This window comes from Rhamphochromis longiceps, linkage group LG11 (assembly GCF_057381845.1).
Source record: "Rhamphochromis longiceps isolate RC_006_pf linkage group LG11, R_longiceps_female_GT1.1, whole genome shotgun sequence".
Classification (NCBI taxonomy): domain Eukaryota; kingdom Metazoa; phylum Chordata; class Actinopteri; order Cichliformes; family Cichlidae; genus Rhamphochromis; species Rhamphochromis longiceps.
Window position 1 is genome coordinate 6866965 of NC_140567.1, and position 114092 is coordinate 6981056.

General features: G+C 40.1%; 4 protein-coding genes and 1 long non-coding RNA gene across 6 annotated transcripts; 2 read left to right on the top strand and 3 right to left on the bottom strand.

The window, feature by feature from the left end:
* Positions 1–23212: 23212 nt before the first annotated feature.
* On the top strand, positions 23213–70725 carry tgfbr2b (transforming growth factor beta receptor 2b). Of its 2 annotated transcripts, XM_085422080.1 has the most exons (11): positions 23213–23487; positions 34093–34231; positions 34352–34542; positions 35178–35204; positions 57839–58155; positions 58232–58480; positions 58574–58687; positions 59354–59491; positions 61376–61517; positions 67983–68110; positions 69573–70725. In XM_085422080.1, the coding sequence occupies exons 1-11, from the start codon at positions 23403–23405 to the stop codon at positions 69831–69833; spliced, it is 1791 nt and encodes a 596-aa protein (XP_085278206.1). In that variant the 5' UTR covers positions 23213–23402; the 3' UTR covers positions 69834–70725. The 2 variants fall into 2 exon arrangements, with proteins under 2 accessions (XP_085278206.1, XP_085278207.1); XM_085422081.1 differs by lacking the exon at positions 35178–35204 and having other exon boundaries at positions 23214–23487.
* On the bottom strand, positions 39749–41411 carry LOC146658463 (uncharacterized). The gene is made up of 3 exons (XR_014913717.1): positions 41334–41411; positions 41085–41210; positions 39749–39874 (listed from the first exon to the last, which is right to left on the bottom strand). It is a non-coding gene; the product is annotated as an uncharacterized LOC146658463 (long non-coding RNA).
* A 5645-nt stretch (positions 70726–76370) lies between the features above and the next one.
* On the bottom strand, positions 76371–81359 carry LOC146658464 (voltage-gated potassium channel regulatory subunit KCNG2-like). Its single transcript, XM_085421688.1, has 2 exons — positions 80628–81359; positions 76371–77249 (listed from the first exon to the last, which is right to left on the bottom strand). Exons 1-2 carry the CDS (start codon positions 81357–81359, stop codon positions 76371–76373), a joined length of 1611 nt encoding a protein of 536 aa, XP_085277814.1.
* A 9062-nt stretch (positions 81360–90421) lies between these two features.
* LOC146658465 (acidic amino acid decarboxylase GADL1-like) lies at positions 90422–97803 on the top strand. Its single transcript, XM_085421689.1, has 15 exons — positions 90422–90545; positions 91983–92161; positions 93304–93430; positions 94152–94242; positions 94361–94470; positions 94586–94701; positions 95285–95364; positions 95478–95532; positions 95626–95742; positions 95837–95901; positions 96246–96327; positions 96576–96775; positions 97020–97071; positions 97174–97263; positions 97464–97803. The coding sequence occupies exons 1-15, from the start codon at positions 90527–90529 to the stop codon at positions 97635–97637; spliced, it is 1557 nt and encodes a 518-aa protein (XP_085277815.1). The 5' UTR covers positions 90422–90526; the 3' UTR covers positions 97638–97803.
* A 2192-nt stretch (positions 97804–99995) lies between these two features.
* On the bottom strand, positions 99996–109826 carry LOC146658466 (acidic amino acid decarboxylase GADL1-like). The gene is made up of 15 exons (XM_085421690.1): positions 109808–109826; positions 108008–108198; positions 107790–107916; positions 106623–106713; positions 106411–106520; positions 105702–105817; positions 105267–105346; positions 105033–105087; positions 104830–104946; positions 104671–104735; positions 104483–104564; positions 101529–101728; positions 100709–100760; positions 100498–100587; positions 99996–100391 (listed from the first exon to the last, which is right to left on the bottom strand). Exons 1-15 carry the CDS (start codon positions 109824–109826, stop codon positions 100218–100220), a joined length of 1569 nt encoding a protein of 522 aa, XP_085277816.1. The 3' UTR covers positions 99996–100217.
* Between the last annotated feature and the right edge of the window lie 4266 nt (positions 109827–114092).

The window sequence follows — 114092 nt, forward strand, 5'->3', positions numbered from 1 at the left end:
TACACCAATTTTTTATATACTGCAGGAAAAACGAAAATAAATATTATACTGCAAATTTGCAAAAAAGCAGCATCTGCATCAAAATAAACTATTTCCAGCAGTGCAATATGAGTCCTAAGCATCCCAGAAAAGACACAGAAAGTCATAAAGTCAAACATAACTTTTAAAAACACCAGTATAGGCCCTGAGGCCCTGATGGTAAAAAACAACTACATTTCCGCGAAAATGACGTCACTTCCGGTTTCGAGCAGGTAATAGCGGACATGCAAAAGTTCACGCTGACGTCTATTCCAACGTAGGAAGTGTTATGAACAGCTGATCGGATCGGCAAAGCGTGTTTCTGAAATATTTTGTTTTTGTTGCTGCAAGTGCTTTTTATGCAGTTTTTGCAAAGCTATATATGGAAGGAAACTGTGACCTAGGACAAGCTGATGGCATGAGATGTAAGTACAACTCCTCCGGTTTCATATGCAAAAAAAATTATTGTGCTAGCTTACGTGGTTGCAGAGCTACCGGGATTTAAAAATAGTTACGCAAAACAGAGCGTCCCGCTCCGATCGGCTCTAAAGGGTTAAACTGACACACACACACACACGCGCGCGCGCGCAAACACGTACACACACACACACACACACACACACACACACACACACACACACACACACACACACACACACACACACACACACACCACATGCTCCTCCACCCACTCTTATCAGCTGTTATTTGTTCCCTTACTCAGATTTCTCCTGGCCTCCCACATCTGTTACTGAGATAAAACAGTTTGACACACACCATATATGCTGGCCACGGAATCACAACATGGGATCACAAGTTTGATAAGCTAAGAGAAAATAAAGGACTGTGTGGATTTTTTATTACATTTTTTTTTTTTTTGGTGCATCCATTGCTAAGATTTCCTAACCAACTGACGTTGAACAGTCTGACTCAGCCCCCACCTCTCCCCTCCACAGTCTCTCAGCACCAGATACTGAGAGGTTCTCATCCCTAACCCTTAAAACCAAAGAACTTATTGTGGACTTCAGGAGGCACAGACAGGTCAACACCAGTGTTGGTCAAGTTACTTGAAAAAAGTAGTCAGTAACTAATTACTGATTACTTCCCCAAAAAGTAATCCTGTTACTTTACTGATAACTTATTTTCAAAAGTAATTAGTTACTTTTTAAAAACATGATTTACAACCTGAATAGGTAATAAAGCAATACATTTTTCAGCCCAATTCTACTTTTTCTGCATAATCCATCATACAAAATGTAATCAAATGGAAAAGTCTCTTTTTAAAACTTGTTTTATTAGTTTTAATCTTTTAACTTTATGCATCAAGCAAAAATTAAATTATATGCAACATTCTCTGACTGGAAGAAATTTGTTTAACATTTAAACGTATTTTCTGCACATTTCGGCACATAAAATAAAATAGGTTTTGTGTTTACACAAAGTCTTTCAAATAAATGCAAGTAAAACACAGCAGAAAATAAATAAAATCAAAGACTCAGCGGTCCTGTTGCTCTATTTTCACCTGTATAGCAGGAGTGGTGCAGGCGGATGTTTGCCCTGGTGCAGGTGTGCTGCAGCGGTCAGTGGAAGAATCCGCGAGTTTCTCTGTGAATTTCTCATTCCGTGGCAGCGTACTCGGTGCTTGCTCAGAGGTTTAGGGGGGTTTTTTCGCTGTAAAAAGAAGTTTTCTTCCCACGCACAGTACAGCAGACGCTAATGTTTTTGTCACTTTTTACGGAATCAAACTCAAAGTAAGGTCAGTACTTCCACGCTTTAAACGCTGCACGGTCATACTCTCTGCCGCACTCGATATGTGATCCATTGTTGATCTGCACACAGCTGTTGCCACGAACGTCGCACTCGCTTACATCATTGTCATGAGACATTCTCACAAAAAAAATCACGGTTTTAGTAATGCAGTAACACAGTGTGCTTGCAGGAAAGTAACAGTAATCTAATTACCTTTTTTGCAATAGTAATCCCTTACTTTACTCATTACTTGAAAAAAGTAATCGGATTACAGTAACGCATTACAAGTAACGCGTTGCCCATCTCTGGTCAACACCCCTCTCATTATAAATGGAGAACTCTTAGAATCTGTCTCCACCTTACAGTGGACCCACTGGCCTAGCAGCAGCTGCACTGACCGTACCCTGAGGAAGAATAATCTGGACCAGAAGCTGCTGCTGGCCTTCTACTGCTCCTCAGTGGAGAGGGTGCTCTTCCACTGCCTGGGTGCTTGGTATACAGGGGCCACAACTCAGAACAAGAAGTGCACAGGTGGTAATTGACAGCGCCCAAAAAATCATTAGCTGCCCTCTGCCACCCCTGGAGGCCATGGACAGATTCTCCTGTCTCAGGAAATCCAGGCGGGTGACCCATTGAACCCTATCCACCTGTTTGACCTGCTGCCCTCTGGTCAGCACCTCAGGTCAGACTGACAAACAGCTTCTTCCACCAGGCCATTCAGACTCTTAACAAACACTATTGCCCTACACCCCACCCTTGTCCATTCACCTCACCAATCTGAGCCATGGTCTGAATAATCTTAACCACTCAGGCCACTCACACACCGACTGTATTCAGTCTTTTTGTTTGCACTACTTCCAAGCACTTTGCAACTTGCTCTCTATTGTGTGCCTTCCTCTTAGTTTTGCATGTATTTCTCTGCTTGTGTATATAGCCATCTTGATTGTATATTTTTTTTATCTTGTTTGTTATTTATTCCTGCTGTGTACTATTTATTTTTCATTTTGGCCCAGTTGGTGCCATAATTCTGTTGTGCATGTACAATGACAATAAAGGGCTATTCTATTCTATTCATATCAGACTTCCTTCTTTCTTTTCTGTCTTTACTGTAAACTGGTCAATAAAGAGAAAAGGCCTTTACTTCTCATATGAGTTCCAGAGAAAAGCTCATTTTACAGCATTGTTGGCACAGATGAAAGGCGGGATTCATGATTTAGTTTGGGAAAGATTTTGCAATGGACATCAGTAAAATGACAGAGTCTGCTGCACGGTCTTGGCAATCACACACACTAAAATAAAGCTTGCTTGATCAGGCAAGTCCACACATATTTAGAAAGAAACTGCTGAAAACTAATTAGTTTGACCCAAAAGACCCATAAGAAACCCCAATGGCATCCTCTGTATCTTTAACCTGGACTAAGTAACATGCATGCAAGTACCAAAAGGTTGATGCTGTCCACCTGGATGTAGCATTTTCAATGAGAGATACGTTTCGTCACTCATTCAAGTGACTTCTTCAGTCTCAGCTGACCACAGGTTTTCCGGACCATGTAGCATTTCCATTTTCAACCTTTTGGGATTTACTTACCTGGATGACTGAGCAAGCATCAAGACAGCATGGAAATATACATAAAATCATGTCTATCTATCTAATTATTAAGTTATTTCTTAGTAGTTTTTATAACCCAATTATTAAAGCTAAGGACGTTTTTTATGGCATGGTGTAAAAAGCCAAGGCCTATATCTGATTTTTGGCAATAATTACATTTAATACAGTTTGACTCATTTATGTGTTTTGTATACATAATATTGTTTTTAGGCTGTCAATATTTGGAAAGTAAATTTAGTAAAAATAAATTATCATCATTTATGATCCAATAATCATTTGAATTTAATTTTGTTTTGCGTATGCGAATACTTAACTGGGGTTTGATGTATGCTTTTGCACCCTGACGGAGACACTGATGCTATCCTGATAGATCAACCACAACATGGGGGTCTGAGAATAGCTGTTGATGACAGTGTAACATGTACCAAACACTGGTACCGAGTCAGGGCAATCTCCTCTGCTTGCCTTTCTTTAAAAGTCATCACATATCACCAAGACCAAACTATCTTTGCTGACAAAAAAGATGGGATCAAAAGCTTCTGTGAGACACTATTTTGGCTCAGCAGAGGATGGCTCAGCCTGCATGCAAAGCTGATGTGCACTTACATATGGTCAGAACAGCACTACCAGGGAGGATTTAAAAATTGCATCTTCAGTAAATAAGTAATTAAATCTGATAGGCAGATTACTTCATTAGTACTGTTGAGTGAATTAGTGTTGCTTCTAGCAAGTATAAAATTATGACATCACATCCTGCTCCCTCAATACACTCCTTTGTCCTTCAGGGGTGGCAATAGATTATCGACTAATCAGAAAGTTGCTGGTTGCTGGTTCAATCCCTGGCTGCTCCAGTCTGTGTGCCTATGAATTTTGGGGCAAGATACCAAGTTGTTGTCATTGGACTATGAATTTTAGATTGAAAGCACAAAAGAAAAACATGTTTGCATAAACATATGTGGGAATGCCACACATGTCTCGGAAGCTAAACCAACACATGGTGTATTTCTCACAAAGAAAAAAAATCATAGTGTATTAATAAGCTCTCAGAGAAGGAGAACATTGTAAGAAACAGAGGAAGATAAGACAGTGTTTTCAAAGCCAAGGACTGGTCAGTAAGTGACATTTGATCAACTGGAAATTTAAAGCTTACTTGTAATGTTCTATTTTATTTTAGAGCTTTTATTTTGAAATCATATCCTGGCAGTCATGTTTTTTTGTTTTCTTCATATTTTGAAACAAACTGAAGTGTAATAACTTTGTGTTATTCACAGATTAAATTAACAGCTAGGCAATTTTGTGCAGTTTTCTAGAAGAAGTAGTTTGCAGTATTGTGGGGAAGTCTAACATAATGCATGTTGGGCTGGTACAGAGCAGACTGGTGTAAGGTTACATTAAGGTTAACAGACAACTTAAAGAGATGATGCTGATTAGATTCACTTTCATTTTCTTACTATCTTTCTTACTAATGTCTGGCTGTTGGAAATCAGCTATTATAGCTTGTGAAATATCCACTTACATCTCATTGGAGCTCACAGTACAAATTATTGAGCAATTTCTTTCTAAGTGGTTATTTTCCCTACGCCTACACCCAGTCTTAGGGTTCCTTCACCTTCCAAATCACCCTTTTACCCCTTGTACTTAGAAAGCCACATGAGCATGAGCTAAATTCCTGCTCATGAGCTGTTGAGTTTAGAATTGTTTAATATACTTAAACCATGCTTGGATGCTTGCATGCATGTTTGTTTGACTTCCTAGCAAGAGAAGGTTTGAATTCAAGAACTGTTATCTTATATTTTCTGTCATATTCTAAATAAATTAAGCAAAATACTCTGAACACTAGGAACATCAAAGAAAAAACATAGCATGATGCAATGGAATAATATAGTTGAGGGTTTTGGAGCATATTTCTAAACATACTGGACTGATGATTACACATCACAGTTTATAATGATGATATTACAAGGCAGAGATGCGATGGCTGTGACAGTCTAGACTCATTAGACATGATTTACCAACCCAGTCTCGAAGCAGTTTGTGAAATAGTCATGACCTTTAAGTTATTGATTCACACGGACAGACAAAAATATTTACCCGTTCTTTTTTATGTTCCTCAATACAAATTTCCCAACATTGTTTTGTGTCCCTGAAAATGAGTTGTCAACAGTACGCTCTCATACCCACATAGCAAGCAGGTCTGGCCCGGATCTGGTATCAAGCCGGCACTGCTGGCTGACTTCTGGCATGATAAGATGTATGTCATCCAGATTTGGGCCGGACCTGGCATAGATGTGATGGCATGCCATATCTGGCTCGATTGTGGTTTGGTTTATGTGGCCCAAGCCCATAGAAAACAGGTCTAGTCCGGATCTAGCATCAAGCTGGTACTTCTGACTGACCACTGTCATGGCAGGGTGCATGTCAACCAGATGTGGGCCAGGTCTGGCAATGATGGCACTATTTATGTTCCTATTTTCCTATTTTAGTTAGAAGACCCAAATGCAATGTTGCAATACTATACTGCTATGGTAGCCAACGTTTCAAAGGCAGGTTTGACAGGTTTGTGAGTGCACACTTTATCCAAAACCTAAAGACGGTTTACTCGTCTTTGCCAGTGAGTGGCTGTAGCTCAGGAGGTAGAGCAGGTCACTTACTGATCGGAAGTTTAGTGGTTTGATCCCTGGCTCCTCCAGTCTGCACGTCAAAAGTATGAATGTTGCTAGGAAGCACTCAGTTTAGAGAAAGTCTGTGATTGGGTGAATGTGGCATGTTCTATAGAGCACTTTGAATAATCCGGGAGACTAGAAAAGCATTATGTAAGAGTCAGTCTTTTCACTGTCTGAATAGAGTGTCGTCATGTTACTTTTGATGTTCTGGCACATGTTGTTATTACATAGCTTGATTAAGGTACACATTAGGCTGACATCTGGGGCCAGAGCTGAAACTGTTCTGGGCCAGCACAGGACCAGCAGTGTGTCTACAACTGGTCCGTGGCTGCACACAAATTACACACGGCCCACATACCACAAAGAATGACGGCCCTTTGGTGGCCGAGATCAGGTTTGTCAGACGTAGTCCACACATGGGCCAGCACAGGACCACCAGTGTGTCTGCACCTTGTGTGTGGTGGAGGAGTAACTGATGTTGACTTTCACACCACAAAGTCAAGTGGTGAGTTAAAGTCATTATTTGGCCATGAAAAACTTCTTGATTAGGTTTGGAGAAATATATTAGGGGCTACTCTTTTAAAACTTTGCTTTTCTGGTTGCCATGGTGACATTTCCCCACTTTTTCTACACTTTTTGTGACATGAAATATATATTGAACTAGACCAATTTTAGTGACTCAGTACGCTAAAAGAACTATTTTTATTCTGTCTCTGGAGGGTGGCCTGGACATCTGCCCATCTTACTGATCCAACACTGAACAGCACAACAGGAAGAGGCTGAGGAAGGCCCAGACCAAAATGCAGTTTTATAAGTTTAATTTAAATTACTGCAATTTTTATATATGTTCTTAACATATTTGAAAGTGGATGCATCAAGTAAAAAAGCCAAACTATTGCTGCATGTTTTGGGAAATTATGCAAGGCCATGGCAATTATTTGGCTTAAACACATGCAATCCTAGGAATGGTCCTTCGAGCAAGTATTATTTTTTTGGTTGATTAACAGAACTGCAGGTTTGTCTGTGTGTCTCAGAAAGCACAAAAACACATCCTGACAAATGCTCACGAGTTCCTGTTTTCTGGTAATTACTATGGTGCTCTAATCCCATCAAAAAAGCAACAGAGGAAGGAAAGACGATCCCTGGATTACTTTTCAGGGCTTCTGTGGAGACAGCTGCAGTGTAACAGTTCACCATGTTTTACCCAGAACTAGAAAATGGGATTAAACCATCTTTTTTCCTTTACGGGACTAAATAAGTTGTAGATAAGTTTTTCTATAAACAAACTAAATCAGAGAAAGTATTCTCTGACTGTTAATATTTTCCTTATTTCTTTTCCTCTTTACCTTCTTCCTCTTCAGTCTTTTGTTTCTTTGCTCTAGGTCTTGCCCTTCCCAGCAGAATTTCATACTGAGTATTCCTCCTGCATATTATGGTTTCTGTGAAGAGAAACAACTTTCTTCCCTGGACAAACACTTCCAGCAAAATGGAGTCAGATTACAAACAAAAATCTGTTTTCCCCTCTGAATGGAAATAAAGCAAGAGAATGTGTGTGAACATGGAATTGTACCAAAACATGATGGTAGGAATAGCATAGCTAGCTTGTAGTTTTTCTGAATTGAAAGAGGTAAAGTCAGAGGGGACATCCTTGACCTTTGACCTATGCCATTTTCTCATTCTGAAACGTTGTGTATTGGCATGTGCTTGCTCTCCTGGCCTTTGTCCAAGCACCACCTCCCCAAAGAAGACTTAGTGTTATGACTGACCTTAATTCGCTCCATGAGATTAGACCAACATGATTTGTCATGTTACTGCCACAGACAGATCATCTACCTGCATTCATCATGTTAATAACAATAAATTAATAAAGAAATAAAGAACATTTTGTCCTCAAATGGGCAAGTGTAAGGATTTAAGCAAGTTTGAAAACAGGCCAAACTGTGATGGCTAGATGACTGGGTCAGAGCATCTTCCAAACTGCAGCTCTTGTGGGGTGTGGGGTGCCTTATGAGAAGAGTCATTTAACTTGTACAATGCTTCGTCCTCAACCCTGCTGGCTGGAGAATACTGCTGGATAGGAGAGGATTTAGGTGTGGGGGTGAAGGGTACTTCCCAAAGCTCTAAGAGCTGCTGAATGAGGGTATAATGAAAGGGTCTTGAGTTTCCACTGAGGCCAATGTGAAGTGAATGACCTCTATATTCTTATGGAGAATGACTCCTTTCTGGACTCAAAGCACTGGTATAAACAATGGATAGAGAAGCAAAACATGGGGGAACAGAGCAGCAAGCCTGTGATGGCCAGTGTCAGCTGAATGTAATTGGATGGTAATGACCTTCGATTATGGTGTTCTCCTTCATAACATCGTTCCTTAAAGTCAGCAGAAAGGGTTAAAAGGTTGAAATATGTCTGGGGATGAGCTGTGTCTACAGCTTTATCAGTCATTCATTCTTTTCTTAGCACCTTGTGTTGTGGTTAATTTAATGAACATCTCAGCACAGAGCCATATGCTGAAACATTAGCTCCCTCTCAGTCCAGAAGAAAACAGGTGTACATGCACACATGCACGTTTATCTGCAAAGAGCTGTTTTCAATTAGTATTATGCATGTGTGTGTGTGGTTGTGTTGGTGGGTGCATGCGTGCGTGCATAAACGAACGCAGACCAGGACTTGTGTACACTCCCATTTTCATAATTTCGTGTCAAAATAATCAGCTCGGGATGTAAACGTCAAAGAGTGACAGAAGTGTGTGTGTGTGTGTGTGTGTGTGTGTGTGTGTGTGTGTGTGTGTGTGTGTGTGTGTGTAGTGGATATTGGTGTGTGAGTGTTTTTGTGTGTATGTGTCTGGATGAGTAATGGAGCCGCGGTAGGAAATTCTGGTGGAAACAGAGCTCTAGAGTCTTTTTACACGATCGCAATGAGTTAGGAGAACGTTCATGAATGAACCTGAGCGTGTTCACTTTTCACTGTTTGGTAATGAGATTTTCTATGTCTTTAAGCTGATAGTTTAATTCTTTCAAAACTATCCTAAATTCTTTTTTTGTTCAGAGTGAGATGGGACACTGCACTGCAAGACACAATGGCATGTATGTACATGTCAAAGAGTCAAACTAGGTAAGAAAGAGCTGTGCTTTAAGTTGTTTTGGTATTTTTATTTCTGTTTCCTGTGAAGCTTTTGGTAATTTGCTAGTAGCCCCCAAAGTAATTAGAAATGATGAATCTCTTTGTGTGAACATATTGAATCCAATAATCAGACAAATGAATTTTTTCCATTGCACATTCTACATATGTTGTTTCGATAATAATTTAGATAATAAAACAATCTGAGATGCAAAGTAAAACACAATCTCAATCCACCACTCTTTGCTAGTAAAATGTGAAATAGCAGCACTGATTAAAATAAGACTGAAAGTCAATATTTGGGATGAACATGTGATTATTCCACACAGTTTGAACTCTCTGATGCAGCTTTCTTGTGAATTCATTAAGCAGTCTTCAGAAATAGTTCTCCAGGCTTCTCAAAAGACATTTCAAATCTCTTCTTTGGATGTTGCCTGTCTTTTATTACAATCTCTGTCAGGACGATCCCACACTGCGTCAATAATGTTGATTTTCGGGCACTGTGGAGGCAAGTCCATTGCTGATAGTGTTCCACTGTGTGTGTTCCTTTCCAGTAATACTTTCACTGTCCTGGCGGTGTCTTGGGGATCATTGTCATGGCAATTAAGGCATTGCCAATCACACACTTTCCAGATGGTATTGCACTGTAGATCAAAATCTGATGGTACTTTTCCTCAGTATTCATTTTTCTATTACAACACCACTTACTGGCATTCAGCCTGAAACTATGACAGTCTCCACTGTGTTTTACAGGTGGCTGTAAACACTGTACTTCTCTCCTGATCTCCTTCGTACAGCTTGCAGCAAAACGTTTAAATTTGGATTCATTACTCCACAAGAACTGTTCCCACTAGTATAAATTGGCACCTCAGCCTTTCATCCCTATTTTCTTCCTTAAGAGCGGCTTTTTGTCAACCACTCTTCCACTTAGACCATTGTATTATTAGGCTTCAGTGAACAGTAAACGAATCAGATGGAGAACCAGATACATTCCTGAGCCAGGTCTTTGTCACATTTTTTCTTCTGTTTCTTAAGGACATGACTTTCAGATAAAGTTAATTTGCAGACAGTTTTTCTGAAGGAGGGCTGACATTTCTTTTATTCTCCATCTTTCCAATTCCTCAAATTTTTAAGGACACACTCAACATACCAAGTATGTCAATGACTCATTGAGAATCCAGTTATTGGCATGGTTTGGTATTATTATTCTTGAATCATTCATAGGTAGGGATGGAAATCGTTTAAGGTTTTATCCGATACTGGTGCCAAACCGGTACTTTTGAAACGGTGCCGGTGCTTAAACGGTGCTCGAACCTAGGGATGGGTACCGGTGTCCGGTACCATGATGGCACCAGTTCTGACATAAACGGTAGTAACCAGACCGAAAAGCAGCGCACATTTCGGTGCTTTATTTCGGTGCTTTTTTTTCCTGAGCTGTGATACACTTTAGATTCTAGCCAATCATTTTACGTTTCCAAGGATAGTAGGCGGGGCCAGGTACGTACGTTCTTTTAGAGCAGAGCTATAGATTAAAAATGACCAAGGCGAAGCGGTCAAAAGTCATTCATCTGCTTCCTTTAGATATGGTTCTCAGTGAATTAAAATGAATTGAATTGCCTCATTGTGTCTGTATTTCGGTCCATAATTCTTCCCTCTCTAGAGCACAGGGTGCAACATCAGTTTATAGACAGATAATTTTCTGCTTCATGTTAGACGTAGATACGCAACAGATAGACAGATGGTTGTTCCTTTTAAATATTTAAACAGTTGTTTTCAGTCTGTCTGTCTATGTGTGTGTGTGTGTGTGTGTGTGTGTGTGTGTGTGTGTGTGTGTGTGTGTGTGTGTGTGCGTGTGTGTGTCAGATACCGTTGTGAGCTTAGGTTTCTATGTAAATTCTTTCGATCATGTCCACAGCTGTTCTCAACATTCCAAACTAGAGTCTGGTGGACTTCCTGGAGCTCACATGCACATACACACAAACACATTTCTGCATCATGCTACTGTGAACAAAGGTCATCTGTGTTCTTTGATAGCTTTAGTTAAAGTAGTGTTAATGCTATGAATTATTGTAAGTGTGTGCTGCCTTTTGAGCGAGCAGTGAAACACTGAGCGCCTATGCTCTGAGGGATTACAGCCACAGCTAGCACATACAGGACATTATTCAAAACCAGGGGTCAGTAAGGCACTACTTGTTGAGTAGGTTGCCTAGGTGACAAACGATAACGACCTCAAGGAATGCAAGTGTGTTGATAGAGACTAACACAAATGGGGGGGCTGGTGGATCTGACTCATTTACAGTCACTTCTGTAATGAGCAACAAATGTGTGTGAGTATTGGATTGTAGCTGTGAAACTGTCAGTGAGTGCAAGTGTGATGGTTGTAGCATAATGAGTAGCACAAATAGGGACTTTACAAATCAATTTGAAGGCACCCACATCACACCTCACATTTAGTATGAGATTAAAAAACGCTTTTGTAGCACATTTCAGGCAACATGAATACATAAGCTGCAGTTTCCTGTGGGCGGGTTTTTCTTTGAAATGTTGCTCAACTCTACAAACTCTTTTGGCTTCTCTGAAAACAAGTTAATCACCATAGGTATCTATTATATAGTATAGTGTCATATCACTGGTTTGCAAATGGTGTTCCAAGGCAAACTGGTATGCCATGAAGCAAGTACAGATAAACTGTGGAATTTGACATTTGACAATGACAGCTGCTTACTATATTACCATATACAAGTAAAGAGAGTCCAAATTTTCTGTTTGTGCCTCCAGATACTCCAGCTTCCTCCCACAGTCCAAAGACATGCATGTTAGGTTATCTGATCATTCGATCACTTTTTTGTGCAAAGCAAACCACAAACACCACCTACAGAAAAACAAAGAACTGTCACTAAAGTCTGTTAGAAAAGCTACCTGTTTTGGCTTCAGCTGAACCACAGATGCTGCCAGTCTTCGGCCCGAGTACATCATCTGTCAGCAGAGGCTGGGTAAATGGAGCGAACCAAACATTTCTTCCGAGAGAAACCTGCCCTGTTTAAGATCACTAGATCTCCACCAGAGAGAACAAAAATGTTTTTAGATTTTCTGTAAGTGTCTGGTAAGAGAGTGGAAACAGATCATATGCTTGTGGTGTGACAACACTGCAGAAAAAATGCAAGTACATGCTTGCTACAAATATTTTACCTTGAAAAAGAGGTCAGAGGTCCAAAATAACATATTTCGTTATACTCTCCTTTCAATATGTTGACAATACACACCACACCTGTAAGAATCAGAGTTTCTAAGTTACAAGGCTTTGTGTAAGTTTTCGACCTTGAAGACCTTTGTGGATGTAAGCCAGATTTTAATGGATTGTTAACATAACCCCACTCTAGACCCCGGCAACTTTTTATGAGAATTCATTCTGAACTTTTCAAGCTATTTTATTTAGAATGAAAGAATGATGCAAATGCTACCAAAGATACAAAGATAGATTTGTGTTTGTAACAACAGAGTGAATGATGTGCTTGGCTTGCTGGTGGTGTCTCTGCTGGGGAGTGACTCTAGGCTACAACTGTGCGACTTGGAGGGGCTGATGATGCATTACGGACAAACTTCAGAATGCTATGTTATAGGTGAGCATACTTGGCTCTTGCCTACTCTGGGTCCATTGCCATCTGTCCAAACTTGGACCTAAATCAATAATGCACAACCTGGTTTCAGCTTCTAGAAATTGTTACGAAATCAGTTTCACCCTGGTTCTTTTTATTCCTCTGGCATCCAGAAACGGACCGGACTCAGTAGTCATTTTCACAAAACCTTTATTCATCTTTATTCATCTTCATTTACGCATGCATCTTCTAGAAGGGGAGACGTGCAAGGCCGGTGTTCCTCTGCAGATCTTCACTCCTTTGTCTGTGAAACACAGTTTTGTCGAGCGACCCTATCATTAAACCCCCATGGTGTGCTGCAAACTCTGTGTCTGTGTGTGTATGCACGAGCACGTGAGTGCCTGTATGTGCGCGTACCCGTATGTCTATGTGAGTACACGTGAGTGACTGTATGCGTGTGCCTGTGTGTATGTGTGAGTGCACGTGAGTGAGTGTGCATGTACGTGTGGGTGCGTCGTAACAGTCAAAGCACTGTGTGTGTGTCTCTGTGTACTCAATCTACACCAAATTCCTTTACACAACAGAGTTAACATATTACAAACACTGAGACCCCCACTCTGCATCCACTGGGCCTCTTGTTGTCTTACATTTACATTTAAGGTGGAAAGTCTCCTGCAAACCTACTTCTAAGTTTATAACAATTATGAGCTTTTATTAAAGGTACAAGCATCAGCATCAGCAATCCCCAACTGTAGCTTCCTGTGTCCTTTTATGACAGGCAGACCCCCAGTGTCCATAAAATTCCTTTCCCTCTAAACAATTACACACACACGCCAAACTAAAACACGCAGACAAATCCTTCCCTATTCCTCTCATCTACTGCTGGACCCTCTTCTCTAAGCAAATTTAACACATTGTATTCTAATAATTGTTTTCTTGTACTCACAAATTACAGGTCTTGATGATGTGCTGCTCAAATAGGATGACATCCACAAAAGCTGTTTAATAAATGGTCAAGTTTCAAATTCTTGATAATCCAAACTGGAACCAACCTAGAAAAGCAACAATATTGTTTTCTCCTTCATTCAAAACCAAATGTCAGGAGTACTTTCAAGTCTTGTGCCAGTGAAATTGGACACTGCTTGGAAGAAAGCTCAGTGTTAAAATGTCAAACTTGCACTTATTTACATGATTGGAGGCCTCAAAGTGGCAGCAGCTGGTTGTGAAAGCATGGAAATCCTGGATTTAAGTACATTTCAAATCAAGTAAAATATTATATATTTTAATGTAAGTTGCTAAAATGTAGTGCAATTTGAAGTGCAAGTAACAATCCCTATCCTTAGAGATTTGACTAGTTTAAGGAAAAACTCTCCCAAATATGCAAAGGTCTAGAAAACACAAGAAGACAAATTTTAATTAACCAGGAAAGAACCTTTTAATATTCACATTCTCTCCTGTGAAAGTACACACTGCATGCCCTCACTGTGGTAAGAAACCAAACTCCCACACAGGCAGAGAGGTAGGGGGTGAATACTTCCTGCAAGGTCTGCACTACAACAGAACATGTAGCATAAAACAAAGCAGAAACAAACCAGATCCTAAAAATATAAATATGTAAGCCCGAATCTTTCAGATAAGCTGAAACATACATACACAATGTTTTTTCTATTCTGCCTTCACTGGGAAATCCCTTTCCCGGTCGATTTCACCTAATCCATATTTAAGAAAAAGGCCTCCTCTCATAATGTCACCATGAAAGCATTTCGAACACATTCATATGTGAGCAAAGAATGGCTGGATTGGGTTACAAGGATCTAAATCAATGTTGACATTTAGTATAAATAAAAAAGTGTGCTCAAAATTGTTCTGAAAGCTTGCTTGGCAAGCATGCACTTATGGTTGCTCAACAGTCTGATAAGGGAGAGTAGCTGGGACCAACAATTCTGGCCTCTATTACACTGTACAGGGTGGGCCATTTATATGGATACACCGTAATAACATGGGAATGGTTGGTGATATTAAAGTCCTGTTTGTGGCACATTAGTATATGTGAGGGGGCAAACTCCTCAAGATGGGTGGTGACCATGGTGGCCATTTAGAAGTTGGCCATCTTGGATACAACTTTTGTTTTTTCAATAGGAAGAGGGTCATGTGACACATCAGACTTATTGGTAATGTCACAAGAAAAACAATGGTGTGCTTGGTTTCAATGTAACTTTATTCTTTCATGAGTTATTTACAAGTTTCTGACCACTTATAAAATGTGTTCAATGTGCTGCCCGTTGTGTTGGATTGTCAATGCAACCCTGTGCTGCACATCTCGTATCTTCACACCATAGACAATTGCCTTCAGATGACCCCAAAGATAAAAGTCTAAGGGGGTCAGATCGGGAGACCTTGGGGGCCATTCAACTGGCCCATGACGACCAATCCACTTTCCAGGAAACTGTTCATCTAGAAATGCTCGGACCTGGCACCCATAATGTGGTGGTGCACCATCTTGCTGGAAAAACTCAGGGAACGTGCCAGCTTCAGTGCACAAAGACGGAAACACATCATCATCAAATATCCAGTGGCCTTGAGGTTTCCATTGATGAAGAATGGACCCACTATCGTTGTACCCCATATACCACACCAAACCATCACTTTTGTTGTTCCAACAGTCTTGGAGGGATCCATCCAATGTGGGTTAGTGTCAGACCAATAGCGGTGGTTTTGTTTGTTAACTTCACCATTCACAATATAGTTTGCTTCATCACTGAACAAAATCTTCTGCGTGAACTGAGGATCCTGTTCCAATTTTTGTTTTGCCCATTCTACTACTAGTGTATATTATGTTATCCAAACTTTGGTAAACTTACAATTTGTTCCTGAAATCTGTTGATTACCAAGCTGTCACATTATGGTGTGATATTTCAAACATTTTAGTTTCTGATACAGAGAAACAGAGTAGGCCAGATTTATTTCAACTCAGTGTTACAACCAAATATGTAATAGACACGATGGTCAACTGTGTCCATTTCATGCTTTGTCTCTCCAAAACACGAACTGGATACATATGCAGAAGTTGCATCACCAGCAAGGGGAAATTATATATTTAAAGCCATGAAGTTGGTAGTGAGCAAAAATTACATGAATTGCATTCCAGAGTGCTTAATCATCAGAAACAATTTAATTACTGCTACCAAATAATTAAACTGAGTCCTTAACCCTCCTGCCATCCTTTAAAAAACTCACACCCATCACCCTAGGGACCATTCTCAGCCACGCCATAAAAAGACCATATATCCATATTTTATTCCACTTTAAATTAGCCAACCTTGTAAAACTACTTCTCCCTGAAATATTCATGTAAAGTTTTAATTATATTTTCGTTGTTTTAACCCTTCAAATCCCAGTGTTATTACATGAGCGCCCTGTGTTATAAGCCCCAAAAACCAAAAAACGAAACTAAATATTTCCACAAAAAACCAGTTGAAGTAATATGTGATTGTCATTATAAGTAGGCCTTTAGATGGACCAAAGATTGGCACCAACATACATTTTGACCTGCCATTATTTTTTTTGCATTTTTTTTGCAATTTAAAAATTAAAACTTCAAGGCCCTGAGTCTTCATTGACATCCAAGAAAAGAAGAAAAAATAAAATCATATGATGATAATTTGGGGTTGAAAAATAGCGTTTATAATGGAAGTCAATGGGCAGAAAATGGTCCCCAGGGTGATGGGTGTGGGGATTTCTGCTGCTCAGCCATTTTAGGCTGATTTAAGGAATTCACACTGGAATATTAACATTGACAGGTAAAAACTATCCTGTGGCAAGTTTGGTTATATTCCACTGAACACAGTGGAAATGGCAGCCATTTAACACATAGCAGTGGCACAAAAAGGTCCCAAGAAGGCAGGAAGGTTAATCTCCCTCTGCTGTTACAGCAGATTACTCCAACTTAACACTACTTCTGCATACATGTCCTGCATGCACGCTTTCGAGAGGCAAAGCATCAAATGGACACGATGGACCAGCATGTGTATTTCACGCTTTGATAAGAGGTTGTCTGTTTTCACCTTGACTACTGGGATGTGGTTTCTACTCCTCTTACCAGATGTACCACCATGAGTCAATCCAGTTCCAGCATGGCCAAAGGTGAAAGTTGAAAGGTACTTGCCTGCTCATAGGAACATACCAATTTCTTGATAGTTCCTTGCTCTTTGTGCCCGCTTAAACCCCTTTCTATGTATTTTGATTGTATTTGACTGTAAGACCAGAGTCTTTCTTATTTGTTTTATTAGAACGGGGTTGTCAAAACATGAACTCGAACAGGGAACGTGTTAAAACATGGCTGTATTACAAAAACATGGGAAGACTGTGTTTCTGATATTTTCATTAATAGTGTAATTATGCCAGTCAACTCATATAAATATATAGATCTTCAGAAAACAGTACAGTACATACCGGACTGTGTGGAGTTCAACATTTTGATTGCTTTTGTGTAATTTTACTGAGTAAAGCAAAATTAGCATTCAGATCTGGATCCAAATGAACTACAGGGCTAGATTTTGTCCCAGTGCCAGGTCCTTAAACATAGCGTATCTGCTTATAAGTCTCCTGCGGCAAAAGAAACTAAACAGATACCACATGAATCAAAATATTCTTTAATAGCGCTCCAAAAAGTCTGTCCCATCTGCATCCAAGTTTCCATTGTTGCAAAAATTCCCCAGTCCAGAAAACCGGGAAAACATGATGAATCTGTTCTGTTGGAAACCACATAAGGTTTTAATGTGTTGTCATTTAGTATCACGTACAGCTTGGTATTGAGCTTTTTGGGCCTGTTGTACATGACAGTTGGAATTAATACTGAAGAGATTAAACACACCAACATACTGACTCATCCTACACATCACTGTAGTTCTTGGGAATCAATTTACCACAAATAACCTCTTCGCCTGAATGCACTCCTGTGATCTCAGAGGACAGGTTTGCCTTATCTACAGTTAGTTTCCATGGAAATACATTTTTCCTTGTTTTCAGACTCTCTGACTGATAACTGAATTTTAGATATTATACTAGTGTCATGATCCGAGTGAGCGGAGGCCGTATCTCTGGGGCAGCTATGTTTTCCCGTGATATGCTTGTCTATGGAATTTGTGATATATCGTATTGAATCTAGTAGTGCCAGTGATGTTGATCTGCTTGATATGAACCCGTACTGACTCTCTGTGAGTGGTTTATGTTTATCTGTACATTTTTCCAGTCGGTTCTTAAACAGTTTTTCAAGAATTTTTGAGAACTGAGGTCGCAAAGAAGCAGGCCTGTAGTTTGTGAAATGGTGTTTGTTGCCAGACTTGTATGGAGGTACAACGTTTGCTATTTTCATTCTGTCTGGAAATAGAACAGTTTGAAATGATATGGATTATAGATGTATGTAAATGGTTTTAAATAGCCTCAATGATGTTTTTAACCACTATCATATCAACATCTTTACAATCCAAGGATTTCTCACTTTTACATTTATTTTTTGTTTAACAATTTCAAAAGCTTCTATTTTCATCAACAGCTGTGAGGAACACTAAATAAGGATTTCTGTCTATTGAGGTATCCAGTCTTTCCTCTGCTTTCCCAGGATCAGTGATTGTTCCTGCTAAATTTGGTCCAGCAGTTACAAATTCTTTTCTTCATGGTCATTATCAATGAAATTCTCCTGTGGTGCAAACCCACTGCTTCAGTGACTCTCTGCCCCAGCACTGTGACAAGCCAGTCACCTGTGTTCACCTGTAGCCCCAGTGTTCCCCACACTGCTTTGTAAAAACGGTGATTAGCCAAATGTCACCCCAGTGATTTCCCTCGCAAAATTGTGTGGTATTCTTTGTTTAAAATAGTGTGTAGAATAAAGAATTGTGAATCTGATCGCTATTTGCACATTGGCATCTGGATTTGGGTCTTTCTCTTGTGGTGGTCAGAACAAGATGCATTTCTGGAAGTGCTGTAACCAGGTTTAAGAAAGTGATTTCTCAATGCCATGTGCCAACACAATGCAGAACAGCTAACTCAACGCTACTCCCACAGACGTCAATTATCACATTAATAGTCTTACTGTGGTTCCTCTAAAAAAAAGAGGGCAAAGCAGATAACGTGTAATTTAGACTCATTTAAAAAATATTTGTTTGATCTGGAAAAGTAGTGTGTTACGTCTTTTTAAGCCCCCTGTAAAGCTAGGACTATTTCTCATTAATCAGGAAAAACAGGAACAGCCCCAAGTTTCTCTTCAGAGCTGTGTCGAGCAGAGTATTCATTTAACGTTAACTAGCATTGACTTCATGAATCTCTTGACAGATGAAATTTTAACCACTGGAGAAAAAATTAAACTCTTTTATTCTTTCAATCTTTCTGAGTTAACTTTAATAAGGTTTTCCTCTAAACCATCAATTTGCCGTTGTCTACAACATGGGGGTAGTTTTTAAAACAGTTAACTAATCATTTGCAGAGGAATGGTTCATTTCAAGTATTTCAGTCAGGTTTTAGGATTTTTTTTGCAAGCTACAAATGATCTGGCTCTGACAGTGGGCTCATTTCTGTTCTTGCTCTGCTAGATCCCAGTGAAGGACTGGATAGCACTGATTTTATTACAGATATTAGTAAACATCATTGTTGTTAAAGGCATTGCTCTACAATAACTGGAAGCATATCTACTTAATATACTTGAATTTGTGCATGTAAATGGGGAGTCTTCCCTGCAGACAAAGGTTAATCAGAGGCCTACAGGCATCCATGCTAGGATCAATACCTTGGACAGTATTATTACCAAACACTGGATACATTTTAATTGCTATGTAGACGACACTCAGCTTTATTTATCCATGAAACCAGATGATATACATCAACTAGTTAAACTATAGGCATGTCTTAAAGAAGTGTCTGCACATAATCAGACTTTTTTCCACTCTTGTGTTCTTAGTGTTAGTTGTAGATCTTTTAGAATGAAAAGTCAGATATATTAATTGATTCGCGTCTAGAATACACACCTTGCTGAGAACAGAGGAAAAAAAGAATCTTCCCATTTAACTTTTTTGTGATTTCCTGCCTCTTCTGAGATAAAAGATGCCACCCAAACACATGAGATATTAATGGAAAGCTCAGGATGTCCTCCATTTAGCACATCAGGATTTAGGGTAGCTAAAATAAGAACAAATGTCCATTACACAGGACATAAATGAATAGTCTGGTTCTCAGGAGGATACAGAGTTAGTATAAATCAAAAGATTCCCCCCCAATCGAGAAAGTTTGCTTAATATTGTTTGGGTCTGCATCAAGCCTTTCTATGATTACTTAAACTATGGAAAATATTGATATTTTTGGAACGAGGTCATGAAGAAAAATTGAGTCCAAAGGTCATATAACATATTTTCGGACTTTTTACAAAGGAATGCGTAAAACACAAACAACTGCAGTTTTGGAGTAGATACCAATGTCTAAAACACATGAAACAATAGTATAGTGTAATAAACAGCAATACAAGAGAAAAGACTGCTGGCCAGAATTATCATACCAAAATAGGATTCTGGTTAAAAACCCAGAAAATTCCCACTAACTAAAAAAAAGAGAGGAAAAAAAATCTATTTTTAGACATTAAGGGAAACTCACTGTATTTGTACCTTCTGCCTATAAAACATATTCTACTATTGCTGTCTCGTGGGATCTCAAAACCAAAGGCTCGCTGGGCCCTGACCTGTGGCTTTAGGAGCAAGACTCTGGAGCACTGGTAGAGAAGAGGGGTCGAGAGGCGGGCTGTGAGACTCTGGAGACTGTAAGGCTCGGTTCCAATGTTGGTAGAGAGCAGCATGTTCAGACTTGAGCAGACAGATGGGCTCAGCTTCATTACCTCTCTGTCACTGGGCTCAGTGTTTGTGCTGCAAACAGTGCCACACGTCTGTCAGCAAGCTCATCAGTCTCACACACACACACACAAACACACACGCACAGACAGCTCAGTGTTCCGGTATTGCCATATGAATACATTCATTTTAAAGTTTCATAGTCAGTCACTTTTGGTTACTTAACTGAAAAATTGTGAAGTGTGTGTGTGTGTGTGTGTGTGTGTGTGTGTGTGTGTGTGTGTGTGTGTGTGTGTGTGTGTGTGTGTGTGTGTGTGTGTGTGTGTGTGTGTGTGTGTGTTAATCTTTCATCTAGTAGCATGAGTTGGACATACAGACATGCAGTTGTGAAATAATCTCAGAACATCTTCTCAATTATTGTGCTTATAATGAGTTTAAAATGCTCGTTTCCAGTTCCATAGTTTTGCTTATGGACTCTAGAAAAGGTCTGCATGACTCACGGTACCAAATACTCCTTGTTTGTATTATGCTGGGCCTTGTTGCAGCTGCTCAACTTGTCACTGTCTGAAACAAGTTGTTTTAGCTCTCAGCAATGGTTTCAGAACCTGGTGCTCTGAAACCATGCAAGGTGTTACCACCTCCTCCACAGGCTAGAGTGAAGGGTCGAAAGGCAAAGTGTAAACCTAACCACCAAAAAAGAATCTCATTCTTTACTGGAAATGGCAACTACACAGTCACTTGTTTCAAAAAGGTGAGATCATTTGAAGTAACTGAACACGATTTATGGGATGACATGAAATACAGAGTTTGAGTGATACACTATTTGATGACTAGATTCTGTTGAAGCTCCATAGCAGAAGATAGAGACTCCAAAAACTTATTTTTTTATTGAACTTATGCATACACACTCCAGCCCTGATGAGAATGGACAACATAAACATCTGCAACAGAGATTACAACTGGAAGTCTCTGTTTAGTAACTATTACCTACTACCTACTGTGGGTCTTACAGCCGGTTTAGTCTTTTTATAACAGTCAGTGCACAACAGTGTCAATGCTGTCCCTTTTAATAGCTGCATAAAAAATGCACTGAAATGCTGACTGGAGTGAAAAACCTCAGCCGACAGGAAATATCTAAGGTAAGGTACACTTTTCACTTCAGAAGACACAGAATTGTTATGTATATTATAGAATTTCTTACTGAATCCCTTGCAAAAAAAATGCTAATCAGATTATTTCCAGGTGATCAAAATCAGACACTGATAAGAAATACTATTCTGTATTCATAATTCCAAGATTTTCAACACCACTAATGCAAAGGTGTAATCTGGGATGGGGTGTAACACAAAGTGAAAAAAAACCCTATTAATCACCGCATAGTTAACGTCAGTAAAACGCCATTTATTTTAAGATTAAGGCAAACCAACCAATTAGGATACAAATAAAACACAGGGAAGCGTCAGAGTCTCTGAAGCCAAAACAACAAACAAAACACAACTTTCTAGCTAAAAAAAGACCACTCTTTCTGCAAGAATACAATCTAGACAGCATACATACGAGTGGTGTAGATAATGTGATAGCTGATGTACCTTCCTGGTGCAGTGTTGACCTTTCCCGATGAACATGGTGGTACTTCTTAAAGGAGTTTCTGTTTTACTCTGTGTGATGACACAGCCTCCACCATGTAAAAAAAAAAAAAAAGTAAAATGGCCTGCATTTGTATAGCGCTTTACACTACATTCAGTCATTCACCCACACACTGGCAGTGGCAAGCTATATTGTAGCCACAGCTGCCCTGGGGCGCACTGACAGAGGCGAGGCTGCTGGACACTGGCGCCACCGGGCCCTCTGACCACCACCAGTAGGCAACATGGGGTTAGTATCTTGCCCAAGGATATTTGACATGCAGCCTGGGATCGAACCACCGACCTTTTTGCTGCTGTTAAATGAGCATTTTTGTCATTTTTGAAATATAAATTACTATAATCTGTTTCTTAATGTATTTTCTTTTAAAATACAGTGTGTGTATTTTTTAATATTGTAATTATACAAATCTGTAACTATGTGGATATTAGATAGTTTTTAGTAAAATAGAACCCATCTAGAAAGGCAGGGGAAGCCCTGTAACTTACTTTAAAATGAAATATGTTCCTTTAGTCTTATCATAAGGTGGCATAAAGAGTGACTGATTTAAATATTCTCATATGCTCATATAATATAAATGGTGTCCCTTACAAAATAGCGATCCAAAAAGAGAGGTCTGTATTTTTTGTATGTTGTAAGAAAGAAGAAAAAAATTTATTTGTGAATGTAAAATATGTAATTTACTGTGTCCTGCAATCTTTAAATGTAAACTTTCTGGCAGTTCTGTATAATTCCAGAACATTTCCTGGCGAAGTTTCACAGATCACACACTATTTAAATATATAATGACTTGTTTACTGTTCCGATTTCCAGTATTTGGGTAGGCGGTTACACGCACACACACACACACACACACACACACACACACACACACACACACACACACACACACACACACACACACACACAGAGAGAGAGAGAGAGAGAAAGAGAGAGAGAGAGAGCCCCTCCTGCCTCCTCCGGTTTCCTGTCAGAGCAAAGTGAGTGTGCTTGCTTATAAACGGTGTGAGAGAGTGTGTGTGTGAGTGTGTGTGTGTGGATGGTTCAGCAGTGACTCTCCAGCTGCTGAGCGGAGTGGAGCGCACAGCGTAGCGGACGCACAAAGCCAACTCCCTGGACTCTCTCGTACTCCGCGGCTCGTGTGACTGAGAATCTCGGGCAGGGGGACACAGAATCATGAAGGCACGGCGCTGCTCTCTAACTTTCCGCGGAGTTGTATCAGCCTTTCTCATATCTGTGCTGCTGGAGCCCGGGGCTGCCGGTGAGTTACACAAACACCGAAGTTTAACAAACTTTCTGCTTGTTCGCTGTCACGCGCTCTGGTGTCACTATATAACGTATTTAACGCGAACTCGGAGTTCTGGAGCTGAAGGGGGCCGGGGGAAAGCTTTCTCTCTGGCGCTGTTCGCGTGGCTCTCCGCAGAGCCGCGAACAGCGAGGTGTAACAGGTGACTCAGAGCGGGCAGAGACGCTTCTCAGCTCTGCTGCCCGTGCAGCCTGAAGCGTACCCACAGAGCGCCTCAGAAAACTTTCCCTCTCGCTGTCAGACCTTTCACTGCTGAGGATCACAGGTTTTAGCAGACCGAACGATTATTTTAAACAGGATTAGGAACAATGATAAAAGGTGTGTGTGTGTGTGTGTGTGTGTGTGTGTGTGTGTGTGTGTGTGTGTGTGTGTGTGTGTGTGTGTGTGTGTGAAAATAATGGTGCAAAAGTAAGCTGCGTTGTACAGAATCACATTTCTGCCTCTTGCGCATCCATAACGTCAAGACTTTTACTTAAAAGGGTCACTCCACCTATTTTAGGCTTGCATACAGCCTGAACAGGTTTAACGTTTCTTGTAAAACGCACTAAATAGTTATAATAGCATTATGGAATCTGTCAGCTGGAGACCTGTTAGTGCTAAAAGGCAAAAAAATGTGTGCATCTTCTGAGGTGTTCCGGTTCCTCGCTTTGATCAGAGTGAAGAAATGTTTTCATCCATTAGGAGTTTGACTTTTCTCTTTAGCTGTTTGCAATGCAGTAGTGCTTCTTTCCCTCCCAACATGCCAATTAAATAGATCTGGCCACTTTCCATCTGTGACACCATGACAGTTGTCATGTTAGTAAACCACAGAAACTTCCCCTTGTTGACAAGCGGTTAGCTCAACTGTAACAATGTTGACAAGAAGATGAAAACTGGAGTCGTGTATTTTGTTGTCCTCATTACACTTCTCCTTCCCTTCTCCCCCTCTCTCCTGTTTGTTCCTGCCCTCCTCCCACAGCAGGAGCCTATTTTGAACCTGGAAATCCCGCATACCACAAGGACTGTGTGGTCCTGCTGCATTACGTGTCACAAATAGACACACATGCACACAAGAGCAAGAAGACATACAAACTTGTACCCACATGAAGACACAAGCTCACACATAAACTTATTCCATGCCATTCCTCCAGAGCTCCTTGAGCTGCAGGAAGCTCCTCGCTGCTCTTCCACTACTGGACCAGCTTGACATTTTTGGTTATCCAAACAGCAGAGCTGGACTGTTTTTTATCTTCTCCTACTTTTTTTTGCTTCCGACTGATGTCAATAACAATCCGCTCAGCAGGATTTCACAAGGTTTCGTTTTCCTTCATTTCCAGGGAATCTTCATTGTGTTGAGGCAAATGTCGCTGTGCATTTCCTATTTCTTGTGCACAGTACTACGTTTAAGCATGGAAAATATAACTTTAAGCTGCCTGAGTTATGCTCCTTTGATTCCTTTTAACCATATTTGTCAAGTCTTCATTCTCAATACGCTTCACTGGAGCGTTCGGATTCTTAGAGACGAAGGAGGGATGGAGGAAGAGGGGAGGCCGAGAGAGGGAGTTAAACAGGAGGAAGATAAAGACAGGGAGGAATGAGAGGATTAGGGCCAAAGTGGAGTGAGGGGTGGATTAAAAGAGGTGGGAGGATAACTTTCAGGAGCAAAGGGGGAGAGCCCAGCCGCCTGCTGTGGCAGTTATGTGGCCCCGAGCTGCCTTCTGCCAGTTGTCTTTGCACATTTCAGTGACAGCGCTGCAGGGAAAAGAAGAAGGGTTCTTGTTTCAACTCAGATTATTTCACATTTTTATTTCCTGTGTTGCTCCAGAAAAGTGTCAGCAGTAAAATCTCTTTCAGGGTTTTTTTTATAGGATTACTTCTGAAAGCGCTGTAGCTTCACATTGAAATGTGAGCTCATTAGGCCAAGCAATGCTGTCATACCTGAAAGCATAGTTCTAATGTCATTATACTAAATGTCTTAAAATGTTGTTTTTTATTAATTATTTTACAATTTTTTACACATGAAACATTCATGAGTGAGTGTTTGAGCACAGAAATCTTTCACTTCTACTCACAGTAAGAATGCATTTAATTTGGAACAAATTAATTCAGAGCCTTGAAGTGATACAAACCTATTAAATGTTTGCCTGGTTTGCAGATTTTTCCCTTTTTCCAGCAGTCCTTCCTGTATAACGGTGATGAACTGCAGTCAGGTTTCCTGCCTGTCCTCCTATCCACACTAACGTCCTCAGTGCTTTGGAAAAATGGGGAAAGAGGAAGAGAAGCAGGGAGGAAACAGTTTAGCTGATGTGATAATGTGCTCTATATCCTTTAAGTTAGCATTTCTGTTTCTATATATATTCAATTCAAATTATTTCAGTTTTATTTATATAGTGCCGAATTGCATCAACAGTCACTTTAAGGGTAAAGACCCTAGAATGATATGGAGAAAACCCCCCAACAATCAGACCATCCCCTATGAACAAGGACTTGAACATGGTGGTACTTCTTAAAGGAGTTTCTGTTTTACTCTGTGTGATGACACAGCCTCCATACACAGATTTACTGTTGTCCAGATAATGTTAGAGACCACTGGATGTTATGGGATGCTGGATGTTCTTGCTCTAAGCAAAGAAGAAATATCAGTACTATAAAGTAGTTAAAATGATTTACGTCCATCACACCAGTGTACAAATATGTTTAAAAATGTTCATGACTTGTTAGTATTCCTGCCAAGGCTCACAAGAAGACATATCCTGTATATGCCAGTCTGGATGAAACCTTACACGAACATCATCACACAAATAGCAATTATTAACAGAAGTTAATAACCACTGACTCAGCCACTAACAATTTTACAGATGAAGCTCATTGATTCTTAGTGCTAACATTTTCTTCTGCAACATAACACTATTTAACATGCAAATCTTTAACATGTCAAATTGTTTGCCAAAAGTGAACAGTGATGAAGTGGCTCCTCACTAGCACCAGTGCAGGCACTGACAGGGACAGTGCATTTTTGGAAATGCAGTCTAAGATTATAGGTGGAGCCTTCCGCCACCAATTGATGGTTAGCTCGTCTCAGTACGTAGTACGCCAGTCCTGCCATTAGGCCATTGAAGTTGCTCAGGTCAGTTAGTGGCCGCATTGTGTTGGCTGATTGAAATGGATTTTAAACACCATATCATTTATGCCCTTCTAAATCATTAAGCACAGTTGCTGCTAGAAAAACTGTTTAGCATCCAGAATTTTATAACACTCTTATTAAAAGATGTGTACTTAAGCATACTCCATCTGGATAGTAGATACTTCTCAGTCTTTACTTTCTCTGCCACTAACGAGTAGGTATTTATTGTGGTTATTCATTGGTCTGACTGCCAGATGGAAGTCAGTCACAGTAGCATGATTTCCCTCCTGCAGCACAGAGAGATATTACATTTCAATTACCGCTCCTTCAGAAGCCATCAAGAGCATAGTTAATGACAGCCCACACTTTTCCCCTCCACTTTCTCGAGACGCACTGAGGTCACTTGTGTTTTCATACTATAATCCTTGCACAAGGACTCGCAGCAGGGAAAGAGTGCAGCAGTAATAAAAAAAAGATGCTTTAGAAGAGCTTTAGCAGCTGGAACAATGACCCAAATCACAATGCAGACCTTCATGCACAGTTACCCTTTAACTTGCTGCACCAGTCTGCTGAAACTTCAAAGTTAAAGCTCTAAGGCTGCCAACACCACCCATTGAAGATCAGAAGTGCTGGTAACCTAAATTCAGAATTTAAAGTGATTTTTCTTTCCTAATCTTTGTTAAGGATTCTGTTATACCCTGTGCAAAAATAGACCTAAAGTCACTGTTAATGAGCTCTTGATGTGTAGTCAGTATTGCACAAGAGCACAATAAAGATCCATCACCATCGTAAAATATTTGTGCTCAGCGTGTAACTCTAGCTGTGTTACTTATTCGGATTGATGTAGTCTCGGTGGCACTTTGCTGCACTAAATCAGCCACTTTTATTTGTCTCTGAGGTTGTGTGTGGGTGTGAGCGCTCTGCTATTTCACGCTCTCTGTCCTGTTCCAAACTAGGCTCAGTGTGATGGAATGTGCCTTGAAAATATATTAACTGTGCTTCCTGTTAAATGAATAACCCAGTCTGTGCAGACTATGATCGAGTGTCACCCACCCATGTGAACACACACTGCGAGTTGAGGCCTTGCAGTTGGTACTGCATAGGGAAGGTAGCGAGCATCTGTGCATCTGGAAGCCAAATCCCTACTCTGGTCTGGTCGGGTTTTACACTTTGACTTTGCAGAGTTGATCTGACGATAGTGCAGACTGCAGTTGTTTTGTCTGTACCTGAGATTTCAGGCCTGTGAGGGCTGTTGTTGTTTGGAGCTGGGGGCCCCTTTCATCAGATGGAATTGGTTATCTATCATATCAGTCGTCATCTTTCTTTACTCACTCTGTGAAGGAGTCTTTTAAGAATGTGTTTATCTGAAAAGTAAGTAAAGGAAGTAATCTAGGAATTCTTTACAGCAGTGTGGATCATTAGCTCAGGTAGAGAGCTTAAGTGGAATCTCATGACCGGCATAAACTGCTTTATTTGCACTTCTGAGTCAGTGATTGTGAATGATTGACTCAGAAGTAATTGGACAAATACACATGATGTCAAAGTAAATCATGATGCTCTCCCGCTGCGACCACTCTCGTGCCATCCTGTTGTAGCATCCATCTGCTTTTAGTCTGTTTCTCGGTAAGCAGACTGCACTGAGTTCAGAAGACTGACTACCTCATCTGGTGGTCAGATTTTCGAGCTCTTCCTCCCTGAAACCTGCTATTGAGATATATATTTTACATCTTTGACCTGCTGGAGAGCAACCCATTTCCACCAGTAATTCAATTACATTTTCAATTCAATTTTATTTATACAGCACCAAATCACAACAACAGTTGCCTCAAGGTCCTTTATATTGTAAGGCAGACCCTACAATAATAGAGAGAAAACCCCAACAATCATATAAGCAAGCTCTTTGGCAACAGTGGGAAAGAAAAACTCCCTTTTAACAGGAAGAAACCTCCAGCCGAACCAGACTGAGGGAGGTGTAGCCATCTGCTGCGACCAGTTGGAGGTGAATTGATGAAGACAGGACAAAGACATGCTGTGGAAGAGAGCCAGAGATTAATAATAACAAATAATTAAATGCAGAGAGGTGTTTAAAGACATAGTGAGTTACAAAGGTGATTGAAGAAGAAAAACTCAAGCTGAGCACCTGAAAGATGAAGACTCTGCCTCCCATTCTACTTTTGGTCATTGGACTCATTCTTATATAGCGCTTTTCTACTCTCCCGGAGTACTCAAAGCGCTGTATACAACATGCCACCCATTCATACCCACTCATACAAGCACTTTCTTCTATACTTAAGTGCAATCTATGCATTCACACACAGTCAAACTCCAATGGACGCATCAGAGAGCAACTTGGGGTTAGTATCTTGCCCAAGGATACTTGGCATACAGACTGGGGAAGCCAAGGATCAAACCATCAACCTTCCAGTCAGTAGCTGATCTGCTCTACCACATGAGCCACAGCCACCCTTTTCACTAGCTGGGCTCACAACCTCAGGACGGCGCGGCACGAAAACGAGAACAGGTGTCATATATAGACAAGAACCAGAAGGGGAATGTTTGGAGGTGTGGTCCCACTCCTGAAATTCAGATAATTTATGTCTAATCAAATACTCAACAAGTAAGCCCGCAGTCTAAGAGTGAAGTGCTCTAATGGGGTTATATGGTACTATAAGGTCATCAAGATAAGATGGGGCCTGATTATTTAAGACCTTGTATGTGAGGAGCAGGATTTTGAATTCAATTCTGAATTTAACAGGGACCCAGTGAAGGGAGGCCAATATAGGAGAAATATGCTCTCTCTTTCTAGTCCCTGTCAGTACTCTTGCTGCAGCATTTTGGATCAACTGCAGGCTTGATCCTGATATTAATGAATTACATTAGTCCAGCCTAGAAGTAATGAATGCATGAACTAGTTTTTCAGCATCACTCCCATAAGAGTTTTTCTTTCTCACTGTTACCAAAGCACTTGCTCATTGGAGGTCATATGATTGTTAGGACTTTCTCTGTTTTCTTTGCATTATTATAGGGTCTTTACCTTAGCCTCCTAGGACCTGGCGTCCACATATGTGGACATCACAAAATACTCAATTTTACTCTACAAGCGCCCCGATATCCACTTACGAGGACATTATACTGCTACTGTTCTCTCGAAATTTTAAACGAATATCCTCATATGTGGCTCTCATTTTTCTTAGAAACAAAAATTAGGTAAAAAAAAAATCTGGTAATTCTTTGTTTTTACATTCATCGGGCCCCAATCAGCCCAAATATCAAAGAGAAATTAAAAATGCATGCCGTGGAAGAGTTCGGGTCTTAGGAGGTTAGAGTATAAAGCAAAAAAGGTAGAAAAAAGAGGGAAGAACCCCCCCCCCCCCCCCCCAATTAAAAAAAAAAACCCAAATAAAACTGAATTGAATTGAAAATTGACTGATAATTCAAAAGAAGGGCACCTTTGTTCAAAGCCGATTAGTTGCCCCTCATTAGCAGCCAATCTCAGCAGCAGTGTGTACCTGAGATAACCCAAAGAGCTGTGGATTCATTATAAGTTTAAATGGCAAAATAAGGACAAGTGTAGGAGAGCCACTAAAAGCTTACCAAGGAGCATACCAAGTATCTTGTGCTGAATCCTCTGAGGTTTGAAATATTATCAGTTTTTGACGATTGCTACGTTCCCCCATGCTGAGGCATGATCTGGATTTTCTGCACACTGTTTGTTTACTATGATAAAGCTTTTTTGAGAATCCATAAGACTTTTGCCAAAGGCAAAATGCCTTTGACGTGTCTGTAGTTTGAAGTCTAGTTTCACTATGATCAATACTAGCTACATTGCCCACAAAGTTTTTAGTGATAAAGAAAACATATTCAAATTAGAAACATCAGAAAGGGTCCAGGCTGCAGTAACTTGGGTTTTTTTGAATTTTAGAAAATAAATAATGGGTATTGGGTATTTTATTACGAGTCAGATTCAAGCGGCTCCACTGCAGTTTTTGGTACTTCTGCTCATGAGTTCATTTTTCAGCCCCAAATCTTGGTTTTAACCTGAGGTGTAGGAAAAGATTCAAAGTTCAAAGTTCTGCTCAGTGAAGCTGAACCATGACAGCCTTAGGAGCAGACCTCCCAGCAGAGGAAGGCTTTCAACAACACTAAAACCATCCATGTGTACCACAACACCTGCACACTATACACAGAGCTTCTGTCCCACCCAGAATCTAAAGATTATTTGAACACGAAGCCACACAGAGAACTCTTCCTGCCCTTCCCAGATTTCAAAATACAGCCATAAAGCCTAAAAAGCCCTATGTCGTCTCAGGAACTGTCATATGACATCGTGGCTTAGCTTTGTTTTTTACATTTTCTCCTAGGCCAGCAGTTTGGCAGCTTGGAGCAGACAGGTCTGTTCATGTCACGAAGCAGGGAAAGATCAGAGAGGTGTAGGCGGGTCGAGCCACGCAAAGGAGAACGGCAGACTGTGCTGATTACACGAGCCACCGTACCACATGCAATACTTCTCAGATAACAATCATACAGAGATTAGATCAAACAATATCTGAAAGCTGATTGGGTTTTTTTGTGAAGAAGAAATGAAGACAGAAGAGGCTGCTGTGGACGTTTGTCAAGACGGAACATGAAAACCGATCTCAGCTCAAACTTTGTAAACATGAAAAACACATCTATTAAATGACAAACGACATCACGTGACGTCATTACCACTTCTAAGTCTGTGGCCCTGTTTCTAATGTCGCTACATCATGCGTCAGATTCTTTGAAAACCTTGTGAGTCACTTGCACAGTTTTTAGTCACAAATTGATTCTTTTATCTCTAACTTCCTATAAAACTTAACCGTTTACAACATAAAAGTACAAGCTGTTTTTCATTCATGGATTATAATTTAAAAAAGACTTTGATTTATCACTTTTGAGTGCCTTTCTTTTAGTGTACAGTGTCACATGTACCTGGCAACAAAAATGCTCACATGCAAGTTTATGGTTATGTATCTGAAGCATCTAGAGGAAAGAAAATGCTGTCGCTTGATAAAGGCTGACTTTTCATTTAGTTGTGGTTGTCTGTATTGGTGCTTAAGTGTGGTTTTGACCTGTTTCTGTATAGCTTCCTGGTTTCTGTAGGACTCATTTAGCTCATTTGTGGTTGCTGATCCAGGTACAGAGTGTGGCTGTGAGACGGCGATGTTTCCCTGCTAGTGGCTGTCTATGTTGACACTTCATGGTTCAAACCTCATTTAGGTCAGGCAGAGGATGCTTTCATGTTGCTCCGCCCTACTGTTTGTGTAACTAAACTTTAAAAAAAAAAAAGAATAAAGACCTTACATACCAGATGCATAAAATCTGTGCAATTATTTTATGCGTTACAAATGTTTTTCAGACTCACCTATTCTTAATGTAGTACTAGTGTCACAGGACAAATGTAAATAAAAACGTCCACCACTACTGAAGTTGTCAAACTATACTACTACTAGTTGCTGCTCCGGGTCAGTCACCAGTGTGTAAATATATTACATGCCAAGTTCGTGCTCAAAAAATTTGGAAATGCGTGTCGTTTTTTCACAAACATTCAGTGTGTAAAGGTGTTTATTCACCAGCCTCTGATATGTGAAAAGCTCCATTGAGGAACCCACAATATTAGCAGTGCAGAGACCATTACAAACATGAAAGAGGAGTGAATAGTTTAAGTAGCAGGAAAAATAATAATATGAAATAGCTTGCTAACATTTCCCTAATGTGAACTATTCTTTTTTTATGCCTGAGACAAAAAATTACCAGTCAAATACTACTAAAGAACAATATTACCAAATTCTGTTTCAGTACTCATGATATTTAAAAATTTTCAGCTGTAGTTATTCATTTAGATCAGGGGTGGGGGAACCCCAGGCCTCAAGGGCCGGTGTCCTACAGGCTTTCGATGTGTCCTTGATCCAATACAGCTGATTTAAATGGCTAAATTACATCCTCAACATGTGTTGAAGTTCTCCAGAGGCCTGGTAATGAACTAATCACTCAGGCGTGTTGACCCAGGGTGATATCTAAAACCTGCAGGACATCAGCCTTGAGGCCTGGAGTTCCCCTACCCCTGATTTAGATTGTATCAAAGATTCTGAGCACATCTTCTGTGTGCCATTTATGTATATTGTTTTTCCTTTATACTCAGACCTGCTAACCTAGGGAATGCACTCAACTTTACTAAGAACACACTGGTCCCCCTTTGCCTTCAAAACTACCTTATTTCAACCATGATAGAGAGTGAATATACTCTCATTACCTCCATTTTTGTCGTAGCATTTGCTTTCATGTATGCGTAGGTGTTAGTAAAAACACGATAGCTTAAAAAGTTTTGAATGAATTCTCATAAAACTTTGTTAACAACACAGTAAACTTTGCTACCAAGGTCTTCAAGGTTGACTTAATGAATTATTGGTCAAAAACTGACAAAAAGACTTGTGTGTCATGTGTATTGTGAACGTATAGAAAGTACTGTATAAAGATTTAAAATCGTGTCACGTTTGACCTGTGACCTCTACTTCAATGTCAATAGATATATCTGGTCAAAGTGATAATAATCCTAGAAAGAGCTATTTAAAACAATGTGTCTTACTACCATTGTTTGTAATTACAACATACAGGCATATAAGGGGAATGATATGGGGAATTCTCAATACCACCTTATTTTAAGACCTTGCTGTGTAAATTAGAGTAACAGGTTATAACCTGTTACTCTAATTAGAATACGTGTACAATGTTAATAAATGAGTATTAATTTTTTGGAAGACAGGATAAACTGCACATGTACAATATATACATATTAGTTTTATCAAAATTGGTTTCAACAGGTCAAATAACAAAAACCTGCACTCTGCGATTGTTTTTACTGAACTACAAACTCCTTAAAGTACTTTTCAGTACTGCTCAGACAATGAGCTGCCTTGGCAGAGGTTTGCACTCTCTCAGTGCTTCTTGTTACTAATATATTAATTTGTTTTGTCTTGACTTTTTAAACTGCAGTCTTATTCTATACCTACTTTTCTCATTTGTTAATCATGAGCTCTTGTTTAGTTTTGGTTCACGTGTAGCTTGGTTATGTGGTGCATTTTGTTTCAGTATATCATTATTGTCCTTACACTGTGCTTACAGCACATCAAACATTTTTTTTGTGAATCGATTTTTCAAAAAAGTTTGGCTGAAACTTTAGGTCTTTAGGCAGAACTTTGGTAATGTTTGGAGAGTACAATTCCAGGAATTTGCTCCAGCAGTCATAACAATGTCAATGCTCTGAACATAAAGCCCACAATGTGATTTTGTTCTAATATATATAAAACAATATATCAAATTTGTGATAGTGCTTGTGTTTCTTGTACAGGCAAAAAAAAATTGTGACTTGCTGTATGGGACAGCAGCACTTGATGAAACATGAAACTAATGCGTGTTGTTGTGTGTGTTATTTGCAGGTCTTGTTTTTCAACTACATGAACTTTGTAAGTTCTGTGATGTGGAGCTTACCTCCTGCAATGGCACAGGTATCTGCAAGACCAACTGCAGCATCTCATCCATATGTGAAAAACCAACTGAGGTCTGTGTTTCTATCTGGTAGGTATCCAAGAGAAGTAAGCAATCTTCATCTCTTAGATGTGATTAACTAAGTGGACGGTATCCTGATAGTTCTTAAGGTATACACTGTTAAACATTATACCTCAATGTGTGTTTAAGGAGAAGAAACGAGACAAACTTGTCCATCGAAACTCTCTGCCACAACCCAGCAGAGCCATTGTACGGCATTACCCTGGATGACTACAACAGCACCACCTGTGTGATGAAGGAAAAGAACACAACAACGGGGTTGGCTCATTTCTGCTCCTGTAAAGGAGCAGAGTGCAACGAAGAGCTAATATTCTCCCAAAGTGAGTACCTAAAATTTTGAAGAAGCTTAAAGCTGTAATTAGATTTTCCTGAAGCCAAGGAGAATAATTCCTGGAGTTCCACAGTTTAGAATGTTTCAGCTCTTTGCTTTGGTTTCACAAACTCCAGCTTCAGTGCTCACATCTACTTCTTGCAAAATGCTAGCCAGTAACTGTTAAAAGTAGTGGTTTGCACTTCCATTTATCAGAAAATTCCAAAGGACTGTAGCTTCCGGTAACTGTTTGCTAACACCATTAATTTCACAACATGTGCCTTCAGACAGTTGTTGTTGAGAATTGGGACTGAACTCTGTGTGTGACAGTGTTTACAGCTACCTCAGCTCTTTCCTGAGGCCCAAAACCTAATTACTGCTGCTTTCAAGTCTGATACTACTTCTTAATGATCCAACCCTGCAATGCCTTCCTTACCTGGTCTGTGACACTTATCCCCGCGCGCAGTTATACCTGCAAAAAGATCACCAAAAACTGTTTACAGACATGCAGGCTCAGCAGATGTAGGGACCAAAATGTATTTTTTCATTATTGTTCTGACTCACATTTGTCACGATGGTGATATCAGTTTCTAGTAGTTGCTACAATGGGTGTGGTTTCACCTTATTTACCTGGTTGCTCAACAGGTGATAGGATCATTGAGGATGGAGAGGGTAAGTAGGGCTCAGGTATTTTCTGCTGACCGTCTCCTCTGGTCCTGTTTTCATCACTCATTGGCTTATGGCAATGTCTTGTTCACTGCCAATTCATTCATTCATTCATTTATTCTGTTTCCTTCGATAACATCATCATCCGTCAATTCGTAACTTGTTGGAAACTGTTGTGTAGCGCTGTCACAAAAAAGTTTGGTTCCTTCTCTTGGACTTCTTTTTTTGGACAGCAAAAAAGTACAAAGTACAAAAGTACATTCTTTGAAAAATGCGGTGTTTTATATTCTGGTCTCAGTATTTGACTACACAGGAAAAAACACCAGCTTTCAGCTAACCAAATGCAGTTAAGTGTGACACAGTTAAGAGAAAAAGACGCATTTAGCAGATAGATTATTTTATAGTGGCTGCACAGCCCTTCCTGCTGACATGCTTGGCCAGTTCTAAAATAGACCGGCTGTTAGAACAGCACATCTGTATTCCTTTGTCAAGTGTGTCAGTAGCTCTTTGATTCTCCACATTATTTGTTCAGTCATTCGCCCATCCCTGGTACTTTCATTTATTGATACCCGTTCATTCTGTCATCTTATCACCCCCACCTTCTTCTCCTCCTACGCTAAGCTTGTTTCCAACCACTGACAAGGAAACTGCTGTGCGTACCTTGGCATGTACAGTAAAGCTGCTTGCGAAGTTCAAAATGTTGTGGGCCTACTTTTTTTAGGGTCTCATTACGGTTGCTACTGTCTTGTGGAATGATTTGAGAGTCCACCGTCACCGCAAACAGGAAGTGGAAACGCAGTACTCACACGTAATGATGTTTGGGGAATCCTCAGTGTGGTCATAGAAACACAGCTGGGTTCTGTGTGCCTCTCACAGTGCTGAGAGGAAAAAGTGGGTCTTTCTCAGTGTGTGTGTGCGCGCGCGCATTGTCGTGTAGGCCAGCCGCACTGTAGAGCTCAGACATATGGTTTCCTGTCTGTGTTTAACTCGAATCAGAAACATCTCTTGCACATGGTGAAAGGCTGCGTAGACTTGCAGCACCTCTGTGATGAAGTACAGCTGTTTACTGTTCTTCTGCGTCAGTCTTCTTCTTCCCACCTTATTGACTAAACCGTATCTTTAAGTTGCTTTGTGCACATGCTTCAGCTAATGTGGGCAGGATGGTTACAAACTGAAACACATCAAAACACCTGCGAGCTGCATTTGCTAAGCCTGAGCTGCTGCTTTGTTTCCTTTAAATTCTCGCTTCATTTGTGTCCCTAACATGTAGCAATACCATGCAGAGGCTTTTGGATTCATGAGCTTTGACAAGTCTCAGCCTCCTGACATTCAGTTGTCTACCTTTGTTGCATTGTGTCTGTATCTAGTCACTTTCAAAATCACAGCTTAGACAGGCTACACATGCCATCTTCATTAGGTAAGACTTGAAAAGTGCTGTACAACATCTGTACCTAAGTGCTTTCGATCTGAGATTCACACTCTCATGAAAAGGTTGGAGACCAACTTGTGCCCAATGATACTTTGATCAATCCATGTTTTTTACTTTCATCTCAACATTTGAGGTTTGGCAGGTATACTGTTAGTTATATAACCATGTTAGACCATTTATTGATTTTTAAACAACACAAGTGGATAAAAACAGGGAAAAAAAGAAGTTAAAATGTGTGCTGCATTTGAAAGTAAACCTAGCTACAGTCTACAGCTAGGTAAAGTAGACTTTCTACTAAAGTTTATTAAATGTCCTGGTGGATTGGCTCATGATAGGAAAAGAAATGACTCTGGGAAGTGTTATGCTGGAATTTTCTCATGCTTAGATCATTTCAGTAAAACATGCAAGTTTATGTTTTGGTCCCTTACAGTACATCAACCATAAGTACCTTCTACCTGGGCCTGTGATGATGAGCTTCACAAATCCAGCAAAAACATACTTGTTGCCACGATTTAGTGGGTTTTTGTTTCTACTCGAGCAAAACATGACGTTCACGGCCTCCTCAACAAACAGCAACTCCCCGGGGACAAAATGAGCTCTCATTTTTCACTCACTGCACACGTTTCATAAACATGCTGAGATCCTCATTTTCTCTTTAGTAAGTGAGAATGTTTTCTTCTTGTGTGCGGTCTGTGTGGGTTATAAAGCTGTCTGAAGTCTGATATCTGAATTCATCAGCTCCTCCTTCTGATTTTGGCAAGTTCAAGTGTTCTGTCAAGGATGTATACAGCACTTTGTGTAAATCGTAATCAATCTTTCCGAAACACACCCGCACACATACACACACACACTGAGTTCCCATAGGGTAAGGGTTGTGGTTCCTTCCTCCCATTGAGGATGCATGCAGCAGGAAGTCCTTGTTTGTTTGCTGGACCGCTGCCATGGCTTCCTCCCCTCCAAATACCTCACATTGTTCTGCCCCTGCGTTACATTCTTGTGACATGCTTGCAACAGCATTTGTGCATCTGGTTTATTGCTTGAGAGCAACACATGTGGATTCTCCCGAGTGAGAGTGAGCGTATTTGTGTCACAGTGAGGGAGTGAACATTGTGATCCCACAGCAGCGAACGCAAACAGGGCCCATTGTGTTCAGCGAGAGGCCTGTTAGGAATAAATCAGATGGGGAAGTGTTTGCTGTGTTGTCACTGACACAGTGTGGTAAGATGACAAAATAGATCAGTGCTGCTGTTCATCAAAGCCACTTACAGCGAGATCCACAGCTGTGTCCACTTTAGAGATTTAGCCACGGGGTATTAGCCCTGCTACTCTTTCATGTTGGCTAAATAAAGCTTTAACGCTCCACTAATCATTATTTTTATAATAATAATGGCTCACATAGCTATACTGAGAGGTATTGCCTATAATAAGGAAGCCACAGAAAATTATCACCTAAGGTTACTTAATTTCTCGATTCTGCAGAATTTTATATTCCTCATGATTGTATTTTTTTGGAGGGCTCATATTTTTACACTTCTCTGCATTCTCGCTAACCTTGTGTCCACATTCAACACCCAGCTGAAACAGCATAAAGATGTATGCGAATGCCAAAATCTACCCAACACTGACAAAGGGAAGCATTTAGAGGCAGATATTTTGCTGCTGATGGTGAGGATTCAAGGAGCTTTATTGTCATTTCCTTCCACTTCATGTAAACGTGATGCAAATGACAATAAATAGGGCTGGGCTATATCATACCATTCACGATAATACCGGTGTAATTTTGGGCAACGATAGGAAAATGACATATCGCGATAGAATATGGGTAAAACGCGCATGCGCAGTGCCTTTGTTTACATACGCACATGGCGGCGACGCAGAATGAGAAGAGCGAAAGTGGATCGTTAAATGAAACGGATGAACCAGAATTGGTTTGTAAAAATGCTGCAACTTCAGTGGTGTGGGACTGGTTTAGCTTTTGTCCGTCAGATGCACAACAAAGCACTATTTTTGGTAGAGCATGCTAGCGGGCCGTCGTTATTACCGTGTTTTTTGGAAAATACGGCACACTTAAAATCAATCCTTTGATTTTCTGAAAATCGACAGCGCCCCTTATAATCCCGTGTGCCTTATGTATGAACTCTGGTTGTGTTTACTGACCTCGAAACGATTTTATGTGGTACACGGCGCTCAGCAATCTGTCAAATGTTTTAGTGCGACTTTGCTAAGCTACGAAGCCGCACCGCTTGATGGATTGTCGGAGCATTACGGCATCGTAGGCAGGAGCCTCGCGGAGTGATACGTACTGTGCTTCAACATAATATTACCGTATTGTGTGTGTATAACCTCTTTTTAAGTTTTGTGGATATTATACATGGTTATGCTGAGGATATGTCGGCCAATTTCCGCTGGAAATACCTTTTGGTTAAACTGTCAGCAAGGAATTTGCACTGTTACATTTTTATAGAACTTTAATGCACATGAAAAACAGCTGCTTGTTTAAGTGAAAATACATTGATGGGGTTTTTTGCACTAATAAAGTTGTGGAGTTGTAAAGTATTTTGTCTAGTGTCAATTATATCGTCAGTTATATCGTTATTGCAAATTTTCAAATGTATATTGTGATAAATACTTTTGGTCACATCGCTCTGCTCTAACAATAAAGCCCCTTAAATCCTTGAATCAAAACACTAAAAGGAGAGCAGATATTAGAGTACCTAAGTTCAAACAAACCAGACACAAGTCCTAATATAGATAAATGGACATATCCTGTGTCCTGTGTCATTGGCCACCCACTGTACAACCAACAAACCAAACAGAAATGTAGCACTTTGGTCGGACACCAAACAGGATTTAAGATTCAAGACTTCTTATTGTCATTATGCAACCATAACACTGTATTATTGTAGGGTATTTACCTCACAATATAAAGTGCCTTAAGGCAGCTATAAGTATAAATACAAAACATGACATATTCAATTCAATTCAACTCAATTTTATTTATACAGCGCCAAATCACAACAACAGTCGCCTCAAGGTCCTTTATATTGTAAGGTAGACCCTACAATAATACAACAAAGAAAAACCGAACAATAATATAACCCCTTATGAGCAAGCACTGTGGCGACAGTGGGAAGGAAAAACTCGCTTTTAACAGGAAGAAACCTCCGGCAGAACTAGGCTCAGGGAGGGGCGGGGCCATCTGCTGCGACCAGTTGGGGTGAGAGAAGGAAAACAGGATAAAGACATGCTGTGGAAGAGAGACAGAGATTAATAACAGATATGATTCAGTGCTGAGTGAGTGAGAAAGGTGACTGAAAAAGAAACACTCAATGCATCATGGAAATCTCCCAGCAGCTCACACCTATTGCAGCATAACTAAGGGAGGATTCATGGTCTCCTCTCTCTCACACACACATACATATACATATATATATAATGTGTGTATATATATATATGTATATGTATGTGTGTGTGAGAGAGAGGAGACCATGCAAACGACACACACAAAATCCCTGGCTGGACGGTGGATTTGAATCCAGGTTCTTCTTCCTGTAAAGCAGTAGTGCTAACCACCACACCACCACCCTCTTTGATTTCTATGATTCAATAGCACTTGGGAAAAAAGACACATAGTAGGTAACTGTCCTCTTTGGTAAATCTTAAAGCACGTTTACAACTTTTCTATTCTTCGCATTAACATTTCTGTAATAATTTCACCCACTCATTTTTTTTTTTAAATAAATCAGCCACATTACACCATTTTTAACATTTACGTGTGGGGTAGATGTCACAATTTTCAAACAGATTTAAATGACAGTGTCTCCTCAGATTCAGTGTTACAGCAACAGTGGTTTGAGCATGACTGATCACACTCTACCATCCAATAAGTCTGACTGTTTTTAACAAAGCCCAGAGAGAAAGCCTATTTAAAACCAACTCAGTTTAATTGGTTATTAATAAGTGTATATTAAAGACTGGCTTCCAGAAAACAATAGCCTTATGTCTGGTGCATTTTATTGACCTGTAGTAGCCTGGTAAAAAAACAACAACAACAACAAAAAAAACGCATCAGTTGTTTCAGGAATTGGCCCAAAGCTATTGCAAATCGTACCAAATCTCACTTTTGAATCCTCATTTTGACTCCCTGCATTTTCTCAGTCACTGTGTCAAGAGCATAAAAAGTGGTCAGAGATGATCCCTTGCACCCTGACAAGGCTGAACTTCTTTATCTGAAGTGACAGTTGCTTTTAATTAGGAGCCTTGTAAAAACGATTCGGCACGGACTAACGCCGCCCTCCAGTCAGTATCAGCTGCACATGTGTTTTGACGCTTGTGGATTCTTTTGAGTGAGAGGCGAGGATAGTAAATACTGCCTTGCCATAATAACGTGCTATTTTTTATGCTGTATTCACAGCTGTGTTCTTGTGAAGCTACAATCAATTGATTTTTTTACTTACGGTATATTTTTGCACAGATGTCGCCTGGTCTCTTCCAAGTAATCTCTTCCTTTATTTTGGCATCGCTCATGATAAACGCTATTTCCTCATGACATGGAGAGGGGATTTTTGGTGCCAGTGAGGTCTCTATTTTGATGACAACGAATAACAATAGATAACAGTGGGAAATGGAAAAAATAATGATAATTACAACGGCTTCTTTATCCAGCTTGAAAAAAAAGGAAAGAGAAGACGACATATAAAACTGACCTTTTTTCCAAGATGTACTTTTTTAAATCCTTCCTCCTTAACTATGGAATCTTGGCTTGTCATCAGTGAGTACATCAGTCATTCAGTTACACAGCAGAGCGCTTTATAGAGAAATGACTCAAGCAGGCCAACTCTTAGACCCATAAAAAGAAGGAAATGGGAAGGACAGTGTGAGACTAAAAGAATGGTAGCCAGAACAGACACTGAGATGGGAAGATGAGATGGAAACAGAGCAAGTTGGAGGAAGGGGATGTTGGAGCTAAAGAGATATGAACCATGTTTATGGTGTAGTCTGAGCTTTGGAGCCTGCTGTTACCATAACAAGTAAATAGTAAGTATGATACTCGGTTTTAGTTGGTGTTACCAGCCTGTCTGCGGCTGGTGAAGCATGGCCACAATCACACACACACATAATATGATACCAGCCTGGATAAAGCCAGGTTATTTTTACACATTTGGGAGGATTCAGACTCCACCAACAGTTTAAGTCTCAAATCAAATATTCTGACGTGAATATTTATTTATTAAATGGACATGTGACTCTAACGCCAAAGCTACAGTTACTTCTTTTTTTGGTTTGTTTGTTTTATTCTGTTGAGGAAGCAGACGTCCATATCAAAAGACAAATTATCACTGTACAGGCTGGGCCATTTATATGGATACACCGTAATAAAATGGGAATGGTTGTTGATATTAAAGTCCTGTTTGTGGCACATTAATATATGTGAGGGGGCAAACTCCTCAAGATGGGTGATGACCATGGTGGGCATTTAGAAGTCGGCCATCTTGGATACAACTTTTGTTTTTTCAATAGGAAGAGGGCCATGTGACACATCAAACTTATTGGTAATGTCACAAGAAAAACAATGGTGTGGTTTCAACGTAACTTTATTCTTTCATGAGTTATTTACAAGTTTCTCTTTGTTCACAGCCATTGGCATGTCGAAGAGGTTAACACGTGAGGAGCGGATCGAAATTGTGTTGATATCTGGTGAACGCAGTAACCGGGTCATTGCAGCAGATTTCAATGCAAGACACCCTACGAGACCACCCATCTCCCATGCTACAGTTAGCAAACTGCTTGCTAAGTTTCGTGAAACTGGTTCAGTTTTGGATTTGCCAAAATGTGGACGCAAGAAAACTGTCACTAACTAAGAAACATCAGTGGCTGTCCTAGCTTCATTCAGCAAGAGCCCACAGCGTAGAACTCGCTGCATGTCACTGGAGAGTGGCATTAGTCGGTACAACTAATGGACCCACTATCGGTACAACGATAGTGGGTCCATTCTTCATCAATGGAAACCTCAAGGCCACTGGATATTTGAAATTGCTACATGATGATGTGTTTCCCTCTTTATGCACTGAAGCTGGCACATTCCCTGAGTTTTTCCAGCAAGATGGTGCACCGCCACATTATGGATGCCAGGTCCGAGCATTCCTAGATAAACAGTTTCCTGGAAAGTGGATTGGTCTTCGTCGGCCAGTTGAATGGCCCACAAGGTCTCCCAATCTGACCCCCTTAGACTTTTATCTTTGAGATCATCTGAAGGCAATTGTCTATGGTGTGAAGATACGAAATGTGCAGCACCTGAAACTACGGATACTGGATGCCTGTGCTGGCATTTCTCCTGTGTGAAGAGTGGGAGAAGAGGGTTGCACTGACAATCCAACACAATGGGCAGCACAATAAACACATTTTATAAGTGGTCAGAAACTTGTAAATAACTCATGAAAGAATAAAGTTACGTTGAAACCAAGCACACCATTGTTTTTCTTGTGACATTACCAATAAGTTTGATGTGTCACATGGCCCTCTTCCTATTGAAAAAACAAAAGTTGTATCCAAGATGGCCGACTTCTAAATGGCCACCATGGTCACCACCAATCTTGAGGAGTTTGCCCCCTCACATATACTAATGTGCCACAAACAGGACTTTAATATCACCAACCATTCCCATTTTATTGCGGTGTATCCATATAAATGGCCCACCCTTATAACACAATGCAAGTGTATTGTAATATTGAGTATTTTTAATCTGATAAATATTGCATACAGCTGGAAATGTTGTTCTCTTTTGGCCTTTATCTGCCTTCAACTATATTATAATGTGTTATAAATATTTGACTAATGACATTGTATCATTTCAGGATATCAACCATATTTTCTTTTTAACCCTTTAAGACCTACCATAGAACCAAGTCTGCCAGAGCTTATATTATATTTTTACATGTTGTAGTGCCATTTTTGGGAGCATTTCAAGTTGCTATACATCAATACAACCACTATAGCCCAAATTTTAATAATATGTATGCATTAAGTGCATAGTAATTACATAAATTGCAAAAAAGTGAAATAAACTACAAAAAAATTGAAAATAGTTTTGTCTTTTTAACATATATTTCTAGTTAGAGAAATTTAAGAGGCTTATCCCTCAAAACTGTAAATACAAAAAAGTTGCACAAAATAGTTTCCCACCACAGGAAATTTATTTTGAGTGCCTTCATAGTTTTATTTTTGAAATACACCAATTTTTATATACTGCAGAAAAAACGAAAATAAATATTATAATGCAAATTTGCAAAAAAACAGCATTTGCATCAAAATAAACTACTTCCAGCAGTGCAATTTGACTTCTAAGCATCCCAGAAACTATGGAACGCCAGGACTGCCATAATGAATTAATTAAATACACCATTAAATAATTAATTAAATGTGGCAATAATTAATTAAAATTGGAATTAATTAATTAAATAAATAGTTATGATATATGTAATTAATTAATTATTGACACATTTAATTAATTATTTATGTATTTCACGTTTTAATTAATTATTGACACATTTAATTAATTAATTATTGACATATTTAATTAATTATTTATGTATTTCACATTTTAATTAATTATTGACACATTTAATTAATTATTGACACATTTAATTAATTATTTAATGATATATTTATTTATTTCATTTTGGCAGTCCTGGCGCCTGGCTCTCATCATGAAATAATTTTATCTGTCAGCCTCACCCATCAAACTCAGGGGGCGGGGTTAACGCTGATCGAGTCAAAACCATTGCTTTGGCCTGGTGGCCATTGTTTCTAGCACACAACAACCGGCATGTGGAAGCTAACAGAACTGAGCTTTGAAAAACCCTGTTTGTGTGTTACCAAATACCGTTTTAATATTTTTTTAGCCGAGAATGTAGTGGTTTAATCTTCATGTGTCTGGTCGGTTTGTCAAGATACAGCCTCTTTGCAAAAGTGTTTCGATGATTTCGGAGATGTCGTCCCAGTCTCACGGCAAAGCGTGGGATAGACCCGCTCGCCTCGCAAGCAATCCCACCGACAAAGCGCAGGCCCCGGTACACAGCTGTAGTAACCCCCGCTGACTTCTTTTACTGAGGTTATATTTATCGGTGTTTTATTTCCTGATGTTCTTATGTGTCCTACGTGTTTCAGTCGCCAATTCTGAATTATAACTAACATTAAAAACATGTTTAAGGAGGAGAGAGAGCAAATAAATCTGTTTAACATCTGATCTTTGGGTTTTTGTTCAGTAATCAGCGTGACCTGTGTATAAACACATAAAAGAGATAACGTTGGTGTTTCCGTCATGTAGTAACTGCTGGCTTTAACTGTACAAAGGTTGTTCGACACTATGAAACACATACAGACTTCATGATGTTCGGCTAATATTTTTATTGTGAATATTAATCATGCTGACCTCGCTCTGTACACCACGCAGCGAGGTCAGCATATCCACGATATCCTCAGCTCCATGAGTTAACACAAAGTTTCCCAGCTGACTATCTAACTGCCAACTATTCCAGAGACGTGAAAATATACAGCATAAAGAAAAGTGTAAGAGACTCAGCAGCAGATTAGAATAACAGTTATACATTTAATAAATCACCAAATGAATCCAAGAAACGAGCAAACCTGTTCCGACAATTTGAATTTGTATTCCCTCAGCTGCAGACTCGCTGCTGTTTAAATGTTTGAAAAGGAAGATTAGATATAAACAAACGTCAAACATAGACTCAGTCTGCCTTCACATTTGATATGAGGCCAGCACGTATAGTGGCCTCAGCAGGCTATTACTGAAATACACGTGCTATATCATAAACTATGATATAAACAGGGAGGTCCTATTAACATGTTTAGTTTTAAAGGACACCTTCCTGCCTTTAGTCTCATTCATGAGCAGTATTCGTTTTCTTCTAACATCCAGAAGTCTGCACAATGTGTTTCATAGTTTGTAACAAGCCTTTGACAGGTAAACATAACATGACCGAAAAAGCAAAAAAAAAAAAAAAAAAAAAGAGAGAGAGTTGACATAAGAAGAGAAAATGCTCTCAATTATGGAGACAGGCAAATGGTTCATTTATGTTTGATGTGTGTTTATTCCTCCCTAAATATCGTCGGTGAAGTTCGCCATGCACGTCAGATTTTCCTGCGCATTTTTATACCTCTGCCAACAGAGAGAGAAAAAAAATCACATTCTAACAGACAGCTGGTGCTTAGAATACAGTTGAATAACTATTAAAAAACAGATGATATTTAGATGATAGTTCAGTCTAACACATGTGCCAGTGAACCATTAAACGTCTGTGAAACTATGCAGTTATGAAACGTAACTTTAACCTCAGCCAAACCGATTTGCTCAGTTGTAAATAAAACAGCGAAGTAAACGTGACCCGACAGACAGAACCTGAGTGAATGAAGTCCAGCGTTTAACCACTGAGAGCTAAAACTCAGCTGAGGTTTGAAAGCTGTGTGCCGGTGATTGGACATCAGCCGCTGATAAAGCTGGCTCGCCTATAAAGTGCTCTGTAAGGAAACAAGCTCCAGCAGCTCTGCGCTCGGGGAAAATACTATATTTACTTATCTTGTGCAGAAAAATGCGCTGACATTGCGTTATATCGAGCACCGGCTGCCCAGTTAAACTGTGACTATCACCAGGTAACTAGGCGTGTTTCTTGAATTAGCAGCAGGTGTTAAACAGCTGACAGATGAGGAGGAGGATGCATGCAGGTAAACTGAGGGTCTGCTGAGCTGATCGCTGGTTTCGTGAGAAAAATGTCAGCTCGTTCTTTATGTTACAGAAGCACAGAGACACAAGACCAGGCGGAAAGAGACGATCGTTCGGTGAAAATGAGAATCTGCGAATGCAACATGTGGAACACGGAGAGTGGAATATGTAAACAAACCGGTTAATGTACCCCCTCGGTGCGCTCTGCATGCTAACTGTTAGCAGAGCTAGTGAAATCTCTGAAAACATCTGAGCACTTTTGCAAGCATGTTCTATGTTGACAACCTGACCAGACATACGGCGCGACATTCGCGGCTAAAACACTGTTAAAAGTGTAGCTGGTGACAGAAAAACGGGGTATTTTAAAACTACACCACCACCATTGCTGCCTGTGATTTGATCTGCATTCTGGGATAACTGGCTGCCCCAAGTCTACACAAGCAATCGATTATCTAGGATCGACCTGTTTTGACTTACTTTGCACGGCAACCAATCAAATGTTAGAGAAGCTGCATGGGCAGCGTTAACCCCGCCCCCTGAGTTTGATGGGTGAGGCTGACAGATAAAATTATTTCATGACGAGAGCCAGGCGCCAGGACTGCCAAAATGAAATAAATAAATATATCATTAAATAATTAATTAAATGTGTCAATAATTAATTAATTAAATGTGTCAATAATTAATTAAAATGTGAAATACATAAATAATTAATTAAATGTGTCAATAATTAATTAATTACATGTGTCATAACTATTTATTTAATTAATTAATTCCAATTTTAATTAATTATTGACACATTTAATTAATTATTTAATGGTGTATTTAATTAATTCATTATGGCAGTCCTGGCGTTCCATAAGAAACGACACAGAAAGTCATAAAGTCAAACACAACCTTTAAAAACACTAGTAGTAACACTACTAGTAAATAACACTAGTATATGCTTGTATCGGCCCTGGAGGTTAAAAAAAAAAAAACTACATTTCCGTGAAAATGACGTCACTTCCGGTTTCGGACGGGTAATGGCGGACATGTGATAGTTCGCGCTGACGTAGCGCTGACGAAAATAAAGTGACAATTATGAATCACTTAATATGATAAGGAGATTCTGCAGGTCATTAATCAATGTATAAAACTAAAATAAAATGTATTTTTAGTGACACAAGATACAAATATGGAAGCAAGATGTATAATTAGAATTATTTATAATAAATATGAATAAATCATTGCAATTTCTTTAACATAAAGAATAACTAAATCCTTCAGGACAATGTCACATCAATGCACTGAACTCACTATGTTATCCACCTAACAGTCTCCACATGTTCTCACTGTAATTTCCCCTCATGAATGAATTTATGCTGCACTAATGTGAATGTTTGCAGGGAAATCAAACGCATTTCACACGCAGTACTCGAGCTGACTTACCTTTGTTTAAATGACGACTTGTACGCGCTGATTCCACAGATAAGGTACGAAAATATGTCAGGCTACGTCAATAGCGGTTGGTCTTCAGGGTTTCTACTCCACGGCCGTATTTCATACGGGTCCACATTTCCAATGCACACTATTTTTTGCAAGTACTGCTGCTTCACCTCTGAACGAAATCGGTCTCTATACAGTCCATTCTCTTCTGAGTTGCTTTTAAGCATCTTGTAATCGTCGTTCCAACACAGTGTGTTTGTTTTGATTCGTAGACCCCGAAAATGGTGCCGCGCTCCAACAATGCATTGCGGCGTGACGTCAACTCCAAAGCCCTATCCGGTTGTTAAGTGATGACGTGACGAATCCTACTTCCGGTCCTAAAGTAGTCTGCGTTTAATATGGCTTTTGTGTTGTTAACATGTTTAATGTTTTGTATTTTCTATTTAATCTCAAAAAGCTCCTAAAACAGTCGGTGATCACTGTTGACCTCCCTCGGCTTTTATTACCACTAATCATTTATATAAGCTCAGTTTTTAAAACCTTAGAATGTAACTACAGCCCAGCCCATGCAGCAGTATATGAATGACTAACCTCGTATTGTGGATGGATTATCTCAGTTGTTCTCCTGGCTGAAGTTTGGTCCTTTTACAGCATCCTGCCATGCGATTACATTTGTTCCTGACCACCGAGAACATTCACGTTAACTTTTATCGAGTGGAAAAAAAGTTAGCTTGTTTATATTATGCTAACTTAGCTGTGTCACTAGCAGTCATGTAGCACATCATTATATACCAGCTAGCCAAACTTCAGTAACCCTACAAACGTCACTGCTGTTTAGTTTTCTGTCTTCATTTATGTCGGAAGTGATAACAGAGCTGTACATTTTAATTTGTTTCCAAAACCCCGCAGTCAGGACATGCTATATTGTATTTAGATAGAAGCTAGCGACCTAACTTCCTGCTAACTTCTAACTCTGTTAAATGTCATAAATTCCCTTTTCATGGATGCCTGGATGTTAAACTCAGTTGTTACACCTGGTAGAGCAGAACGCTGATCATTTTATTAAAGATGATAATAAAATGATCAGCGTTCTCATTACTCTCAGTAATGCCATAGTGATCGTTTGATATATGGACCTGCAGCGGAGTTTAGGCCCAGACACGGCTAGTGACGTCAGACTTAACGACCGGATTCCAACGTAGGAAGTGTTATGAACAGCTGATCAGATCGGCAAAGTGTGTTTCTGGAATATTATGTTTTTGTTGCTGCAAGCGCTTTTTATGCAATTTTTGCAAAGCTATATGTGGAAGGAAACCATGACCTAGGACAAGCTAATGGCTTGGTTTCATATGCAAAAAAATTATTGCGCTAGCTTATGTGGTTGCAGTGCTACCGGGATTTAAAAATAGTTACGCAAAACGGAGCGTCCCTGCTCCCACTGGCTTTAAAGTTAACCCTTTAACCCTTGTATGGTGTTCGGGTCTGTGAGACCCGTTTTCAGTTTTTTTCAAAAGAAAAATTAAACAATTAATTATTTTTTCAACCTGAAATTCATTGGCTTTGGCTTATTTTCTGTGAAGAACATAAATCCGAACTAATTTTCAATGACCTCATACTGTACCTCCCCCCCACGCATTTACATTACATACAAGGTGTTCGGGTCCACTGGACCCAGGTCTAATAAAAGTGTTGAAAGTGTAGGTCCTGTGTTCCCACACTCTGTCTTCCTCCTTTCTGGTGCTGCTGATAGTGTTTTCTTCCCCTCCTGCTCCCGCACAAAGTTGCAACATTGTTGAAAATTCAACTATCAACACCGTCTGCTCTTACATTCCCGCACATTTTACCCTCTTTCTTGAGGGATCCAAATTTTATTTTCTCATACCCTGTCCCACCTGCAAATTAGGGGCATAATACTATAAATAAGACTTTGCCAGTGTGGTTCTTTATCACAACTGATCAAGATGGCAAAAGATTATCTGCTGCGAGGGCCATCCAATTGATTTTGGAAGAGAGAGGGGCTTCGGATGATGATGTTGACAAAGAGGTTTCAGAATATTTCACATTTCTGAAAATTCAGAGTCTGACAGTGACTTTGAAGAAGAGGAGGTTGAGCATCATTTAGTAACAAAACGAAGACGAGTACCCCATCAGCAGACAGCTCCAGGACCAAAAAAAGCCCACCAGACAGCAAGTGAAGAAATATGGATGTCAATAACTGGTGAAATTGAATGGTCTTCTTGCCCAAGAAATGAGCCACCCTGCAGAGCTGTTACTGTGATAAGCCAGGGCCAACACGGCTGACAGTTACTCATGTGCAGGACATCAAGTCTTCATTTGAGCTTTTCATCCCAGATTCCATCCAGAAAATTATTCTGGATTGCAGTAATCTAGAAGGAAGGTGTGTTTTTGGAGAGAGGTGGAAGGAGATGGACCAAATTCATCTAAGAACCCCAAAGGCCTACTTTGGGGTTCTCATCCTTGCAGGAGTTTTCAGGTCCAAAGGGGAATCCACAGAATCCCTGTGGGATGCAGAAACCGGCACGAACCTTTCCATGCATCAATGTCTCTGGAAAACTTCCACAAAATTTCCAGGATTATTCGTTTTGATAACCGAGACAACAGACCAGCTCAACGGCAGAGAGACAAGCTAGCTGCCATCAAGACAGTGTGGGATAAGTGTGTGCACCACCTCCCCGTTTTACAACCCTGGGCCTAATATCACCATTGATGAGCGGCTGATCCCATTTAGTTGTGAAACATATTGCTTCACGTGTAAATGTGTTGTGTCTTTCCACTCACTCCACTTGATTATAACTGATTTATTTTTTTTATAACATTTTATTTAAAAAAAAAAAAAAAAAAACGAGAAGCACATTAATTCATAAATGTGATCTAACAAAGGTAAAGGGAAAAAAATAATCATGTTTGCTGTTCATATGGCTTGTAATTGGGATGAAGTAAACATCTGTTGAGTAATTTAACATAAAATTGTTTGATAGTGTTAATTTGGAAAGCCAAAACTCTAGCGGGTCCACCAGACCCATGAACACTGGCTGAGTAACAAAAATACGAACACCACACAAGGGTTAAATAAGACAGAATAATACTTTGTTAATAAGCATTTCATAAGGATTTGTAACTAGCATCTTACCTTTTGACATTTTAACACAACATATATATATATATACTCATTATTCACATAATAGCATCAACTCTTTAATAATAACAAAAAACTTAATGTTACAAAGCACTCAACCAAACAATAATGAAAATAGATTTTCGTATGATATAATGACATAACACAGATATTGTGGCTTAATGCTGACCCAGACAAACTCTGCCTAATGAGGTAGAGCAAAACAGCAACGCTGAGCATTGTAAACCTAGTCCTGGAATTAAAAGATGCGAAAATGGTTGGCAGTTAAGTGGGTAACTACCTAAAACAAGGTAGTTGCAGTAGGCTAACGCTAGATTTTAAAAAAGAACTTACTTCCTTATGTTTCTTTCGGTTGGAGGTGGAATTGTTTGACGCTGAGAGCAGCTTGGTTTGCATTGCACGGTCAGATTTCGTCCATCCCTTACTTCTTTAAATAAGAAGTAGTGTCAGAATTTCCAAGTAAGAAATGTATTCCTTTCCGTGCACTGGTGGTTCTGTTGTGCTGGCTCCGGGTCCATTGTGTAGCTGACTCCACCAACATTTGACAGGACGCTTACATTAGAGCCTCTTATTTCGTGTTTTGTTACGGTTTCCAGCAATGAGTGGAAATGCCAACATGAGAGAGGGGATAGCCTAACATATGAAAAAACCACCATGTAATCCATTAATTTCAACAAAGCAACTGTATTCTAATTATCACCTATTTAAGCATTAACTGTAATGGCATACAGCGGGCAGGGATAGCTCAGTAGGTAAAGCGGTTGCCCCATGTTAGGAAGGTCAGGGGTTCGAATCCCCTGAACGGCTACCCTGAGGTACCCTTGAGCAGGGCACCATCCCCACACGCTGCTCCCCCGGCGCTGCACTGGTGGCTGCCCACTGCTTCACTGAGTGAATGGGTTAAATGCAGCGAAGAATTTCCCCACGGGGATCAATAAAAGTGTTCATTATTATTATACTGTTACTCATATTTTGTATTTTAAATACGTCACACCGGTACATGTATTCAGTTACTCCCCAACACTGGTGCTACAGTATCAATCATAAACCTACTGGAGCACTCTCTTATCAGTTTCCGGCCAAAACTCCCTTGTCTAGACATCATAAAGCTATCACTTGTTAAACATTACATCATCCCTCACTCGATACCTGTTATAGGCTCCATACCTGTGTTATGCTTGGTTCAGCAAATGCATTAGGAACAGGCAAAGCTGGGAGCTTTCTTTCAGAGAGCGGTGAGGAGAATTTACACCACATTTACTTTTAAATCTGAACCCTCAGCTTTCCATTACGTGACCAGATAATTACCAAAATCAGGGGCTATGAATGGAAATGTTCAAACAAATCAGGATGAATACTGATATTTAAAGTGTTTTGCTGGCACAGTAAACAATCTGGCACAGTGGAAGCCCTGTTGGAAGTGTGCTTATGCTTACACTCTGTTTATAATGGCTGCCATCTATCCACCCATCACCTGTTTTAAACATGAAATCATGTCTGGCTCTGTCTTTTTTCCAGTGAAAATAGTTCCTCTTTAAAATCCAGCTCGTAACTTCACTAAGCGTAGTAAGCAAGTAAGTAATTAGCAATTGGTCAAAGCATTAAACGTGTGATTCAGAGATGGCAGGTTCAGTAATCCCAGAATTCACTTCCTGACACATGAATACACACTGATGATGTGAGTAATTACAGGCCGCAGGCAGGGATGCCTGCATTTGGCCAAATTATGTGTCAAACCTCTTTAAACGCCGCCTGAGAACACTTTGGCATCCTGATTGGAAAAGGCAACATGATTGTAATTGCCAGTTTGTCTTGGCACTGCGTGATTGGCTGTTTCTACCTGAAACACACACCCTTACACACTCCAAACATGGCTGCAAGACAACAAGGAAATAAACTTAAAACCCCAAAAACCTCTAAGCAGTCTTAAAACCCTTAAAGCATACACACATGTACAGACACTAGGAATTTGAGTAGAAATGCCATGTCTGACTGGCTGGTTGGCTTATTTTGCAACTAACTTTACTACTGGTCTTTTGAAGTTGTCTCAAGCCTAAAAAAAAACCACTGCATGAGCTTGTGTTGGGTATTTTTGATTCACTGCATCTGCGGTTTTGCCCGAAGTGATCTCAAAAAGTTTTAGTGCTGTATGCCCACATACACAAATACACACCTACATGCTCACAACCACAAAAATGAACACAATACTCGTTCCTCTTTTACTTTGCTGAAGAGAAAGCACATCAGGCAGTTTAAATCGGACAGTTAATGACGCTCTGTGATGTGGGCCCAGCAGTTCGTAAGTCACAAAGATCAGAGTGAGCGTTGACATGACAAATACAGTCTTACATTTTTATCTAATGTAATGGTTTCATTTTTGCTAGGCGACATCACAAATAATATGTGTGTTTATGCAGCTCTAAAGCTGACAAAATACAGAAGTGTAGGCTATCAGATCAGTGTCTGTCTGAACTGAACTGAAACCAAACCAGACATTCCAGCAGACAGCTGTAGCCAGTCCTAAATCTACTATCTGTAGCTAACAAAGTGAGCTCGTTAAGACTAACTACAGGTTCACAGATGGCAAGCTTGCATTTTTGTAGCATTATTATTGTCTTTGTCTTCTTTGGCAAGTTCCCTCTTCAATGCTTGGGACAAAGACAAGTGTTTTATACACTGTTACAAAAAACATCGTAAAACAACGGTAATCTTCCGGCAGCTGGGGCGCCAAAATATGACCGTGAAATAACAGAAAATAACTGTCCCATAAAAATACGGTTATTTCCAGTAATGAAAATACAATTAGTTGCGCTAATTTGACATGGGATCTCGCCTTTTTCAAGTGCCGCTAAACATTAAATCAGGAACATGTTAATGTGATTAAACAATGAAATCATCTATAAATAGGAAAAAAAACATCTTAAAAAAAACGGTAATATTCCGGCAGCTGGGGCGCCAAAATATGACCGTAAAATAACAGAAAATAACTGTCCCATAAAAATACGGTTATTTTCAGTAATGAAAATAGAGTATATTGAGCTAATTTGACATGGGATTCTGCCTTTTCCAAGTGCTTTTAGACATTAAATTAGGAACATTTTTACGCAATCAAACGATGAAATTACCTATAAACAAGGTGAATGAATGTGGAAATATGAATCATAATACGTAAATGTACAGAAATATACAGTTAACAGTTGGTTTAAATAATAATTGATTGCATGCCCTGGGACAGAGGCGAGGCTGCCATATCGCACCATCGGCCCCTTTGGCCATCACTAGTAGGCGGTAGGTGAAGAGTCTTGACCACGGACACAACGACGGAGAGTGTCCGAGCCGGGGCGCGAACCGGCAACCTTCTGATCAGAAGGCGAACTGCCAACTCTTGGGCCACGAACGGCCTAACTAGCAGCGATAATAATACTTATGTGATGTAACACAAGCTTATAGGGATCATGTTATATACTTTTCCATAGCATTACATTTGAATTCAACAGTTCAATCTTTCAAATAACGGACAGATATTTGTGAGATCATGATACATTTGTGAATGTATTTTAACAATCTAAATATGCATATGTACAGACAGATACATTTAATAATCATGACAATCATGTTGTATTACATTACAGTGATTTAACATTTTACATTCAAAATGTGAAGTCAAAGTCTATTTACGTAACTTTAATGATATTCTAGAAGAACAGAACATTACTGTAAAATGCAGTAAAATACCTTCATATTAGGGTTTTTTCCTCTGGTCGCAGCGTTACCCGCGACCTTGTTAGTTCACATTCATTGGCCGATGCTTAGCGTCATGTTATTTATATTAATTGCAATTCCTACCTCTACATTTCTTTTTCAAAATATATAATTAGCACAGCGTGTCCGTGCAATGTTTTACATTGTGGCATGCAGAGAAATCTTAACAAAGAAGCTCACAGAGAGAGATTGAGCTTGTTATTTAACCCCAAGCTGGTAGGGGGAGCTCCTTATTAAAACACTTGCTGTGCTACAATGTGCCTCAAGGATCAACAACAGCACAACAGAAGTCACTCATGGTACAGCACTCTCTCTACAAAACAACAACTGTCAGTGACGCTGCACCACGGCGTAAACACAACATTCAAGATAACAGTTAAAAGTAACGTAACCATAAACAATAGAACAAGAACATCTAAACAGCAGCACATGTCCCAAGGCATGATGGGAGACATTCCTGGATGTATTTTTACGATCTAAATATGCATATGTACAACAAAATATATTTAACAAACAAGTAAATTGTGTTTTATTACATTTACAGTGATGTTATGTTATTTTACATTTGACGTGTCAGATCACAGTCTACTTATGTAAATGTAATGATATTCTAGAAAAACAGTACACAACTGTAAACTACACAGTAAAGTACTTTGACATTACTATTTTTTGGAACAGTGTAGTTTTGCCTTTGTGCACCACCACAGTGGCTCTTAGGTCAAACTATTAATGTGTGATTGAAGTGGCTTTGTGCACTTGGCTTTAATTCAGTTAATTACAAAAAATTACATAAACTCCTTAAGGCTAGCATTTTTAGAGTTTCAACATTCATAACATAAATTTAAAGAAACTTGAATGGAAAATGTTTGGAGCCTAAAGTCTAGAACCCATAGACATCACTAAATGCTCAAAAGTCCAGCAACTGGTTCAATTCAATACATTTCTATTTATATGTCACAAAATCACAATGCCAGTCACTTCAGGGCACTTTATAGAGATAGAGGAAACCCCAAGAATCAGACAACTTGGCGACAGTGAGGGAAAAAAAACATACTTTGAAGAAACTTCCAGCAGAACCAGGCTCAGTGAGGTGCAGCCATCTGCTGTAACCGTTTAAACAAGACGGGATGCTACAGAGTGGTCAACATGGGCAATTCCTAACTTTTTTGAGACATTAGTAAAAAAAAATGGTTAATTTTCTCATTTTGAACATTTGATATGTGAATAAATGTTTTCAAATAATTGCATTTTCTTTCTATTTACATTTATACAGCATCCCAACTTTTTTGGAATTTGGATTGTAATAAACAATAGTTGTAGCTAGGTAGCTTGCTAAAAAGGCCATTGCATAGTGCATTTAACTGTATTTAAATGGACAACAGTTCTCTGCTTTCCAGATGTGGAACCATTCTTATTCATGGCCAGTAGGGGTAGTCAGTTAGTGTCTGGTTTAACAGAAGTTTCAGCTCCCTTGTTCTATGACCTCAGTACATACTTTCCTGATGTTTATTACCCAGTTTCAAGTATTACTGAACACAACAGTGCGTTCTGTGTGTAAATGATGGTCCCCAGTAGAGCCTAAAAGGGCAATAAAGTTTATGCTTAGATGGACATGCAGTATCTTCGAAATCTTGGTTGTCAGACAAAACACTGAGCAGACTTCACAACAGTTAGATTCAGTCATGTGTGGCTGAGTCTACATTTTATACATAGTCAGTGATTACATTCAGTCTATGATATACAGAAGAATTCACAGAGTATCAAAGCTCGAAGTTTTTATTTTTGCTCTATATGCTGATGTTTGCTTTGTATACTTTGAGCCTCTATAGTGCTCACTAATACATGTACTGTAAGTGGAAAATCTTACTGCAAAGTAGATGTAGGGTGGAGCATTTTCTTCAATGGTCAGTCCTTGGCCTGACCTCCTTCAGCTCGCCAATGTGGCAGCTTTGCTCAGGAGGGTAATGTTCCCTTGGGACTATGAGTGAGACACTCTTTGAAAAGGTGCCCGGCTAGAGCAGATCAGTCCAGGCCAGGCCAACGCAAGACAGACAAGCGTTTGACTGTTCTTTCACTGCCGCTGGAGCTCCGAGGCTTGGCTGCCATTCTGTCCCAGCTGGCAGTCAGAGTCAGTGGATGGAGTTAATGCTATAGCTCACAAAGCTATAAAGCCTGCTCAAACTGTGAACCTTCTGACTGCACAGTTAGGTCCCTGAAAAGATCAGAAACCAAAAGGTTCAAACTTGCACTTCTTGTTATGATGGACAGTAAAAGATTTCAAGCTGTCTGTGGAGTGGGGAACACAATGATGTTTTTATAGTGCAGGGTTTAAGAATGATTTCCCTGTGGTGTCCTCAGTGTGGTGGCAGTGGGAGGAAACTGACGTGTGCTGCTGTTGCATCCACCGCACAGAGCACAGAAACTAGCCTGCGTGTCCTTTTCAGCAAAGGTCGACCCCGGCTTCATTTTAAAGAAAGATCTACTAATTAGTAATAGGTGCCGAAAAAGTTGTGTGAAACTAACACGAGCTGTAAGTACAAGCTGTTCAAATGCAAAAGTTACTTTTCCAGAATCCACTGATCACTGTAGGTTGTTAATGCATCTCACCAAATCAACAATACCAACTAGAATCACATCAGCATCATAAAACAGTCTACTGAAAAACTGACTTTGCATTAATAGCTTCATGACAGTCCCGAGAAGACTATTATGCTCATTCTTTAACAGAGCTCTGACTCACGTTGGCGGTTTCAAAAATATCTACATCTTCCCACCTTAGCTTCAGATAGCTAAGGAAAACTCTGAGCAAACCTGAAGGCGTTTTGTGCAGCAGGGAGAATTTTTTTTTGTTTTAATAACATGACAGCAAATGATGGTGAGTCATTTTTTAACAATATTCTTAACGTATCCTCATAGCTGACTTTCATGATTCAGTTCAAAGTCCACCCACGAGCAGTTTAGCTCTTACATGGGGAATTTTTGCGTTCTGCTACTATCTCGATACATTTCCATTTCTGATGTCACACAACCTTATGTTATCGTTGTGCGTCTTCTTTCTCAGTTGGGACTCATTAGCTTACGCATCTCATGCTCACACTTTTTTCATGTTTTTCATCTTCTCTCCCCAGCTGTGGATCCAACTCCAGATCCACTGGAGTCCAACCACTCTTTGATATCTGCAGTTCTGGTGAGCATGCTGCCCCTGCTGGTGATGGTGATCGCGTTTTTTGGAATGTTCTACTGGTGCAGAATCCATCGGCAGAGGCGTCCCAACCGCCAATGGGAGAGCAGCTTTAACTTTAAGCGTAAGCCAATAGCCGGTGGGCTGGACTGCAGTGACGCCTGCGCCATCATGACAGATGACGATAAGTCCGACAGCAGCTCGACTCATGCCAACAGTCTGAACCACAACACAGAGCCGCTGCCTATAGAGCTGGATCTGCTGGTATGCAAACATATTTGATACATATGTGGAGCTGTGCTGCTTCAAACTCTAATCTTAACTTTTGCTTGTGTCCCAGGTGGGAAAGGGTCGCTTTGCTCAGGTATACAAGGCTAAATTGAAGCAGACTACGTGGAATCAGTTTGAAACAGTAGCTGTAAAGATCTTCCCCTACGAAGAGTACGCCTCCTGGAAGAACGAGAAGGACATTTTCTCCAACACAGACCTCCGACATGAGAATATCCTCCACTTCCTGACAGCTGAGGAGCGGAAGGTGGAGAAACAGTACTGGCTGATCACGGCCTTCCACCCCAAAGGAAACCTACAGGTGAGTGCACAAGTGTCCGGAATATGAAAGTGGTATTACTTTAGTTTGTAACTTCTCAAAATGCTAATACACTGTCACATCTCTGTCTTCTAGGAGTACCTGACACATCACGTGATCAGCTGGCAGGAGCTGCAGGTGTTCAGCAGCTCTCTGGCACGGGGTGTTGCCCACCTCCACAGTGATCGCCTCCCCTGTGGAAGCCCTAAGGTTAAAGATCACAAGTCATATTTAGCAGTAGGGCAGCAATCCATCCATGTGACTGCTATTAGCCACGTTAGCAGCATTCAGATGACACTTGTTCCAATAAAAACACTTCAGCCTTTCTTCACCTGTTATGAGTACTGCTGTCCATCAAGTTTTTAGCAAATATTAACTGGATACATCGAATTGTTATAGTGAGACGATGGCATTAATTCAGTTCAGTTAAATTTAGTTTATGCAGTGTAGAAAGTACAGATCCTACACGGTACAAAAAAAACTCATAATCTCTGACAGGAAGAACTCCCTTTAAACAAACAGAAAAAAAATACAAAGTACAGGAGGGAGCAAATAACAGTGAATAACATGCAGGGAGTGAGATGAAGGGAGGTCCTCACAGCAGCCCAAACCTGTAGCACTCTTAGAATTAAGTAAAAATGTCAAATGTAAAGCCAAGAGGGACTTTCTCAGCATCAAATTACAGCTAGATTAAGGTTTTCTAAAAGACACAGGACACAATGCTTAATGCCTGGTGACACTAGGGGAAAAGTCAACAGATCAACATCCTGTAACTCAGGCTACATACATCGTATTATCTCTTTACCATTTTGATCTCTGCTTTCATGCTTATTATTTTTATTCATTTGGACGATCAAGTGTCTGTTATTCTCCTAGGTGCCGATAGTCCACCGAGACCTGAAGAGCTCCAACATCCTGGTGAAAAACGACGGGACGTGCTGTGTTTGTGACTTTGGCCTGGGACTCTGTCTGGACAGCAGCCTGTCAGTGGATGAACTTGCCAACAGTGGACAGGTTAAATATCATTATGGATTCCTCTTTTTAACAAATGGTCTTTAAACACAACTGCCAAGAGATATCAAAAGCATAACCTGCAAATATCTGCGGTAATAGATTTGTAGCTGTCATATCTCACCATATCTGATGAGCGGGTTGTGTTTGTTTTGCCTTCCTCCTACTTCTCCTGAGAATGTGTTTGATTGTTTGCTGACAAAAGACAACTGACAGACTGATCAGTAATCAAGTGATGAAGGAAGAGGTGCAGTGAGTGCAACCACAACAAAATCCTGGCTGTTCAATCTTTTCTTCCTTTTTGGGGGGGTTTTAACCTCAGCTCATGCGTAGGCCGAAGTATGATTGTTCAATGTCACTATTGGTTCCACTCACAATTAAAAGTTGGAAATTCCCAGCTAGTAGGTTGTAATTATAACTTCCGTGACTGTGTGTGTGTGTCTCTGTCAGATATTATCCTGAGCTTAGGTTTCGGTGTAAATTCTTTTCAATCATGTGTGCGCGTGTGGTCGAACTTTTCTTTGCATAAAAATGCAACTCGTGCAACCACTCGCAAAACCATGTCAGCAGTATTTTTGCATATACAGCACATGGGAAATTTGATGTTATGTAAATCTCAGATGTTTTATGGTTATTAAAGCAGCAGTGAAAAGACAGATTTGGAAAATGCTCATCGTAAGCACTAATGGAACAAATGCATGTAAATGCACTACAAAGCTGTTGAACTGACAGAGTACCTGTGGTGGAAAGGACATAAGTCTTGCATTAGCATTGCAAGAATGAATTTGCATATACAGTCAGCTAGCTTATTTGACCAGTTTGCACATCTAAACTCAAAGCCATTTGGATTACTGCTTGGGTTACTGTGGAACAGTACAAGCCACCGTTTTACTCGTGGGAAAGTAGATGGAATGCAAAACGGTTATGCTAATTGACTTTGATTGACGCACAAACGTCACTTTTAAAGGCAGAAAACTGTTCCACTTTCACTTTCAGCTTATACGTTTCCATTACAGTCCATGATGACTCCAAACTCTACTTTACAAAATCAAAAGAGTCCCAAGATTTGCAAGCATACAGTTGCAAAGACGTGCAAACTATTAGATTTGACGTGCAGCGACTTGATGAGAATGGTATCCCTCTACTTTCAGTAAAAACTGGGAGAGAGTATGTTCTAAATATTCACCTAAGCCACTGAGTTTAAGCTGAGACTTGAAATAATACTTAAATAATTCAACATTGGACTTTAATCTTGTTTGGTTTGAACTCAAACTGATTTCTCCTGACAGGAATTTGTGATTTTGACTTGGAAGTCATTGATTGTCTTGACTTGTGATTTAACGTGAGGCTAAAGATCTTTATTTTGGACGTGACCTTGAATTGAGTTTGTCTTCAGCTGAGACTTAATTTTCTATATCTGCTTTTAGTTAAAACTTTGACAACTTGTTGATCTTGGCTTGGAGGTTGACTATTAAATGTAGGACTCTGCAGACTTGCAAAAAATATATATTGTTCCATGTCTGGCTGTGAAGAAATGCATCTGGAGTATACAGAAACACTGCAGCATAACAGCAACATTGAAAGTTGTCTGGAGCAAACAGTGCAGTAGCTACTATGTGTAATTTAACAGCGCACATCAAACAGATGAATGGCTAGACTAGAATCTCTCTGTTTTATGATGTCAAATGTCATTTCTTTTTCTTACCTGTTTCTGAATGAAGCGAGGAGTGAGTCAGGTCTTCTGCCACTGAGCCAGTGCTTTGATTTATTGCACCAGCACCATTAATCAGGCTTTGAGAGACAGTGTAGTGATAAGGTGATAATCTGTTTAATGCTTGGGTGTGCCTGTTTGTGTGTTAACCCCTGTTTGCTGCCTCTGTTCGGCAGGTGGGAACTGCGCGCTATATGGCACCAGAGGTGCTGGAGGCCCGACTAAATCTGGAGAACATCGAGTCTTTCAAGCAGACTGACATTTACTCCATGGCTCTGGTCCTGTGGGAGATGACGTCAAGGTGTGAAGCTATTGGAGGTCAGTGCACACAGTGCACACTGCACACACATGTAAACACACAAACGTGTTCAGTAATTACCAAGCTGTGGGAAGTATGATGTAATGTAACACATAAGCGCACACTCACTCTCAGAATAAAACAAATCTGCTCAGGTGAAGTGTCTCAGCAACTGAGATGACTCTACAGTGACAGCATGCTCTGTGAGTTTTGGCCTGTCAGATCAAGCTCAGCAGGAGAAGCAGTTGGGCAGAATGATGTTAACATGTCACATAATGAAGGTGTGTGTGAGGTCTAACTCAGTTTGTGCCGTGTGTAATGCAATGTCATAAAAATGACTGCTTATCTTCTACCTTCCTTTCTTTCCGGTCATGTCCCTTCAGTCATGAAACAACTGGAAGTATTTGGCTATTTCCTATACGTCACAATTACTAAAAGAAAAGGAAAAGGTCACTTTAATCAGCTGACTTCACGCAATACGTTTGAAGGCCAATGTGTTGAAAGCTGCTTGAAACTGCTACCGTGTGTGTGTGAGACCTACATAGTGTAGACCAGGGCTGCCCAATCCCGGTCCTCGAGAGCTACCGTCCTGCAGCTTTTAGATGCATCCCTACTCCAACACAGCTGAATCAAATGGTTTGATTACCTCTTCAGCATGCCATCGTGTTTGGCAAAGGCCTGATAAAAAGCCATTCATTTGATTCAGCTGTGTTGGAGTAGGGATGCATCTAAAAGCTGCAGGACGGTAGCTCTCGAGGACCGGGATTGGGCACCCCTGGTGTAGACAGTAGTTTCAGGACTACTGTTTACTGTTAGGCTTTTGTTTTTGATGGGGGCAGCAAGGAGGCTGATGGCCTCATCTGTTGCACTGCACCTCAACCTTCAGCTTTAGCAGCAGGAATTTGAGGAATGTCTGATGTGTGAGGGAGACAATCTGAACCGTGCGGTTGCCCTTCTTTGGGCAGGAAATCAGGGGGAGAGAGCTGGAGTGGTTACTGTACCTGCTTCAGCTGTGTGTGTGTGTGTGTGTGTGTGTGTGTGTGTGTGTGTGTGTGTGTGTGTGTGTGTGTGTGTGTGTGTGTGTGTGTGTTTTAATTTATTTTTGAGGCTCAGAATGTGGTTTTAGTGTAAGGGTTACAGTTAGATCCCTGAAACTTGTTCTGGTCTTGTCTTGCTTTTTCTGCCAGTTGAAAAAAATAGAAATAGAAACTCCTAATCCACCAAGCAATGAACTGCAGTCCAAGCAATCAGATATTCGTGGCCTAAACAGGGAACCGGTGACACACAACCGAGCTGTTTCACATTTGGCTGCATGCTGTATAATGAATAGTACCAAATCATCAGTAAAGAACAGAAAGGCAATTCTTAAGCCACCAATTCAAATGTCAGTGGAAGATCACGAGAATCGAGGACAAGGAACAATCTGTAGGGCAACAACACAACAACACACTACTACCTTACAGTAGCTAAACACGCACACAATTAGGAAAGGGAGTTTTGATACCACCAGTTTTGTTTCAGTGCTGGAAGGGAATCATTTCGCTCTTATGCACATGAGGGTGTGTGAGTCCGGTATTAATGCCACTTTGATCAAAAATCTTTCTATCAGTAATTCTCACCTTGCAAAATTAGATTGTACTATAGACTTTAAATCTTAGAGAGGACCTTTTAATGAAGTACAGCTCACACAAATTTGTTTTTGTGTGTTTTATTCCAGTCTCCTTAGAGTAGAGAGGGACTCTCTGTGGTTTATGTTGTTCCCTCTGTCTCTTGGGCTTTTCTAGACAGTCTGAGATATTTAGAATGAGACAGTCACATTCCAGTGTGTGTGTGTGTGTTTATTTCCTCTGTCTACACAGAGTGTGTGTGTTTCTTCAGAGTAAAGAGAGTCACCTGGAGACAGTGGAACAGAAATGGAGGTCTTAGACAGATGCCCTCATCTCATCCTGTTTCCATGTCTCAATCTGGGAGTGTGTGTGTGAGCGTGTGTGTGTGTGTGTGTGTGTATTTCCTCTGTCTCCACCGCAACAACAGGGGTCAGAATGGTGGATCGAAATACTACCCTGCTCTGGCATTGTTGTTGTGGTCACTTATAGTACATTCTCCGTGGGTCTCTGAGCATTTTATTTACTTATCCTGAATTAGCCTGCAGGGCGCAGCAGGGCCCGCATGTTCAGTCTGAGCTGAGGGTTATGCAGAGTAAATGGAGCAGGGAGAAAGGTTTGCACCATGCCAAGCAAAAGCCTTGTGGGCCATGTAGGGACACTGCCATTAGCAGCAGCTGGTGAGGGGTTGATAAAAAGCTAAAAGAACACAGAAGTTAATGATCAACATTTTGGAAATACGCTCACTTTTTACCTTAGACAAGACTGATACCACTCTCTGTAATTACTGTAGGGTTATTGTAATCTCAGTTGCCAGTTCATTCGACCCGTTTAGCTAAAAGTAACGTGGTTAGCCCTTAAGAACAATCCTGCCCTGATGATGTTTAGATTGAAGAATTTCTCGACACTGAGTGTGTAGGACTTAGTTTGTGACTAATTTTAAAATTACACGTACGGTGAAGAATATTTACAATTTTATTACAATGCAATTTTCTACTGGGAAATCTTGGATACATGTGTGCTGCTTTCTTTAACAGTTAACACCCCTCTAACTGTTGCTGTACCTCTGGCAACAACAGGGGTACGCCATGTTCCCTAGCAGGATATTTTCTTCAACATTTCCACAGGAAGTGGAACTCTTAAGATATACCCCTTTTCTCATTTCTTAGTTTGCATGTCCTCCCTTTCCTCTCATCCTCTTCTCATGTCTTACTCCCTCTTATCAGAGATGCAAAGTAAGGAGGGGGAGAGAGACACACAAGAAGAGAAGAGTTGAAGCAACAGGTGTTTAATTCAATGAAGCATCCTTGCATTGGAATCTCATTTTAAACTGATGTATAATCAGTAGGAAATGGATGGTTGGGTGAACAATAAATGCACCAGGTGCAGGAGAATGAGCTTGACCCACTTAAGTCTTACAACCAACAGACTCCCACAGGACACCCTCAAAGGACCCAGGTCCATGCGCCACATAATTTTGATGTCATAGCTGTGCAATATACTATTTTATATTACTATAACATCTCTGTTGGTGGCTTTTTTTCTTTTGTTTTTCTCTAAATTCTCTAAATAGCTTTTAGTTATTTTTAGCTAAGTGTATCTTACATAAACTGGCAGCTGAGTGTAAACATTTCAAGATAACTAAGTGTGTCATCTCCGGTCAGATACTAAATTACCCATTAAAATAAAAATAACGCAGATAAAGAGCAATAACAGTAAAAGACAAGTCAAATAAGACTAAACAGACAAAGAGCTGAAGAATACAGTAATTCCAAACAAACCAATCAAATGAGAACAGACATGAAGATAGGACTGACTGCTTCTTTCTTTTAAGTTTCAGGTATTCATTTGGAGGAAATCTGCTATTTCAACTTGTAACCCCCCCAATCAAAGTACTACTAACAGCACTGACATTAAACTTCACAGCACCCCAAGTGCTAGCCACAAACCTGCCACAGGAATTCAGCCCACAACTTTCTCTAGAGATGGGCGGATTCTTTGTTTCTGTGGAGAGGAGATTTTGTTTCGATGACAGTGTGGTTCATTAGAGTTTACGCAGGTTCATTTCTTGCAATGTAGTTTGTTTTGCATCAGTGTGGGATCAGTTTCATGTTATACTTCTCTCGAGAGTCTGAAATCTCTCAAACGCCAAACATGGAGATGTTTGTCTGGAGATAGCAGATCCCAGACAGCGTAGCCAGCCACGGGGTTTCTGCTAACCTTCAGGCCACAAAGGTTTCAGACAGATAATCTGAAAAGGAAACTGTCGTAAACCACTTTCCAGCACTTAGATTGAATATATCGGGATTTTAACTGCGGGCCCCAGACAGCAAGAGGAAAGTGAGACTGAAGCTCTGGTTGCAGTCTCTTTTGAAATCTCCTCTCAGATGAAATTCTTCTCATAGCTTTTCAAAGGTCCAGAGAAGGAAAACAGGCCCCGCCTCATGTAGACCGCACGTGTAGTCCCCATGTATCATTCACAGAAAAAGGACAAGTGTACAAGAGCCAAATCAGTAATGGAGCATGAAATAGGACCTTTTCCACTCTGTGATGTCTTGATGTTTAGAAGGTACTCCACCTCTTTTTATTTCTGTTTTCAACTCTGTGCTTCAGCTGTATGCAGTCCAGGAAAATGTGTGGTATTTATACCAGCTCCACAGCAGGAGATCTAAACAGCAGAAAGCTGAGGACAATACCAGGCCTGGCATAAATAGCCCTGCAGGGAATGGGCCATGCCCGGCTGGGTCCTGTTTTAAAATACTAAAACTGAGGGAACTTCCACATGTCAAAACAGGAAGTGTGGGTCTGTAGAGTCAGCGTTTCTGCACAGTCCCAATCCTAGCCCTCCAGTTTCCTGTCTGCGGGATTTTACCCCAACCTCCTAACTTCCTGTATTTGAGGATAAGCAGCAGGGCTGCACGTGGTTATATGAGACTGCATCACTTATCATATATTTCACCGCATCATTCTGCTAACCACTACATCAAAGCATCTAGTTGATATGGAAATATACATAGCTATGTAGACATTTACTAAGTGCTTTGAGATTAAATGGGAATTTGAACAGCTACAAGTGCCGCTTTCTTCAACTCTGGTCTTTCTGAATTCGTGTTTCCACTCTCTCACTGTACATAAATAAATTTAAAATGGGGAATTGACACTCATCACCTAAAGCTTATTCAGATAATAGGTCCTTTATTAAAGATACATGCAGAAAAAAACACTGGTTAGCTTAAGTGACAGCTGTGTGTTAGCCTAGCTTGCTCTGGTAGTGCTTCATAATGCAGCCCTTGACTTCCAATGTAATCTCCCATCATTTCTAGTGTCATTTTAAACAAACAAGGGAGTAACATTTGTAGCTGTAGTTTTAACGGTAATAGCAAATTATAGTATAGCATAATTTATACTGTACCAAAAATGTTTAGGTAGTGAAAATATAGAAAAATGTATGTAGATGGTAAATATTGAGAAATGACTTCTGTATCTCATAAAGGATATTGAGTTTGGAAATTTAGGATTTTACTATAGGTAGTGACATACCAATGACTGCATCTTTGGTCAAAGGTGGTAAATACACTTTAAGTTTAGAAAAATTTCCAAGTTCTTAAAGTGCTGTTGCAGACAATGTGAGATGATTTGAAGGTTCAGAGGTGCCAGTTAAATGGTTGTGAGGCTGTTGAAAGTTCACGAACGAACATTGAGCAGCAGGCGTTTAAGAATTGCAAACCAAACTAGTGAAACTTAACCAAACATGACTAATATTTTGGAAAACGAGAGACCGAATGTAAAGGGAAACTGAGTACTTAGCCCAAATAGAGTCAAGGATATTTAGACCTGGTCTAAAATGTGGTCAGCCTCAACTGACTAAAACACCCAGAGATCCACCCAGACACTGGACTGAGTGTGACCTGTGTGACTCACCAGGTCAGGATTTAGTTCCCTTTAGAATCAAATGGACTTCCAAAGACCATTGGTTTGGAGGCAGCAGAACAGAGAAAAGCAAACTGCAGCAAAATGTAGCACAAATGACAGTTTATTAGAGAATAATACCCAGTGTTTGACAGGTTGGGAAGAACACTTTGTTATTAAGCATAAGAACACTGACGTCCAGGGATAGATTATTTGCTAATTATTTGTGCATCATTTCCGGTGTCAGATGGGCAAACAGAAATGAGTTTGCAGTGATTAGTATCTCATTACACAGCAACTGTGAGATCCTGGGAGCCTTCCTTTCCGGGGTTGGAGGCAGACTGCAGCTGTTGTGAGTTCGGTTTCATGAGGTTTGGACCCAATCCCAGAGCCTTGTTTTTCATTTTTCATGGTTTCAACATGATGCCCTTCCACCCCCTGCACCCCAGCTATTTTTTGAGCATAAAAGAGTAAAAAAAATAACCGATTGTTATTTTGGTGTTCTTTGCTCTGAGGTTGCAAATAATGGCTTGTTAGCGGAAGCTGATTTGTTTGTTTTTAGACACGATCGTCATTTGAGTGCCAAAGTGGGCATTTTTCCTCCCGCCAAGGCTTCATAAAAGCAATTCTTTCCCACTGTCAGCATTATTGGTGCCAGCGTACAAGGCTCAAAGCTCGGGTGGAAATTCAAGCTCAGTGGTTTTGGGGTGTAATGACCTCATACCAGGATGCTTTTGCACTTTCTAGTAAGGTTAACTCAGCCACCTGTCACACTCAGTCTCCCTCTCCCTCTCTTTCCTTTTCTTCTTTATCTTAAAATTTTCACATATCATCATACGCACCTTTCAAGATTTTGAAAATGACAAATACTGGTACATACAAGTGGCTGTAAAGAAGGATGTGGTTTACTTGCAGCTCAGTTTAGGGTCTGCAGTCCATGTCTGATCTGTGAGTTGTGCTTGTGTTTTGCAGAAGTAAAGGATTACGAGCCGGCGTACGGCTCTAAAGTGCGAGAGCACCCCTGTGTGGAGAGCATGAAGGATAATGTGCTGAGAGACAGAGGGAGGCCTGAGATCCCCGACAGCTGGCTCAGGCACCAGGTGAGTGCATTAGACTGCAGTACTAATTAAAATTGTAGATGCAGCTTTCTACAATGTAGAACAAAAGTTAGGATGAAAATTAAAATAACACAATCAATCAATTGAGTGTGAACACTCAAATAAGTTTCATATTTTACATTAGTAAATATGTATCTATTGTCACGATTTTTTGCACACATAATTTTATATAACACAAGTGTACATTTTGAATGTAATAGTATGTTTAACTAATTTATACGATAATGTATCCCCTTTTGTACATTGTACTTGTTGTAGTTTATTTATTTTTCTATGCTTATTATTATTTTTCTTTGGTTTAGTTTAGTTAGTTTACCTGTGTGATGGACTCATAGCTAATAAGCACAATGGAGTGAGAACAAGTTTAAATAACTAATTTTTGCAGTAAAAGAGTAAAAGCCGGCCTTTGACACTTGAAAACATTTTTCAGCATAGGCTGTGGCTCGTCTCTTTGCTCTTTAAACAGTTTTGCATTTAACACTTTCCCTATATTCAATCAATCTTTTTGGTAAATCCTAATCATAAATTGCTTTGCTTGTTTGTGTGAAGACAGCAGAGACAGAGAGACATGTTAATGCTGACATAAATGCCAGTCACATAAGTGGAAGATTCAATTCAGCGCCAAATCACAATAACAGTTGCCACAGGATCTTTATATTGTAAGGTAGACCCTACAATAATACATACAGGGAAAAATCCAACAATCATATGACCCCTGTGAGCAAACACTTTGGCGACAGTTGGAAGGAAAAACTCCCTTTTAACAGGAAGAAACCTCCGGCAGAATCAGGCGCAGGGAGGGGCGGGGCCATCTGCTGTGACCGGTTGGGGTGAGAGAAGGAAAAAAAGAGCATTGCTCTCTAACAAATGTGATGCATTAAAGTTGAAGTACAATAAATACTACAACCATTTTAGTCACAGCGGTTCCAGGCAGCCTCTTTGCTGACTGTGCTACAGTCAGCCACCTTCTAAATACGGAGACAGGTTTGGTTTTAATAACAGTTTAGTCCCAGTAGAGGTGCCTCCAACTTTACTCTGCTCACTGTAAAATGGCAATTAGCTAAACTTTGGTTTAATGAGGTGAAAGCTGCCTTATGCATTTGTAACATCTAAAACCGACTGAGTTCACTGCTTCCAAATAATGAAAGTGTTGCTTTTAATTTGCTTTTTAACTTCAGTGCTTGTACATTTATAACTTCTCTTAGAACCACTATATTTGATTTCATATGTAAGAAGTTTTAACTAAACTAACCAAGTCTCAGCATTCCGTGACTATCTTGGAATTATCTGACTTTTATTTCAGTGGTCACTGGGATATAAAAACTACATATATAGAATAGTTTTATTTCTGCACTCATCTTTGCTTTTGTAGAATTCTCCTAGCACTCTCTCTCTTTTAAAAAGTTTCTATCTGATAACACATGCTCTCTGCCTCCCTCTACAGGGCATGGCAGTGATGTGTGCCACCATTAAGGAATGCTGGGACCACGATCCCGAGGCCCGCCTCACTGCACACTGCATTGCCGAACGCATCTCTGAGCTGGAAGACGAGATGGGCAAGCTGTCCAGCCGGAGCTCCTCGGCGGAGAAGATTGTAGAGGAACTAAAGATCCCAGTAGAGGTGGAGATCCCAGAGGAGGAAGTGAAAATTACAGAAATACAAAACATCATAGCTGTGGACTGCTCCATTAGCGACAAGAAGTGAGAAAAATGCCACTTCCTGGGATGGGACTGAGGACTAAACTCTGAATAGTGTCCTGGAGCTCAGCTCTTGTAGGACTTTGAGCCAAGCCGAGTGTGAGTCGCAGCGTCATCTGTCATTGTAGCCCAGCAAAGATCAACTTTTGGATGCTTTTGGTCTTCGCCACATTTAAGATGTGGCTCGACATAATCAGCTGGTAGCTACAGAACCAAAAAAGATAACTGGAAGCTTCTCGAGATACGCTGAGCGTGGCGAGTCTGACGGGCTTCTCTTCAAGGTCTCTCCACGAGAAACAAACTGGGCAATACATCCTATACCAAAGATATTCAGTGTGCACTTTACCACCTACTACTTATTACAGATGTTTTTATGTACTCTAACGTGCCTTTTGCCTGAAAGTGCCTTTGTGTGTTCAACTTTGAGCCAAACTGTCAGCAGCGCCTTAACACTAATGATGCTACAGATTCCATCCTCACCAGCAGGAAATTAAAGGAATACGTGTCTGTGGGTGTGTGAATGTATGTGTGTGTTCTTTTTCTTTCTACCAAGCTATGCCTTAACTTTGTTTTCCAGATAAGCAAGCACGTTGTACACAGAGACATAAACTGTAATACAGATGACAAATCAAAGCTAAAAGGGAAAGTCTTCCTTCTACAGCGCTTATGCAGAGATCAAAAGACTATATAAAGATGCATTTTTTACAACTGTGTATGTTTTCTGTCTGTATCACCAGGAAACTGAGTGTGCCAAAGATCGTTTATCCCGCTTTTCAATATGTACCATATGTAAGATATTGTAAATCTTTTAAGAATTAAATATATCTGTATGCTGATTCTGTTGACACTGATTTTTTTTTTTTTCAAAACTGTTAATTAAAACTGTGTCATGTTTCCTTTTTATGACTGTTTTGTTCACATCTAACTCCAACTGTATCATTAGTTTATGAGACTTCTACATCATCAGTGTCCTTTCTCTGGCCATAACACACTTATATGTTTTTGTTTGCTTAAGATCAAAAGCTGTAAGCAATAAACTACACAAAACATGCCAGATGTAGCAAAAAACTATAAATCAAATATGTAAATTTATGTTAAATTTTTTGGGGTCAGAAGTACAATAAATGTAATTTTAGTGGTTTAGGCTTTAATATATTTGGATCAGGTAAGTGAAACTAAAATGATTTAAAAGTGAAAGCTGGATTTATTCATGTTTGACCAGTTAGAGGCAGCAGAGCAATCCCCACCTCACAAAGTTATGGTAACTACATTAGTTATCAGCTGACCTATTTAGATACAGAGCTACTTATCTGTTTGTTTCACTTTCAGCTTGACTTTGTCCTCCACAACTGAGGAAATATCTGCTCTTTAGTTGCTAACTGCAAAGGCTGCAAAGCTTTATCATTTATATATGCATGCAATGCCGAGATGTTGAGGTTTTCTGCAATTGACAATACAAGGATTCCCTTTCATATACTATAAAGAAATCTAATCCACTGCACATGCATCAGTATAAACAAATGGATTAACAGTGGTCAGTGTTGGGGAGTAACGGAATACATGTACTGACGTTACGTATTTAAAATACAAAAACTGTATTCCGTTACAGTTACCATTTAAAAAGGTGGTATTTAGAATACAGTTACTTTGTTGAAATAAATGGATTACACGGCGGTATTTTCCTGTTTCACATTGTCGCAGGTCAGGACTGTTTGGGTTTTGTTTGACAGCTATGTTCTGTTGTTCCAGGCAGCAGCGTTACGGTTACCATGGTTACAGGATGACGCGCGCTACTGTGTGTTTCCTGGGTGAGAGAGCGCCTTTTTGTTGTTGTTGTTGTTGTTGTTGTGCTAAGCTAATAGGCAGAATGCTACAGGCATAGCGCTAAAAAATGTAGCCTGATGGGCAGTGTAGTCCGTGCTGCAGGGAGAATGGACTGCCATACCCGTTATGTGTCTGTGAGCGAGGGAGGGAGAAAAAGGAAAAGTACGAGCTGTCATCAAGCAGAAACGGGAGCTGGAAGCATGTAAATAATAACCACTGCAGCCAAAAAGAGTGCCTGACGAGTCCAGTTGTAAGTAAGCTATTAAGACTCGACTGTACGCTGTGTTCGTGTTTTCGTCCGAAACAATAAGTTCCGTTGGAGCAACAGATTCCCATGATGCATAAGTATTTTATCCAGTCTTCCTTCTCTCTCCCCAGCTGGTCCTGGCAGATGGCCCCGCCCCTCCCTGAGCCTGGTTCTGCCAGAGGTTTCATCCTGTTAAAAGGGAGTTTTTCCTTCCCACTGTCGCCAAAGTGTTTGCTCGTAGGGGGTCATATGATTGTTGGGTTTTTCTCTGTATGTACTGTATTATTGTAGGGTCTAGCTGATATAAAGCACTTTGAGGCGACTGTTGTTGTGATGTGGCACTGTAAAAATAACATTGAATTGAATTGAATAGGATAGAAACACTGTTGGGAAAAATTCCATAGGAATTTAAACAGGCTATATTAAATTTCCTCATTTATTTCAGGATTTTTAATCACACAATGGGCCTACATATGATATTGTTCTGAAGTTGTGTTTTTTAATTTAGTGAAACAACCTGCAGAACAAACAGATGTCTTACAATTTTGTGTTATTCAAAGGTTACATCAAATTACCAGGAAGTGTACCGCTAAAGTGTTTAGTTTGTATTACTGTGGTAACGTTAACAGTGATGTAATATATTGGACTAGTGCTGAGCAGCAGCGGTGTTCATGTCAGTGTCACAGAGTCATTAAATTCCACCTTTATATACACTTTGTCATCTGTAGGGCTTGGAGAATCGCCACGATAGCTCTTGTAACATCGATTGAATTTGGTTTGCTAAATCCACAAAGAGCAGCAGCACACTGGTCAGCCTTGTATACAAAGAAAACATCCTGGAGCTCACAGTAGAAATTATTGTGACTTGTATAGAAGTTTTCATCACCTAATCTGTCTTTGTCACTTAGTCACATCTTGTTTTTGTGTCACTCTGTTTTCTATTCTTGAGAGAAATTTGTGTGAAAAGAAATCAAGCATAATTTAAAATTGCATGCTAAGAATTCTTTTCCATTCACTTCATAAGACTTTATAATGTCCCTTTCCAGACTATTCGTAGCTGTACTACATTTCATTTTTTTGTGCTGTAATGCTGCTGTGGTTACTGCTCCTGACAAGGTGTCAGGAGCTGAGAAAAAAGCAGTTTTCACATGCAAATGCAGAGTAGGTCCAGTGTTAATCCACTTTTAGCTCTAGTTTTGATCTTCACCCCGTCTTATTTGACTCTTTAACTTCTAAATGCTCCACTAGATCCATCTAGTAGAATCTAACTATGTCTGTATGTTTGCTTATTAGAGGCTTTCACTGAAAACAGGTGAAAGAATCAAAGAATTTTGGATGGAAAAACAGCAAAATATACTTCCCAGAACACAAAATGAATGAACTGAAAGATGCTATCAAGTTCTGCAAACTTAATTCAAACTAAAGAGCTGTGTGATCATTTCCTTTTCCTATTTACATTTAAACTACTCATTTGATCCATTTTTATTATAAAATTAGAATAAGTAGTAGTTCAGGTTCTGTTTTTTTACGTTTGACTTGAATTCAGGCCCCAGAGCTGTAGCTTAAGATCTATTTTGTGATTATTTTAAATAGCACACTCTGATTTGGAGCACAGCTGCTGTTGCTGTTACTGGAACTTTGTTTTTTGTAGTGCAAGCCCTGCTTTACCTTTAAATACACAGTTACAGTGACTGAGAGCAGTCAGCAGCTTCCAAGCAGCCGAGGGTTGAGGGTCAGTTGAGCAGACAAGCTGTTTTTAGTGCAAGAGGCTTTTAGGGGCAGTGTGGAAATGGTTTTAGTGGGATGTCAGACACAAAGTGTGTGAGTGTGGTGCAGACATTCCTCTGGTTATTTTATATCAGGAAAAAAAGTAATGACAGGCTTGCGATTCCCATGAACCAGAGAACAGAGGGTACCACATCACAAGTAGTCATATAAACACACGTGCTTACATGTTTCTGTCCCTCCAAAGGACCTAACCAAAACGTCACCCCAACCTAAACATAAATCTTCTAAGCCCCCAAAGATTACGTCATTTACGATTTTCTTTTTGCCCTCAATATAATGCTATGTAAACAGATTCATGTTGAGGCGACAAGTGTACAAAGAAACACATGTACATGCCTACAAAAATTCGGGTAACCTGGGGTTATTAAATATTTTAAAATTATAACTTGCATAAAATAATGGCATTAATCTGTCTTACAGGTTCCTATATCTTTAACTCTTTGCCTCTTGAAGCATGTATTTGCATCAGACATTAGTGGAGGTGATCTCTACTGATATATACTGAGGTGTCAGATCTCATCATTAAGGATACAGGGGAGATCGTCAAATGTCACCTTTATGAAGGAAAAAGTTTGGGTTTTCATTCACGTTCCAGTGGCTCAGCCGAGAAGCTTTAGTGTATTTTTGCCTCACTATATAATATCTGTCTGGACAGCTTCCAAGCTACTCATTGATACACAACCTGAGAAACCTGAGAAGACAATAGGTCAACTTCCATGTTTAACAGCTGGTGAGGTGTTATTAATTGTTTTTTGTTTTTTTTACCCCCATTTTAAACCCAACATACCGTTACTGATTATGGCTTATTTTAAAGCAATCTGAGTCATCCAAATGTTGCTCCACAGACTTTAGGCCTTTGTGATTAAAAAAGGTCCTTTTGATCTCTTTTGGTAATGAGATGTGGTTTCTGTTTGTGCAAAACTGCTGCTCATTGGAGTGGACAACTACTCAAGTGTCAGCAACTACTTCCTGCAGCTCCTCTGCAGTCAGGTTAGGTTGCCATGCTTTTCCACCTTGCAGACATGCAGTTTGATCTTCAAGCTTTTTGATCATGATTTTTTTTTAATGACATTTATTACTGACATTTTAGTCGGTGCGAATGTTGACCTGGAAGTACTATGACTAGACAGCTGCCCCAGAACCATTCCCAATGATCAAGAGTCCTTGGTAGCCATTCATTGTCTGTTTCAATGCAATGATACTCTGCAGGCCAAACTATTCTGAAAGAAAAAAAAAAAAAGCAAAGTTAGTTTTATTTGTTCAAGGTTGGCCAAACTTTTAAATCCAACTGGCCTTCATTCCCTCCTCCGCCTCTGTTTCCCCTCCTTCTCCCTGGCTCACTCCTGTTCTCTCCATCTTAAACCTCATGCCACTCTTTGTTGGTGAACTCCTGGCATCCCTGTCTCTCATCAGAGGCAAACATTCTGCATCCAGAATTAACTTTTTTCCATTCTTTTACAGGCCTCTGTAGTAATCCAGGGTTTTGTGCATATCCCAGAAGCCCAACTCTGCCTTCCTGTTGCACTCAAATCACCAGACCGGATCAGTCGCTGTCAGATCATTTCCAGGCGTGATGCACCTGCGTGGCACAGACTTTAGTGATAACAGCTTCAAGAGTCCACCTTGTATTAAGACTATAAACTAATGTGGGCATATCTTAGATTTATGTCTCCCTTCAGGGTATAATCACTGAAACAATTACTATGTAATTATTGTACTGCAGTCTGCAGCAGAGAAAATCCTTTCCACAGTGACATGCTGTAGTTTTCTTCAGGGCTTGTTTAATGAACATGTCTGCCCTTTGTTGGACAAAAAGTGGTTTCTGGTTAATAGCATTAAAGCATTAAAACACACTGATTTTCAACAAACAGTGTTGCATCAGCATTTTGTCAGTAACTATTGTTAAAGGAGTTGTCTGCCTCTACTTCCCACTATCAAATGTAGGTCTATCCCCTTTTTGACCAAGAAACTAATGAATTTGTGGATCGTTTTGTCAGAAGGCTGAAAGGCCGAAGCGAAAAGGCGCACCCAAACACAGACTGAACAGATAGGAAGTTTCACAGAAATTCAAGGTTTAACATAACACTTCCCCGGACCGTGACATGTTTCACAGCACATATAAATATGCATACCCAAAGTCTATATAAGTTTAGGTAATGTATATTACAGTAAATGTTCACAGTACTCAAATAATAAATCAGTTATACACTACATTTACATTTAAGCAGACGCGACAAAGGTAGGTGAACAATGTTGGGATGATTACTCAAAAAGTAATGTATTACACACTGTTAATATAAACCTTAAGCTACAGTCCCACACACCAACACAAATCCCTGTCCTACTTAGGACACATGATTTTTTTTGTACCATTTACATATGAACACTACTGTAGGAACTTGAAGAGAAAAAAATAAAGGCTGCATTGCAACAACCCTTACTGCTCATCACTGCCTTAACATTAGTTTCGGTTCTTGGCTAGCTTTGTGTTAGCATCTGTCTGTGCAGATGCTTCCTGAGGATGGAAGTTTTGTTATCAGTATAATGCAGCTGTTTCTGTTCTAGGTGCAGTTTCCAGTTTGCTATCACAATCATCACAAAAATAATGTCCATATCCATATTTTCTACCTCCTACAGCTTTTCTGAGTGTACACCAAGTCCCATCAGGAATGTATTTTCATATAATCAAAATGTAGCAGGAGCAATAAGTGGTTGATGGCTTGTGTTCTTATCCAGCATTTGAATGTCTTTCATGGAGAGGTAATAATGATCATCTAGATCAGGCAGAAAATCAGTTTCAGGCCAATTATCAGGCCATGTTTCTCTTTCTTTCATGCTTTCTTCAGCCCCAGTGGCAAGCTCAGCACCCCTCTCTTCCTTCCACAGCCTCTTGTGCTCTTCTTTAAGTTCATTGTAAGTGCGGTTAAAAGTGTGGAAGATAGATGTGGAAGGGAAGGACAGGATGAGGATCCCTGCTAAGATGATGATTAGCGCCCCCACTTGGCCAGGAATGCTGCGTGGCACCATGTCTCCATACCCCACGGTGGTCACGGAGATGATGGACCACCAGTATGATGCTGGGATGCTGCTGAACATTAGCTGGGGGGTTCTAGCAGCATTTGGAGCCAGCTCACTTTCAGCAAGGTGGACAAGTGGAGAAAAGAGGGCCACAGCGACACAGATGAAGAGCAGCAGCAGGCCAAAGTCAGTCACGCTTCGCTGCATGGTCAGCCCCAGAGTCTGCAGACCCATAGAGTGACGGGCCAGCTTCATGACATACATGATACGCAAGGCCCTCATCACACGCAGGATTAGACCCAGTTTATCTAGAGTGCTCTTCCCTGCACCAGCAACAATATCGTGCACTGTTTCGTCCTTAAACTCAAGAAACAGGGAAACATAGTAGGGCAAGATGGCGGCTATATCAGTGATGTTGAGTGGTCCCTGAATGAACTCCAGCTTGCTCTGTGCATGGAAAAATCGCACCAGAAACTCCAAAGTGAACCAAGCCACGCAAATCGACTCTACCAAGAACATGTTTCGGCACTTCTGAGAGCATTCACCCTGCAAGAGTAACAAAAGACAGAAATCCATTGGTAAATTTAATTGATCTAAATGTACACAATTTAATAATTATCTTGTAGGCTGATAACCAGCATTGGTGCAAAACACTAGTTTAGTACCTTTCTTCCACCAAGGTTATGATGATGGTTGTGCTAATATGTAGCCTGTTTTCCCTTTGAAAACCAGACCACATTTTGACCGGTTTGAGAGCTAATTGTTACATAGTGTTGGTCAAGGTAATTGACCAACACTATGCCAGTGGTTCCAACTGTGAGCCGAGCAATTTTGTGGTGCCATGCACGTGGCAGATTGCAGCTATAAATTCTTTTTATATCTACCTAGTAGCAACAAATAAATACATGAGCAACTAAACAAGGATAAAACTAAAAACTTATAAATACTGTCAGAAACTACAGAATCTAATTCATTGGGTCAAATTTGAAGTTCCACACATGGTTCAACTTAGAAACATAACGAAAGTACAGTAAGTACTGACTGATCAAAGAGGTCTAACTGAATTTATTTACCAACTCTCTAAAGGTTGTTCCAAATTTTAAAGTCACATTAAATTGACTGGTGATTAAATAGCACTTTTCTACTCTGACTGATCAATCAAAGCACTTTTTACTCAAAGCCTCATTCACACAATCATACATCTATTCATGTAAGCGATTTTTTTTATACCTAAGCACCATCGCAGTCTGATGGATGCACCGGGGGCGGTAGGTTCAGTATTTTGCTCTTGGATACTTTGACATTCTGGCTGGAGAAGACAGAGTAAACCACCAACATCTAGTGATGTGCGATACCACTGATTTGCTTTCTGATCAGATACCAAGTAAAATTCATGGTATCGATGATACTGATGCTGTGTACAAAAACTTAATGTTTCATTGTACAGTATTTCATAATACAATATATAATTGTATTATGTAATTGTAATAATATAGCTTCATAATGATTACAGGACATCAGACTACTTGTTTTTATTGCTTAATAATGCAGAATTATCATATAGAAATAAAAAAAACTGAAGTTGTGCGCTATTTGAACACGTTGCCTGCCTGCAGCACTAAAGGACTCTGCGAGAGATGTCTGTCTTGCCCCAGCTGCACCTGTCCCTCTCCTCCTCTTCAGTTCGCCTCAACATAAGTTCATCATATTCTGTGATAGGATTTACCCTGAGGTGTTTAACAACACCTCACTGTCTTGCCACATGTATGGCAAACTGTGTCTTGGCTTTATGTGGAGGTAAAATACGTCCACACATGACTCCGTTTACACTCAGCCATTGTTGTGAGTGTGCACGCCAGGGGCCGTGACACATTTATACAGGCATATTTCGCATATGACCATGAAAGGCGTAAGCGGAAGTAGTTCCATCCAATTTAGACGACCTGAATGATATAGTTTCTTTCCAATTCAATTCAATTCAATTTTATTTATATAGCGCCAAATCACAACAAAAGTCGCCTCGAGGCGCTTCATAGATACAGAGAAAAACCCAACAATCATATGACCCCCTATGAGCAAGCACTTTGGTGACAGTGGGAAGGAAAAACTCCCTTTTAACAGGAAGAAACCTCTGGCAGAAAGACATGCTGTGGAAGAGAGCCAGAGATTAATAACAGATATGATTCGATGCAGAGAGGTCTGTTAACACATAGTGAGTGAGAAAGGTGACTAGAAAGGAAAAACTCAATGCATCATGGGAATCCCCGGCAGCCTACGTCTATTGCAGCATAACTAAGGGAGGATTCAGGGTCCCCTAATCCAGCCCTAACTATATGCTTTAGCAAAAAGGAAAGTTTTAAGCCTAATCTTAAAAGTCTCCCGAATCCAAACTGGAAGCTGGTTCCACAGAAGAGGGGCCTGAAAATTGAAGGCTCTGCCTCCCATTCTACTTTTAAATACTCTAGGAACAACAAGTAAGCCTGCAGAGCGAGAGCGAAGTGCTCTAATAGGGTGATATGGCACTACACTGTGTTCCTGTTAATGATAAACTACAAATTTACCAGAAAGTACTAAAATATTGATATTTTAATATGAGAATCAATTCTAGAACATAAATTACTAGTATCAGAAGAATCGATATTTCAATATCGATCTGCACACCACTACCAACATCCCAATTTGTAGACAATTCAAACTACGTCCTGAGTCACAGCTGCACATTAAGACATTTTCCCTTAAAATGACCCCACTGGCCAAAGTGGCCAATCCGGTTGTTCAGTCTGACGTCACTAGCCGTGTCTGGGTCTAAACTCCGCTGCAGGTCCATATATCAAACGATCACTACGGCATTACTGAGAGTTGAAAAACTGTCTAAAGTCTTTCATCTTTAATAAAATGATCAGCGTTCTGCTCTACCAGGTGTAACAATTGAGTTTAACATCCAGGCATCCATGAAAACGGAATTTATGACATTTAACGGAGTTAGAAGTTAGCAGGGAGTTAGCTCGCTAGCTTCTATCTAAATACAATATAGCATGTCCTGACTGCGGGGTTTTGGAAACAAATTAAAACGTACAGCTCTGCTATCACTTCCAGCATAAATGAAGACAGAAAACTAAACAGCAGTGACGTTTGTAGGGTTACTGAAGTTGGGCTAGCTGGTATATAATGATGTGCTAGGTGACCGCTAGCGACACAGCTATGTTAGCATAATATAAACAAGCTAACTTTTTTTCCACTCGATAAAAGTTACCGTGAGTGTTCTCGGTGGTCAGGAACAAATGTAATCGCATGGCAGGATGCTGTAAAAGGACCAAACTTCAGCCAGGAGAACAACTGAGATAATCCATCCACAATACGAGGTTAGTCATTCATATACTGCTGCATGGGCTGGGCTGTAGTTACATCCTAAGGTTTTAAAAACTGAGCTTAAATAAATGATTAGTGGTAATAAAAGCCGAGGGAGGTCAACAGGGATCACTGACTGTTTTAGGAGCTTTTTGAGATCAAATAGAAGAAAATACATAACATTAAACATGTTAACAACACAAAAGCCATATTAAACGCAGACTACTTTAGACCCGGAAGTAGGATTCGTCGCGTCATCACTGAACAACCGGATACTAACAAAAAAATATGCTTCCACTCCGACTGAAGCATTAAGCTATAGTATTGCAATACAAGCAATACACTAGAATATTGCAGTTCAAACTTAATATCTAGTGTACCAGGGCTGGTAAAATGCAGATAATACCAATACGTACTGTGAGCTTTAAATGGGACTTTAAAGAGTAGCTTTGCATGATTCACAGTTCAAAATGACCCTTATTTATCATAAACTGTGCCACAGTGCAAACTCTCATTTCATATTTGGAGTTAAAAAAAAACATGGTCGTGCACACCATTGCTTTGGTTGGTACATACCATAGATTCTTGCTGCTGCTGGTCTGGCATGGTGCTGATGCACAGGCTGACTACAGTGACCACAACCATCATGACAGACATGAAGGCAAACACTTTGCCTGCAAAACCAGAGTGGGGGTTCTCCACTGCTTCTCCCAGCTTGTGGAAGAAGCTTCCCTGCTCTGCATTTGCTCTCATCACTCTTCTCCTCTCCCTCCACTCTTCCTCCTTGCGCTGGTGCTGCACCACCACCTCATCCACTGAGCACATCATGCGGTGGTGGCAGCAGGGTGCCATCTGTCCTACATCAATGCCCCAGTACAGCAGCTCAGTATGCAGAGCTACATTGCAGACATCCTGCAGCACGCGGAGCTTCCCACGGCCCAGGAAGTTGAAGATCATCTGAAAGGCTAAAGGGTCTCGATCAAAGAAGAATTCATGACACAAGGGGTCGTAGTCATCACAAAACTCTGCTATCTCTCTCAGGGTGGTGCAGGAGTGGAGGTGACTCAGGCGACTCTGGGGGAAATCTTCCAAAGTACTCCAGGGAAAAGCATACCGGATACCTCCCACATTGATGAGGGCCCGCAAGGAAGGATCCACAAACCAAGAGGCATCACGTCCACGGAGCAGCTGACCACGCTGGAAGTACAAGCCTTTGACTTCAGTGTTCTCTGTATCTATGAAGAGGTGGTTGTAACTCTCATCACTGCTAAAGGAATGGTCATCAAAGCCAGCGCCGATGATAGCCATGGTGGTACGTGGGTATTTGGCTGAAGAGCTGGACTGTAGTTATGGTAAAGTCTGAAAAGATTGATTACATTAAAAATTCATACATGGTGATCGATGAGTGGCCTACCCTCTTATATTAGCTGTATATTAACCATCATACACTTCAATGCCAGTATGTAACTGAAACTGCTCTTTTAAAGGTCTACAATGATCTTCTAATGGCGCCTAATGTAGGAAATTGTTCTGTACTCATACCGCTTGAATTTAGTGCTGTCTTTGATACTATTGATTACTATTCAAGATTTTGGCTTCTATCTCTGAATAATCAGTAGATTCATCATCCTCCTTTTCTTCTAGATCAGGGATGGGGAACTCCAGGCCTCAAGGGTTGGTGTCCTGCAGGTTTTAGATATCACCCTGGGTCAACACATCTGAATTAAATGACAGGGCTCTGGAGAACTTCAACACATGTTGAGGAGGTAATTTAGCTATTTAAATCAGCTGTGGTGGATCAAGGACACATCTAAAACCTGCAGGACATCGGCCCTTTAGGCCTGGAGTTCCCCACCCCTGCTCTAGAAGGACATTTTGTTCGCGCGTACACCTTCTCCTCTTAGATTGCTTGTTTAACCTCCACAAGGTTCAATCCTGGGTCCACCGTTATTCTGATTTTACATGCTTCCTTAAGTAGGTATCATTTAATCTTTGTGCCTGCCGTTTTTTAGCATTTCTATGCTAATGACATTCAACTGTATGTGTCTTTTAAGCCTCACCAGCTGCATAGGCTATACACCCTAGTTGACTGTTTATCCCGAACCAGTGAGTTTTCACTTTTCTGTTTCTTTTATTTAAGGAATATTTCAAAATTGTGAATTATAGTCTACTCTTCTGAAATGTTAAGGCCTTTGTGTCACTGCACCTAGATTATAGCAGATAAATCTCAGCCATGTCTCCAAGCAACACAAAATGCTACGGTCAGACTCTTAACAGACTCTAGCAAGCAAGCTGACATTTTATTCTCTTTATTGACTCCCAGTTTATTTTAGAATTAATTTTAATATTCTCACCCTTGCATGGACAACCTCCAGACTACATAACTCAACTTCTTGTTAAACACAATGCTGTTTACTGTCTTCGCTCACAAGCTCAAAATCTATTAGCTGTCCCTCATAAGACTGAAGACCAGGGGAGACAGGGGAGCTTTTCAGTCTGTGGCTCCAATGTTTTGGAACAGTTTAGCTCCTTTTAGCTGAATCTGTGGAGTTGTTGGAAAAAAAACTGTTTAAATCTTTTCCGGTTAACCAGGTTAATCTGCTGTTATTTTGTATAGGCTTATTTTTATTCTGTTTTTAATAATAATAATAATAATAATAATAATAATAATAATAATAATAATAATAATAAATGCATGCAGATTTAAAATCTATTTATTTCTGTTATTTTCTTTCTCTTTTTGACTTTGAGTTTGATGTAGCTATTGATGTAGCCGGTAATCATTCTAACATCAGACGCACAACAATGGTGACAGACATTAAGTAGCCAAGTCAGACATTTTTTTTTTCCATTACTCACTTAAACTTTACATCTTGAAAACCGTCCCTTATAGAAGTCTGCTACAAGGAAGGTGTTTCAGATCATACACTACTGTCAAATTTAATTATGTGGACAGTTTTTGTTGTAGCCCATACAAATTCCAACAGGTGGTTGTGTTGTTTAAATAATAAAGAAATTATTTTTAGAAAATCTGCTAGAAAAATAGCTTTTACTGGGTATAACCAGTTCTAAGAAGGGTGTATGTAGGATGGCCACTATTGGCCTCTCTTTGGCTCTGTGCCTGCAGTTATTTTCCCTACTTAAATATCATTCAAACACTTGGGTTTTTTTCTCACATAACTACAATTTGCTTAACCAACATCTCTTAGCAAAAGCACAACACGTTTTCTGGTAAATCCACCACTTTAGTCATGATAGGATACGAAACTTACCTTAAATCTGTGTTGTGATACCAGTCCGTTCAAAATGCCTCTAAATATTCCAAATATTGCTGCTGTGTGTGAAACATTTAGCACTGAATTTCATAAAAAGTAATGTCCAATTACTGCACGGAAATTTGTCATTAATTCTTACACGTCTCAAGTGTAAGAGAAGCTCAAACCCAGAATGAACAAAGCCGTCCCAGATGATCCATCTGTTTATCTTTTCCTCCCTCTCTCTCCTCTCAATGGTCCACCGTTTGGGTGACTAATGCATGACCCTGTAATCAGCCTGAACATAATCACGACTCTTTGAGTCTGATCCAAACATCATCCATTAACTTCTGTCACACTGCATCTCTAAGCTTTGGGCTTAAATGTCGAAATGCCAACTCATCTACAGAAAGTGGGATTAATGAGATATATCAAGAGGATATAAAGAGAATAAAGAGCCAAACATGCATTAAGTGTCATCATAATACCAACTGTAGTCAGATTGTGCAGTTGGAGTTTATGCTGTATACATGTGTGTATGGCATGAATGTGCACAACAGAACTCATCATTTACAGATACATACAGTTGGAGAAATAAGTATGTTGAATTTGTAAGTCTGCTTAGTTACAAAGAAAAGAACAGTCTCTCTCAGTGTTCATTTTAATGGGAGGAGATAAACCAAAATTCCACAAAAAAACTCAAAGTTATGAATTGAGTATTTGATCCCTTACAACCCAGCCAGAATTCTGGCTCAGACAGATTGGCTGTGTCCTAAGGTTGTCACGGTCCTGGGTCTCCTGACCCAGCGTTTTTAGTTCTTTGTGATGTTTGTATTATTGTACTTGTGTGAGTTATTCTATGGATTCTAGTTTCGATCCCTTGCCCTTCATGTTTCTCTGTGTCCCCTCTGTTCTGTGTAAGTCTGTGTCTGCATGTTTGAGTTCCCCTCTGTGTCTCTCGGTTCTTAGAGTCCTCTGCCTTATGGTTTATGTCTCTGTTTCTTAGTTGCTGTCTCCACTGTGTCAAGTTCGCGTCTCTGTGTGATCCTTCCTGTTTTACTTTGAAGGTCCGTGTCTTATGTGAATGTGTCCTGCTTTGCTTGTCTCGTCAGTCCTGATTTCTCCCAGCTGTGCCCTCCTTCTGTGTCTCATTCCCCTCGTTACTCCCCAGTGTATTTAAACCCTGTGTTTCTCTGAGTCAGTGTTGTGTCGTCCCTCATGCTGTGTGTGAGATTCTCCCCGTGTCGTCTTGTATGTGTTATAATTAGCTTTTCCCAGTTTAGTTTTGTATTGCTTGTGTTCTATTTTCCAGCAATAAAGCTGTGCTTTTGAGTTCAAGTTCTGTCCCCGTGAGTTTGCGTTTGGGTCCAATCCCTGCCTGCCACACAGCCGAAACATGACAAAGGTGGCATGTCTGGGACAAGACTGTAGACCTGCACAAGGCTGCATCAGCAAGAAGCTTGGTGAGAAGGTGACAACTGTTGGGGCAGTTATTCAGAAATGGAAGAAATATCAGTCGTTGTCTGTCTAGAACTCCATGCCTCATGGGTAAATGATGAAAGAACTGGTTCTTATACAGCACTTTACTACACTTCCGGAGCACTCAAACAGCTTTCTGTCACACACATTCATATTTCAATTAATCCATTGGAGAGCAACTTAGGGTTAGTATCTCGCCCAAGGATGTTTGGAATGGAGACTGGAGCACACAGGGATCAAACCACCGCTACAGCGATGAGGTGCAAACGGTCACAAGAAAGCTGGTGGGTCAGCTCAAAATGGGAGGAGCATGTTATTAATATCAAGGTATCTGGGGCCACAGTCAGTAGGAACACAATTGCTAACACACTACACCGTAATGGGTTGAAATCTTGCAGATCCGCAAGCAACAATTTGATAGATAGTTTCATCCCACTGCAACAGTCAAACCTGCAGCTACAGTTTATCCAAGCTGCATCCTCTGCAGCAGAAATGCAAGAACTGCATTACCTCTGAAAGAGTCATCTCCATGGATTCCCACACTTTAAATATCCAGCAGAACCAAGAGTATTTGCAGCCTCATACAAAAATAGCTATTTTCCTCTTTAAACAAATTTACAGTGGGTGAAATCTAATGACTTACTTAAACTTCATTAAGGCTTAATTTTAGGAACATAAGCACGCTGATATACAGGTGGATGCCTGCTATAGCCAGCAGTTGTCTTCTAGGCTTTAACTATATTATTTTGAGACACTTATGATGATGGTGATGCAAATGGATTGTGTGACAGATAGAAAGGTTTGTGCTCCAGTTTTAGTGAGTAAAATTCTGCCCTTTAATCTGTCTATTGCTCAGCATAACTAGCAACTAGCTGTGCTTTTGGGATGTACCCAGATCTGTGGATACACCTCGTTATCCAAGATTGCCAATGAAACTCCACCCTCTTTGTCAAAGCTTGTCACCTGTGGCTCTAAATACCAACATGGCAGTGATCAAACACTGAAACCTTAAAATGCGTTCCACCAGAGTCAATTAAAGGAGACACGTTCAAATTCCTATTTATACCATTGCACGGCACAGAGGTTGCTCACAGGATAATCCTGTAGGAGTAAGCTGAGAAAAACAACTAAAATAATTATTAACACTAGCATCTAGACAAAAAATGACAACGTTTAAATGTGAACTTTGGGGGACGCCTTAGCCCCTAGCTTACTTGAGTCCCTGTGAAAGTGGTATTCTAGAGAGTGGCTTCACAGTGGCTAGTTCATGAGTCTGTCTCGGTGAGAAAGCTGGTTTACCCGACTGGCCCATATGCACATATGACCTGCAGTCATAATTCTAAGTAAAAGCAAGGAAGTATTATTACCTTAATGATGTGCAAGTAATAACAGAAAATAGCAATAAACATAGCAGTTCTTGCGTTGTGTCTGACAAAGAAAGGTAAAAGAAAGAAAGACCTCCAAGTAAATAACTTGCCGCTCCAGCTCCTCTCCCACAGGAAAAGGGCTGCATTTATTTTTACATTAAACATAAAGGATGAACTTACATGGAACATATTTGACATAAGATTAAAAGAAAAACACCAACACAAATCCGACATACCTGACAAAGAAAGGTAAAAGAAAGAAAGACCTCCAAATAAATAACTTGCTCGCTCCAGCTCCTACGACCAAATACAAACAGTGGGGAAGAGGGCTAGCTCAACCCATCACAGCTTCCAAGCTAGCCAGAATTATATATTCATCCTAGCATTAATGGCCCCTAAAACACATTTGTGGCACACACATACTGCACATTTCTAGCATCTAACAAAAACAGGCACAATGATGACAATAACTGAACTAAAATCACAATCAGAAACAGGGTGGATAAATATACATTATATGAGCATTTTACAGTGTTGGGAAAGAAATGACACCAACCTCTCCTACAGGGGAATTGTAGAAAAGGGCCAAAGGGGTACACTGTATTTATATGGTTGCACCGAAGAAGAAGAAGAAGAAGAAGAAGAAGAAGAAGAAGGAGAAGAAGAAGAAAAGATGAGGAGGAGCTCTAACTGATAATGAATCCGGTCTTTAAGTGATGACCTGATGAATCCTGCTTCCGGGCCCAAAGTAGTCTGCATGTTGTGTGTTGTGTTTTTAACATGTTTTAATGCTTTGTATCTTGTTCTATTTAATCTCAACAAGCCCCTAAAAACAGTCAGTGATCACTGTCGGCTTCTCTCGGTTTTTATTACCACTAATCATTTTAAAGCTCAGTTTTTAAACCCTTATATGTAACTACAACCCAGCCCATGCAGCAGTATATTAATGACTAACCTCGTATTGTGGATGGATTATCTCTGTGGTTCTCCTGACTGACATTTGGTCTGTTTACAGCATCCTGCATTTGCCCCTAACCATTGGGAACCCTCACATTAACTTTTAACGAGTGGAAAAAAGTCCTCCGTTCATTAGTGTTTGCCCTTCAGCTTTACTGTTTATGTTATGCTAACATAGCTTTGTCACGCTAGCGATCATGTAGCACATTATTTTAAACCAGCTAGCCCAACTTCAGTAACCCTACAAACGTCGCTGCTGTTTACTTTCCTGTCTTCATTTATGTTGGAAGTGATAGCAGAGCTGTACGTTTAAATTTTTTCAGAATCCCTCAGTCAGAACATGGTATATTATATTTAGATGGAAGCTAGCGAGCTAACTCCCTGCTAACTTCTAACTCCGTTAAATGTCATAAATTCAGTTTTCATGGATGCCTGGATGTTAAATTTAATCCGGTCGTTAAGTGATGACGTGAGGAATCCTACTTCCGGGTCTAAAGTAGTCTGCGTTTAATATGGCTTTTGTGTTGTTAACATGTTTAATGTTTTGTATTTTCTTCTATTTGATCTCAAAAAGCTCCTAAAACAGTCAGTGATCACTGTTGACCTCCCTCGGCTTTTATTACCGCTAATCATTTATTTAAGCTCAGTTTTTAAAACCTTAGGATGTAACTACAGCCCAGCCCATGCAGCAGTATATGAATGACTAACCTCGTATTGTGGATGGATTATCTCAGTTGTTCTCCTGGCTGAAGTTTGGTCCTTTTACAGCATCCTGCCATGCGATTACATTTGTTCCTGACCACCGAGAACACTCACGTTAACTTTTATCGAGTGGAAAAACAGTTAGCTTGTTTATATTATGCTAACATAGCTGTGTCACTAGCGGTCACGTAGCACATCATTATATATCAGCTACCCAAACTTCAGTAACCCTACAAACGTCACTGCTGTTTAGCTTTCTGTTTTCATTTATGTTGGAAGTGATAACAGAGCTGTACGTTTTAATTTCCAAAACCCCGCAGTCAGGACATGCTATATTGTATTTAGATAGAAGCTAGCGAGCTAACTTCCTGCTAACTTCTAACTCCGTTAAATGTCATAAATTCCGTTTTCATGGATGCCTGGATGTTAAACTCAATTGTTACACCTGGTAGAGCAGAACGCTGATCATTTTATTAAAGATGGAAGACTTTAGACAGTTTTTCAACTCTCAGTAATGCCATAGTGATCGTTTGATATATGGACCTGCAGCGGAGTTTAGGCCCAGACGCGGCTAGTGACGTCAGACTTTACGACCGGATTGTTACACCTGGTAGAGCAGCCACACTGATCATTTTGTTACAGATGAAAGAATTTAGACAGTTTTTCAACTCTCAGTAATGCTGCAATGATCATTTGACTTAGGGACCTGCAGCGGAGTTTGGGCCCAGACATGGCTAATGATGTCAGACTTAAAGACATAACTACAGGCTTGGAGGTCCTAACAGTCATGAAGACAAAGAAGTGCAAAACGAAAAAAGATGAAAAATAGATGAGACTGCAGCCAACAAAGTGGCAAAACAGCTGTGGACACTTTTTTAACAGGATCAGTGTGTTTGGAAACATTTTTTAACCCTCTCAAGGCAGGCGTTGCAGATTTGCAACAATTAAAAACTAACAACCTGACTACCCCACATACATATTTTATGAGTTTTTTTACTCAGAAGTACCACTGCAGGACTTGGTTGTGCATGAGAGGGTTAAAAGTAAATGGCATTTTACATTTTTGCATGAGCTCCCAGGACTATAATTAATAGTTAATGATAAATCAATCTTTTCCATTTAAAACTTTGTCTCTGGATTGCGTTAAGGGATATTGATGCCGCTTATTTCTTATCTTATCTCTAAGATGAAGGCTCCAGTTTCTAAGAAGCCCCTCCTTCTCTCTAGGAAGGCAATAAATCAGTAGCAGAGGATTCAGGATGGTTGTGGGTCTGCAGCAGCATAAACCTGTTACAGTGCTGTACTAAAGCTGCAGGGCTTTATTGCTCAACTGCTCCACGTTGCATGTAGGTTCAATAATGGGTAAGGGTTACAAACTGTATGAACTTTATCATTCTTTAATGATTTTTTTCCCCAAATCAGCTGTCTGATAAAGGCAAGAAGTTAAAGGGAAAAAAACTGCTACTGGACTTTTGCTATGCATGGATCCAACTCAATGCATGCCCGGCAGGATATAATGCTAAGTAACAGACTAATAAAATACTAGAATGCTGCTCACCAAAACTCCCATTAAAAATTATCCAAAAGGCGCCAACGCCACAAACATGGTTGAGACGTCCACATCAGTGACTTGATTTAGAAGGAGTGAAACACCATGGGTTACAACTGCCAGTGCTGGAACACCTGTCAATCAAAGGAGCCGCAGGCTTAACTGAAGGCCTTATCAGTATAACTCTGTGATGATTTCTTTTCACCCGCCTTACAGTTTCTATGAAGGAGAGGTTGTCCATACACGCTGTAAACGTGCTGTTTAATGCTGTAAAGTTGGCCATTGTGTGAGTCCACACTCATTGGAGCAATCCTCAAGTGGCAGCTTGAGGAAGTGCAGTTTTTGGCTTCATTTGTCAACCCAGTTGAAGCGAATGCATTCTGTAACTGTCATTATCATCCTAGTTATAATCATCGCTGTTTCTGCCACTTCTGAGCATCCTTGTAATGCACACGCCACCTTGGCCAGAAATGTGTTTTCATTATATTTTAAGCTAAAGATTAACCACTTGGAGTCCTTTTCCAACACACACAAAAAATACTCCTTCTCATGTCCTGTCTAAGACTTTTTGTGCACATCATTTTGCTTTTTTTGCTGTTGCTAATTGCTGAAGCTCATGCATTTAATTATGTTTTTTGTTTTGTTTTTTAGCTATCAATAAAATACACCACATAACCGAAATTGAGAGATTCTGTAACTTTCCACAGTAAGGGCAGTTTCAGTAATTTTCCACAACAGGGGTAAAAGGACAATGTTCAGTCCAGCAGTTTGGTGGTGCTCAGCTGCATGCAGCTACCTAAACGTTTGTTACACAACCTTGAGATCAATTGCACTTCTCTTTGATGCACTTTTGCACGTCTATTTCTGTGTTTCACGGCCATAACTGTACAGCTGCATTGTGCAGGGTTTCTTTTTTAACCTCCAATCAAAGAACAGTAAGGTACAGTAAAAACATAAGTCAGCATAACTATCAGTGGTATTAGCTGGTAAGTTTGTGTAGTGGTGCAGATGTTACTGATTACTGTGCATCCAAACCCAGATCTGGGAAATTCCATGACATCAGAAGAGTCCGTCCTTCTGTGTATAAATAGGACGGCTTAGTGGTAATGTGCAATAAAGAAGAGGCACAAAATAAGGCAGCATCACAGCTGGGAAATTTCATCAAATATGGAGAGACACATTAATGGTAAGACTTTTTCAGTGGAACTTTTAGTTTAGTTTGCAAAAGATCACTTATAACACTTATGTTATATGCACTTCACTTAGCACAAACTAGCACATGCTGCATCTTTTTAGGCGCTATAAATTATATTCTTTCATAAATGTAATGCTCTGATATGTTTAAAGTCATTTTGTATTTTTATTCTTTATATTTTATTCATGCACAGTAGAAATCAATCAGTATTCCTGCAAGAATAACAACTAAAAATGATGTTTTGAGCTTGATAACCTCATCAAATTTTGGAACAACACTCAGAGGGAAGGAAAAACATTTTAAAAAGTAAAAAAGGATTTTGAATTCTTTAACTCAGTTCCTCAGAAAGCCTTCCACACATCTAAACTTGTCGCTTTAAAGACCTTTAAATATTCTATTTGTTATCTCTCTGCACTGCTCTGTATCTGCTGGAAATAGCCCGGCCTTGAGATAACGCTAAAAGGAAAAAAACTGAATTTGAAATTGTTCTTTTCAAATTGAAAAGTAACATTTGTCTTTAATTGAATTACTGGAATGGAGTTCAAAAGATAAGCAGCAGTTTGTTTTGAGGGTGACTGAGTTCATTAAGTCCTACAATTTGGACTGTTGCCATAACTGACAAGGCCAGAGGTCAGCCAGCTCAGAGGTCAGGTGACAACTTGGACAATCATGCCAAAAGAGTGCAAGAAAGATATGACAAGACATGAGAGGGCATAGCACAGTGAGATTTTAAAGTTACACTTACACAGGGAAAAGGTAACGTAAAGTACAGTTAAGTGGCAGGTGACGCTTGAGCACAGGGTTAGTTCAAGCAATCCGCAGAGTCAGGAAGGGCTGCAATCAGCCTATCAGCTCATCTCAGTGCCAGCCCACATTATCTGATGACTCGGCTGACATGTTATGTGCATCCTATTGGCAAATTAGATATGGTGTGTGCTATTTATGCTGCTCCAACCTGCATGGAGTCGCTGCTGCCTCGACATGCTGCTTTGCAAACCCACCTCCCTCCACTGTTCCTTCTTTTCATGTTTTCTGTGCTCTCTCTGCCTTTTTGGTTCCCCACATGTGCATTTAGAAGGGCAGAGCAGATGGATCCTGCCAAATATGTGCATTTATGCAGCTGCTTTATTTTTTTATGATAATTATGCAACATTAAACTGGAAGTAACATTTGTGTAAAATCACAAATGTATAAAGCTGCCATCACATGAAAGCTGTTTCTTTCATTCATGATCTTAATGCCTCGAAATGAATTTGAAGTGAATCAAGAAATCGTTGGAATCAGAAGGAAAACTAAGAAACTAGAAGCAGGACTGGGTAATGAAGTGACATGTGTTGTTCCTTTCTTTTATTTTATGCAACAAGGGGACAAAAAAATGTTGTACTTATGAGACAGAGTAAGGCCCATTTTTTTCTTTTTTCTTTTAAGGTGTGAAGTCCTGCGAAAGCCAGGCCCCTGTGACACAACCTGAAAAATGTTCTCCAGCTGGCAGCTTTGATGTGAGCAGCTCCACTGCAGATGAACAAATAGCAGAGTCCTTTATCAGACAAGCAATGGAAATCATTGTGGACGAGGCAGTGAAGAAGGCCACTAACGTCCAAGAGAAGGTAACGCATTGTTGTATTTATTTATTATTTGAAATCCAGGGTATTTAAAATGGATTTAAAACATGGAATTCCAACTACTTTCTTTGAAAGTACAGTGCAATTATATTTACCTATAAATATTTAAAAGTTGGCACTCTAGAATAAGGGGATAACAAGTTTGTTTTTTACAAGAAACAGTTATAGTGTAAGTAATTTTACACAGATGGCAGCACGGTGGTGTGGTGATTAGCACTGTTGTCTCACAGCAAACATTTGAATTTCAAAAGGAGTTTACAGGAAAGTGCAGCGCACTTACAATGCATGATGTTATTCCAAAAAATTACCAAGAAATTAGCTTGGCAGTACTTAAAACGATTATAATAATTTGTTACACTTGCTGTAACACACCTGAAGTTATGCAAGACTTAAAATTACACATGCACCACCTAAAATTAATTATGACTATTTAAAGACTACATACACTTACTTACAGTTTAAATATTCTTTGTTTCGTGTAGCAACCTGACATATTTATTATAGTGTACCTACATTTAAGTATTTGCGAATTTGCATGAAAATATAATTACATTTTAATTATTCATTCAAATTCCATTTAATTGCAGGGGATTATAAAATCCTTGATTATTTTATCTTACACCGTGCTTTGGCACAGCCCTTAAGTTTGAGCTGTATTAGCTTGTTTTTGTTTACTTGTTAAACCATATATATTATAGACCAACTTACCTGTGATTGGCTGGCCCTCCCTAACAAAGGTTGGTGTTCTCACATTTTAAAGACATCGACCCGTCATACAGAACAAAGACAAAGCTGTGAGCTGACACTGTAGTTATATTTAATATAAACATCCATCACTGTAACAGTATGTAAATGACCAACAATAAGGAAAAGCACTGGTTAGTGGTTGCATTTAAAATCAGCAGCATTTAAAAAACATTAACAACAGAACTGAATCTTAAAGTTATAATTATATTGTTTGTTTCTGTCTAAAGTAATCAAATTATATGTATATATATTTATATTTAATTTATATTTAACATGCTTTTTTTTAGTTTTGTCTCTTTAGATGGTGGATAGTGTAAAATATGCTTCAAGTATGGTTATTGGTTGACCTTGACAGTGACACCTCTGTGCCTGTTTTCCAGGTTTGTGAGTGGCACTCCCCCGAGCAGCTGAAGAAGCTGCTGGACCTCGAGCTGAGAGACAGAGGAGAGCCGGAGTCTGAGATCTTGCAGAGATGCAGAGATGCCATCAGATATAGTGTCAAGACCAGTGAGTGTTCATAACTTTCAGCGACTGCCTACAGTATATAACGGTGTGTATTTATGTTATGTGCATTTTTAAGCACCTGCTTTGGAGGAAAAACAACTAACATGATGTGCCCAAACCAAAAAGAAACAAACCAGAACTCTTATTGTAAACTTAAACTGAACATAAATTTGAACTAAACATTTTCTTGCCTTTACAATTTGTCATACTGATTTCTAATGATGACAGCTTCACTTTTGGTGCTTCTTCTGTTTCCCACAAGCCATATGCCATGCAATATATACCTGATTGTGTAATAATAAGCATCAGTGCTCAATGAAGCAATCTGTTCAATGCCCCAGTTTACAGGACATGAAAAAGCACAATCAGTCAGTAACTGAAGACAAAATGAATATCTCTGGGCTCTACAGACAGATTTGATGTAAGCTGTCTATATGCAATGCTCTTGGATTTAAAATTTAAGAGGAGAAAGTGTTAAGATCTGACAAATTTGACGACTTCCCAAATTTCAAGATCAGAGGAGCCTCTAAGTAGGTCTCCTGACAGCCAGATACATAATTGTTCATCGATGTGCTTGCATACTGAGTGACTGTGACACAAATTTGCATTGCACCAATATGAAGTGTATGATTCAGCACAAATGTTATCAAATTAAAAGGAAAGCCACACTAATAGTTAGTATATGATCCTAGCTGTGTACTGTATTTCTGTCCCATCTCTGTAGGTCATCCCCGTTTCTTCAATCAGCTGTACGCAGGGATGGAGCCCTACTCTATGGTGGCAAGCTTCATTGCTGAAGCAGTCAAAACCAATCTGTGAGTCATACAACTTACTGTAAACCTGTAAGTCACACATGGAGATATTTATGCTGTCCACTGCTCTGTCAGGAACTACACTACACATTAAATCATACGCATATGTGGTTTCCGTCAGGTACACATATGAGGTGGCTCCAGTGTTTACCTTAATGGAGGATGCTGTGCTCAGAAAGATGATCAAGGTGATTGGCTGGGAAGAAGGAGGTGATGGAATCTTTAACCCAGGTACACTCAACTTTATACTTGTGTGTCCAACTGGACATCAATAAATGGGATGTTTGAAATCAAGAAAGATCTTTATCTTAACAAGTAAAGTCATCTTGGGACAATTACCTTTCAGGTGGCTCATTGTCCAACATATATGCTGTGAACTTGGCCAGGTACCGCTACTGCCCAGATTTCAAAGAGGTTGGCATGTTTTCTGCTCCGCGACTGGTCATATTAACGTCCCAGGAGGTAAGTGTGGATAAGAATTAGGGTAAGCCTAGAGTGTTATTAGCTGGTTTTCCAGAAAAGATGTCACTGCCTGCATAAGATTCACTACAAACAAGCAATATAATAATACTCAGTATAACTTACCTCCAACACATAGATCACATAGATGACCACCCCTCCCTTAACCTGAACCTGGTTCTTTCTGAGGTTTCTTCCTGTTAAAAGGGAGTTTTTCTTTGCCTTGCTCATAGGGGGTCATATGATTGTTGGGGTTTTCTCTGAAATATTGTAGGGACTTTACCTTAGAATGTACATGTAAAGCACCTTGAAGCAACTATTGTGATTCGGTCCTTTAGAAATACAAACGAACTGAGCTGAATGCACAAGTTTAATGCTGGAAAGCAGTGATACTGTAGCCTGTTTCATACAAATATTAACTGAAGTAAACGGTTTCCTTGCTTCATTCAAGATTAAAGAGTAATTCATTAGGAAACATTAAAATAAAACCCATGAGTTATCTGGAAGTATTTGGTGTGGTTGTGGAAGCCGGCAACCAGCACAGGCATGCATATTTACTGACAAACTCTTGCTTAATCTCTTTCAGTGTCATTACTCCATTTCCAAAGGAGCAGCTTTAATGGGGATCGGCACGAAGAATGTTTATACTGTCCCAACTGATGAGAGGTGCACTGTCTGTTTCACGCACTTTCCTTTTTTCTTTAAAATTCCTGATAATCTATGAATGCAGAGAGACAGAGTAGAGTGACTGAATTGAGGTTGTCTCGTGTCTTTTTCAGAGGAAGGATGATTCCCTCAGCCCTTGAGGAGAAAATAAAGTTGGCAAAAAGTGAGGTTAGTCAACCATCTTATTTTCCTGAGCTACCATACAAAGAGTCTTGAAATGGGAAATGAGCCAAAGGATAATATCTCATTCTGTGTGCACAGGGTGCAGTTCCCTTCATGGTAAACGCCACCGCAGGAACCACGGTGCTCGGAGCCTTCGATCCCATCGACGAAATTGCTGACATCTGTGAGAAGCACAACTTGTGGCTACATGTGGATGTGAGCTCATTATTTAATCAAGTCGTTCATTTAATCCCTCCTGTCGCTCAGCGTTGCTCATCAGTACTTTCCTCTTCTGTCTGTCTGTGCTCAGGCATGTTGGGGAGGAGCAGCTATCATGTCTAAGAAGCATAAACACTTGTTAAAGGGCATCCACAGGTAAACACTACGTACAAATCCCCCTAAGCATACAATGTAGTAGCTGATTTTTTTCAGCGTGACACACAACTGCAACTCTCTGTATAATACATAGAAATATATTTTAATTTCTACAAGTAAGCGTTGTCATTTAATCGTGCAGATTTTTATTGTAGTCCCTATAATTTTATCTTGTGATTTTCATTCTTTATCAAAAGATCAAGACATACTATCTATACATCTGCAAACCAACTTTTCTGTTACTGGTAAATTTGGGCTTCAAAGAAGAACGTAAACTTGTAGAACTGCATCCTACTGAGGTGGAATGTAACCTCGCTCTGTCATCTTTCATTTGTTTGATAAAGAGTTGACTCTGTTGCTTGGAACCCTCACAAGATGCTGATGGCCTCTCTGCAGTGCTCTGCTTTCCTGGTCAGAGACAAAACGGTGAGTCTGATAAGTCTGATAAGTCATATTTGCTGAATGAAAAAACGAATACCACCAGTAAAACCAGCAAGAGTGACAGCAATGTCACAATGATCCACAATGATGTGCCACATCAACAGAATGTGAGTCAGGTGTTCAGCTGGGACAGATGCCCTTTACATCCTCTATCCTGTGTTTTCATTTCAGTATAATCATAAGAGATTAAATTTCTTTTTTCTTGTTAAGTCTTCCTCACTCTGCTCCCTCAGAGTCTCCTGCAGCGCTGCCACTCTGCTCGGGCCTCCTATCTCTTCCAGCAGGACAAGTTCTACGATGTCAGCTACGACACGGGGGACAAGTCGGTGCAGTGCAGCAGGAAGCCAGACGCCTTCAAGTTCTGGCTCATGTGGAAGGCTTTGGGAAGCAGAGAGCTGGAGCAGAGGGTGGACAGAGCCCTCGCCATGGCAAGGTCAGTGTGGGCAAATAGAAATTATCAGTTGTCCTTCACAGTAAAGTTATATTTAACTTTTACGTTTACTGTCTCACAGCCATGACTGCTGATAACAAGTACAGTTTTCCCAGTTTCCTTAATGTAGAAGGCAGTGCAACCACGTTTCATTGTAATATTAAAATTTCAGATCAATCAAGAAGACATTTTGATTTCTGTCTCTTTTTTAAACTGAACACTGAAACCTGACGTGATGCAATTGTAGGTATCTTGCAGAGGAGATCAAGAAAAGAGAAGGATTCCGTCTTGTGCTGGAAGTACGTACTTGCATATTCATACATGACTTGAAACTAAACCCCTAAAGCTAACCTTCATTTCCATCTTTAAGGCAGTATTATTTAAACTGTTTTTCTCTGCAGCCTGAATTTGCAAACGTTTGCTTCTGGTACCTTCCGCCAAGCCTGAGGAACCTTCCCGAGAGTCCTGAGCTCTGGAAGAAGATCCACACTGTAAGGAGTTCATCACTGCAGAGGGTTATTTTAATGTATTCTAATGCTGACATGAAGAGATTATTCACTTTTACTTTGGCAAATGCATGAATTCTATTGTGATAAACAAGAAAAGTGTGACCCTTTCACACACTGCTGCCGGCTTTTGGTACATTAATATGGAGTAAAAAGTCACTGCAGTTTCTACCCTGCTCCTCTAGGTGGCCCCAGTGGTGAAACAGCGAATGATGAAGACAGGCAGCATGATGACAGGCTACCAGCCTCTTGGAGAAAAAGCCAACTTCTTCAGGATGGTTGTGATCAGTCCTCAGGTCAGCAGGCAGGACCTGGACTTTGTCCTGGATGAGATCCATAATCTGGGAAAGGACTTGTGATTAATGATCGGCGTATGCAAAGAGCCTTCCTATGACACAGATGGATCTGTCAGGAATTTTCACAGCACTATCAGACAAGTGATGCAACTTAATAACAAAGATGTCTGATTATCTGTAAATATTTCATCTGTAAATACCAACCAGACAACTAAAATAAATGTCAGAATTCCACACGCTGTATAACATTTGTGTTTTGTTTTGTTTTATCTAAATATATATTTGTCTTTCAGCAATGCCCATGTGTTTTCGCTCCCTGAATAATTATGTTATGCATTGTTATGCAGGCCAGTAACAGCCAAACCGGTCTTCATGTTTTCCATCCCATTCTTGTAAACATGACATGGTGTCAAAGATACTTTGAGGGAAATTTCTTCAATTTTAGCATGAAACATCAGGGTCACTGTAAACCCACAAAGTGCAGCTTTGGTCATAAAACAAGATCAACCTACGTAGTAATTATTCACACAAATATTTAGTAGAATAAAATGAGGAAACACTGATATTTCTTAGAAGGTGAAAAGTCAATGTGAATTTAATTCAATTCAATTTTATTTATACGGCACCAAATCACAACAGCAGTTGCCTCAAGGTGCTTTATATTGTAAGGTAGACCCTACAATAATGCATACAGAGAAAAAAACAACAATTATATGACCCCCTATGAACAAGCACTTTGGCAACAGTGGGAAGGAAAAACTCCCTTTTAACAGGAAGAAACCTCCAGCAGAACCAGGCTCAGGGAGGGGCGGGGCCATCTGCTGCGACCGGTTAGGGTTAAGTTAGAAAGAAAGGAAGACAGAATAAAAGACATGGCTGTGGAAGAGAGCCGGAGATTAATAACAAGTGTAATTCATTGCAGAGAGGTCATAGTGAGTGAGAAAGGCGACTGAAGAAGAAACACTCAGTGCATCATGGGAATCCCCCAGCAGCTCACACCTATTGCAGCATAACTAAGGGAGGATTCAGGGTCACCTGGTCCAGCCCTAACTATATGCTTTAGCGAAAAGCAAAGTGTTAAGCCTAATCTTTAAAGTAGAGATAGTGTCTGTCTCCTGAATTCAAACTGGAAGCTGGTTCCACAGAAGAGGGGCCTGAAAACTGAAGGCTCTCCCTCCCATTCTACTTTTAAATACTCTGGGGGGACGGGGGAAACAAGTAAGCCTGCAGTGCGAGAGCGAAGTGCTCTAATGGGGTGATATGGTACTATAAGGCCATCAAGATAAGATGCGGCCTGATTATTCAAGACCTTGTATGTGAGGAGCAAGATTTTGAATTCAATTCTGGATTTAACAGGAAGCCAATGAAGGGAAGCCAATATAGGAGAAATATGCTCTCTATTCTAGTCCCTGTCAGGACTCTTGCTGCAGCATTTTGGATCAACTGAAGGCTTTTCAGTGAGTTTTGAGGACATCCTGATAATAATGAATTGCAGTAGTCCAGCCTGGAAGTAATAAATGCATGAACTAGTTTTTCAGCGTCACTCTGAGACAGAATATTTCTAACTTTAGAGATGTTGCACAAATGGAAGAAAGTAGTCCTACATATTTGTTTAACTTGTGCATTGAAGGAGATATCCTGGTCAAAAATGACTCCAAGGTTCCTCGCAGTGTTACTGGAGGCCAAGGTAATGCCATCCAGGGTAAGAATCTGGTTACATCAATGTGTGTGATGCATTTCCTGTAAGAGTCTGGAAAAGGCATGGATGTGATACTTGACCAGTTGTTAGTGGCACATTACCACAGAGACTGAAGTTTTCTTTTAATAATTATTCTATTATCTGTCGTTTTTGTGGCTTTGGTTGCATTTGTTTGTGGATGTTTTTCACACACCACCACCAGCATGTCATAAATTCTACATACAATACATACATATATGTGTAGATATATTTTGTCTGCTATCTCTGTTTGCTTTTGTCTTCCTTTCATTCTGGGCCCTGCATAAAGATTCATTTATTTGTGAAAAGAAGCCAGCTAAGATACTTTATTTCAAGTTCGCTGGGGTATTTCTCTGATGTTGACTTAAATACCCTGCTGCCAGCTGCTGCTTCCATTATGAACTTCTGCAGAGTCACAAAGGATTTTAGGTCACTGGCATCTACAAAGATATGCTCACTTAGCGAGATAAACATGAATGCATGCTGTGGCTGTCAAGCCACAGTGATTGTGTGGGGCCTCTGCTGACCAGCTGCTGTGTTCTGGTAAAACATTAACACATCTTTGTTGGATTATGTGAGCACTCTTAGTGCAAGCTAGCGGATTAATGAGCCATTCACAAATTGATCAGTGAAATCAGTTTTGGGACTTTAATAAAAAGACAAACAGCATGTCACTCTCACATATAAAAACTGTGGCATAAAAATAAATCAAGAGGAAATCAGGTAGCAGGCAAACAAACATACATCTCTGCCCCTGTCGTTACATCACTTCCCTGCCTTACTTACATTTAAATAGATTAAATAAATTTATTGTAAACAACAAAAGGAAGTGAAAACTGAAAGGTGGAGGGGGCTCCATAATGGTGGTGGTAAAACCGGCCCTGTTCTCAACAAGCCTGCCCCTGATGTGCAAAGCTGGGGAGTCATCACAAGTCCTTTCCCAGATTGTTGATCTCATCCAGGACAAAGTCCATGTCCTGCCTGCTGACCTGAGGACTGATGATGATCATCCTGAAGAAGTTGGCCTTTTCTCCGTGTGGCTGGTAGCCCACCATCATGCTGCCCTTCTTCATCATGCGCTCTTTGATCACAGGTGCCACCTGCAGGAGGTGGGAGGAAACACTGCAATGACTGGCACAAAACACACGGGAGGATTTGGTCATCGTCAAATTTTAGAATGTCACTTTTAGGTGGTTAACGACTTACTTTGTGGAGCTTTTCCCAGAGCTCAGGGCCATCTGGAAGGGTTTGCAAGCTGGGTGGAATGTACCAGAAGCAAATATTTGCATATTCAGGCTGTAGAGATATAAAATTGAGATGTATGCACTTCTATAAATAAATAAAAACATGAATGAAATGCTTCTTTTCATAGTTCGTAATGACATGAAATTTAGTGGTTTAGTGTGAATTAACTTACTTCCATCAGCAGACGGAATCCTTCTCTTTTCTTGATCTCTTCTGCCAGATATCTGTGATGAAGAAAATTTAGCTTCAGATCGCAGCACAGATTTATATCATCATTTCCACCGCTCAACATACAAGCCATAATAATACTTAGTCTTAGGAGTGGAGCCCGTCCCAGCTGTCATAGGGAAAGTCTTTGCATTTATCACAATATTTTCAGAATTGGGGTTAATAATAAAGTAACTGTTTTTTTAATTCAATCATTAGTCTTTCATATGGATAATTAACTAGATATTTTTGATTTATTAAAGCAAATATATCTGTAAAATGCATTGAGAATGCACTATATAGCCTAGGGGTTGTATAGTGTGCTAGCCAATCATTTTAAAAAGAGTAATATTTTTCATTAATTAAGTAATTTATTATAATGTTACTGCATATTTTGCATTTTTATTATTTTTATTTTATTGAAATTAAACATAAATGATAATAATGCCATTCCACATTTTTGCTTATTACTGAGGTCATTCACAGAAATGGCCACTAGAGTGCACTGTGCACCAGCTTAGTCCCCACAGTCGTGCACATAGTTTCATATTGTCAGTTAAAGTTAGAGCAGTTAGTTCACAGCAGTCCTCAGTCTCTGTGCATGAAGCACTGCTGGGTCTATTCTTCTGTAATTTATGCTGCAAAGCCTGTATTCCATGAATGAGCAATACTTCTGTGGTGTGAAGGACCACTACATAAATTTTTGGTTCCTATTTCTGATTTAGTAAATATTGCCATGCGGTCACTGTGATATTTATCTGCAGCCCATGGTTCCTCAGACTGACCTTGCCATGGCGAGGGCTCTGTCCACCCTCTGCTCCAGCTCTTTGCTTCCCAAAGCCTTCCACATGAGCCAGATTTTGAAAGCATCTGGCTTCCTGCTGCACTGCACCGACTTGTCCCCCGTGTCGTAGCTGACATCGTAGAACTTGTCCTGCTGGAAGAGATAAGAGGCCCGTGCAGAGTGGCAGCGCTGCAGGAGACTCTGAGGGAGCACAAGGACACAGATGAGTTATATAGAGTGATTTTATATTTTAACAGGAGGTAATAGACTCTGGTATATCAGTCGGAGAACCTTTTTTTATTTATGTCAGCACAAGAAACACAGGAAACCAGGACTTGTAGTCTGCACAAGGCTAGATAATGATGGGTATTTCGCACTGTACTGAGTGTTACCTTTTACTCTGTTTATAGTTGTTTTTCCTTCAGTGATTCTTAATCAGTTTGGAAAAAGTGTAAACCTACACATGTTGACACCATAATGCAACTAGGCCTTTATGCGAGCATTTAGCATTATATATAAATCCAAAATGTGGAACTACAAGAGAACTAGTCTGCAGTGAACTGTACTGGCAGGTCCACCCCAGGCCCAAAGCTCTGCTGAATGACTGTGCTGAAGCACATAGCTGTCTAATGCTCCACTGTTTATATACAGGGAGTGCAGAATTATTAGGCAAATGAGTATTTTGTCCACATCATCCTCTTCATGCATGTTGTCTTACTCCAAGCTGTATAGGCTCGAAAGCCTACTACCAATTAAGCATATTAGGTGATGTGCATCTCTGTAATGAGAAGGGGTGTGGTCTAATGACATCAACACCCTATATCAGGTGTGCATAATTATTAGGCAACGTCCTTTCCTTTGGCAAAATGGGTCAAAAGAAGGACTTGACAGGCTCAGAAAAGTCAAAAATAGTGAGATATCTTGCAGAGGGATGCAGCAGTCTCAAAATTGCAAAGCTTCTGAAGCGTGATCATCGAACAATCAAGCGTTTCATTCAAAACAGTCAACAGGGTCGCAAGAAGCATGTGGAAAAACCAAGGCGCAAAATAACTGCCCATGAACTGAGAAAAGTCAAGCGTGCAGCTGCCAAGATGCCACTTGCCACCAGTTTGGCCATATTTCAGAGCTGCAACATCACTGGAGTGCCCAAAAGCACAAGGTGTGCAATACTCAGAGACATGGCCAAGGTAAGAAAGGCTGAAAGACGACCACCACTGAACAAGACACACAAGCTGAAACGTCAAGACTGGGCCAAGAAATATCTCAAGACTGGTTTTTCTAAGGTTTTATGGACTGATGAAATGAGAGTGAGTCTTGATGGGCCAGATGGATGGGCCCATGGCTGGATTGGTAAAGGGCAGAGAGCTCCAGTCCGACTCAGACGCCAGCAAGGTGGAGGTGGAGTACTGGTTTGGGCTGGTATCATCAAAGATGAGCTTGTGGGGCCTTTTCGGGTTGAGGATGGAGTCAAGCTCAACTCCCAGTCCTACTGCCAGTTTCTGGAAGACACCTTCTTCAAGCAGTGGTACAGGAAGAAGTCTGCATCCTTCAAGAAAAACATGATTTCCATGCAGGACAATGCTCCATCACACGTGTCCAAGTACTCCACAGCGTGGCTGGCAAGAAAGGGTATAAAAGAAGAAAAACTAATGACATGGCCTCCTTGTTCACCTGATCTGAACCCCATTGAGAACCTGTGGTCCATCATCAAATGTGAGATTTACAAGGAGGGAAAACAGTACACCTCTCTGAACCGTGTCTGGGAGGCTGTGGTTGCTGCTGCACGCAATGTTGATGGTGAACAGATCAAAACACTGACAGAATCCATGGATGGCAGGCTTTTGAGTGTCCTTGCAAAGAAAGGTGGCTATATTGGTCGCTGATTTGTTTTTGTTTTGTTTTTGAATGTCAGAAATGTATATTTGTGAATGTGGAGATGTTATATTGGTTTCACTGGTAAAAATAAATAATTGAAATGGGTATATATTTGTTTTTTGTTAAGTTGCCTAATAATTATGCACAGTAATAGTCACCTGCACACACAGATATCCCCCTAAAATAGCTAAAACTAAAAACAAACTAAAAACTACTTCCAAAAACATTCAGCTTTGATATTAATGAGTTTTTTGGGTTCATTGAGAACATGGTTGTTGTTCAATAATAAAATTATTCCTCAAAAATACAACTTGCCTAATAATTCTGTACTCCCTATAGACAGATAGACTGGTGATCTGTCCTAGCCCCAACTTGTTAATTAAGCGCATGTGGCTGGTCATATTTCTCTGATGTACATTCATATTCCAGTCATGTCTGCTGAGTTGTGTGAGCTGGACTGTAACACTAAACTTTTCAGCAAGAATTTCAACAACCACTGATGGACCGACATAAAACAGGCCTCACCTTTATGTTAACCTTAAAGTATTCATTAAGGTATTTGTCACATAGATATAATTACATATGAAGCAATGTCCAAACATAACTCAGTTAAAACAACAACAACAACAACAACAACCAATATATACGTATGTATGTATATAGGGTGTATGGCTTATGTAAAAATGAAGATGGGTCCGGACACATAAAGAGTACAATTATTGTCTAGAATGGTAAACTCTACATTTCCAGTTTGAATTTCTGTTAACAGAAAGAGCACAAGAGCCCAGTGAGAGATTAACAATGGTGTGAATTTGCAGGCCTTGAGAGAAGTGAGTGGGAGCCAAACCTAACATTCAACTGACCTTTTGTGTAGTTGAATGTTAAAGTTTTCTTTCTAACTTGTGTAGCTAACACACAAGTAGTGACAAGCTTGTTATAATTTATAACTTTTTTCCTGTCAAACATTTAGCCTGACTATATGGAGCCGTAAAGAGGCTGAAAATGTAAGAAGCCACAGTCACATGTGCTGTTTCTGGACCACAGATGAGGAGTCTGTTGATGAGGATTATTCATGCTTACCGTTTTGTCTCTGACCATGAAAGCCGAGCACTGCAGACATGCCATCAGCATCTTATGAGGGTTCCAGGCAACAGAGTCGGCTCTGATGAAAAACCACAAAGCAGGAGGAGAGGTTACAACAGGAAACGATCAGCATTTCACTTTACTAAGAGGCAATGATGCCTTCATCCGTACAGCTGCCTGTTTACCTGTGGATGCCCTTTAACAGGTGTTTATGCTTGCTGGACACCAGAGCTGCTCCTCCCCAACATGCCTGAGGAAAAAAGAGAATATTATAATAAGAAGAGCTGATTGTCAGACATGGTTACAGGAAATAAATAAATTGATTAATTAATCATAGGGCTCACATCCACATGCAGCCACAGGTTGTGCTTCTCACAGATGTCGGCAATTACATCGATGGGATCAAACACTCCGAGCACTGTGGTTCCTGCGGTGGCGTTTACCATGAAGGGAACTGCACCCTGAACACACGCACATGAACATTTTGTTCAATAATTCTGTAACTTTAATTAAAGCCCATCACAGCAGCCAGCGACTGCTCGCTCACCTCACTTTTGGCAGACAGTATTTGCTCCTCCAGAGCAGAAGGAATCATCTTCCCTCTGAAAAACACACACAGCAACTCATCATTCAGTCAGCTTACTAACTCATTTTTACCCCAGCAGACTAAGCGTCATTTTCACTGAAACACAATGAGGTATTCCCACACCAAGTCTGGACCGTGCAATGCCAGGTCCCTCTGTAGGTGTAAACAGACGGGAGTGTGCGAGTGGCTCTTTACCTCTCATCAGATGGTATCGCGTAAACATTCTTTGTGCCAATCCCCAGCAAAGCTGCTGCTTTGGAAATGGAGTAATGACACTGAAAGAGATAAAGGAAGAATTATGCAACAATTACGGTCGTACAAAGCAGATCTAATTTCACCGCGCGACCCGTTCTTCAAAGAATCTGGTAGATTTGCAAGGCGAGCATCCCCTCAAGAGATGCAAGATTTGTCTGCTTAATCAAGCAAGTAAAACATTCATGCCAACATTCATTTGTGTTAAAGAGGCCAGAAAAGAATGTTTTGCTTATTAAGAGGGTTAGACAAAAGACAGAGAAGAGCTTCTTCTGAGACAAATTATATTTAGGATTTACTTTTAGGAAGTAAGAAAATGTGGCCAAAAAAAACAATCGGTCAAAGAATTTTTTTTGTAATGACTTTTAGAAAACGTACCTCCTGTGACGTGAACATGACCAAGCGTGGAGCTGCAGAGAGGCCGTTCTCCTTTATGTCAGGGCAGCAACGGTACCTGGCTAAGTTCACAGCATACATGTTGGACATTGAACCGCCTGGAAGGGAAAAACGTAGGAGATGTTTATTTTCTTAAGAAAAAGATATTAACATTCTACTGTGTGTCCAAAAAGGTTGTGACAAAGTGCAATGATGCACAAATCAAAGCCTTTATTTTACTGAAATATGGTGCACACAGTTCAAAACACATAATCTGTGGCGGTGTGGAAGCTTTTGTGTACACGGCATGGGCAACCTTAACAATTGTAGAGGCAGCGTAATCAGAGACATATACTACCACCAAGATTATCCTTATTTCTCAAAGAATCGTAATATAACACAACTGATTGACTCATTACAAGAAGTTGCTAAACTGGCTTTTCTGTAATACGAACCTGTCACCCTCCCCGGATGCATTATCATGCAGCTTTTAAGCTGTTGAGCAGTTAAATTCCTGTATCAGCCAGTATAGTATAAGCATTTGGTTTTCATCACTACAATGATTGGCTATCTTCTAAAAAATGTGCAAGGTGTTGTTAAAAGAAGAGGTGATGTCATAGTCTCATTTTTTTTTCAGTTTCATGACTTGATATGTTGACGTTCTTTCTCCAACTCTGGTATACCTGCTGTTATTATCTGTCGGCGATTATACCTGCATTGAAGATTCCATCTCCGCCATCCTTCCAGCCAATCAACTCCATCATCTTCTTCAACACAGCTTCCTCCGCCAGCGTGAAGACTGGAGCCACCTCGTATGTGTACCTGATTAAAAACCAAACCAAATCTTACAACAGTACTGAATATTGAATGATCCTGTAAGATTTCTCTACAAAGTATTTAGCTGTAAATAAGTGCAGTACTCACAGACTGGGCTTGAGAGCCTCAATAATGAAGCTTGCCACCATAGAGTAGGGCTCCATCCCAGCATACAGTTGGTTGAAGAAACGAGGATGAGCTAAAAAATATTAAAAGCTGAATCAGGCCAGGTAAGAATCAGATGAGGGCTAATCAAACATCCTGAAGTAAGTAAGTAAAATACATCAAAGTGTCATTTCTTCATTCAGAATTTACATCTTCAAGAGTTCAACACAACTCTGCATCTTTTTTAAGTTGACTCAAAAATGGAATAACAGTATAAAGAGACACAAAGGGAGTTAAAAAAAAAATTACAAAAAAATGAGTTTTAAAGAGACTAAAGAACAAGCAAAATTACTACAAAGACAACCAAAGAAACTACAAAAAAATCCAGTGAAATAAAAAACCTCGCCCAACACAAAACAGCTACAGAGACATTAAAAACTCCAGCAGACTGATGTCAGAAATATAAAAGAAAAGAGGTGTCAACAGTAGAAGAGGTGCTAAATTACATTAAAGGCATGACGGACCACTAAACGACATATAGCTTCTTATGCCTGAGGCGTAACATCCCGACGACTTGTCACGTCCCGCGGATTTCCTGAGGAGCGTGAAAGGTGACCTTCCGCTTTCTTATGCAACGCGCAGTGTTATGGATGACATCAGTAGAATTATGGTCCCCCAGTAATACACGTTCCAGCCATGTATTCCAGCCATAACTCTATCCTTATCCCTAACCCTATACCCATAACCTTCTCCCTAACTTTAACCAGCACTTTAATGACGTTAAATAGTGTTTTCGAAAGTTTAAATTTAAGTAAAATGAACGAACATGTGTAGATTGAAACGGCACTCACGTTTCCTTATTTTTCCGATCTCGTCATTTAGGGACGTGTTGGGTGCCCAGAGGTGTAATATGTTGACGATTTGTCACCTAGCATCAAATATTACGCTTTGGGAGTGAGAACATATTGTTTGTGCCTGTTTATGCCCAGGGGCCATTATCTCCTGATCTACCCATAGTTCTGATGATTGTCTGCAGGGTATTTGGCATCTGGTAGCCTGGGTTCATTAAATGTCCCTCCACATCACTGCTACAGAAACACTCAGGAAGCCACTTTCCTAAAGTGGTGTCTCTGTGTTCGGATCTCAGTTCATTAAATTTCAAACACTCACTAGTCTTGACGCTGTATCTGATGGCATCTTTGAAGCGCTGCAGGATCTCAGACTCTGACTCTCCCCCATCTCTCAGCTCGAGGTCCAGCAGCTCTTTCAGCTGCTCGGGAGAGCGCCACTCACAAACCTGATCAGCAGGAACAAACATGTCACTGTCGAAGTCAAACAGAGCAGAATTTGCTGTCGTATAGTTACATATCCATACATTCATTGTTTACCTTTTCTCTGACGTCTGTGGCCTTTTTTATTGCATTTTCCACAATGATGGACATGGACTGGTGAATGAAGTTCTCTGATGCGAGTACATTCACAGTGGGTCCATTCAGAGGAATATTGTCAATGATGACTGGAGAACATTTCACTGGATGACCTGGATCTGCCGGGCTTTGGACATCACTGGTTTTCTCCTCTGAATAAAGACAAATTAAATCATATGAGTTCTGACATCAGTGGCTTTCTCAAAAACTAGATACATTTTGAAAAGCTCAGCCGATGCAAATTACGTTCAAACATGACAGAAGATAAAGATAAAGGAGGCTCTCCAAAGCTTTCCTCAAAGCTGGCTGAAGTAAAAGATTGTTTGGCAAGAAAGTGCTTAACGAATGATTTAGCAATTCATCTTTTTCTTCCAATTTCCCATTTTTTTTTATTCTTAGTGTGGAACACTTCCTCGTTCAGTTGACACAGACCTTCTTCTGTAATCTGCTTTGCTGTAAGATTTTTTCTCTCTTAAAGCTGATTTCACTTCTGCACTTTACCTTCAACACTGACTTACTGAGAGAAATTTGGATAAGAGTGTTTTATCTTTCAAACACAGAAAAGAGGAGTCAGGTATCAGCCCACATTAAAACAGTATGACACCTTGGTATAACCATAATAGCATAATTATAACATCAACATGGTGAATACACTAAAGGAAAGGTTATAAAAGCTCTAAATCCAGTTAAGAGAACATTTTTATTTTTACATTTCTAAATTCCAGTTAGAGTTCAATGCCCACTGCTCTGCAGGGTAGTGAAGTATGGGGTCCACCCAGTCATCACAGCTGTGGCTGTTGGGGTAAACACCCAACAGAAACTCTGCCGACAGACTTTACGCAAACACAGAAAAACACCAACAATTGCCGGTCAGCCAGAGTTGTGTTCACATTTTTTAGTCAAGTTTTAAATCCAGTTCTTAAACCACGCCCCATTCCAAAGCCCTCCAAAGCCCAAAAAGGGTCCCAGAAAACAGTCACCTACGTCAGCTGGTGCTGAGACTGACCGCTTTCAAACACACCCTAAACAGTCTCCCAACAACCCGGTTTCCCAACAACCCTGTTTCCCTGACACCAGTAGGAGACGAATCAAAGCCGCCTCTCTGGAACACGGCAAAGAGGAAACTAAAAGCCAAAACAGATCAGAACATTATTGCACCTCAAAGTGAGATTAGTAATTGGCAGAATATCTCTTAACTATAGTGGATATGACACAAATTAAAACTCATATATTTTCTTTTTTTTCTCTCATTTGTCAGAATAAAAAATCCAGTATCAAAAAAAGTAACTTTCCTGGCACTTATTTCATAGTTCAGGCGTTAAAGGGTTAACTATCAGAGACAGAAAGCAGAGAGCAGAAAGCACTGGCTTGATACTTTAATTTTACTATCTGTAATGCCAACAAAGACCCAGAACTGTAATAGCTGGCCTCAGAGTACTCAAAGAGTCCAACACTACAGAGCACATTGAAGAAGCTGCCTGTAGCAACATGATATTTGACGTGAAATTTCATTAAGAAAGACATTAGTTAAGCATGATTGCCTTTTGCACACCTATTTGAACCAAATAGCTGGATTCTCACCACTAACACAAAACTACCACAACCCATTAACCCTGCTATGAGTTTTATACAGTAATTTGAAAGCATTGTTATTATCATCATCATCATTATTATTATTAGAGTGCTTGGTGATTTAACACTCTTCCTGGTTGTGAAATTTAGCTCTCAATCTAAATAAAGAATAACTTCCTAAAGTCTTACCTTTGTGGTGTCCTTCCATGTTGTTCTCATACAGGTGTACTGTGATGCTGTGTAATTACCGCATCGTGCCTCGTATTTATATCATTCACTGCCACCTACTGACGCTACGCCCACAGGTTGCACCATGTCTGATGATTACTTCTGGTACGTTTCCATTAAGACTCCACAGGTCTGTGTTCAGAGAGGAAAATTCCACCAATTCGTTTTCTCCAAGTGCTCGAGGAAGCTTGCGAAACCTGCAACATCCACAGAACGTATCCTAACATTTCCAGCCGTTTTATGCTTTCATTTTTGTTATTCATGCTCCACAGTCCCGAGGTTTGGGGCATTTTCCTGTTGGAGCACCCGACCAGCATCCACTGGAGTCAGCCACTGTTTCTAAAAGTGGGCTAGTACCCACTGCTTTATTAGTCCACGTTGATAAAGCAGAGTATAGAGCAGGGACTCTACTCCAGCTGTTCTAGCAGTGGTGAAGCCACTTCCTTCTTTTCAAGCTCTTATGACTCAACTGGATAACTGAGAACTTACACGGAGATAGGAGGTTTTTGACATGCATTTAGCATATTTAAGCATAATTTAGTCATGGAAGGATTTACTCTACTGTATTTTTAGTTTATTTTTACTTCTTTTTTTTAATTGTTTACACGTTCAGCTCTATCGGATGAATACATCAGTAGGAGTGTTGAAGTAATATTGAGACTTGAGCTGAGTCAGTTTGTACAGTTTGTGCACTGGAGTCAAATTTCTGTTTTGTAATTGTCTTCTCAGCAGCCTCGAGTTACATGACTCACCTCTCGAAGAACAGAATGTATATGGAGATCGTCATGTTGTGGAAAAATCTACTGTGCAAAATCCAGGACAATTAAAAGCAATTCCTTCAAATGTCAGCACAAAAGACAGTGTTATGTAATGAAAGTGTAACTAACATGCAAATCAGTTGTTTAAACCATGTCCATAATTTACTTCTTAACCATAAATTATGTGACAGATTGTGCATTGTTGTTTACAGGAATATGCTGATTGTCACATGCTATCTCAAATGTTATGGTTTCTTAGGGTGTTTTGACAGAGCAGTAAAACATTTGTCTGTCAAAAAGGAGAACATGCGTTCTACACAAAGCAATCAAAAGATTCTTATCAGAAGCGTTATTAATCCACTCAGTTTTACAGGAATCACTCCTGATTCATTAGAATTGACTTTGCACTTCCTGCTAAATTATGTCACCTCATGAGTCCCATTCTGTCGAAACTGGAGGATTTAAGCAAAGCTGCTCATCCATGAATTCTCTTTTTTCAGTGTCTTTTTATTGCATAAGCAACATTTGCATTTTTTCCAGCTGCTGTGAGTGGGTGGGACCATCACTGTACAGCGCCCAGGCATCATGCGCTGGACAGAAAGGAGGCTTCCATATTTACACATCTTAGATTGAGGCCTAGCAGAGTATCTGACCATTACCTTACTTAAAAAATGACACTCATACACAAACAGAATCAGAATCAGAATCAGAATACTTTATTGATCCCTGGGGGAAATTATTTTTTGTTACAGTGCTCCATTTTAAACCAACATTAAGACAAGACAGACAATACGCTAACTAAGAATAGTACAATATATACATATATATACATACATACATACATAAGTCACTTATAAATAAATATTTGGAAAAGAAACATGTGTAGTTGTAGCAGCAAACAGTGTGTTAAGTGGATGCGTTGTACAGGGAGATGGCCACAGGCAGGAATGATTTCCTGTGTCGTTCAGTGGTGCTTTTCGGTAATCTCAGTCTCTCACTGAACGAGCTCCTGTGACTGACCAACATGTCATGGAGTGGGTGGGAGGTGTTATCCAACATTGTCTTTATCTTGGACAGCATCCGCCTCTCCGACACCACCTTGAGGGAGTCCAGCTCCATCCCCACAACATTGCTGGCCTTACGGATCAGTTTATTAAGTCTGTTGGCATCTGCGACCCTCAGCCTGCTCCCCCAGCATGCAACAGCATAGAGGATCGCACTGGCCACAACAGACTCATAGAAAATCCTCAGCATTTTCTGGCAGATGTTGAAGGACCTCAGTCGCCTCAAAAAATAGAGACGACTCTGGCCCTTCCTGTAAAGTGCTGTGGTGTTTTTAGCCCAGTCCAGTTTATTGTCAATGTGTACTCCAAGGTATTTATAGTCCTCCACAATGTCAACACTGACCCCCTGGATTGAAACAGGGGTCAAGTGTTTCCTGGTCTTCCTGAAGTCCACGATCAGTTCCTTGGTCTTTGCCACGTTGAGCTGCAGATGATTCTGCTCACACCACGTGACAAAGGAGTCGACCACAGCCCGGTACTCTGTCTCATCATCCCTGCTGATGCATCCAACCACCGCAGAGTCATCAGAAAACTTCTGAAGATGGCAGGTCTCTGTGCAGTGGCTGAAGTCTGTGGTGTAGAGGGTGAAGAGGAAGGGGGAGAGGACTGTCCCCTGTGGTGCCCCTGTGTTGCTAATCACCTTGTCAGACACACACTGTGGGAGACGTACATATTGTGGTCTTCCTGTCAGGTAATCAACAATCCAACAATCCAACACACATTTTCCCTAAAAACATCATATCATATGGAAATTTCTCTTTTTTTTTTACCACACAGATTGAAATGTGAAAACAGAAGAACTGTAGATTAGAAACTTGATTTAAAGAAAGACATCTGCTAGTTTCTAAAACTCTGTTTATTTAGAATGTGGCTAAAATGGTGATTTGCCAGTTACTTGGTGCATGTTAAAAGATTATGAAATAATGAAAGTTGTTGCAAAATTTAGACGCTGCTTCCTCCAAAATGTGGTCGCATCTAGGTTTAAATTAAGATCAGGGAAACAATGAAAAAAAGCACCAATCAGATGATCAGAGAGGCCGACTGCTACAGTGAGAGTCAACAGTTCACCTATGATGCACTCTAATATGATTTTACATGACTTACTTATCTGGATGCTGAGAGGCAAGACAACAGTGAACAGAGGTGTTGTTAGGATCTTGATATGCTGATAGATGTTTTCCTGATAGTGGCAACAGTTTTAGGCTCTTCAGAGTGAAATAAAATTTCACAGCATGAAATTATAACAAACATTTTTTTTTTTAAAAAAGGATCCAAGTTAAATGTAACTGAACGAGAGTCGTCGCAATAGCATCAGGAAACACTGTCTTTCGCTGGTTTGTCACTCAGGTTAGTTTTGCAGCTTATTTTTCACCCACCTGCTTGTCGGCACCTCACCTGCACTGGCTCCACCCCACAGTTGGAGACAGTTAGGTCTTTGTCTATGTCAGTGGGTCTGTTCAGGAGAGTGACACACTCGCACTGTATCAGTTGGCCTCTGATCATCTGATTGGTACAGGTGTTTCCTGATCTTAATTTAAATACAGATGTGATAACATTTTGGAGGAAACAGCATCTAAATTTTGTAGCAGTATCTTTTAATAAGCACAAGGTCACCAACAAACCATCAATATAGCCATATGCTAAATAAACAGAGTTCTTCTTTTAAATCAAATTTCTAATCTGCACTTGGTCTTGCAGATCTTCTGTTTTAACATTTAGATCTGGATGCTAAAAAAGAAAAAGAAAAATCCTTATTAGAGGTAAGAAGTACAAAGCTACTGTTAAATCTAAATGGCAGCTAAACCAAAAAATTATTTTAGGTTTGTCTTTCCATAAATGCTCTACAAATCTTAATTCTGCTCATGTGTCGTGGCTACATTTCAGATACATTCCAATACATCAGGTATTATTACTTATTTTTATTTTATTTATTTCTTTTGGATTTTATCCTTAAAGCTCTTTTTGTACCTGTGTATTTTTTAATTGCTGTTTTATGGTACAGCTTTACTCTTGCCATGAACGTTTTTCAGGAATGATCTTGTCTGGAGAATCCTAAAGGCACAAATCAGATTTAGATCCCCGTCAAGTGGCTAAATTTGGTACTGCACTATATAGCTACACTGTATTAACCCTGTAAAGCATGTCAATACCGCCCACCCCCCACACTCTAAAACTTCCCATGAGCAATCATTGTAATATTTAATTAGCAAAAGACAAACAGGTTGTTTATTTTTCTTAATTTATGTTTCTTACTCATATTGAAATATATATTTATCTTTTGTCCCATACTGAGGAGTATAGTTTTGGTTATACTTAATTCTTTTAATGTTATCAGCACTTCCGCAGCTAGTGGAGTGCTGATTTTGGCTTGTTTTGCAGTCACGTGACCTGAGCACCCACTGTCATGAGCTCCTCTGTATATCA

Bases quoted from the DNA above. Each gene is read 5' to 3' on its own strand.
- LOC146658466 (XM_085421690.1), bottom strand. The intron at 106,714-107,789 runs GTGAGTGTTTGA...AATATTTTTTAG, and splicing joins CAGATACAGCGTCAAGACTA to CTCATCCTCGTTTCTTCAAC. The intron at 105,088-105,266 runs GTAAAGAGCCAC...TGTGTTTTTCAG, and splicing joins GCGATACCATCTGATGAGAG to AGGGAAGATGATTCCTTCTG.
- tgfbr2b (XM_085422080.1), top strand. From the start codon at position 23,403: ATGAAGGCACGGCGCTGCTCTCTAACTTTCCGCGGAGTTGTATCAGCC. The intron at 58,481-58,573 runs GTGAGTGCACAA...TCTGTCTTCTAG, and splicing joins ACCCCAAAGGAAACCTACAG to GAGTACCTGACACATCACGT. The intron at 58,688-59,353 runs GTTAAAGATCAC...TTATTCTCCTAG, and splicing joins TCCCCTGTGGAAGCCCTAAG to GTGCCGATAGTCCACCGAGA.
- LOC146658465 (XM_085421689.1), top strand. The intron at 94,243-94,360 runs GTGAGTCATACA...GGTTTCCGTCAG, and splicing joins GAAGCAGTCAAAACCAATCT to GTACACATATGAGGTGGCTC. The intron at 95,365-95,477 runs GTGCACTGTCTG...TGTCTTTTTCAG, and splicing joins ACTGTCCCAACTGATGAGAG to AGGAAGGATGATTCCCTCAG.
- LOC146658464 (XM_085421688.1), bottom strand. From the start codon at position 81,359: ATGGCTATCATCGGCGCTGGCTTTGATGACCATTCCTTTAGCAGTGAT. The intron at 77,250-80,627 runs GTATGTACCAAC...TTACTCTTGCAG, and splicing joins AGCAGCAGCAAGAATCTATG to GGTGAATGCTCTCAGAAGTG.